Consider the following 125,142-nt stretch of genomic DNA (forward strand, 5'->3'; position numbering starts at 1 on the left):
TAACCGCAAATTATCCAAAAAAAAATTTCCAAGCAAAGCTGTTTAAAAAGAAAAAATATATAGAAAAACATTTGAAATTAAGCATTTAAAACTTATTTTTACAAAAGGTAAATAAGGAGATTCAATCTCTTCATTGGGCAAAGATATTAATTTTGAAGCGTTTTTTAAAGTTTACCCCTGAAATTATATTTAAAACAAACAATTTATGACTACATCGATGATAATGAAAATTGTAGTACTAACCATTCGGCTTTTTAGATTTGGGTTGTTTCTTTTGACAATAAGCGTGATCCATTTTTAGCCCGAGGCCCGAACGAGGACACGAGGTCCGAAGCAGAAGAACCCGCTGAAACTTTTCAGACTAAACTTCCACCCCCACCTCTCCCACTAGGGAATCGCATGAGACAACGCATTTCGCGTACGTTTCTACCCCCTGTATACATGTACGGACGTTTTAAAAAAATTCTTTGTTTAAGGGAGGAATGTAATATGTATATATATATATATATATATATATATATATTCTTTGTAATTGGAGTGTTTAAAAAAATTGTAGGCTGGCTTAGAGATAGAAAATTATTTTATATCTCTATGATTTCGCTCCAATTAAACTTACTAAGCCTAACTATAGAAAAATACGAAAGTAATCACCTGCATTCAACGGTATTCACCTGTTATCATCTGTAATCGCCTACATTCAACGGTATTCACCTGTTATCATCGGTAATCGCCTACATTCAACGGTAATCACCTGTTATCAACGGTAATCATTTGTTATCAACGGTATTCAACTGTTATCAAAGGGAATCAACTGCATTCAACGGTAATCACCTGTTATCAACGGTATTCAACTGTTATCAACGGTATTCAACTGTTGTCAACGGTAATCACCTACATTCAACGGTATTCAACTGTTATCAACGGGAATCACCTGCATTCAAGTGTAATAAAGGAATCAATGGTAATGGGTGGTATTCAAAGGTAATCAGCGGTGTTCAACGGTATTCAAGATAAATTAAAAGTAGTCAGCGGTATTCAACGGTGTTCAAAATAGAAATAAGGTAATCACAGTAATCATACTCAAATCAGTCAGTGTTCCGAAGTGGTAAATGTCAGGTGTCAAATAATGTGGCAAAAAGTGGTAAATACCGACATGGCGAATAATACTTTTACTGGCTAATATGCCAAAAAGTGGGAAATAATAAATTTTAATAAAAATAAAAAAACATACGAAAGGAAAAATATATTTGTGCTATTTTAGACAAATATACTGTATTAGTTGTCAGGTTTTGGGCTAGATACTCAATTATAGCCCAATCTAGTAATTTATTTTGGCTATTTTTCAACGATTTTTCCTGAGTTTGAATTCGTCTGCTATATATCTTTAAGGTGTTTTTAATGGTTCTTTTGTGAAAAACTGAAACATTATCTCACATGTAAGTGATGCTACATCTCCGAAAGATATTATTTACATCATTTAAATGCATTTATTGATTATTAGTCACTATTTGTCACTTTTTGCCATATTTGCCACTTTTGGCCATATTTGCCACTTTATGCCACTGACATGGACTTTATTCTAAAAATGTGACATTTAGGTAACACTGAAATCAGTAAATATTTAGTAATCATAAATCAGGTGAAATTCACATATTTTTTAGTAGAATAGTTTTTTTTGCGTGAGAATAGAAGCTCGCTATGAGCGATTGTGACGGGTGGGACAATTCAGTCCGCTCGTCCATTTGATTAACCAGGTGCGAGATATGTGTTACGGCCACGCCAACGGGGGGATACTTGGGGATAGGGTTGGGACACCCGTGGCGGAAGTATGACAACCACCCGTTGGGGGATTAGTGATCGTCCTCACACGGCCATCCACAAACTCTGCCTCCCAGACACTTGGGATTACAGGAGTACGCCACTACTCCCGGCTAGTGTAGCGTTACGCGGACCGTTGGTCTGATATTTCAGTTTTGGAGAATAAGAAGCAGACGACCTTTCGCTACGAATAGTGTAAAGGTGGTAACAGTTGATCCATATTAGTACTTGAATGCAATCTTCCTTTCAATTGTTAAAACGTCACTTTGGCTACTTTTTCCAATTGTATCAATTCATTAGTCACATTGGACTTCGTTTTGGATTTGAAAAAATGGTTAATTTCTGCAGGGTTGTAGAGAGATGGTTCGATCACTTAGCAATTCCACCATAGGAGAGTTTGGCTAAAGAAAAAGTGGCAAATAGATGGCGCACCCGACACTGTGTAGCCCCTTCAGATACTTATGGGTGTTCCCCCAATGCATAGAAGCACCGAGGTGCAGCCTAATTTATAGGAAACAGCGGGAAATTTAAATTTTACAAGCTAACTGGGATCGCTTTAATTTCTGTTTAGTTTTTACACGTGTGAATTTTAAGTAAATTTAATTTTTTAATATTTATAATTAGCGAACATTAAATTTCAGTTTATCAGATATTTATTTGAACTGAAATACAAATTTTGTACTTGAATTAATAAAGGAATAACACTGACCGTAGTTTTGCCTTTTGGCTCTTAATTAGCTTCGGTTTGCTTAGATTATTCGCAATTTCAAAAATTAAATTGTTAATCAATTTATAACAAAGCGACAATTAACTAATTTAGAGATCATAAAGAACCGAGATCGAAAAATTGGTAGTGTTCCCTTTCCATAGGTACTCTTGTGTAAGAAGGTAAAGCCTACAAAATATCTGTAGGGCTACTTAGCGTCACTAGCGCCATCCGTGGTAGAAAAATATTTCACCAAATTTTCCATTTGTTTTATTTTGAATCTGATGCGCTTGGTGTGAAGGCTCATTGCTATATACACCAATATTCATTCTCGTTATTTTGCCCCCCCCCCCCACCATCTCTCTACAACCCTGATTTCTGTAACGTCCCAGACCAAAAATAGTTATATTGACCAGGGTTGGACATAAAGCACTAGTTACGGCATTTGACTACTAAAAACATTGCTCTGACTATTAAAATTAATCGAAATCTGGGGGCTCACTAGGCAATTTGACTAGTGAAAAATGTACCTAAATATTCAAAAATAATGGTGAATATGGCGTATCATAAATTCATCATTCATCAATCCCATTTTATTTAAAAAAATCACAACATTCTTGTAGATCTTGTAGATAATCAAGAGTTCAAAGAGTCCATTGTACCTCATACAAGTTCTGATTCAGAATCTCGATCTCAAATTAACGCGTCATTTGATGATATTATCAATTAAAATATTCTAAACTGTGCAAAGACTATACACTCTTTTATATCCTTATTTGTGAGAGCTGCCATTTTATTACAGGTCTGATTTCAAATAGTGCATGCGAGGCCGCTTCACGCGGTCAAGTGCACGCGACGTCTCGAGCTGATGAGCACGTGCAGGCGCCTTGCCAGTACTATTTTAAATTAGGCCTGTAATGAAATGGGCAACTTCGTAAAAGAGTGTATAAGTCGTGAAAAATTTTTGATCGGTCAAAGTCATGTAACTCAAGTGATAATCAACTCCTGTTTTAACTCTGACGGGTAAAGCCAAATTTTGACTGTCCTTCTTGTTTTTATACCCCCATTTTTACCCCCACTAGTCATGCAGGGACTACTAAAATAAATTAAGATAGGAGGCTCACTAGTCAGGCTGACTACTGAAAAAAAATATCTTTATGTCCAGCCCTGACATTGACCAGGGTACATTTGTAGGCTGTCACACGATCAAAGCTGGCTCTTCATCAGTCACATTGGACTCCCTTCTGGACTGGACTCGCGACGTGTCAATTATTTTATCCAAGGTAACTCTGGTGTCATCAATGCTGTCACCCGCGGGTCTATATTTCAATCGCGATAAGTCCAAAAAATCGACGGACTCTCGTCTGGAGGGTGGCAAGTCCAAACTAGCATCCGGAACAACAGACTCTCTTCTGGACTCGAAATGCGACGAGTCTATACTGCGCAATCTAGACTGTCTTCTGAGTGACAAAACTACCTTTTGCATGCTGTCCATTTTGATCATTTTGGACTTTCTGCGTTTACGCCATTTTCTGAATTTGGCCCTCAGTTTTAACAGCTCTTGGTAAGCGCGCCATCTTGTTTGGATCACGACGGCCGCGTTACTTTGTCGGAAAAATTCCTCCGCCAGGTTTTCTTCTTCGATACGCTTGCGTTCTCGTTCGGCTAAGATGGTGTCGTACTGGCTTCTTAAGCGGCTGCGTTGGTGGCTCAGCAAGTCCAATTGATTTCGTAATTGAGTCCATTCTTGATTTAGTATCTTCATCGTTTCCTGCGTTCAATGAAATACGATATTTTAAAACGTTGAGGATGATTTGGTACAGTACAATCGAAAATTTGAAATTACAAATCCAAAAACCCGTTTTCATTTAAAGCCATTGCCACCTGTATTATGAAAAGGCCTCTGTTATTAGAGATGGCCATGAATCTATCTATGCGGAAAATTTCCTGTCCGAACACTGAGCCATAGATTCTATGGCTCAGTGTTCGGACAGGAAATTTTCCGTACATTTCTTTTATATCCATATCCGAAAAAAATCCAGATAAAAACTTATTTTTTGCATATTAAATCGTATAATAGTCGTTAATAATATCCATAAATAAACAGTTAAACTAATTTTTTATGATTAATTGAAATTTTAGAGGGTAATTTTTCCATTTCCCCGAGCTCTAAGTCCGTCTAAATCTATACGATTCTTCGAAAAACGCGACTTTATTGGAGAGCGTGGTGCCATCTATTAATGGTAACGGAAGCTAAAATTCCAAATAGCTAAACAATAACGTCGTCAGAGAACCATTATAGAGTATTATATTTAGACAACTTTTACTTTATTTAAAGGGCTTTAACTTAATTTTTATATCGCATGTAAAAAATATTGTTTGAAATTACTGTAATTTATGTCATTGAACAATTTACAAAAACGATTCAATCGACGCGAGGGGTACCTATAAGCTTGCTATAAGTATAGAGTAGTAGCACTCCGTAGCTTTGGCCATGCCCGCCATTTTGGTCGCAAATTTTATCTATAGAGCATGGGTGACGTACTAGGACGTCACAGTGCCATTACTCTATTGCCTTTTTGGTCAAAATGTAGCTTAATTATCTTGTTTTCAAGTCGACGATAGCGACACCGGTTGAATAAAGAGCTACTTGACGTCGAGCCGTCACTTGCTTTATAGGTGGTGGAAACTAAATCTCAAGAATGTATGTAATTATACTTGAGGATAATGACTATATTGAGTCTAGTTTTCTCCTGGCCCAAGAGAAGGGGGGCAGGGGGAGGAAAAACGTCACTGGAGTGCGCTTCAATCGCGTCGGCAGACGTTAGTTTTAGGGAACCAATGAGATACCGTTTTGATTTGATTGTTTTTAGGGAGAAGGAAGTTACCTGTTTTTGAATTTCACCAGCAACGACGATATTTTTCAAATCTTCAATTTCGTTTTGCAACGCCATCTTTATCTGTAAATAAATACATCGCCAATTTATAATTCGTAATTGTATTTATGCCGTATAAAATTTGCCATTAGGGTCATGTAAAAGTAAGATTAATTGGTTGAAGCCAAGCGAAGAGTAACTTAATTAAAATGTGTCGGCTCATGTTCGTAACGCGTAATGTTGGCTGAACTCATAGCAAAACCTAGTAAACGCCAATTTTGACAATATCGAGTTAGTAGTAAATTTCAGTACATTAGAGAAACGTACTCCTATTTAACAAAAATCCTGGATGAGAATACCAGAAGTTTATTATATAGATAATAATAACAATCAGTTAGGCACCACCCTAGGCCCAAGTCATCTCGAAACTTTTAATGCCTTTAAACAGGTGGCCGGGTTACAATGCGTGGGAGGGTGGTGGCAAGCTCTTCATTTCGGGATTTCACGTCGGATTTCGGGATTTCTCTCTGGATTTCAAGATTTCACATCGGATTTCGGGATTTCTCTATGGATTTCGGGATTTCTCTGAATTTCAAGATTTCACGTCGGATATCTGAATTTCTTTAGGATTTATAGATTTTGAAAAAATAAAGGCTGGATTTAGGATTTCTTGGAATGTGTTCAGGATTTCTTGGAAAGTGTTCGGGATTTCTTGGAAAGTGTACGGGATTTCTTGGGAAGTGTACGGGATTCTTGGAAAGTGTTCGGGATTTCTTGGAGAGTGTACGGGGTTTCTTGGAAAGTTTACGGGATTTCTTGGAAAGTGTACGGGGGTTCTTGGAAAGTGTACGGGATTTCTTGGAGAGTGTACGGGATTTCTTGGAGAGTGTACCGGGTTTCTTGGAGAGTGTACGGGATTTCTTGGAAAGTGTACCGGGTTTCTTGGAGAGTGTACGGGATTTCTTGGAAAGTGTACGGGATTTCTTGGAAAGTGTAGGGGATTTCTTTAAATGTGTACGGGATTTCTTTAAATGTGTTCCCGATTTCTTGGAAAGTGTACGGGATTTCTTGGAAAGTGTACGGGATTTCTTGGAAAGTGTTCGGGATTTCTTGGAAAGTGTAGGCGATTTTTTAAATGTGTACGGGATTTCTTTAAATGTGTACGGGATTTCTTGGAAAGTGTACGGGGTTTCTTGGAGAGTGTACGGGGTTTCTTGGAAAGTTTACGGGATTTCTTGGAAAGTGTACGGGGGTTCTTGGAAAGTGTACGGGATTTCTTGGAGAGTGTACGGGATTTCTTGGGAAGTGTACGGGATTTCTTGGAAAGTGTACGGGGGTTCTTGGAAAGTGTACGGGATTTCTTGGAAAGTGTACGGGATTTCTTGGGAAGTGTACGGGATTTCTTGGAGAGTGTACGGGGTTTCTTGGAAAGTTTACGGGATTTCTTGGAAAGTGTACGGGGGTTCTTGGAAAGTGTACGGGATTTCTTGGAGAGTGTACGGGATTTCTTGGGAAGTGTACGGGATTTCTTGGAAAGTGTACGGGGGTTCTTGGAAAGTGTACGGGATTTCTTGGAAAGTGTACGGGATTTCTTGGGAAGTGTACGGGATTTCTTGGAGAGTGTACGGGGTTTCTTGGAAAGTTTACGGGATTTCTTGGAAAGTGTACGGGGGTTCTTGGAAAGTGTACGGGATTTCTTGGAGAGTGTACGGGATTTCTTGGGAAGTGTACGGGATTTCTTGGAAAGTGTACGGGGGTTCTTGGAAAGTGTACGGGATTTCTTGGAAAGTGTACGGGATTTCTTGGGAAGTGTACGGGATTTCTTGGAGAGTGTACGGGGTTTCTTGGAAAGTTTACGGGATTTCTTGGAAAGTGTACGGGGGTTCTTGGAAAGTGTACGGGATTTCTTGGAAAGTGTACGGGATTTCTTGGGAAGTGTACGGGATTTCTTGGAGAGTGTACGGGGTTTCTTGGAAAGTTTACGGGATTTCTTGGAAAGTGTACGGGGGTTCTTGGAAAGTGTACGGGATTTCTTGGAGAGTGTACGGGATTTCTTGGAGAGTGTACCGGGTTTCTTGGAGAGTGTACGGGATTTCTTGGAAAGTGTACCGGGTTTCTTGGAGAGTGTACGGGATTTCTTGGAAAGTGTACGGGATTTCTTGGAAAGTGTACGGGATTTCTTTTAAAGTTTACGGGATTTCTTGGAAAGTGTAGGGGATTTCTTTAAATGTGTACGGGATTTCTTTAAATGTGTTCGGGATTTCTTGGAAAGTGTACGGGATTTCTTGGAAAGTGTACGGGATTTCTTGGAAAGTGTTCGGGATTTCTTGGAAAGTGTAGGCGATTTTTTAAATGTGTACGGGATTTCTTTAAATGTGTACGGGATTTCTTGGAAAGTGTACGGGGTTTCTTGGAAAGTGTACGGGATTTCTTGGGAAGTGTACGGGATTTCTTGGGAAGTGTACGGGATTTCTTGGAGAGTGTACGGGGTTTCTTGGAAAGTTTACGGGATTTCTTGGAAAGTGTACGGGGGTTCTTGGAAAGTGTACGGGATTTCTTGGAGAGTGTACGGGATTTCTTGGAGAGTGTACCGGGTTTCTTGGAGAGTGTACGGGATTTCTTGGAAAGTGTACCGGGTTTCTTGGAGAGTGTACGGGATTTCTTGGAAAGTGTACGGGATTTCTTGGAAAGTGTACGGGATTTCTTTTAAAGTTTACGGGATTTCTTGGAAAGTGTAGGGGATTTCTTTAAATGTGTACGGGATTTCTTTAAATGTGTTCGGGATTTCTTGGAAAGTGTAGGGGATTTCTTTAAATGTGTACGGGATTTCTTTAAATGTGTTCGGGATTTCTTGGAAAGTGTAGGGGATTTCTTTAAATGTGTACGGGATTTCTTTAAATGTGTTCGGGATTTCTTGGAAAGTGTAGGGGATTTCTTTAAATGTGTACGGGATTTCTTTAAATGTGTTCGGGATTTCTTGGAAAGTGTACGGGGTTTCTTGGAAAGTGTGACCCCTCAACCATCGTATATAGATGTTTCAAGCTAATAAGATAGGCAGATGAATACTCCTCTCGATAGATACATATTATATACTTCTGTTTATACTTGTAAAACTAATTTACGTTACAAAAAAAACCTGTTACTCATAACAAAGAAACTAAAATATTTCAAATTTAATAAAGTGGCGTTTACTACGTTTCGCCACGGGAAAGCCAGGTACGAACTATGCCCGTTTCATTATCTGCCTGAAATTCGTGGTGACAAGCGATCACGCGAACCTTCAAATATCTTGATTAATTTACCATATTTTGTAAACGTAGCTGACTCATTCTTTGTTTCGACAAACCAATGGTTAATTTGTAGCTTGACCAAGGCTTATATTTTTTAAATAACCTCTTCTCTACATTCATCTCGTTTATCATATTGATAAAGGTTACATTGTTATGATCACGATTACGGAACCAACAGATGAACAATCTATATTCTTTAACTATAACATATCAGCGTTACGTGATTCAAATCGTCGATGTCCATTGTCGTGGGTGCAATAAAATACGATTTCTGAATACATAAACACTGGTAACGGTTCATTTTTCACTTTTAGGGAGAGATAATTGTATTTGTTTAAAAATGGATGTTATTTTACTTCTGCCCCCAAGATATTATTGGGAGGAGTAGGCGACACGACTTCGCAAATTTAGTTTGGACAATACTAAATTGAAAAGAAAGTGAATATAGGAACTCTGAATGTTCGTTGGTAACTGTTGGAAAGTTATTCGAAATGTTTAAAGGGGCTCCAAAGTTCGGTGGCAAAAGAAAGAAAATTGAGCATGCTTTTTGTCCCCCCCCCCAACCCCTCACTTGGCAGAGGCGAGCAGAGTCAACCGTAAATTTCACACTTTACTGACTTTACACACATTTTGCCACCGAGCTTTGGAACACCTTTAACTTTCAATTTACGGCGTTTGTCCCCAGGGCGGCGTTACTGACTAGGCAATGTAGGGCCTGGATTCTAAAACTAAGTTTCTTTGCAGATATTTTAGGAAAAAAATTAAATGCAACGCTTGGGGCATTGTCCTTACTACCCATAGCGCAATAGCGAAGCGATATTCGCAACCAAAAACTATCGCTACGCCCCCTTTGGTTCGCCATTGAAACCTAGATGCTATTAGTTTTTCCTCATCGTCATTAGTAAAATTTACTTATATATTTTGCATCGTTTGCTTATATTTTGATAAGTTTATTTAAGAAAAAAACGTTCTTATGACTTTTGAATTTTTCCCAAAGTTGGTAAATCGTGCATGCGCTAATGTGAATTTTTCCGTAGCAGACGCTAGATCATAGGCGCAACCTTGGAGAAGCTAGATCCATTACGCCACCTAGAATCGTTTCAGTCGCGAATATTGTAAAATTGTTAATCGAATAATTTGGAAAAGCGTAAAAAGTGAATAGGTTTCGCCTAAAAAGCTCAAGTAAATTTTTCTGGCTAAGGCCCTACTCTTAGCCCTTAATTACCACTGGTTGAGAATAGTTTCCGAGCTCCAACAAGTGTTAACGACAATCAATCAAAGCCCAGGAGTGTAACAGGCACCGTTAGATACCATCTCGCACCGTCGCACGCACGATTGGTCAATTTAGTACTCCATTTATAAAGAATCTGCCATGCGAAATATCGAAAAGTAAAATGTTGTTTATCTCGGCTACGAACGCGAAAAACGCGATACTAATAAGTAGGCGTCTCACGTACGCATCTTCGTAACAAAAGAACTACCTAAAATCGTTCGATTATAATTTTTTGACACCATGCTGTGCGCCATTTAAAAAAATCGTGTCTATTTCGCAAGTCCCTCTCACTTGCCCCACCGAGAGACGCGTTTCAGCATGCGGCCGCTAGGTAGCGCCAATATTCGCGACTGAATTATGCATGAGAATCATGTAGCTCTCAAAATATGGCGTAGTTTAGATACGTTCGAAAGTTAGGAAAATAATTATAAACGATTTTATGTGAGGACAGGGTCAGGGGTCACGCCGTTCTATGGATGATGTCAGAAGGGTTTTTCTTTTTATTGATGGTATTCCTCTACTGGGGGTGCAATTTAATAATTGAAATTTTATCCCCTGTAGGTTTTTAGAAAAAAAAAGCAATCACGTTTTTACGTTTTAAGTGTTGCCAGATGGTAAATACAGACAGGGTTAGAAATAAGAACTTTTCCGTGATTTTTGAGTTGGCTCTTTTTCACTAATAACGCTGAAAGCTATTCGCGACCGAAATGAGTCTGCTACAGACAAATTAAAAGTCAACTTTTTTTCTTAAATAAACTTATCAAAACATAAGCAAACGATTCTACGAATAACGATGAGGAAAAACTGATAGCGTCTGCTTTAACCGCTACATATCTAGGTTTCGATGGCGAACCAAAGGGGGCGTAGTGATAGTTTTCAGTCGCGAATACGGTACTTTTCGGCGAGCTTTACATTTGGCCGTGTTTGTTATTTTTATTAAAAGTTAAAAAAGACCTAATTTTATACTTCAAATTTTAAATTATCTAAGATATGTAAACAATTTCTTTATGCTGCACATTCTTAAAGGGATCCATCACTCACAACAGGGGTAGGCATAGGGGTAACATAAAATCCAGACTTAAACATAAAATCCCCTATGCCTTCCCATGTAACTTCCATATTTATGGTGTATCAATGATTTTCACATTTCTTCCAACAGGTCTAACAGAAGCTAAGGGTGATTGATGCTAGACGATTTTTAAACTAAGTTCTTACTCCCTTTGAAATGATAAGCCTAACAAAGATCAAATGAAAAAGCTGACAGTAAGCTTTAGGTACTTACCAGGAATCTGTATACACTTGGAATGTCTAAGGATGATTTTTACGGCCGTGATCAAGCTCACCAGAAAAACTCTCGCGCCTCGCTACCCTAATTCGACGAAAACTCGTCATTAAACCTAGTCATGGTTATTATATTATTAGCTTACCTGATTATCTCTTTTAAAACCATACAAATACCTGAAATTAGGTATCACTACACTTCTTTCGCGAAGAACGTTATAATTACTTCAAAATATTAAGTACAATAACAAATTGAGGTTTTTAAATCCATTGTTTTATAAGCCATTTTTTGCGCGGGAAGATCACCTATTTGTTACCATGACGACGCGTTCTTTTCGCGTCAAACCTCGAGCCAATGAATTTGAAATGTCGCGTTACGTCTTACACTTAACGTAGTTAAGCCCCACCTTTTTCTCGACGCGCTTTCGTATCACCGTCGCAATGGAACCTTAGACATTCCAAGTGTATACCTCTATAGATTCCTGTACTTACCGCTTTCAATTGAGTTTCTCTAGTGATATGCAACGTCAAAATTGTTTTAAAATCATCTTCAATTTGGTTAATTTCAGTTCTGATTTCATGTTCTTCTTGATCATACCTACGGTTAATAATTGACATTTGTTCGTTGCAATTTCTCCTATTATAATAGCATTATTCAATTCAATAATCAATTATAGTTTCGCTTAAAATGTTACAATTACATTGTTTCATCAATCGTATTTTGCGCTTGTCGTTGCAAGTTTGTAATCTCGGCTTCGCAATTTCGTATCGTTTCCGTGTTATTATTCTTCTGCACAAAATAAATTGCGTTTAAAGGGATAGCGACAGGAAATTTTATTTTTTATTTATTTTTTTTACTTTAAAATCTCGTTCAGTTTCAATTTGGTTTAATTTCGATTCTAATTCGTTGAGTATAGTCGATTGATCTAGCAGAATTTCGTCCAGCTCACTTTCGCTATAAACTAGTTGCTTAGTTTTAGCTTCGTTTAGCGCTTGACGTAAACGATTTTGCGTCAGAGACTCAAAGACTTCAAAGTGACCTCGCAAATCTGTAATCGAATTTTTAAAATATCGGTATCCAAGGCCGCGTTCAGTGACGCTCAACGGAGGGGAAATTGTTAATTAACCGTTGATCTCCGTTTGCAATCGTGACGCCACGTCTGTTGAACGCTTTTTAGTTCCACATCGAGATATATCGAAGTGGGACTATTGCTATGGATGGATTGTCGTTAAGTGTTGTGTGTTTGTTTGTTTGTTTGTTTGTTTGGTGTGGAAAGCAACGACACGGCAGATGGCGCTGCGAAAATAATTTGCAGTTTTGGCGAAACCGGGATTTGAACTCACAAACGGCCAGTCAAAAACTCCAATGAATGACGCCTTTACGCTCTTGGCCACTGGAAGCTTACCATAATTTGTTCGGAACTTCTACGGTATTCTCGTCAGTTTTAGCGACGCGGGGGGGAGTTGGCTAGTTAAGTTGTCTAAATTATCGTCCCTTTTTCCGCCTTATTTTACGTATATTTTCGGAGTTTAAGGTTGGGTGGTGGGTGGTGGGTGATGGACACACTCGCTTAAGATGCCTCGCTCGAAAGTGAGTACTCGAATAAACGAGCTCGAAAATTTTAAATGTTCGGGTGGTGAGCAGTGGTAGGCGGGCACACTCGCTTAAGATGCCTCGCTCGAAAGTGAGTACTCGAATAAACGAGCTCGAAAATTTTAAATGCCCTCTTCCCCATATGTACTTATAAATGCTCTAAAAGCCCCACAATGAGATACTTATTTTCTTATTTAAATAAATCAACAAGAGACATTAAAAAACTTCATCACTCGTTACACCAAACAAAAGGTTCAAGACAAACTACGAGTTCAATCCACACTGACGAACTTCCTTTTGGGTAATAAAAGCAATAGAACCATAGAGAAACAATTATAAATTGAAGTCACTATCGGGAGAATGTGTTATATTATTAAGAACACGCGTACGCTTAAAAAGTTAAAGCATTGAAAACTCTATTTCCCTTCACACACTTACGTACCGCCATTATTAATTATTGGACTCCCATACTCATCCAAAAACTAGGGGCATTCGGGCATATGTTGTTTTATATCTATGAAGGTATACCATTCGCAAAACTTAGGTATATTAACTTACAAGTTCACGTAAAGACTACCCGTTTATAGCTCTACCACAAATAGATAGAAATTTAAAATATAGCTTTTTGTCAAATTACCTTGCAAGTTAAGTCAAAACCAATATGCATTAATCAAGAATAAATTTATGTACTTAGAATATGGGAGACCAAAACATCCAAAGCAGTCGGACTTAAGCTTAATTAAATTCAAGGGTATCTTTTTTTTAATTTGTGCAATAATAGGATTTTTGGTGTTTGAACCATACCCAAATGTTTGATATAAATTTCCTAAAATAAACATATTTGAATCCCAGTTTAAGAATTTCTTTAAATCATTTTTCCACTAATTTCAATAATTTAAAAAAAATTATGTTTGTCGTGTTTTGCTTACCTATTTCACCTTTGATACTTTACGTCTATCTAACGATAGGAAATCAAATGACCTCAACAGCTTATGAATTGGTTTGCCCACCCGTGTTTCCTGAGGGTGGGCGGTGGCCACTCTTTAACATAGGATGGTAAATAGTATATCTAACTATAGGAAATCACATGGGCTCAACAGTTTTTATATTAGTTTGCCCACCCGGGTCTCCTGATGGTGGGCGGCATTCACCCTTTCACTTAGGGTGGCAATTTATATATCCAACGATAAGAAATCACAAAGCCTCAAAAGCTTTGTATTAGTTTGCCTACCTGTGTCTACTAAGGGTGTATGGCTTTGCCCACTCGAATACACTGATGTGGAACTAATATTACGGCCTGGGCCGGCTTGTTTACGATTGTTGTAAATTTTATAAAATATCGTCTGTCATGTCGTCTGCAACTAGCCTTCCCGCGTGCTGTGAGTTGTGACGTCACGATTGCGTTTATCAACGAAATAACCGGCTCTTCCAGCCGCTTATTTCTTTGACTGTCCGTTTGCAAATGTGACGTCATTCCCGGAAGTGAAAAAAGTCGTACAGTAGCGAATGCGCATTCAACGGCCCAACCATTTGCTGTTACTGAACGTGGCCTTTGTTATTAAACAAACCTTCAACAAGGTTTCCATAATTTAACTTGATATTAACTTCAGAAAATAGTTTGCTTTTAATGCAATTAGTTAAAAACTTCTTCATTTTAAGTTTGCACATTTCAATATGATCAAAATCGGTATTATTGTTATAGTTATTTGCTTCTATCGATAAATCGTGAAATTTTCTGCAAAACGGTTCGTAATTAGATATTTCGGTTAGTTATAAAATTAAAATTTCACTCACTTTATCATTATATCCCTATGATTGGTCGATTTATCTTGTTGAAAACTTTCATTGGTTGACGATGTCATCATTGATATATACGATTGCAATTCCATCTTGCGTTTGGTTACGATTAAAATCTGACCAAGGCGCTGAAGATTCAAATGTAAATTCGAGTCCATGTTGACAAACCGTAACCTGAAGTTGCATCATAATTAGTGTGGCTAACTAACAATAAATATGTTAAATAAATTGAAAATAAGGGTAATAACAATTAGGCTTAATGGAAGATGAATAAGTAATTTAAGTTGCAATGGGTCATTTTCATATCTCGTTTAGGTTAACAAGACCTCAATGATAAGAAATTGCCTAATTTAATGTCTATTCGGTGCTGACAAGGCCTGTTCATGTTTGCACACATGCGAATGAATTGCTCGTGCGCGTGAGAATAAGCAATAAAACCAATGGTTAACTAAAAGCAGTTTTATTAACGAATAAAATGTTCCTTGTTAAAGAATTGCATCATTATTGTTTTGGAATCTTCATATTAATTTGCAATATATATGCTTATTTAAGGAAACGATGGAATAATTATTATTAACAATTGTTGTTTATAGCTGCATATGACAGGATGTAGAATAAGGTAAACTATATCTGTCTTTATGGTAGCGAATTTTGTGGATTACATTATTATAGACTCACTAGATTATGGTCCGTTTTTTCTTCTATATTTTGGATTGAAGAGAAGCTTTAGGTTTAAAATTTAGTAATTGAGGACTTGTTTACTTTTCTGTTTCCATAGTTACTTTAATATTGATTTCTTATTTAATTTCAGAATAATCCGTATGTCTGGCCTGCTTTGGAACATAATATTTCCGGTAGTTCTGCATATTTCTAGCAAAAGCTGTCTGCTCGAGTTTCTGCTATGACAGTTTGAATTTTTGATTTCTAATTTGTCGATTTCTTTACTTTATTTAGGAATTAGGATGCTAAATTAGATTAATTTAATGCGTAGTATTCACTCATATTCGTTACCATTCTATGTTAGGTCCAAATTACACGAAGCTGGTTTTCAATACGATAAAGATTTCCGAGATATTTCCAATGAAAAATTGAAAAAAGGTATTTTTGAGTCAAGGCTTAATGTTAGGAAAATAATTCGTTTACTTTCATACATATAGAAACTGGTTTGACTTTGGAAGATGTTGAGCTAGTTTTAAATACGATATTGAAAGCAAACACTCCTTTGAAAAACTTAATTACTGGGACTGAGGTCCTACAAAACGAACGAAGTTCAAACAATATAATTACATTCTCTCAAAGGTTGGATGAAGCGTTAGAAGGGGGTGTTCCTTTGGGAAAAATTACCGAAATATGTGGCTGTCCTGGAACGGGAAAAACTCAATTATGGTATATTATATTTTGCATCTTGCTAACTAAAAAATTTCCATTTAATTTGTTTTAGTCTGCAGTTGTGCGTAGATGTTCAAATTCCGAAAAGCATGGGTGGTCTTGATAGTGAAACGATATTTATCGATACTGAGCGAACATTTTACACTGAACGTTTGATTGAAATAGCAAATGCTGCCGTAGAACATTGTAAATTAGTTTATGCAAATGAAACAGATGAAATTTTAACAGTAGATCGTATACTGAAGGGAATTCAATACTTCCATTGTAAAGATTACATTCAATTGATTGCTTTTGTTAATCAGTTACCGGATATTTTAGATAAGTATGAAAAAGTATGGGAATCATTTTTCAATTTAATTAAATACTTGGGATTTGGGCTCTCAATATATTTATATTTTATAGGTTAAATTAATCATAATTGACAGTATTGCATTTCATTTTCGATACGGTTATGAAGGCACTTTCTTTGAGAGAACTAAGACACTCAATAATCTGGCTCAATCTTTGATTAAAATAATGTCGCAGAGAAATATTGCGGTAATATCCTTAAACTGATTGAAGTTGGAGGCTAGAAATTCTAATAATATTCATAAATGTTTTGACTTAAAGGTGGTTTGGACCAATCAAATGACCACCAAATTTGATGAAAAGAAAACAGTAATAATTCCATCGTTGGGTGATACGTTCGCTCATCATTGTAACCTTAAATTGCTCTTGTATTGGGATAAGGATTGCCGTAAAGCATTGCTGCAAAAATCTCCGTCACACTCGGAAGTATCTGTCCCATTTCAAATACTTGTAAGATTATTTGTTGCTTTTTCAAACGAGTTTTTAGATCAATCCAGTTTTAATTAGAACAAAATTATAGTTTCTCAACTTAAACTGAAACAATGGTTTCAGTTTCTTCATATCATTATCAAGATTGATATAGACCAAAATTTCAAGGGGGGGCGATTACCTTTCTGCCCTCTTTCCCAAAAATATGATTTTTAATGTTAACGAACTCAGGACAACATTTTTTAATTGTTTGGACAAAACTACATGTGATTATAATTTTATTTATCTCCAAAAATATGATTTTGAATGCTAATGGACTTGCAACGGAAATGGTTAAAAAAACCAGGTTTATTTTACAGATGATTTTTGGTTTTTGAAGGGAAATACAAAATTTTATGGGATATTTCGGTACTCGAATTGAGGAACTCTAGTTAAATTTTGAATTTGAATTGTTTTTTCTTTCTGGATCTTGGAGCTTAAGTTCCTAGAGGCGTTTAAAATTAAATATTTTTACTTCGGAGATAATAGTGAATTAATAGCACCTTTTCCAAAATATTGCTATTAAAAATAACCCTATTATCTCTTAAAATATTTCCATCAAGAGTCCGTTAACATTTAAAATCATATTTTTGGAGAAAAATTTTTCTAATCACATGTAGTTTTGTCGAAACAATTTAACAATTAAAAATTGGTCGTCGCAAGTTCGTTACCATTCAAAATCATTTATTTTGGGAAAAATAACAGAAAGGTAGTTGCTTCCCGATCTTAGAATCGGCAGCTTGAATATTAAATAGTGATTGGGGAAACTCGGGTGCTATAGAACAGCCAAATACAAAATGCTGTAAGAGACCAGTATTTCTTACATCTAGTTTTATTTTAGCAACACGGAATTCGTGACATTCCCAGTGATGATGAAGAAGAACGTATAGTAAAACGCTCAAAAATTGAGGCCTAACTTTATACCAGAATTTTTATTCTAATTAAATAAATTTTTATATTTTATACAAATTTAGAATTTTCCACTTCGCTTTCTTCCAGTATATTTTGTATCATCGCGTACGTTTTTTCCTTGACGTCTCCTCCTTTCCTTTTTATCTAAGATCCAAGATCTAGATTTTTTCGGGGGTTTTCCTCGGATTTGTCTCACTCTGTCTCGTTTACTGGTGTAGGCTATTTGATTGCTAGCTTCGGACGATTCTGCGTCAAGTCCTTTGGGTAATTTTTGTTGCCCACCAGTGAAAAGGCACAGAAACATCTTTTTCATTTTGGCACTGTTAGGAAAATCCACGACTAAACCACCCGTGAACCCCGCTTTCATGGCTTGTTGCGTTATAAGTTCAACTTGAGCGCTACTTTCAGGGTAGAACTGAAAGACAGCACGACTACCTAAACTTAAACACCCATATAACGATGAGAAGAACTTGTACAGGCGTTTTGGTGGGCTGTGAGATTTCTTATCAGCGTTGCATAGCCATTGTAACGCAGATACACTGATGGCACCATCAAAGGAACCAGCGCGGAAACCAACTCCTTGGCCCAAATCACCCAACAAGATGTCACCTTCAACTTCCCTGTCTTGAGCGATGTCCAACATAGCTGTGCTGATGTCAACACCAACCCAGAAATGGCCCTGTTCCTCAAGCACATTGCCACTAAGGCCCGAGCCACAACCAAGATCTAGAACGAAGCAAGGAGTATCTTCTGGTAGGGCCAAGAGTTCAATGGCTCTTTCGGACATCTGTGACTGAATTTCCATAATTCGGGTGTTCGTCGAATATTTTTTAGCTTCATCTTCGTTGTAAAATATTTCTGGAGGAGCAGCGTGTTCTGGTCGCCTGGAGGACGCCATTATTAAAAGATTTTTCACTGGTTTAATTTTTTGTTCATAGATGGCGAAAGCGATGCGTTTTAGTTTTTTGACGATATTGATCCCACTAATAACGATATTATGGGAGCGGAATAGATGGCGGTAGTGCACCCATATTTTATTTTTAAATGGGGCTGTAATCGAAAAATTATTTGCCATAGCTTTTAGGGTCATAGTGTAGGGTTCCATCGTGTAATGGTGAGCACTCTGGAATTTAGTGTTTTGACGATATGCTAGATGGAGACATGGCTCTTTTTGACAAAAAACATTGTATTGGAGCTGAGTAAATTTAATAGATGGCGGTAGTGCACCCATACTTTGGTTTTTAATGGGTGTGTAATCGCAAAATTACCCATTTCTAGTGGTTTTCAGTGTCAGGTGAATGTAGGGTTCCATGGTGTAATGGTTAGCACTCTGGACTTTGAATCCAGCGATCCGAGTTCAAATCTCGGTGGAACCTTTTTACTATTTTTGGAAAAATAAGACAATATCTGGCTTTGTTGTTTCTCTCTTCTCAAACAACCCTAGTGTCATTGGTCTTAAAAAAGCAAACATACATGTGACATAGGACAAGTAATGATAAATGTGACAAATAGTGGACGCCAAATATTTTACTCAAAATGAATTTAAATGTACTGTTTTAGCTTGGTGACTTGGTCTACTGCTCTTGTCCGCTGTTATCCGTAGAGTATATTTAGAAAACGTAATTACGTATTTTAGCTTATTAATACTAATCGTTGATTTTGTATTAATCGCGACCGAAACGAGTCTAGGTGGAGTAATGGCGCTAGCCTCTCTGAGGTTGCGCCTATGATCTAGCGTCTGCTACAGACAAATTAAAATGTCTTAAGAACGTTTTTTCTTAAATTATCTTATGAAAATGTAAGCAAACGATGCAAAAATTATATTTAAATGCAAGTATTATTATTTATAAAGTGAAATTTACCAATAACGATGAGGAAAAACTAATAGCGTCTGCGTTAGCCGCTACCTATCCAACTTTCAATGGCGAACCAAAGGGGGCGTAGTGATAGCTTTTGGTCGCAAATAAGCAATACCATGTACCATTTTCTAAAAAAAACACCGTAAGTTTGTAAGAGTGGAACGTAATTCTTGATTTATGGTAACACGGCACACATGATACATAAGAGTATTTCCAATTACTAACCTAAAATTTAGTACATTATATTAATATCATAGGTTTTGTGTATACTATGTGAATATTTAATAAAATATTTAATAATGATAGATATTTTTTATGTAATTTCCATAGTTTTGAAATGTGTTTAAATAAAAGAAAACTTTAACCTTCAGTATTCTTTTCTGTATTCTATATTAAATAAATAAGCTACAAACGTCAAACTACACAATTTTAATTATATTAAAATTTTCCATTACAAAATATTCTTAAACCATCGTTATTTTTACTAATCTTTGAGATAAACAGCCGTTAAATTTGCACAATATTACGATGAACCAACTCCACAGTTTCGTAAGCCCGAGCGAGGCTAATCTTCCATTATGGTGACACAATTTGATTTGTTTATTTGAATCATCGTTGCTATTTAACAGCGAATGACTCGGTTCGGTTCCTTACTCGCCGGAAATTTTCCAAGGATTAATAAACGTGTCGCATCGCGGAATTTCCAATTTCCATCGAAACTGCGTTTTTCCGGAAACCGGAGCTGAAAAGACAAAAGATTCCGGGAAACAAAATCGAAGCCAATCAAGACGCATTTCCGAGGAACGCGTCGCAGCGTCACGTGACTCCATTGTTCCCTTTATTGAAGGCGGCCATTCGCCCAATCAGGGTAAAGAACCGAAAGTGATTCTGGCAGCACTGACGTCAGGTAATTTTCCGTGGAGCAACTCGGAAAATCTCTCGCACAGCGACCCCAGCGTCGTTCTGGGTGGCAACGGACGTTATCTCTCGCGCGGAAAGGACGCGTCGCGAAGGCTTAAAAATTTCCACAAATCGGCATTGTTAGATTAATTTCCTTCGGCGAGAATGATCGCTAGCTGCGAGAGGTTTGCTTTGTGACGCTCTTTCGAGAATCCGACATCCGATAAAACGGATTCTCCCGGCGGAATTGAAAATATGAGCGGCGCTTGAAATAGTTACGAATATTCCGTTTTTTGTTCTCCAAAAAAGTGCGTTCGGACCCCGGCGCCTAATGGCGGTGGTGCAATCGGTCAGATCGAGTCGGCACATCATGGCATTCCCGACCGGGCCCCTAACTGCAACGGCCTCGCAACAACAGGCAATACTTGCAGCGGCTCAACCCTATTTTCCCACTGCCTTGCCATCGCAAGACGTTATTCCTGATAGACCGATTGGATACGGGGCCTTTGGAGTTGTATGGTAAGTACATTTTTTAAACGTATTTCGTTGTAATCTTAACCGTAAAACGCGTCCCCGAACAAAGAACGCGTTTTCCTAAGCCTCGGTTAGTACGGTAGCGACGGGGTCTATGTTCCCTAAACTTGTTTTTTTTTGCGTTTAACGACGGAATACATATTTAATTTTCAATTAATTTATAATAGTTAGTGTAGGTTGAGTGTTTATTTGTACATTGTCGATTACAACACTGTTAGAAATCATTCCTCATTTCCTTTGTCCATATCATAATAGTTCGATAAGAATTTCTTTGTTTTCAAAATAAGGTGTGTTGTTATCACAAGAAAAAAGAATTTAAATGCGATTTCATCAAACAAAATAATCTACCCTATTCATATTCATTTTAGATACCTTTTTCAATTAGTAGTTTAAAGTAACGGGTTAAAATTACAGGATAGGATACCTAGGGCTTCAGAATCAAATATCACGGTACATTCGAAGGCCCATCACCAATTAATTTGAAGTTTATTAACGACAATATAATTGAATTTTAATGAAATTGAAAGTAAATGTTGTTACCCTCAATTTGAAATACTTAACCCACAAACTTTTTTAATTTATCAATCAAATTTCGAACGTCAACCATAAAAACGATTTTTACGATCTGTAGAAAACACTTAAAACTTAAATTTTAACCCGACTGAAAAATACCATTTAACGATTGCAAAACATAAAAAAAAAATAGGATTTGTGGTTAAAAAAAAGACTTTATATGAATAACATGATATAGTTTTTAATGTTTTTGCCCTGAATTTTTTTCTTTATCTCCAAAGAGCCCATCTTGACCGACGTTTTTTTGGCTAAAATGCTTGGTCTGTTTTTTTGTTGTAACAAACAAAAAAATTTCCTCATATTTTTTGTAGATTTTTAGGCCTTGGATTGATCATTTTCGGTCTTTTTAAAAGTTATCATGAGGACGAAAAATTTCTCAGTTGTCGTCCTTCAAAAATAGGACCCTAGCCAGTGTCTATTGACAGTACTGTGTAGTAGCCAACTACGTAGTTGGCACTCCTCTGCTTATGTATCAGTGCGAAGACACTTCATTTTGAACCTCCGCAACTAGTCTGGGCAGGTGGTGAGGGACTGACTGTCTTAGAATTAATTTTCTGGAGTGCATCAAACTTTGGCTCACGGTCATACGCCCGTTTTTACAATGGTCTAGAGCCCAACCTCACTTCTAAAATAATAAAAAAAATATATATATGAAACATAAGGCCTTGGTGTGGTCTGGTTTTCTACGTAGACCAGTTTTCACTGTTGAAAAATTATAAGTATTTCCAATGCCACATGTAGTTTGGATTTGTTCAGATGGGGGATTTTTGGGGGGGGGGGGGGTAATTTATAAATAAATTGATAAATTTTATTTTATTTTTAAATATTTTGTTGTTAGTTTTACTCCGGTCATGTCCTTGCGGTGATTTTCCTTGCAGTACCTAAAAGTAACTATTTTACTTGGAAAGTCCAAAAAAACCACCACTAATTTTGGTTTTAAAATAGAATAAAGAAAATTTTTGGGAATTGTCAGAAAGCAATATTGGAATATCAATTAATAACTAAAATTTATCGAGGTCAGGGTGACCAGACCTCCTATATTTCCTATATTTTTAATGCCTTCCCATAAATTCCTGTATTTTCACCTATTTTCCTATAATTCCGCGATCTTTTGAAAATGATAATTTTTTAAGTACGTGTCATAGAACATGTTGTGAAAAAACTGCAACTTTCGAACAAAATCTTGAAATCCGTTCAGTGATCCAATAATTCAAGAAAGCAGTGTACAAAAAATTATCAATATTCTAGGTGATTCGAGTCAAAGTATACCGATATGCAGTAATTACCTTATTATTTTCCTATTCCTATATTTTCCAATAATTCGCTTATTTCTATTCCTATATTTTCCTATAATTCGCTTATTTCTATTCCTATATTTTCCCATAATTCGCCTCTAAAATTCCTATATAATTTTCAAAGCCTTTCCCTGGTCCGAGGTAAATTCGGGAAATTGTAATCGGAAAATATCGTGGCAACCCTGTAAAACTTATCGAGGGAAATTCGGGAAATTTTAATTTGAAAATATCGTGGCAACCCTGTAAAACTTATCGAGGGAAATTCGATAAATTTTAATTTGAAAATATCGTAGCAACCCTGTAAAAGTTATCGAGGGAGATTCGATAAATTTTAATCAGAAAATATCGTGGCAACCCTGTAAAAGTTATCGAGGGAGATTCGATAATTTTTAATCAGAAAATATCGTGGCAACCCTGTAAAAGTTATCGAGGGGAAATTCTGTAAATTTTAATCTGAAAATAATATGGCAACCCTGTAATATATATATTTTAAGGTAACACCTGAAAGTACTTAAAAGGGGGCCAATCCCATTTCCCGATAAGGCGTCATCTTCGCACAGAATACGCCTCGGAGCTGTTACCACCGATATCTGTCGATGAATATTATCTTCATCCTAAGTTCTCGCAGCAAATGGACGCTGGCTATTATCTAGAATTTGGCGCCCAAGTACCAGCTGTTGCCATTATGATAGTTATTACAATTCGTCGGAAAATACATAATGATTTTAAAACAGTGCAATTACATAACGACCCGCGTTACCATGTGTTTCTGGGAATTTTACTTAATGTCTTTTTAACTTCGCATGACTGGCTTTGTGACTAATAATATTATTTTCTGGTCTAATTTGTAGGGTTTTTTTGAGAATTGGTTTTTCAAAATTGTTTCGTCATGTGTGAATTGCCTAATTAGTAATTTATAATAACGAAAATTTTTAAATAACCCAATACTATTAATTCTATAATTCTTGGAATATATTAAGAATTAAGGTTTTTTTTTTAGAAATTAGATTTTAAGATTGTCATGTGTGAATCGCCTAATTAGTAATTTATTCATGGGGAATTTCCATAATAACCTAAAACTAATAAATTTATAATTCTAAGAATATATTATTGTGGTATTTAATATTGTCATGAGAGATCGAGTTATTTGCATAGATAAATTTTTATATACATTTAATATTTTACCTTTTTTAAATCATTAACTTCAGTAATTGAAATTAATTCGCCGAATTCATGAAATTGTCGCTGTGGCAGTATCAATTAAAAGCTAAAAAAATTACTAAGTAATTTAATTTAAGAATTAAAAATTTAGTTCCTCAATTAGTTCATTTATTTAATTTTGTGTAACCCAATTTAATTTTTTGAACCCCAAATTGACCACCCTAATCAGATTGGGTTCCAGGTCCCCCTACTCCAGTTAATAAAATATTTTCATATCTTAAGCAAGAGTAGAAATTTACAATATATTAATTTTAAAAGCAATATAAAATAATATTTTTGGCCAAAAGCCCCTCAATAAAATATAGATTTAAAAAATACTTTTAAAGTGGAAACTTTAAAAATCAACGAGGAAAATATGCAGAAAATTTTCCCAGTGTTATCGGTCGTTCAGTTTTCTCTAAAGATAACTCATTTTAAAATCTATGGCCACATTTATCGCGAATATATTTTGGAATTACGGCTTTTGAACTTTTACACGACTATCGTATTTAGCCCCATTTCGAAATATTGGGAAATGTTGCTTTTTATGACGTTTGTCAAATACAATGACGTGGTTTTAAAAAAATGATTTTCCTAGGACAGTTTTTCGTAATTTTTCGTTGGTCGTCAAGGCAAATTGGTTGTTTAAATACGTTTTAAGTTTGATTTAAATCCAAATAATTGATTTATAACACATATACAATATATTTATGAAAATGAATAAAAATAATTTGAGTAGCAATTTTAATTCCGAACAAACTAAATTACTGTAAGTAATAAGTAATTACATTTAATTTTAAATAAAATTAAATTTTTTTCAACTGCCTATTATACTTCAATGTATTTATGAAATTACATTTAAGATAATTATTTTAGTTTACATTACCAACGCCAATTCAGTGCGAAGTAGAAGTCACATTACTAGCAGTAAATACATTTAATTAAGATTATTAATTTATATTTCAGTTTACGTTTTGTAATTAATAATTTTACCTATTAAAAAGAATCATTTTGTTAAAATATAAAAAAATCAACAAGGCCATGATACAACTTGATTTTCATCATAATTGTTTATTGCCTGCCAAGGATGTTTATTTTAAAATATGTAGGCAATTTTATTTCCTCAGTAAAGCGGTTGGTTTAACATTATTTGGCACTAGTTGCTAGTTTCGCTGTAGAGAATGGTTCGAATGACGCCAAATTGTAGCTACTCATTAGGACGCCTCGCACACCATCCATCCACTGTTACCACAGCCACTTAAGAAACAGTATCCCTGAAGAAGTCGCTAACAGAAAAAGATGGCTTAGATTCCGATTTCAGTCAGTTACTTTTGTCAGGGCTACCAACGTTTAGTCACTTAAAAGGTCGGGTCGAAAAAAACGATCAAATTTTAATCGAATAATATGGCAAACCTGCATTTAAATATTTGGAAAATAATTTGTCAACCCCGCATTTAAAAATTGCGAAAATCTCATCCCTGCATTTAAATATTTTTAAAATCCTTAGTAAAAACTTTAAAAAGAACCAAATTATTTGATTTAAAATGTTTTTTTATTTTAAATTAATTTTTTTCTTGACAAATTGATTAAAAATTTGCGTGCTGCGGTAATGCAATCTATTTTTTTTAATTAATTTAATTTCAGGGTTGTCTGCGTAAATAAAGTTATTTTAAGTATAATAGGCGAATTATGTATAGAAACGTACCGAAGTAGGTTGTCTAGCAATGTCAATTCATTGCCAACTCGATTAAATTTAAATTATGCATTAGTAACTAAATTTAATAAAGATTAATTGAAATTTTAGCTAACATTATCGCTAAACTAAATTATACATTAAATATCCGATATAATTCAAATATCCAAAAAAAATAAAATAAATTAGTACTATTTGTAATTTAGTTGGTTCTGCATAGGCATTGCTGTAGACTACGTTTTTACTTTTTCGTAAAAACTTGATAAATCAATTCGATTGATTGAAAACTTACGTTCTGCCAATTTAAAAATTATCGTACGCGCAAGCTGAATTATCGAAAAATGCCTACTATATAGTACGCCGTTGAAAATATCGTACGTCCCTAAAATGAGCTCGAAATTATCGACGTGTACGATAATTATCGTACGTCCCTAAAATGAGCTCGAAATTATCGACATGTACGATAATTATCGCACGTCTGGCAACGCTGTTAAGTTACTACCAAAAATGGGGAAAAAGTTTGACCTTTTGTACCCCGAATGTGAAAATTTTCCATGTGAAATATATCTTGCCGATGCCTGAAAAAGCCCGTGTTTTTGAACCCTAAGCCGTTTCAATTTGAACTGCTTCTCGGAAAGGGTATTCGTCCAATTCCAAGGTCAGACTGCCTCGAGAAAAAATGCTTCGAAAGCCATTCTCAAGTCCGGGCGAGAAAATAAAACCCATAGCTATAATATGAAACATCCAAGGTCAGTCAACGGACCAGCGGGATGGGTTTCCAAAGGGTATTGTACTTTTCCCTACAAACCCGCGGCGTCTGGGACGGGACCCTACCGCACCCCCAGAGCGCCAAAATACCCCGTAGAACCAGAATGGTTTCGAGTGCGCCACTATTATTGATAAGATGTAGAAACCTAAAGAAATTCTTCCCATTTGGGCCGACCGACGATTATTCAAACCTTGGCACGGTTTCTGGTTATTATACCAGTGCCCCTACTTAAGTGTACCATATTTTTTTAATTTTTACCACCGTAGGTTATAGATAGATGTCGTTACTCTCGTTTTTTTTAAGGGGCAATACGGGTTTGGTCCCGCTTAAGGATGGAACGATTTTGTTTTTGGGGTCGTTGCTTTATCTTTTATTTAAGGAGGATTTGTAGGGCCCCATTTCCTGCCTGTAGGGCCCCGATACTCTTTTTACTATTCTGGTAATTGATAGATACTAGCACGAATATATGGTAAATCGGTGGCGGGAATTTCAAAATATACTCGCGTTATATAATTTTAAAAAATAGCGTCTGTCGCGTTATATTTCAAAGAATCATTGCGGGGTCGTACACGACCTGAAAAACCTGGAAAATTCAGGGAATTTGAAAATGTTTCCAAAAGGTCAGGGAATTTTAAAATGGTACAAAAATAAATCCGGCAAATTAATTTTTGAAAGATGTATTAAAAATACGTAATAAATATTTAAAAGATTTTACCTCAAAACAATAATTTAATCTACAAAAATGGTCAGGGAAATTTTGCAATTTGTTCAGGGAAAACCTGGAAATGTCAAGGAATTTAATTTCGGAAATTTTGTACCCACCCTGTCATTAATCAAATCAACATAGATAAGATTTAAAATCAGTTGTAATAATTTATTTTTAGTAATATAAGTGATGCATACCTAAATAATTCCTTTTGGCGAGTCCAGGGTAAGTATAGAATGGGTAACGTTGACGTACATTTGATGATGGTTTAGAAGCGTAATAACAAAAATTCGCTTTAATGAAGCTTAAAAATTATCTACATTAAATATTTCTTGATCAGTTTGAAATTTACGCAATAGGCATTTTTAAAATAGATTTATATAAAACGGGTAGAAACTTAGGAATTCCACAAAAAGTAGGTGATATTAGAAATTTTCGCCTCCGATTTACCGGATATTCGTCCAATATCATTCCGCCAAATGTACTAGATATTTTCTTAACCCGCAACTGAGTAAAGTTCTATGGTAAATAATGATTAATCACTTTCTTCAACGTTGAAATAATTTTTTTAATTAAAACGTAACCTTATAACTCAATTATAAGTTGCAGTAAATTCGTCAACTTTAAAAAAAATTAAATATGTAAAGTTAAAAACCGTATAATTTAAAGAGGTCAGGGAATTTTAATACAAAAATATTGTGACAACCCTGTTTTAAGGTTATTGGACTGATTTTGTACTCTTTTAAAGAAAAAGTTTAAAAGATTATTTTAGATTTATCTTTGATTTGTATCAAAAAGGTTTTCGATCGTGTTTCCTTCGGCGTTGCCAAAGGGCAAATTAAAGATGAAATTCAATGTCTTTTCCCGTCACGTTGACTGCCTTTAATATTGATTGATCGTTTGTCATAAATAATTATTACGTGACAAAGTAAACGAGACTTTTAGTCGCGCATTTAAGTTTTGACATTGAATATTAAATTTTGTTTTGAGATGGGTATTGTTCTCCCAAATCAATGTTACCTAAGTCTTATCTCAAGTAGTCGCTGTTTATTATTCATAAACAACCCCGGAGCAGCGTTGCCAGTTTATGAAAATAAAATTATAGTTATCGATTTTTGAAAAAATGTCTTATGCCAAAAATTGTACGCTAAATTTGAATTTGGCCAGAATATTAGCGTTAAATTTATTTATATTTCTGAGAAATAAAATTTTAATGTTTAAATCCAGTTAAGCAGGAATCTATACATCTACTTGGAATGCTTATCCAGCCGTATCGCGTATGGTAAGATAACGCTGACGCCTACGAGATTAAAAATCCCCTATGTAAAACCGGTGCTACTCCTAACTATGTAAAATGTAAGAATTACAGTAAACCATATTTTCCCTGATGTAATAGTTAATATTAATTATTTCACCCCGTGCAATTTGATATTCCGAATAGTCTTAGTCGATAATTCAAAATAACGGTCAAAAACGCCGTCGATCAGTTTAGTAAAATATTTTCGGCGGCGTAATCGTCGGCCATTTTCGGTATGGAGATACAGGCCGGAAGGCAGGCAATGCTGCCAACTCTCTCAAAATGTTTTCGTTTTCAAAACGAAAATTTTGCGGCGTAGCTATCGACTAAGACTATCGACTTGCAAGAAACCAACGGTAACCCGCGAAGCTACATGTGTCGAGCGAATAATTAGAATTTTATTTCGTAAAATATAAAAATACTAGTCGTCGGATGAAACGGAAATTTTCGCTTAACAACAAAAACAGCCGATTTAATTCAACCAAGTCTTTCCGTGAATTTTGTGAACGTCTTAAAAGTTCCTATAGTACGGAGTGTACCGTTGAAACGAGCCCGTAAACAAATTAAACGCATTATGATGATAATTTCCTATTGACGTATTCAACCCCAATCTACGGAAAATATTGAATACAAATAAAATATGATCAAAACACTTTCCCCGCAGTTGAGCGCGCGTTCGGGAACTGAACATTTTCGTTGGCCAAATCTCTTCCCCGGTTTTTGGCGCGTGAAGGCTGCCATGGTCGTTTTCGGCCTACAAAATGAACGACCCATATCCTTGGCACACATCGCCTTTTTAACCTGGATATCCACCGGGCTTAGCCCGTGTTGTCTCCGTCGGCTGGATGTCGGAACAAGTTGATTTTCAAAGAAATTCGCCTTTTTTCACGAGGAAATAATCATTTTTATTGTCTTCCTTTCAATTGTCCCGTCGTCGGGCTTTTATTTTTCGAAAGAAGGGGTGTCTTACGGTTCCTTTAGGGGTAACTGCAATTTTCAAAGGAACGAATTACTGTATGTTAGTTTTATTTGACTAACAGGGTTTAAATCACGATTTCGATAAAGTTATTTTTTAAAAAAATCATTGGTCAATATGTATTTCAAAAAGGCAAAAATAGGTTCTTTAAAAATTAAAATACTTAGAAAATCTCAGCAAAATAAAATATAAATAGTAATTAAATTTAATTAAGATTATTTATTTCAAGATTAGCTAATTGATAAAAGTAAAATTTCCGTTAATTATACAGTAAAAAAGCCATTAATTATATAAAACGGGAAGCCATACCTCTACTTGGAATGCTTATCGCGGCAGATTTTCGTCTCTATGTGGCTGACGGTTTTTTTGACGTCACTATGTCCAATTTACCGGAAAAGCCATTAAAACTAACTTTTAATATTAATTTTGTTTTAGTTTTAGATTTATTTAAATAGACCCAATTTGATGTAAACATTATTATAAAAATTATTTCTCAAAAATATAACTTTTGACTAAACTTAACACCAATATTCTGACCAAAATTAAAATTTCTTAGTTCTGTTTTAGTCAACATTTAAATAGACCTAACTCAGGAATCCATACCTCTACTTGGAACGCTTATCGCTACAGATTTTCGTCTCGATGTGGTTGACGGGTTTTTTGACGTCACTGTTAACTTAACCAACAACAACGTGAGAGGGGAGCGCGCGCAAAGGGGATTTTTTTCTCTCGTAGGCGGGGTCAAAGCCGTCAGTTTTAAAGAGCCAACCCTGTTGACTAGATTTAAAGTTTTAGTATTTTATCTCTTACCTTTCTACCAAAGATTTGTCAATTTAAACGCGTATTTTTTTTCAACACCCATTTAAAAAATCTTGAAATTTGTATACGCAAAATTCTTTAGAATATTGAAATTTTCCGGTTGAAATGCATATGATAGCTATGAAAATATACAAAAACGGTTTGTAGAAACACCAATTCATTGCAAATTAAATAAGTATTAATTAAATAGTTAATATGGATCGCAAAGTGTTAATCAAATAAATCAATAAAAAATCTGTTTAAAAAGCCAATTTAAATAAATGATATTATATTGAAAATATTCACAACCATTATAATGAATACCAATTAATTTAATCATTTAAAATTATAACTTTTAAATTGATTATTTAGTTCCAAAAGGTTCAATATTTTTAATTTTGCACCGGAATAACCACGTTTTAACGATGGTATTTATAAGATTTAAGTTAGCGGTAAATTATGGTTATTTAAAAACTATCTCTATCTATTATCTCTAAACATATCGTTTTCATTTAAATAACGCCACCTGGCGATAACTATTATTAGTAAAATATTAATGATATAATTCCTTGCAATTTGTCTGAACACCTCCGTGAAAGGAATACCTTGACTAGAAAGTAGAAACTAGTCCAATATCCAAAATAAACTCCATCGAGGATACAAAGAAAATTAGAAATTAACCCTTTTTATCTTGTTAAAAAACCGCACGAGGAAAAAAAGAGGCTTACGAAAAGGTCCTTTATTTAAGTCTAAATATAAAACCCACGTATAAAAAGGGGGACGACTCAGATCTGCAACCCGAGCTGTCTCAACAAAGGGTGTTCCCTGAGAATTCAAACCCTCAAATTTCTGACACCGTGCTTCAGGAAGTAACCGAAAAATATATATTTATTTATATATTTAGGATATAAAGGGTTAGTTTTTACGCGCAATCGCTATTGGGTGTGTGTAGGTGCTACTCGAACGTACAATGTAGTGCGCCGTTGTCACCGCCGCCGCCCTATTGTACGTACCTCTTCAAGCGTTAGAGCTAGGAGTAACAAACGCAAGGAGAACGCAGCTAGCCTTTAAACACGCTAACGCAGTGTTGTGTACAAATTTAATTGGACGAGCCTTTAAGTTGAACGTTTTACGGAAAGGGGGAAGACAATTTCCGAATTTTCCACTTCCGAAGGCAGCAGACGCTAAAACTGTACACAATAAAATGCACGACTTTTGACTTGTTGCGTTCTCCTTGTAGGGGGTGCTGTGTTTGTTGCTCCTAGGCTAGAGTTAAAATGGAAATTTATGCATCAGTCGATAGGAAATTACTTAACCTCAATATCCCAAAAATAAATTGAGGGCTGGATCAATTTTCACCTAGAAATCTACGTACTCTAAATTAATCTAGATTTCAACCATCGTTATTTTCATTAATTTTTAATTAAAATTAACGTTTAGTACGTTAATTTAGTTTTCTTGGAGCTCAGTTGTCTAGTGTCTGCGAAATTTAAAACCACTAGTAAAAAGTAGCGTTATTAAATTTTACATTTTAAAATTTGAGGAAAATATGCCCCAACAATTTAAGGGGTGCCCCCCCCCCCCCCCCCACAAAAACTAACTAACCAATTCGGAAATGTCAAAGGCTCATGTTGAAAATAGGTATTAAACGTTAAAAAAAATCAATAGCAATAATTTAAATCATCGATTTTTACATTAATCCTTACCTCTACTTGGAATGCTTAATGCTTATCCTGGCGTATCGCGTATGGTAAGATCACTCTGACGGCTTTGGCCCCGCCTACGAGAGAAAAAAATGTTGTTTGGTAATTTAACATAGTGACGTCATAAAAACCATCAACCAAATCGAGACGAAAATCTGCCGCGATAAGCATTCCTAGTAGACGTATGGATTCCTGATTTTTTTCTATTTAAAAAAAATCAATCCTGATTGTGCGTACTCCAATGCCCTGTGCCATATTGTTTGGACAAAACCTATCTTTTCGCGGTGGTGTAAAAGAGCTCACCCACATAGAACGCTGGTTTTCAGTTCCTATTCCAAGACGCTGGGTCTAACAGCAAAAGTTGTAGGTTTTTGGTACCGAACCATACGCTATTGTGCGCGAGGTTAAATGGTGCATTTAATTTGGAATCTACAACGAAATAGCTGCTTTTGAGAATGGTTGCAGATGGGGTCGTTGATAAACTGGGCAATTAATTCTTAGTCCCTTTTTTTCCGCCTACTTTTGTTTTTTCATGAATATTTTATGAGATGTTTTGTTCAATTTTTATTGTTTTAAAAAATGATTAGATGCTGGAGATTTGAGAACGGATTTAGGAAATGTACTCTTTGTTTTTTATGGTTGCTAGATTTTCTTAAATTGGGCAATTTTTAAATATTTGTTTTTTAATGTATTTTTATTTTTTTTTAGTTTTATTTTCCTGTTTCATAATTTTAAATAATATATTGGTATTTCCTACCTTGGTTGATTGAATCACGAATTGATATTCTGAATATCAATTATTTTTCTAATATTTAATAACACTTTTTCTGACTACATTTAAAAAATTTCTGTTTGTAATCTGTAATTTTTACCGAAAGTATATAATACATAAGTTACACTATTTAATTCAATATTTTTGAAATGATAGTGGTTTCAATGGATTTTTTAAATGAAAAAGGGTTTTTAATCGATTTTAAATGAAATCGAGTAATTATAATCGAATTATTTCAATTGATTTTTGTAAATTAAATCGAGTAATATCAATAGATTGGTTTATTGAAAAATTTGAAATCGAGTACTTCAAATCGATTGGTTTATTGAAATAGAGTACTTCAAATTGATTGGTTTATTGAAATCGGGTACTTCAAATTGATTGGTTTATTGAAATCGGGTACTTCAAATTGATTGGTTTATTGAAATCGGGTACTTCAAATTGATTGGTTTATTGAAATCGGGTACTTCAAATTGATTGGTTTATTGAAATCGGGTACTTCAAATCGATTGGTTTATTGAAATCGATTTAAACGAAATCGAGTACTTCAAATCGATTTTTTAAATGCAATCGAGTACTTCAAATCGATTTTTTAAATGCAATCGAGTACTTTCAATCGATTTTTTCAATGAAATCGAGTAATTTCAATGTTTGTTTCAATGCAATTAATTTATTCTAGCCATTCAGATCTAATTTGCCACAATAGCCCTTCGTAAATGTTTACTTCGACAACAAAATAATGAGGAGAACCTTTTAACCTATAAAGTAGTGCTCCTCTGAGCGAGGCTATGGGGCTATAATTAAAACAATTAACACCCAAACAAACGCCCGGAAATAAAACGAACATGTTTTGCCAAAATTTCGAGTTAGTCAAGGTCCCCTCCCCCCTTAAAATAAAGAAACTCTAACATGGACTGTTCACCAACAATGGTTGGCACGGTTACTTCTCTACTAGGCCTTACAAACAATCGCAGTTTGCAATTTACAACTTGAGCGCGTAGCAACTGCGATACCAAGGTTCCAGTATAAATAGTCAAGTTAACTTGAAACCAAAGGGGTAAAATCACGTTGCCATTGCCTAATATAGATAACGTCTCCTCGGCCATACCAACATTCGCGGGATAAGTAGACTTATAAATGTTTTAAACTAGGCCAAGGTTCTCGTTAAAAAGGGGGAAATATCTACATCTTTTGGCATGGATTTGCGCTGAACTAAGCTGAGACCTTGTTAGCGTTCGTACGACGTAAACGGTACCCCATTTTCAAGCTTGAACGTGTTGTGTTAGTCGACCCCGATATCAATTCGTAACGATAAAGGGTGGTAATTTGAGTTTTTTCTGTATTTTTAAAATTTGAATTTTTTTTCTACTTTAACTTATGAAGGCTTTTTTTTAAATTTACACGATTTTGTTGTTTATTATATTTTCTATATTATAAATTAAATATTTTAGTGGGTTTTCATTGAACTGAGATTTTTTAAATTTTGGAATATAATTTTATTAATTATTAAAAATGCGATTAAGTTAAATTTTTATTTGGGAAAGTATTTTGTTAAATTTTAAATTTACAAATTCGTTTCAAACATTTTATTTATTTTTATTAATTTTTATGCTTGTTTTTCATGATTGACGTCGAATACCTTAACTAAAATTTAATCTCAATTAAATGACGTGTACATTTTTTAAATTGCGGTGTATAATAGGTGATTTAAAATTTATTATTAAAAACCATTTTATTTTAAATTGAGCCAAATGTTTTATGCATATTTAAAAATATTACTTAAGAATTTACCATTTGATAGCTATACTATATTTTGCTATATTTCTCTGATACATTTCCTATAAATCCTTTAAAGGATTTCAAAACATTCTGTGGTCACCCTGTAAATATTTCAACGTACAGAAAAAATACGCTGATATTTTCGTTTTTAGATTTTCCAATTTTTAGATCAAATATTTCGAATTAATTTTCAGTCATTTCAATTTTCGATTTTTTTGTTGTAAATTGGACAATAAATTATATTCTTCCGAAGTGTTTAAAATTTTTATGACGAATATTTGAAAATTAGTTTTTATGTCAGTATCCCTTTAAAATTTGAAGAAATGTCGCTAGTATTAATGTATTAGGTTACGTAAGATTGAAACCACGGAATACAATACGGGTTAGATCATTAGGTCAGCAATTATACGCTTTATAAACCTCAATAACGGTGCTACAACCAATTGAATGATTTAACGTTTTATTCCCTAAAAAATATCTTTTGTTTATTAGTCACAATCCAATGCTTCCAAACACAAGTGTGTGTGTGTGTGCAGATGTAGGTTTTGAATCAAAGCGTTTCCGATTTGGCATAGTAACCTTATTTCCCAGTTACGTCAACCGCTATTTCCGATCGTAGTGTTTACCAAGGCTCGCTGCCGATAAAGTTTTCACCGTTGATTTTCCCATTGGAGCCAAGGCTTAGCGACGCCAAGAATTCCTTTATTTTATACTTATATAAATGCACTCTTGGCTACTGTGACAAATTGGGTATTCCGAGAACCGTTACCTGGTAGCGTCGTTGAAGGCAGGGGTAATGGTACGGCTACGGGTTCGTGTTCAGGCGGCTGTGTTGGGTAACGGCGTTCGTGGATTTTCATCCCAATAAGGTAGAATTTATTCCCAAACGTTGGCCTTTTTAGGGTGACCCGTATTTTTGCCTGGGTTCAATTTGGGTTGCCTTTAAGACGACGTGAGGTAATTTCCATAAACTTGTTAAAGGGAATATAACCTGCAAAGCAATCCTAATGGAAGACCCCTTCAATTTTTAAAATTTTCCAATTGTTTTACTGATGTTATAAATAAAATTTTAATTTACAGTATTTTCTGGTTTAAAAAGCTTTATATTTAAACTCAATTAATTTAATTATTTATTAATGCGAATTCTTCAAAAGTTTTTTGTTAGGTGACTGGCGTCGATAATTAATGTTAACGCCTCTGAGAAATAACAAATTAACCCTAAAAAATTATATGGTAAAATTTCCTTCGTTTATTAATTTTACTAAACCTTGTCCCTGAAAGTCCTGTATTTGCAAAATGTTAACCATGTATAATCTCATATCAGGCTATTTTTCCTGTAAGAAATTTAAATATTTAAAAATATTGAATTAAATATTACAAAAACCACAGTAATGTATTTTATTATTAAGAGCTAAAGTATAATTTTAAATTATGGAACAAATTTATTAACGACAACTTTTAAATCTCCTAAAACTGGTAAAGATTTAGTTTATTTTATCGTGACGAGGAAAATTTGCAAACTTCCAACTGATTTTTAATATTATTTTAAATTTGCCTTTTATATAATACGAAACCATCCTTACTTATCCTTAATTTAAAATTCGCCGTTTGGCAGGGTTGAATTTGATCTTTTCCGCCGTGGTTCGAAGCCAAAGTGAAAAAGATTGACGTCACGAGCAGCGAAGTCTATTTATATGATACTGTGCATACCCTCGAGCATTGATAGGAATCAAAGGTCTTATGCTAATGTGGAGTTACCTCTACCGTAGTTGTGCTTCTCGCGTTACTTTGGCCTGTATTTTTCTGTACATTAATTTGAGTCGCGTATCTAACAAGTATGCTCTTGATATAATTGAGTTTACTTTCGTTTTTAATTACGGGTTTTGATTAGATCTGTCTTTTATTTGATTAGTCGGCCGATAAGGATAAATGTATATATTTGATTGGACTAATCAGGTTTCGTGATTTACAAATATTTTAGTGAGATTTGTCATTGGTAAATTTGTGTTTTGTTTCTAATTTGGGATATGAAAATGATTTGCTTCGGAAATTGGAATCTTTTTTTTTTCAATTAAATTTTTTTTAATTGATATGGAGGCAAATTATGAAATTTATAAATTTTTTTGAAATCGAGGTTATATTTTTGAAATTAGGCAATCGAGGATACATTTTTGAAATTAGGCAATCGAGGATACATTTTTGAAGTAGGCAATCGAGGATACATTTTTGAAGTAGGCAATCGAGGATACATTTTTGAAGTAGGCAATCGAGGATACATTTTTGAAGTAGGCAATCGAGGATACATTTTTGAAGTAGGCAATCGAGGATACATTTTTGAAGTAGGCAATCGAGGATACATTTTTGAAGTAGGCAATCGAGGATACATTTTTGAAGTAGGCAATCGAGGATACATTTTTGAAGTAGGCAATCGAGGATACATTTTTGAAGTAGGCAATCGAGGATACATTTTTGAAGTAGGCAATCGAGGATACATTTTTGAAGTAGGCAATCGAGGATACATTTTTGAAGTAGGCAATCGAGGATACAATTTTGAAGTAGGCAATCGAGGATACAATTTTGAAGTAGGCAATCGAGGATACAATTTTGAAGTAGGCAATCGAGGATACAATTTTGAAGTAGGCAATCGAGGATACAATTTTGAAGTAGGCAATCGAGGATACAATTTTGAAGTAGGCAATCGAGGATACAATTTTGAAGTAGGCAATCGAGGATAGAATTTTGAAATTCGGCAATCGAGGATAGAATTTTGAAATTCGGCAATCGAGGATAGAATTTTGAAATTCGGCAATCGGAGATAGAATTTTGAAATTCGGCAATCACGGAGATAGAATTTTGAAATTCGGCAATCACGGAGATAGAATTTTGAAATTCGGCAATCACGGAGATAGAATTTTGAAATTCGGCAATCACGGAGATAGAATTTTGAAATTCGGCAATCACGGAGATAGAATTTTGAAATTCGGCAATCACGGAGATAGAATTTTGAAATTCGGCAATCACGGAGATAGAATTTTGAAATTCGGCAATCACGGAGATAGAATTTTGAAATTCGGCAATCACGGAGATAGAATTTTGAAATTCGGCAATCACGGAGATAGAATTTTGAAATTCGGCAATCACGGAGATAGAATTTTGAAATTCGGCAATCACGGAGATAGAATTTTGAAATTCGGCAATCACGGAGATAGAATTTTGAAATTCGGCAATCACGGAGATAGAATTTTGAAATTCGGCAATCACGGAGATAGAATTTTGAAATTCGGCAATCACGGAGATAGAATTTTGAAATTCGGCAATCACGGAGATAGAATTTTGAAATTCGGCAATCACGGAGATAGAATTTTGAAATTCGGCAATCACGGAGATAGAATTTTGAAATTCGGCAATCACGGAGATAGAATTTTGAAATTCGGCAATCACGGAGATAGAATTTTGAAATTCGGCAATCACGGAGATAGAATTTTGAAATTCGGCAATCACGGAGATAGAATTTTGAAATTCGGCAATCACGGAGATAGAATTTTGAAATTCGGCAATCACGGAGATAGAATTTTGAAATTCGGCAATCACGGAGATAGAATTTTGAAATTCGGCAATCACGGAGATAGAATTTTGAAATTCGGCAATCACGGAGATAGAATTTTGAAATTCGGCAATCACGGAGATAGAATTTTGAAATTCGGCAATCACGGAGATAGAATTTTGAAATTCGGCAATCACGGAGATAGAATTTTGAAATTCGGCAATCACGGAGATAGAATTTTGAAATTCGGCAATCACGGAGATAGAATTTTGAAATTCGGCAATCACGGAGATAGAATTTTGAAATTCGGCAATCACGGAGATAGAATTTTGAAATTCGGCAATCACGGAGATAGAATTTTGAAATTCGGCAATCACGGAGATAGAATTTTGAAATTCGGCAATCACGGAGATAGAATTTTGAAATTCGGCAATCACGGAGATAGAATTTTGAAATTCGGCAATCACGGAGATAGAATTTTGAAATTCGGCAATCACGGAGATAGAATTTTGAAATTCGGCAATCACGGAGATAGAATTTTGAAATTCGGCAATCACGGAGATAGAATTTTGAAATTCGGCAATCACGGAGATAGAATTTTGAAATTCGGCAATCACGGAGATAGAATTTTGAAATTCGGCAATCACGGAGATAGAATTTTGAAATTCGGCAATCACGGAGATAGAATTTTGAAATTCGGCAATCACGGAGATAGAATTTTGAAATTCGGCAATCACGGAGATAGAATTTTGAAATTCGGCAATCACGGAGATAGAATTTTGAAATTCGGCAATCACGGAGATAGAATTTTGAAATTCGGCAATCACGGAGATAGAATTTTGAAATTAGGCAATCACGGAGATAGAATTTTGAAATTAGAAAATGAAGAATGATAATAAATATGTTTATATATCTAATCAAGAAATTAAATAATTTTGAAAATTTGAGTTCAACAATTTTCGAAATTTTTTCCATTCTTGAAAACAGTTTTTATTTTAAAATAAAGGATTTTGTCTGCAGGATATTTCGATGTTGTTTCCTTAGAGCCGTTATTTTCGTACGTAGGATCTATGGCGGGGGGGGGGGTTCGCTTTTACCAAATGGTCTCCCCTGGTTCGTATCGATTTCGTCATTGTTGCAAAATAATCGGAAGAAATAACCTCCGCCATTGACAGCTGATGAGAAACCTGAATGCAAAGGCGCGCGTGGTCGCGACGGGCTCTCGCGGGGGTTAATCTTCCACTCAAGGACGCCGTTCCAAATCTACATTTTTGGGAGTTTCGTGTTTAAATCCTCCCCTATCTTTGGGTAAAACTACCGCTACATTGTGGGCCAAAATAATCAAAAATACCTTTGAGGGACTTGTTCCCAAAAAGTCACCGAATGTTAGAATAAATTAATATATGCTCATATTTTTATTCGTGACGCGCGAATGGTTATATAAAAGACAGACGTATTACAGAGCCTAGCCATCCTATAAGTCTTTAAAATGTCCTATAAAGTCCTATACGTTTTGAGTTAGTATGTTTAAAAAAAATGAAGAATTTTGTCCTATATAATCATGCACGGTAAAATGTTGTCCTGTGTACTCATATTTAATCAAACTACCTATATCACATGACGCGCAAAGGGGATTTTATCTCTCGTAGGCGGGGCCAGAGCCGTCAGTGATCTTACCACACGCGATACGCCAGGATAAGCATTCCTAGTAGAGGTATGGATTCCTGATCTATGACAAATTCTATGATTATCATCTATTTCCTTGAAAGTTTGGCTATTTTTTTTTAATTTAAATTTATGATAATAAAAGTAAAATGTAAAATAAAAATTTTGGCTTTAAATAGTCAGGGGAAGTCTTTTAAAATGGTCTGGGAATAGTTCGAATTTGAATCTGAAAATTTTGTGGCGACCCTGTTTAAATGTTTTATAATAAATCTAGTTCAAATTATTACCCTTTCGATTAGACTATGATGGAATATTTTTGGTACTAAATTTAAATATCCGAGGACTCGCTAAGCGCGGTGTGTTGAAAGCTAAAAAGAACCACAATGGTCTCGGTCGAAAACCCGAGAAGTATTTGTGTGAATGGGAGTACTTTGTACTCGTCCCTTTTACGAGCTGCGCCGTTAAGTACAAACAGCTTGGAAATCCTGTAGTCTCCGGGTGCCACGACCTCGAGTCCTTTAGACTGAAAACAAGCGAAGAAGAAAACTATCTCGAGAGTGTTGGCTCGCGGGGGAGAGAGATGACGCCAGTGATGGCCGCGATCCTCTCGTTTTGAGCGGAACTGAGCGGAAAAGAGCAATTTTCGTCGCTCAATAAAAACCCAAAGAGCAAGAGTGAAATATGATGAGCACAACTTTGGAAGCTCAAGAGTGAAATATGATGAGCACAACTTTGGAAGCTCAAGAGGGAAATATGATGAGCACAACTTTGGAAGCTCAAGATGGAAATATGATGAGCACAATTTTGGAAGCTCAAGAGTGAAATATGATGAGCACAATTTTGGAAGCTCAAGAGGGAAATATGATGAGCACAATTTTAAAAGCTCAAGAGGGAAATATGATGAGCGCAATTTTAAAAGCTCAAGAGTGAAATATGATGAGCACAATTTTAAAAGCTCAAGAGCGAAATATGATGAGCACAACTTTGGAAGCTCAAAAGAGCGAAATATGATGAGCACAACTTTGGAAGCTCAGAAGAGAGCGAAGTATGATTAGCACAACTTTGGAAGCTCAGAAGAGAGCGAAGTATGATTAGCACAACTTTGGAAGCTCAAGAGTTAAATATGATGAGCACAATTTTGGAAGCTCAAGAGTTAAATATGATGAGCACAATTTTGGAAGCTCAAGAGTTAAATATGATGAGCACAACTTTGGAAGCTCAAGAGTGAAATAAGATGAGCAATATTTTTGGAAACTCAAAAGATAGCGAATTATGATGAGTACAACTTTGGAAGCTCAAAGAGTGAAATATGATGAGCACAACTTTGGAAGCTCAAGAGTGAAATATGATGAGCACAACTTTGGAAGCTCAAAAGAGCGAAATATGATGAGCACAACTTTGGAAGCTCAGAAGAGAGCGAAGTATGATTAGCACAACTTTGGAAGCTCAGAAGAGAGCGAAGTATGATTAGCACAACTTTGGAAGCTCAAGAGTTAAATATGATGAGCACAATTTTGGAAGCTCAAGAGTTAAATATGATGAGCACAATTTTGGAAGCTCAAGAGTTAAATATGATGAGCACAACTTTGGAAGCTCAAGAGTGAAATAAGATGAGCAATATTTTTGGAAACTCAAAAGATAGCGAATTATGATGAGCACAACTTTGGAAGCTCAAAGAGTGAAATATGATGAGCACAACTTTGGAAGCTCAAGAGTGAAATATGATGAGCACAACTTTGGAAGCTCAAGAGTGAAATATGATGAGCACAACTTTGGAAGCTCAAGAGCGAAATATGACGAGCACAATTTTAGAAGCTCAAGAGAGCGCGAAATTAAATAAGCACAATTTTGGAAGCTCAAGAGAGCGAAATAAGATGAGCACAATTTTGGAAGCTCAAGAGAGCGAAATAAGATGAGCACAATTTTGGAAGCTCAAAAAAGCGAAATAAGCACAATTTTGGAAGCTCAAAAAAGCGAAATAAGCACAACTTTGGAAGCTCAAGAGCGAAATATGATGAGCACAATTTTGGAAGCTCAAGAGAGCGCGAAATTAAATAAGCACAACTTTGGAAGCTCAAGAGAGCGCGAAATTAAATAAGCACAACTTTGGAAGCTCAAGAGAGCGCGAAATTAAATAAGCACAACTTTGGAAGCTCAAGAGAGCGCGAAATTAAATAAGCACAACTTTGGAAGCTCAAGAGAGCGCGAAATTAAATAAGCACAACTTTGGAAGCTCAAGAGAGCGCGAAATTAAATAAGCACAACTTTGGAAGCTCAAGAGAGCGCGAAATTAAATAAGCACAACTTTGGAAGCTCAAGAGAGCGCGAAATTAAATAAGCACAACTTTGGAAGCTCAAGAGAGCGCGAAATTAAATAAGCACAACTTTGGAAGCTCAAGAGAGCGCGAAATTAAATAAGCACAACTTTGGAAGCTCAAGAGAGCGAAATAAGATGAGCACCATTTTGGAAGCTCAAAAGATCGAAAAGATGGCAGCTATAATTTCGCCATTAAAAAACGTTTGCAGCGCAAAAAGAGCGAAATGAGTAGCAAAAATATTACTACTCGAAAACGAGTGAATTGCGAATAGCTCGATGTTCGCCGCACAGTAGATCAAGGAGCGATAAATTTCGTGGCTCAAAAAAGCGTGAGCGTGAGCGGCTACTTAAGAAAATGCCCATCCCTGGAAGAGACACTATTTCAAGCGCTCTGGCTCAACGTCTAAACATTTCTCTCTTTATACAGCGCGATAGATCGTCACTAAATCAGGCTTATCACGAAATTTGACCCCACCCCCTCAACTCGAGAACTTGGTACTTCTTAGCGGAGGCCCGCTACGAACATTTTGCCCTCTTCGAAGGCCTGCTGGGCCCGGATTAGGACCAAACCCGCGATTCGCTCTTAAAGCTAAATAAGCAAGTGTTTAGGGATGGTTTAGGTATTTAATATATTATTTATATTATATGTATGTTAGTTCCATTGCATATATATTATTTATATTATATTACATAATAAATGTTATTTATTTTTGGTTATTATTATTGACTGCTTGGCCGTGTTCCAAAGTGGAAAATGACAGACGGAAAATAGTGGAATATTCGGGCCTGGACAAAAGTGAATTTAGTGGCCAATAAATTATAAAATAATAATAAAAAAATATTTTAACACCGAAATTTTAGATGCAAGTATATATGCATAGGAATGGTCAGGTTCTGATTAACATTTGAATAGTTTTTTTTTGGGAATAATTAATTCTATCATTGTAAGTTAAGTGTAAACTAAGACATTTTGACAATAAACTTCTTAAATATTTAATTCCAATTACAATTTTTAAGCTTTGAAATGCAATTTTTACTTATTAGCCACTATTTGTCACTAGCTTGGACTTTTCTCCAAAAAAGTGGTTTTTTAGGAACATTAGTGGTTGGGCCTTGGAATATTTTTTATTGTCTTGGACTTACCTTTTTAGGAGTCTAAACGTTCATAATTAGGTTTAACACATTTTTATTGATTAGTTTTCGACCTCAAGTCATTTGTAGCTTTCATCATTTGTAACCATATACCTTTCACAGTTTTTTTTTACATTTGGCTATTTATGAAATTAAAAAAGGTGAAATCAACTTTCCGTGACTTAAAACATAACACATACGATGTATCTGATTCACGATGAATAAAAATGCATGGGAAATGTCTGTTTAAATAGTGAAATCACATTGATATAAAGCGTATTATTTAATCAGTAAGTAGGTTATATTTATTTCAAACAATTCTGACCAAACACAAGGAAAATTCATACATTTAAAATCTTTTGAAATTCAAATTTTATAGTTTTTGGAAATATGTCGCTAATGCGAAATTTTAAATTTACCAAAAAGTTTGGTGAAATATTTCTTCGAAATTTTTTTTTACAAAATTGTTACTAAGTTAAATGGTCAAAATATTAATTAATATTAATTTAACTGTTAATTAATTATTAATATAAAATATTACTTTTTCTGGTTGAATGAGCCATTTAATTGTAACAGCGACACGTAGCGGTCAATATGAGAAGCTCATCTGCTCGATTTTCGTCTGCTAAGGCAGCAGTTTGAGCTTCTCACCTTGGCCGCTACGTGGTATCATGTAAACTGAAGTGATTTTTCCCGAGTTAAAGTAGTGTTAAGTCTGTTTTTGTAAATAACTGAAAAATATTAAAATTTAAAATCCTCGCCTACAATAAAAATCGTATAAATCGAACCCACTAATGGCTTCGCTCTAAATGTTGGTTTCCCTGTGAGCAATTTGTGAATCGGTCTAATAAAGCGATGGTAAACCACTGCATTTGAGTGGGGGTAAAAAACAATAAGGTAGGGATGTTGACCTATTTCTAAAAGTCTTCAAACTTTCTCGACTTGATGCGAAAAAAACGTTAAAAATATCCTGGAATAGGGAAAATTTCGTATGAATAATATTAAATCTTATCACAATTTTTTCATCTCAAAGATAATTTCTTGGGGTTAAATAAAACCGCGACGGTTTGAAGTATTTTCATAAAAACTAACTTTTAATGTTTTCGTTTCGAAAGGGTAACCCTCTTGGATTGATTTGTGTTAAACTATGCATTAGCAGATTAAATTTGCACTTTTTTCTGGATAATGTTAATCTTATTTTGAGTATGCAATAAAATGAAAAAAAAATGTAATTTGGTAGATGTATTAAATTTTACCGTAAATTATTTACAAAATTAAATTTAAATCGACATTAACTTAAAACGTTGGTGCTATCCTTCCCTATCGATCATAATTTTATATTATCCAAATTCAAAAGCTTTGATTTTATGGTATTTTATATATAATCCAAATTTACTAATTTCGTAAGTCTATAAGATTCGATAAGTGCGACACTGCTTTTTTTAGTGAAAATGTTTACAGCTTTTTTAAAATTACGTAACCGTTGACATCCGCCCTCGCTGGATGGTTTATTTTACAATTTTTTATTCTCCTGTTTTATGACGTCACTCAGTGAAATACTCTCCAAAAAGACTTATAGACTTATGGTAATTACCGCCCTTGCTAGAGGGGCTATTTTATTCCCCCCCCCCCGCCTTATGACGTCACTCTGTGAATAGCCTCAGTGAAATACTCTCCAAAAAGACTTATAGACTTATGGTAATTTGTATACTTGCCTTACAGTTGAGCTTGGCAGAAATTTATTGATATTGGTCTTTGGTCAATGACTCCTAATGTTATAATCATAGCTGATTAAATTGATAAAAAATCTCAAAAGTTGACAAAACTCGATCCAGCGAATCTTACGCAAAAATTATAAATGAAATTTATATCTTGAAATCGAAAAACATTTTTTATATTTTCAGTTACAAACAATAAGTTATTTGACAGTAATATAATGAAAATGCTATTTATCCCCTCGGTAGCTAACCTGATAGCTCCGTTCGAATAGCTGCCACGCATCCCGTACCCCCTCTCGCGACTGTAGCCCTAGATACGAGCTGAGTAGTTGGCCCAGTAGTTGCGTATTGAACTGGTTTTTTAGAGAGTGTGTTAACCCTTTGCGAGGCGGCTCCCACCCCAAACATGAAAAGGAAGTATTTCGGGGGGGGGGGGACCCTTTCTACCCCGCCTATAAGCTGCCTTTGATATAGTGCATACTAATTTCGTCTGATCTTCAGCTCCCAGGCCCATTAAGAGACAGGGTAGCCAGTTGGACGGTTTTCCCGCACGTTTTGGCTATTTCAAAAGGTTGTCTTATCTAAAAAAGAAAATTATTTTTATTATTATTTTTATTTTTATTTTTATTTTTATTTTTATTTTTTTTATTATTCTTATTCTTATTCTTCAATGTATTTAGGGAAATAAACAAAAGTACGCTCTTTAGCTATGCCAATTCGTAGCAAACTAAATTACGTAGCAATACAATTTAATTAAGATTAATTTAAAAGTTTAATATTTTAAATTTCAAATTCAAGGAAAATAAAGCCCAGAAAAAGTCGTTTAAATGTGTAAAAATTAGTAAAATAAAAATCAAATAAATTTATAAAAACTTAATACTGTAATAATTCAAAATAGTGGTAATATATGTAATCGTAATGTTTGGGCCAGAATTGTAATCGTAATGTTTGGGCCAGTATTGTAATCGTAATGTTTGGGCCAGTATTGTAATCGTAATGTTTGGGCCAGAATTGTAATCGTAATGTTTGGGCCAGAATTGTAATCGTAATGTTTGGGCCAGAATTGTAATATAATATCAAGAATGTATTTATTTATATTTAGGAAGAATGATTATGTTGCGACAATCGCCGGGCACGCTGAACGCTTTTCCCCCGTCTCGCGCGGGGGGAAAGACAAAACGTCACCGACGTTTGATTTCGATCGCGTTAGGTGACGTAAATTTTAAGCAGCCAATGAAATACCGGGACTATTCGTTTTATTTTAAACGGAGGAGCGTACTGGAGGGACCAACGGGTGGATTGAGACAAAGGCTAAAAACCGTCTCGACATAGACATTCTCCCTAGGTATAAATGAATACATTCTTGATAATATTATTAAAAATATAAGTATAATAAATAGGTCCCTTCAAAGAAATCTCATAATGTAGGCTTTATTTAAAAATTACAATTTTTAAACCTTTTGGGCTAGATATTTTACTATTTGGAGAAGTCGCTTCGACCTGGCAATCTCCGATAAAAGGTCGTGTACGTCATTATTGTTTCTTCATGTTGTCTTCACGGACGTAGGCTCTCATCACTGGGTGGGGCCGTGCTAATACTGGTATTTTTTGGGGATTTCGCGAATTTCACACCCCTTGCGTTTATACTAGGAAAAATTTACATGTTTCAGCTCGCGTGAGAAATTCGTGTTCTTCGCCGAGAATTTTAAAGGTGGTTTTGTAAAATTCGCTGTTAAATCTTGCCTATTCACTGTAATTCTACCAAGGAGGAGTTTGAAAGTTTCTTAAAAATAATACCTCAAAAAGTAATTAACATATTTTACTTAATACGTATATTTATTCTTAATCTTCGACTGTGAATAGCTATTTTACTTATTTAGTCTCTAAATATATGAATATATAGCCATACCACGCCTCTAATATTTGTATTAAAATAAATTTATTAATTATTGCACCACAAATACTCATATTTATTATTAATCTTTGACTGTGAATAGCTATTTTACTTATTTAGTCTCCAAATATTTGAATACATAGCCATACCACCCCTCTAATATTTGAATAAAAAGAAATGTATTAATATTTATTCCTAAACTTTGACTGTGAATAGCTATTTTACTTATTTAGTCTGTAAATATTTAAAAAATAGCCATACCACCGCCCCCACATTTGAATAAAACGAAATGTATTAATTATTACACCACAAATACTTATATTTATATTTAAACTTTGACTGTGAATAGAGATTTTACTTATTTAGTCTCCAAATGTTTGAATAAACAACCATATTACGCCTATAATATATCTCAAAATTATTAATAAAATAGCGTAGTTTCAATATTTCAATTAGTATTGTCACACCAATTATTCAGTGAGTAATATTATTTTTTAATGCAATTTTTTTAAATTGAATAAATCAACCTCCCTAATCAATAATTGAAAAATAAGTTTTTAGTACCTTAATTAATCGGTTAAATAAAGTTATATTCGAACCCAAACAATTGTGATAAACGTAATAAGTTAATGATAATATTAATACTTTAAAAAAATTGGTGGAATTTAATTTTGTTTTCTAATGCAAAACATTTTGACAATTTTGGCTCAAAATACGTTTGGGATAATCTCTGGAAATGGCCAGGGCAGGGTTCCCAGAGTTCCTATAATTCCTATAAATTCCTATAATTTCAATATGCAATTTCCTATTTTCTCAAAATTGTTCCTATAAATTCCTATTTTTTCGAAATTTTCTAGTTTTTCTACAGTATCCAGAAATTCCTATAATTTTAAAAATAATGTATTAGAAAACAGCCTTAACGTTTGGGAAAAATTTGCCTTCTAAATAGAGCTTAGCTCTGGCGTAGGTCCGGTGTTCCCGAAAACATCAAAGGTTGGGCTCCCAGAGCTCTTATAAATTCCTATAATTTCAATATACTCCTATAATTTCCTATTTTTTCAAAATTGTTCGTATAAATTCCTATCTTTAGCTAAAATACTCCTACAAATTCCTATTTTTAGCTACAATGTTCCTATAATTCCTATTTTTTGGCTAATAATGTTCCTATAAATTCCTATATTTTCTATGAAATTTCCTATAATTCCTATAATATTTACAAAAAAATCGCTGAGAGCCCTGCCAGGGGAAAGTTCTCTCAAAACTAAAAATAACTATCATTCATAATTAATATAAACTAAAATTTAAATTAATCTTATTTAAATTTAATTATTAGATTTAATTTTTAAATCTTAATTCGTTTTAGTTATTAGATTTAATTTTTTGAATCTTAATTAGATTTAATTATTACATGAAATAACTTTTTTTTTTCAATTTCCATCGTTACTGAAGCTAATTTTGTACCTTTTCATAAATTTTTCATAAGTGTAATAGCTGATTTAAATCAAATGATTTTTATTAAAAAAACTCAAATAAAGGTAAATTAAATATTTTTATTCATAATTTTAATTAAATATAAATTAAATATTTTTATTCATAATTTTAATTAAATATAAATTAAATTATTATTAAGAATTTTTAATTAAAGATACATTAAATTATTTTTATTAAGATTTTTATTTGAAAGAAATCAAATGATTATTATACTAAAAATCAAAAAAATCAATTATTAAAAAGAAATCTGATATTTTTCTAAATATTTATTTAAATCATACGCCCCTGTTAAATAACTGCGGAAGTGACAAGATTTATTTATGTACATAGCTCTGAGTAATATGAAACTGCATTTTTTATCAGGTTCCTAAAACTTCACTCCACCATTAAACCGTTATAAATGCTAAAAATTCGTCGAGATAACTTGGCACTAGCGTCGAAACTTAACTCCCTTCACTAATCCTCCATTGAGTATCGTTCAAATTAAGTTGGTAAAGTCGTCGTTAAAAACCCACGTTGCGTTGGGAATTTCCAACGTGTCAGATTTATATTAAATACACATATCAGGAAATAAAACTTTTTTCATCTCAGTCTAACCGCGTAGCGTCGGTTTGAATTATGTCTAAATCGGTTTCGCTGTAAGGTTAGTTTGATTTTATGGCAGTTTTAATATTAATACTTCATACTAGTACCTTTGCAGTTGAAGTTTGAGCTGTTTAGTTTAATAGAGTAGAAACTATTTGATTGACACCTTTTTTTGGTGGTTATTTGAACTGTGAAGATGAAGTTAATCCGGTCTACGCCTTCTTGTAAGAGGGCCAAGTTTCGCCCCTTTTCGAAAGTTCTCGTTTTAATTTTTGGAAATTTAATATTTTCGGGGGTGGATCGCGATTTGTTTGATTTTTTCAATATTACGTTATTTATTACAAATGTAGGGTTCCCAGTGATCCTATAATTCTGAAATGATCCATTAAAATCCTATGACATTTTTTAATCCTCTTATTTTCCTATATTTCTGAAATGGTCTTGTAAAATCCTAGTGACATTTTTTAATCCTATATTTTCCTATATTTCTGAAATGGTCCTGTAAAATCCTAGTGACAATCCTATATTTTCCTATATTTCTGAAATGGTCCTGTAAAATCGTAGTGACATTTTTTAATCCCATATTTTCCTATATTTCTGAAACTTTCCTGTAAAATCCTATGACATTTTTTAATCATCCTATATTTCTGAAATGGCCTTGTAAAATCCTAGTGACATTTTTAAATCCTATATCTTCCTATATTTCTGAAATGGTCCTGTAAAATCCTAGTGACATTTTTTAATCTGCCTATATTTCGGAAATGGTCCTGTAAAATCCTAGTGACATTTTTGAATCTTATATTTTCCCATATTTCTGAAATGGTCCTGTAAGATCCTATAACGATGAGGAAAAACTAAGTCTGTTTTAGCAGCTACCTATCTAGATTCCAATAGCGAACCAAAGGGGGCGTAGCGATATTTTTCGGTCGCGAATACAAATTGAAGATAATTAGTAACTCCACGAAATTAATTAGTTACAATAAAAATGATCTTATTTCTTTTAAAAATAAAGCCAATAAACTCATAATTCTACATTGACAAACAGACAAAAGGCTTTCTTAAGACTGCAAGAGATTTGACATATGTATTAGTGATTACCATCGACATTGGTGATAAATATATCCCCCGGAAGACGTCAGTTTTGGACAACCAATGAGATAGTGTTGATTTGATTTGTGTTTAGGGAGGAGCTTACTGTCAGAGCGAGGGGGGGGGCGGTGATGCCACACTAACATTAAATTATTCTTGGTACTGCACTAGCTCAAGTCTGTTCCTGATTTTTGGTCGTCGAGAATTCGGGCATGGCTGACCAAGCGTTTCGGGACGATAGCGTTTTGAACTCTTGGCTGGAAATTTGATAGCTTTCGACAAATATCATTTTTAACACTTTCTTTTCAATCGCTTCGACATTTTTTTTAAACCTTTTACGTAAAAAAGTATGAATGAATGAATTTGTTCTTTGTTAATACAAGTGGACTTTTCGTGTTCGCTTTTACAGACTAGATTTATATGGTTATTTTGTTTGGTTTATTGACACCAGATGTTAATACTCTCTTAATACTTTTTCCTAGTTAGATAAAATATTAAAACAGGGTTGACACGGTACCTGGAATTCCTGGAAAAGTCGGGGAATTTGAATATGGGTATAAAAATCAGGGAAATGTCAGGGAATTTAATTTAGGTTGCATAAATGGAAACTTTTACTAAAATATAGGTTAAAAAGTACAAATCTTGGCACAAAATAAGTCAGTGAAAATCTCCAGAGGTGGTCAGGGAAAACCTGAAGAAGTCGGGGAATTTTATTGTGAGAAAACTAACTGTGGCAACATTGTAAAAGTTTCTTTTTGGTTTTGAAATTATTTAGCTTTAAATCGCGTTATTTGAGAGCAAGTGTTTTAATCTAAGCAAGCTTAAAAACCCACATTTAATTAATATAGATAGTTTTTATCTAAAATAATAATTTTAAGTTCTAGATGGTAAATATTAATTTTATTTATTTATTTAGGATTGGAAATTTAGCTTTAAATTTTGCTACTTTCAAGCCAAAGTCAAGCAAACATAAAAACCAAAATATTAGTAAAATAGTTCGTTTTTATATCTAGAAAATAACTTTTTGGTAAATATACTAAGAATAATTAAATTTTTGGCTTAGAAATTATTTAGCTTGCACTTTTTGATAGCCAAATTATTTAAATCAAGAAAGTCTAAAACCTCAAATTTAAGTTGGTTTTATATCTAGAATAATAACGTTAGTCTTACAATATGTAATATTTCTTTGTATAATTTATATTTTTTGGGATATAAATTATTTAGCTTTAAATTGCGCTACTTGTGCGTCTTTTTAGTCAAGCATATCTATAATAATGATGTTAATAGTACTGGAGATATTAGCAAGCTTAACAAATATAAAAATAAATTTCAGCCTAAAGTAACAAGTGAATGGTTGTATATCAAAAGTAACGTATCTCGACTTACTTTACCTTTGCTCTCAAATCGCCAATTTAATTATATTCCGTTAAAATTACGAAATAGCTATTTAGTTTGGGTTGTTTACAGCAATAAGGTTTTCTATTTAGTTCACGTTTGTAGTTGTAATACCGCTATTTTCTCCCACTTGTTTAGAGCGGTAATAATAGTTATTTGGTTCGTAATTATTTTTTTTTCCGGTATAGCTAAATTATTCACCTAATATGGGTATTTCCTAAGAATTGCTATAGAATTAAGCGTCGAAATAGTTATTTTAATAGTCAACTTACAACTATAAAATGGGTATTTCCTAAGAATTGTTATAATTTATAAATCATAAATTTTTTGGTGTATAGTAACTTTTAAAACACTAGTCTTTAAAACTGGAAATATTGGATTTATTTACATTTTACGGGTTATTTTTATAGCTACTTTAAGATTAATAATAACCCCATCAATGCAATTCTACAGCTGGATTTCGACCAATTCAGTGTCCATAATCCCTCCTGAGTTTTGCTAGATGAATTTGGCGAGTACAGTTTGAGAGACTGTTTCTTAGCATTATAAGGCAGTGTCATAGGTATTGCTCGTACAAAACTCGCTGACGTATATTTAACTAAATACTAGTTATATATTTTGTAGTCTTTTAAATTTAAATATTGGACCAGTCACTGGGAATAACAGGGTTGGCAATTTTTTTATTTAAAAAAAAATCAAATTAATCGATTTTTTTTAATTAAATCGGATTTTTATTTATTTATTTGGTTTTAATTAAAATTTCCAAGTTTTATATAATTTAGTATCATAATTTTACCTAAAACAAATGTTTTAATTTTTAAAGACTAATATGTATAATTAATTTATTAAAATTAAGCTAATAATCATTTAGAAGTTTTTAATTTTTAAAACCTATTTTGGTACTTCACAAAAAAATTTGGCGGAAACCCCACCCACAGGTAGAATTTAATGCAACATTTGGGGGGAAGTACAAGACAGATTATATTTAAACCTAAATTATAGCAATTGCCGAGGTTTTTTCTTTTTCAAAAATACTTTATGAAAATTGATTTAAATCGTGATTAAAATCAAGTTGATTTAAATATTGAACCAGTCACTGGCGAATAATATTTAAATATTGAACCAGTCACTGGCGAATAATATTTAAATATTGAACCAGTCACTGGCGAATAATATTTAAATATTGAACCAGTCACTGGCGAATAATATTTAAATATTGAACCAGTCACTGGCGAATAATATTTAAATATTGAACCAGTCACTGGCGAATAATATTTAAATATTGAACCAGTCACTGGCGAATAATATTTAAATATTCTACTAGCCACTGTTTATTTAAATAAACAGGTAAGTTCCGTTTGGGATTTCGAACAAGGGGGTTATCCTAGATGGAGAGAAACTTAACGATAGCCAAGATCCTAAATTTAAATCACGATTACGCATTATACTCTCTTGAAGTACAAGATCACGAAAAACGTTTTTTTAAGAGAGGGGTGAAAATAATTCTCACCCCCAAAATAACAAAAATATTTCTTAGTTTCTCGACCTCCAAATAGATGGCGATATCATTCAATTCCGTAATAGTTCACGCGCCATTTTGTATTATTATTATTTTAGCTTATTGCGCGTGTTAACTATCTCTAGACCGCATCGGGCCGAACTAAACTCAATTCCCAACTATTAGATAGCGCTCCGAAACACAATAGAAACTTTTTGAGAAAACGTGTACCGATGATACGGATTATTCCTTAAAACCGAGATATCGCCGACGTATATAAGCTCTTAATAGTTTGCCACTACCTTCTTTTATTTATAGAGAAAAAATTATATTCGTAATGTCATAAGTAACATAATACTAACATTGAAAGCATAAGTATGACACTGATATATTTGCAAGTTCTCTCCCCACTGGTTTAAGCAGTTTTTCCCCGAGCTCTTCGGTTTCCCCTTCCATAAAAACTTGTTGAGGTTAACGGGTAGGGCGCTGTTGGCTCGCGTGGCAGAAGGGCTTGCCACCACCCTCCTACGCATTGTAACCCGGCCACCTGAATTAAAAGGTTTCAAAAGTCGCTTGATGACTTAGGCCTATGGGGGTGCCTTGGGTATTAGCCTAGCTGATTATTATTAAATTATTATTATTGTCGACATAAAAGTCAGGGGGTTAAAAAAATTAAATCAGGGAAATTGTTTAGGGTACCTAAAGAGTACAAATTAACATTAATAAGTTTTTCTTATTAAAGTTTTTTAGAGTTCTTATAGACGTATAATAATAATATTGAAAAAAATTAGATTAAATGTCAATCATGAAATAGGTTAGCAGTGACATGGAAAGTTACAAGTGTTTGCGACTATATAAGATAAAACCTTAGGTTTTTTTTTAGGTTAGCTTAAAACATTGGGTGGTCTTGCAGCTGGAAATATCAATGGAAAAACATGTAATTAGTTTTCATTATGTTTCAATTTAATTAATCTTCAGGTATGGATTTCTATCATCGTTGAAAATAGCATTTCCTACTTATTTTTGCTATGTTACTTATGGTAGTGTTACTCTGACGGGGACCTGTGTTCGGACCTACCACGTAGTCGATTAAGTCTATTTATTTTTCAAGTAATCAAAGAGAAAAGGGTTTTTGGATGAACTCATGTGTGACAATTGGCGAGAGGTCGTATGGGATTTTAACTAGCCCTTTGTCTAGCCTAATGTCTAGACTAGTGTATGCCTTTGCGCCACACAAAAAAATCAGTCTATTTTTATTGCGTGGTTCTCTATTTATTAGTCTTATAAGTATCTGATTTTGAACCCCAATTAAATATGGACACCAGTTTTCAACTAGCGATTAGCCATATCAATTCGTATATATTCACTCTAGTGATTAATTATGGATTTTGTTTAGAGATCAATTATCACTTTTAAATATGTTTAATTAAAGATATCATAAGTATTATGTTTACGAAAATTTACCAATTAAAAAATAATGGCTAAAATAGGCTCTTAAAAATTAAAATACATAGAAAATCTTGGGCAAACTAAAATATTAAATTGTAATAAAATTTTATTTAATTAATTTAAATTTCTTTATATAAGATTTAATTTAAGATTGGCTAAAATGTCTGTTAATTATATAGGGAAAGAGCCATTGATTTAAATAAAAAAATAAATTGATTTGATTTTTATTAAAAAAAATAAAAAGTGCCCACCCTGATAAAGAGCAGAGTTGAAAAAACCAAAACAACCGGTTTTTGGTTTAAACAAGGTTTTTAAAAATTTAGTTTCAGTTTTGTTAAGAAAATATTAAAAATTGGGAATAATTTTGAGTAAATCGTAACAAAGTTTAAAAAAAATATTAGTATTCTCGTGACGTCAATATCGCTATAATGGAAGGCTGATACTATTCCCCATTCTCCCCTAACACTCCCTGCCTTAAAACTATGGCCGCCATCTTATTCAGGGTTGCCACAGGTCAGGATATGTCAACGAAATGGAAAGTAGGCCTAAAAAATCAAGGAATTGAAACTATGAATCACCTACACTCAAAAACTGAAGTATAAAAATTTAAATTCCAAAATTAAACATTTTGCCCTTAAAAAGGTCAGGGAATTGAATCTAGAACCTGAATTACACTAAAAAATTAATTAAAAATATTAAAATCTGATGAAAGTTCAAAAACGACAAATTTTGTTAAAAAAAGGTCAAAATTTATAAAAAGTAATCAGGGAATTTGAAACTGAAATTGTTGTGGCGAATACCACTTGTCTGTAAATTGCAACAAGCCTATTATCTTAAACCCAACCTTACCTACTTTTAAAACGCCTCAAATTAAATTCTAAATTAGCGACATAATTTTCTAATTAACCTCATTAAGAATTAATCGCGTTGAAACAATTGTATTCGTTCAATGGTACATTGTTTGCCAGCGTATTGAAGGCGAAATTCTAAAGAGTGTTTAATAGTTCATTAACTCGCAGGGGCCCCGCCAGGTGGGCGAAAGTACCTTGCCTACTTTTCCCACGTGCTTCTCGCAATTAAAGAAACAGTGCTTTCTTCAAATTTGAAAGGAAACGCTGTTGGCTGTAAACGGGTTTCGCGTTTTTAATTTATTTGCGAGTCTACCGAATCCACATGATCCGCGGCAGGTTTAGAAACACTAGCGAAATAACATTTTCCCACATTCTGTAATGTTATTAATTTGATTGTTAATTTCCAATTATTTAGACCACATTTTTGTCGGGGATGCGTTTTTAACTGGAGGGGTTGCAGTTTTTTGGGGCGTAATAATGGGATTTTAACGAGGTATCTGCTTAAGACCTTTTTAACTACGATTAGATTGATGAGTTGGGAGTTTTCGGAAAATTTTATGTACTTGGGAATTGAAACGTTTTTTAAATGGGTTTCAATGTTGGGATATTATACTCTTGTCAAGTGAAAATCAATTAAATAAATTTTTCGTGGTTTTAAACATGTGGTATAGGGAAATTTTAAAAAATAACTTGGTATAGGGAAATTTTAAAAAATAACTTGGTATAGGGAAATTTTAAAAAATAACTTGGTATAGGGAAATTTTAAAAAAATAACTTGGTATAGGGAAATTTTAAAAAATAACTTGGTATAGGGAAATTTTAAAAAATAACTTGGTATAGGGAAATTTTAAAAAAATAACTTGGTATAGGGAAATTTTAAAAAAATAACTTGGTATAGGGAAATTTAAAAAAAATAACTTTGTATAGGGAAATTTAAAAAAAATAACTTTGTATAGGGAAATTTAAAAAAAATAACTTGGTATAGGGAAATTTAAAAAAAAATAACTTGGTATAGGGAAATTTAAAAAAAAAATAACTTGGTATAGGGAAATTTAAAAAAAAATAACTTGGTATAGGGAAATTTTCAAAAAATAACTTGGTATAGGGAAATTTTCAAAAAATAACTTGGTATAGGGAAATGTAAAAAAACGGCTGCCTAAACCTTTGGAAGCGATTGAACATACATCCTTGTCAAAACCAAATGCAATAATGTAACCACCACCCAAAACTACAGATAAAAATGTAGGCCGAATAATTATTCTGTCATGAATATTTAATTTCAGGATTTTTCCAAGCATTTCCGAAATAATTTATTTGCTGAAGATTCCATAGTTATTATTATAAAGAAAGTTTGAAAAAGGCTAGAAAGGAAACGGGAGACCATGCTGAGTCTGAGCAGCTGTGCGATTTTTCCGGTGGGTCCATCTCTTGGCCCAGGGGGCCTTCGTCTCCCGCATTGAAGCGAGGATGAATTGTATGGATTCGCTTATTAACGCTGGTACCCGGGTTTACTCGTTACTGTGGACGAAGCCGGGGAATAAGGTGTAGTTTGTGGGATTTAATTGATCGTTTGCGCTCCCACGTTTCGTTGTCGGTGGTCCAACCGCCTTTTTGCTTGCTAGTCTAAAATTTCCCTTCGGATATTTTCGGCTTAACATGTTCGCATTTTTCGACAGGAACTTTTTAGGGGTTATTTTTGCTGAATATTTTTAGCCATTTTTGTGGGAATTAAATTTTGTTCCTTTAGTAGTTCATTTTGTGGTAGGAAAACTGCTAAAATCACCCGAACGATGGTATTTTCAGTTTAGTTGTTTTTCTACGACAAAATATACTATAAATACCGTCGGTTGGGAGTTTTTGGCAGTTTTCCTACCATAAAAGTCACTAGAAACTCCCTAAGGATGGTATTTTAAAGTTTTTCTACCACAAAATTAACTAAAAATTCCATCGGCTGGGAGTTTTTAGTTTAGTAATTTTCTTACACAAAATTATCTAAAAATACCGTCTGTTGGCAGTTTTTGTTTAGTAGCTTCCCTACCTCAAAATAAACTCCCAATGGATGGTATTTTAATTTTAGTAGTTTCCCTACCACAAAATTAACTTAAACCATCGGTTGGGAGTTTTTAGTTAAGTTTAGTAGTTAAAATACCGTCGGTTTGGAGGTTTTTATCGTAAATAATATTTTACAGTAATTTTAACAGAATAGGGAACTAACACTCCGTAGCTTTGGCTGTGGCCGCCATGTTGGGTAGAATTGTTTTTTCAATAGGAAAAAGCATGGGTGACTGTTAGCTCCCTATTTACCCTATATATTCCTTCATTATTCAAAAATCTCTCAAATAAAATAGTGATAAATAATAAAATTTTATATTTTTCGTGGAAGGTTTTTTCAGTTTTCTTTGGTCACCCTGGTATAATCACCAACATCATAAGTAACATAATGACATAAAGTATGACTCTTCTGATGGTTTTTAAGCTATTTTCATGGACGAACCTTTTTTCGACACTGACATTCTCGCCAAGCTCAGACTTGGACTCGCACTCGAACTTCGGCATAATTTGACACTAGGGGGCATACATTACTTTTTAATGTTTTTAACTTTTATCGATATAAAATGTCTAAAAACAGTAAACATACTACAAAACATTAATAGTGTTACATTGTTAATCAGTCTAAAGCTAATCTAGAGGTTTAGTTTTACTTTTAGATTCGAAAAAATGAGGCGAAAATGCCGCTTGATTTAAATTTGCAAACAATATTAGACTAATCATGAAATGAAAACTTTTTCATATTTGTTTCGGAAAATTTCCCGGGAAAAAGGTCTCGGTCATTTTCCGGAATATTCTCTGACTTGCAACACTAGTGATAAATAATCCAAGATTGCGCACTAACTCTGTAAATCAATTTTTTGATAATTTTTTTATTGATATACTAATTGTTATTATGTTACTTATGGTAACATACATTTATAAAAATCGTGTATATTTTGCTCATTTTGCCAGTGGAAACTAAACCTTAAAATAAATAAGCATATCCTTAATTTGAGGGCCTCACATTTAAAAAATAAATCCGTCGAAGAGTCTTCCAAAGCATTTTAAATCAGCAGATGTTTTTGTATAGCAGTTATTTATTATTGAACAGGGCTACCTTGTTTTAGACCCTAAGAATTATCATTTTAAGTGGTATTATATCAGTCTGTTTTTTTTTCTTCACTTGGTAACAATAGTGTTTGAGTTTTTGATTGGGCTGGGCTTGGAATATAAGCCGACTATTAAATAAGTATTATGTAAAATTCTGGGCGGGTATCTTTGTTGTAGTGATTATAATCTGTAATTTAGGCGTAGACTTACTTAGTTGACTCTGTTAAGGCTGATTTGCTTTGTGCTTCGAAGGGGATGGATTTATGCTTTGTTCGAATCTGGGAAATATTACTTGGTTTTTGAGAATTTCATTTTGATTAAGAATTTAATTTGACGTTTAAATTTCAAAATTTAGCGATTGCGTCTGTGAAATTTTGACTTTTAAATGTGAAGGGGTGTTAAAATCGAATTTTGACGATTTTGTTAGTGGTTTCATTGGGAATAATTTCAATCTATCGAATTAATTGTTGTTTAACCTATTAGTCAAAATTTTGTTACATCATTTTATGTTGAAAAAAAAAACTATTTTAAATTCTGGGCCTAAAATTTATAAAAAAAAATCTGGGCCCCATAGGTCACATTTGTCTATTTCTAAAAGTTTTAATTTCTTAACCCTCTAGTTCAAGATTTTCATTTTTCTTTGCCCTCTAGTTCAAACTTTTAATTTTTCTTTGCTAAATATTTTATTTATAGCCGCTCTAGCACTAAATTTCATAAAACCTCTTGACCCTATTAAGCATTAGGCTTAAGAAATATTTTTGATCCTATCGACTAAAATTTTGTGGAAATTCCTTGAGCGAACAAATTAATCTTCAGTATCAAATAAACAAACTTTCTCTAAAATCATAAATCAAATTTAAAAGGAAAAACAAAATTTTTAAATAACTAAGAAAATTTACCCCAAAAAAATTGCACCTAGGTTTTTTCCGCGTATGGAAAAATAATTTGTAATTATATTTAAAAAGCGTTTGTCGTCAGATTGTGTTGTTGGCAGGAAACTAGATAAATTTTGTACTGTACTTAGGAAACCCGCGTCATCGACCTACGTCGCGTACGTAGGCTTTAATTACGATATCAAACCGTTACTAGAGGTAGTACATGGTTTTCGCGTGATAAATTACAGAGTAATTCACGGAGATAATAATTGTTTGGTGGGAGTATAAAGAAATTAAGCGGTAAAATGTGTTTTACAGAACACAACAAAATACAGGTTTTATTACTCGAACACCCAAGTATGGTAACGAACAACAGTAATATTACGTTAAAGTTGTCAACAAATTGTTACCTTTCTACGTTGCATTTTTCGCATCAGTTATATTTAATCATTTTGACCGTAAAAGCATAAGTTTATAATTATATTTCGCAGACACATATGTCATTTCCCTTATTTTAAGTCATTTCTAGTAAGACATTTTGGGTGGTTAGGACTAAAAAGGTGGGCTTTGCTTCGTCGTCATGGTGACAGTGTCGACTGTGTAGGACCAGCGCTTTATAATTTGGTTTTTCAGTTGCATATTTTCCCGCTAGAGGAGCCTATCTTTTTTGGTATGACGTCATTAGTTATCGGAAATTATTTTGACTAACTGACACACTTATTGAGTAAAGTTATATACTTTTGGTAAAAGCTTTATAAAGAAGCAAATTTATAGTTTATAAAGAAGCAAATTTATAGTTTATAAAGAAGCAAATTTATAGTTTATAAAGAAGCAAATTTAAGGTTTATAAAAGAAGCAAATTTATAGTTTATAAAGAAGCAAATTTATAGTTTATAAAGAAGCAAATTTATAGTTTATAAAGAAGCAAATTTATAGTTTATAAAGAAGCAAATATTAACTTATATTTGAACCCTTTTTCGATGTTCCTCGGAACCCTGGGGTTCCGAGGAAGGGTCACAGGGGTTCCGAGAATTCGCAGCGCGGCCATCTTTGTTTGTGTCAAGAGTCTTTTAAGATAAGTCAAAAAAATGAGTTGGGGTTCTGCCAGAATTAGGAGGATAATTCAGGGTTCCATAACCAAAAAAAATGGGAACCGCTGAATTAGAATACACCTTAAGCCTTTTAAGAACCCTAATTTCTCTTTTATGGTCTAGATGAACAATTTTGACAGGATTAAAATGATTTTCATTCGTTAAGGTCACAGAATTATGTAATTTCTAAAAAATTTATTCACAATGTTGAAATAATTTGTAGCAAAGAATAAAAAAAAATATTGCGAAAACCAGAATATAGATTTTACGAACAGATAGTTTTAATCAACACTTACCACGAAATGTAACCTTTAAAAATCTCATGAACTTTCTATAACGTATTATTTCAGTGCGCTACCCTTTGTAACCAATGCGTGTGTTGAGTTAAAAAGCAACATTATATATTCCCAAAAATGTTATCTTCATTTCCCCCTCGTGTTTTGAGGTCAATAATCTACGCAAATTAATCCAGAATACAATACAAACGCTACCTTCGTCCGGTTCACGCTAAAATCATATTTAGCCTTCTAGCGACTGAAAAATAACGCGTTTTTGGAAGCGCCAAGGCTTAGGGCAGAACGGCTAGACGCGAAACCGTTAGGCGGATCTCAGCCGACATTATCCCTTAGCGCGATACCGCGTAGACCGTACCGTCATTCGACGTTTGACGAGGAACTAGCGGATTAGGTCGCGACTCTAAGGATCTTGAACTTGAAAAAAATTTCGATCGTTAGTAACCCTTTCGTATCAACTTAATGGGGTAAGCGTTTTCCGAAGTGGGGGACTGGTTTCCTATCTAGTGTCCAGTTTCGTTGACTTTCACAATGTAACTCGATAGCGTACGCGTTGGTGGATAATAGTGAAGCCTTGCTTTTGTAAGTTTCGCCGAACATTTTTCAAATTAAGTTCCGTACGCTTTGTTAAGCCTTTGGGCTGTGTATCTTTCATTTTGAAGAGGGGTTGAGTACATAATTTGCTCTGCTTTTTTTATATATATTATTGATGAGTTCCCCGAATTTTGGAATCACGAGTTTAGTCATATGGCTAATAAAGTGCCCTTTCCTGGAATAGAACGGCTGGTGACGTAAACGTGATGCAGTGAACCATGACGTAACCTTTAATTAATTTAATCTGTTTATTGTATTCGTAACTGAACGAATAAAAATGTACCGAAATTTAAATTAATTAATTTTATTTTATTCCACGTTCATAATTAATTTAGAAAAGCGAACAACTACTGTAAAGAAAGCTCAAAATAACCCCATGACATTATACTTCATAAAAAAACTGAATGTAATGTACTTTTATATAACCCCTGAGAGAGATGTTTGCCCGCGCAACGCCGCTAGAGCTACCATCTGGCGGTAGGAACTCGAAACTGAAATTATTGATTTTTAAATTCTTGACTGTCTGGTGTTTCAGACTGCGGCTTCACCCTTGAAAAGAAGTCAAATCTAACCCGGATACACGCGTACATTCGCTGTCAACCTAAACGCGATATTTTGGATGTAAAGATATGAAAGGTACACGTGTCAGTTGTCATTACGCGGGAAAGTCTGCTCAACCGTTGGATGTATAGAATTTAGGTGCCTAAACGCTTCCGTCCTGTTGCCTTCAACTTCGCGACAATTTAACCTGGCCGGTCGCTACCCTCGTGATCTATGTCGCTTCCTCGTTCCGCCTACACTGTTAACTTGACTAGGCGCTTTTGGCTTTTCTGGGGGTTATTTCTCTACGATTTATAGTTAATTTGGAATAGCCGCGCACTGACAACTTGTACATGATATTATATTGTATTTCGTTCGGGTGTCACTTTGTAACCTGGCAGCAGGTTTAAGGTTATTTTGTTTGTAGAAATATGTGGAATTGCCACTTGGAATGAATTAGGACTTTTTTGGGCTGTAATTTGATAGGGTGGGGGACTTCTTTTTGACTGCTAGTTAGTTGGTAGTGAATGCCAAAGGCAGGGGTGATTGGGCTGGTTCTGGTATGGCGCTATTAGGTGACTCTTGAGTGTTTAGGGAATCCTAAGTTGTGTATACGCCTCATTGGGTCTTCCAAAATGACGTCTGCTATATTTTGAGTCCGATATTTTGTTAAATTAAAAATTGTACCAGGTATCAGTCTTCTGGCCTTTTTTGAAATTCTAAAATAGTAAATTGTCTTATTGACAATTTTCAGATTACTCCTTGTAAACTCTTAGTTTCCAAAATCTCGAAATGCGGTTTTTCCAAAATCTCGAAATGCGGTTTTTCCAAAATCTCGAAATGCGGTTTTTCCAAAATCTCGAAATGCGGTTTTTCCAAAATCTCGAAATGCGGTTTTTCCAAAATCTCGAAATGCGGTTTTTCCAAAATCTCGAAATGCGGTTTTTCCAAAATCTCGAAATGCGGTTTTTCCAAAATCTCGAAATGCGGTTTTTCCAAAATCTCGAAATGCGGTTTTTCCAAAATCTCGAAATGCGGTTTTTCCAAAATCTCGAAATGCGGTTTTTCCAAAATCTCGAAATGCGGTTTTTCCAAAATCTCGAAATGCGGTTTTTCCAAAATCTCGAAATGCGGTTTTTCCAAAATCTCGAAATGCGGTTTTTCCAAAATCTCGAAATGCGGTTTTTCCAAAATCTCGAAATGCGGTTTTTCCAAAATCTCGAAATGCGGTTTTTCCAAAATCTCGAATATATAGGAGCCTTACCAAATTTATATTAAATTCATTTTAATTTCCATGTTTACAATTTTTTTTCATACGAAGGCCAGATGTTACTTTAAAACTACCAGTAAATATATTGTAAAATAAAATATTTGTAGATACATAAGATATTACTTAAATTTAGCGTAACCACCTTAATAAATTGCCTGATTACTTGTACTTTCCTTTCAATGCAGCTCTGACTTATAACTTACCCTTTCTAAATCTCGCTTTAATATCATTTTCTCAATAAAACAAATTTCCAAAATTTTTTTGTTTTGCCGAAACATACAAAACTTGTTCTTACACGTTGGCTGTGCCCAAATTACAATAGTACACGCGGAAGTTACAGCCCAAACAACACCGTAAAAACAAAAACGTGATAAATCATTAAAAGGTTAATTACTTTTTGCAGAAAACCAGTCTTTTAATGCGCGTTTCAAGCCCACATACTATCGAATTTTTCACGTATTACCCAAGGTCTAAATATCGCCTATTTCGCTGTCGCGTTGTTAGGCTGTTATTACATTAGTGGATTTTACTCATTAATCAATATTCTTTTTCTTTTATAAAAATCAAATCGATTTTTATTTCATTCAATCCAATGATTTTCAAACAATTAGTTTTTCATTCTAATTGATTTTATCGTTTATATAATCTAAATTAATTTTAAATCTTAATTACTATTTAATATTTTAGTTGGTTCAGATTTCCTTTGTATTGTAATATCTTGGAACGTGTTTTGAAATTTTTTCTCCATTAAAATAAAATATTTAACAGATGAGAAATGCTTAGTATGTAATTTCCTATTTCTACTAATCTTCAATTTGTCCGCTTTCGAAAACAGATGGCGCCACAAATAGTTGAGGGTAAACCTGACGACAAATGAGCTACATAGGCCGAACTGGTTTGCCACAGTACCTGAGGAAGACGGGAAATTCCAATAGTGGTCTTAAAATTCAGGGAATTTCACAAAAACTATTTAATCAGCGAAAAGATCGATAAATTAAGTTTTGTTAGCAAATAAATGGCAAAATTTGACCGATATTTTCAGAAAAACTTTTTAAAATATGAAAAATCTCGATTAATTAACTAATGATAATATTTCATTTTATTGGCCGCGCCACGTACGCCAGACTTCAGAAGCTAGATCATACCTGTTTTCAGACAGGGGGCTGTTCACAAATTACGTAACGCAGAAAAACCACTTTTTGGACTCCCTCCCTCCCCGTCTTAATAAAGAGTAACAAATGGAAAGACCCGTCTTCTTAAATTACGTAACAAATATCGAACCCCCCCTAATATGCTGATAATAAAGTACAATAAGATCAGGTACTAAATTTTGTTGTTTGTAATTTACATTTGAAATTACAACTGTATTTTTATGCAATACTTTATACCCATGGGTATGAAATTCTTTTAAACGTGAGTAAACCAATGAAAATGCTTATGTTTTTAATAATTGCGACTGTTTCTGAAAGTGATGAAAATTTTATTCTACGATATTAAAAATAAGATTTTTCGTAACATTTTAGTGAACCCCCCCCCCACGTAACAATTCGTAACGCTTGCCAAAACCCCTCCTCCCCCCTACCACGTTACGTAATTTGTGAACAGCGCCCAGGAGGTTACGAGTGTAAACAAATAAAAAACAACGATATTCGATTTGTGATAGAAAATATGTATCACGGAAAATGAAAAGAAACATATTCGGATATTATCTTGCAAACTTTTTCATGAAAAATGAGAATAAAACGGTATGACAATGTTCTGAACCGTCTTATACAATAATTTTATCATGTACACTACTGTTATGATAGATAACTTTGTTAATATCGGCCGTACCCATATCGGTGCATCCCTAATCTGTGGCAACCCTGCAAAATTAATCCCGTATTTTTACTCAATTTTCTTTCGGTAAGCGTTTTACAGTGCTCTCCAATGTGATAAAATAATAGTAGCATTTCGTTATTAACAATATAGTCGAAAATATGTAACTGGGCGGAAACGGGCCGGAAATGACGTCGGCCGCGTCACGAACCCGATCCTTTTTTCGCTACACGTGATCGAAATAATTTGAAAGGGTTGAACCGTCGAAAGTATATATACATTGTGTGTACATTGTGTACCAAAACAAGATACCGCGTGCAACGTTACATATTAGCCACCCTTTCATAATTTAATTTTTGTTGTTGGATATTTTAAATTACATTCGCCAATCATTATAGTGGATTATTGTCACTTCTAAACCCATGTGGCTTATTAAGAAGTTCTTGTTTATTTTGTTTTTAATAATTATTAGTTACGTGATATCCGAAGTACATAATTTATGTTAAAACTGAATGATAAATCTAATTTTAAAGGTCTGGACTATTTGGGAAAATAGCCTAGAAATATCTGGACTATTCGGGAAAATAGCATAGAAATATCTGGACAATTAGGGAAAATAGCATAGAAATATTTGGACAATTTGGGCAAAATAGCCTAACATATCTGGACAATTGGGGAAAATTACCTCTGAATGTTTGGGCAATTGGGGAAAAATTACCTTTGAATGTTTGGGCAATTTGGGGAAAAATTACCTTTGAATGTTTGGGCAATTTGGGGAAAAATTACCTTTGAATGTTTGGGCAATTTGGGGAAAAATTACCTTTGAATGTTTGGGCAATTGGGGAAAATTATCTCTGAATGTTTGGGCAATTGGGGGAAAATTACCTCTGAATGTTTGGGCAATTGGGGAAAAATTACCTCTGAATGTTTGGGCAATTGGGGAAAAATTACCTCTGAATGTTTGGGCAATTGGGGAAAAATTACCTCTGAATGTTTGGGCAATTGGGGAAAAATTACCTCTGAATGTTTGGGCAATTGGGGAAAAATTACCTCTGAATGTTTGGGCAATTGGGGAAAAATTACCTCTGAATGTTTGGGCAATCGGGGAAAAATTACCTCTGAATGTTTGGGCAATTGGGGAAAAATTACCTCTGAATGTTTGGGCAATTGGGGAAAAATTACCTCTGAATGTTTGGGCAATCGGGGAAAAATTATATCGGAATGTAATTTTAGTTGGAAAACCAATTGAAGGCTAATCTTAATAAAATAAGTTAAAAATATTTAGCTTTAAAAAAGCCGGGGTGGAGGATTTACTAAAAATAGTCAGGGAGAAGGTTCTGAAAATCTGAAAGTGGGGAAACCTGCATGAGCTAATCTATCCGAAGTACTTACGACTAGGCGTACATTGAGACAACACCCATAAGCCAGCCCTCGCTATCTCCTCCGTCTCCGAATATGAACGACGCGAGGGGGCCCTGCTCGAATCCGGTCTGACCCGAAACTCATTATTTCTTCTACTTGTATTTTACTCCCTCCACCACCGCCAAAGATGGATCTTGATAAAATATTTCGTCGGGCTAAAGGTCGCTACATTTCGTATACGTTCTTTGTCCTTAAGCCTTGGTCATGCCGATTTTCGAAGCTAGAGGGTGTGATAGGCCTAACGATTAAAACGACGCGTCAGCTCTCATCAAAAGTAAATAAGCCCGGGGTGTAAGCTTCCATTATTCGCAGCGTAGCCCCGCCTTGAAATCTAATAGCAACAAACGCAAGGAGAACGCAGCTAGCCTTGAAACACGCTAAGGCAGTCAAATTTCATTGGACGAGCCTTTACCCTGAACGTTTTACGGGCGGGGGGGGGGGGAGACAATTTTGGTATTTTCCCCTTCCGACGGCAGCAGGCGCGAAAGCGTCTAGCCAATGAAAAACGTACACAAGAAAATCCACGACTTTTGACGGGTTGCGTTCTCCTTGTGTGGGGTGCTGTGTTTGTTCTTGGATTAACAATAGTAGTGCCTACCTGGATATATCACTCTAGCGTTCCGCGTGCATTTCCTAAGTGTTTGTTACGGGTTCTGCCTTGTAGAAGGTTACGTGTTACGGGAGTTTCGGAAATTCTCCGTTAACTTCGCCGAAGCGGCGCTATTGTCGTAAAAGCCATTTGCTGGTCAGGTTTTTTCCAAGTGATATATCCAGGGAGACACTACTATTGTTAATCCAAGGTTTGTTGCTCCTAGCTGAAACGACCGCCATGACAATTTTAGGCGAAATAATCATGTGACCGACGTGGGCGTCCTATTGTCATGGCTGATTTGCACGCGTTACCATGGCAACGAACACAAGCCACACCCACGAGCAAGCTACGAATGGTTGACCACATTTTTAAAAGAGCTCCGGAACCCCACAAAAGAGACAATAAAGTTACCGCCAAAACAATTTGCTCTTCTAAGTAAGAATTTGGTAATACCATGAGTATATAATATTGTTACATAAGTGTGACACTTCCTATTCTTGCAAAAGTTTAATTCAGAGCTATTCACAAGACAGACTGCATTACGGGCTTCGTCACGGTTTTGCGTCCGCTTGCTAGCGCGTCACACGTAGTCTTTGACTGCGCCTCGCTATAGGGAGATTTTCTTGTCATGACGTCACTCCGTTACTAGCTCTCAGTAAAATATTCCCCAAAGGGACAGACTTAATTGAACAATATTATAGACTTATGATAATACCAAAAGTAACATAATAACAATAAATATGCCAATTTTAAAATCCGTTCGGTGATATTTCTTGCGTTATTGCGCAATCATGGTTTCGTTATCAGCACAGTGCCTCCTAGCGTCTAAATATGCCCGATGCGAAATACACTTCTACCAAGGACGATTATATACTACTCAGTTCGGCTGACAGTTCAAAAAGGTTCGGTTAGAAAATAAGCATTAAAACAAATGTCGTACTTATTTAATTAGGCCTTTCTATAAAGTAACATTGGCCTTATTGTTTAGATGTATCGGGCGCATCACTCGTGACGTAGAAGTGACGTTTCACTAGGATAGCCAATTAAAATTCGACGAGTCGCCCTTTTTATATAGATCTAACCTTCGAAACTGAACTGAACTCCTACGTATCTCGTGACGAAAGCGATACATTAAAACAAGTTCGGCAAGCGTAATGGCTTTATAGAAAGGCCAATTGTTAATTATGGTAATATAATACCAAATAAATTATCATATTTTGATTAATCTCAGTTACCAAAAGGATATTTTAATAATGTAAAGAAATATCCCAGTAAAAAGTATATTTTAATTTTTGGGAACATTTAAGTTAGCTTTTTTTTAAATTATAACACTCAATAAGAAGCGCAACTACTTTTTACCGCGGCGGAATACACGTTTCAATAAAAATCCCCGTAAATCGGTATTATGAGTGGATGGAAGCGAAATCTTCAAAAAAATAGTTTTTTGAAAAGCTCGTCCCAAGCCCAATTTTCTCACTAATTTCAATTTTTGTCATAATTAAATTATGATTATTCAGAATGATAATTGAATGTTTTTGTTTGTAGGTCGGTGACGGATCCCCGAGATGGCAAAAGAGTCGCACTCAAGAAAATGCCCAATGTCTTCCAAAATTTAGTGTCTAGTAAACGGGTCTACAGAGAAATCAAAATGCTCTGTTTCTTCAGGCACGAAAATGTAAGTAGTGACATCTGTATTTCATATTTTTTCTTAAGCCAGGTTCACACTTACCCCTAAAATCGCTTCATATTACATAACTAGATTTTAAAACCAACGTGAGAAATCGCTTGGTGTTGGTTCGGGAAGCAACTTGTCCAAGTCCGCTCGCTTAGAATCGCTTTCAAAACGACAAGGCGGGGAAGTCAAATTGCTCGTATTTTCCAAAATAATGGGAATAAAATTCTAAATAATGTCAATAATATACTGTATGTATAGTAAACGCAGGGTGACCAGACGTTTTATCTTTATTAAAATTATTCCTATAATTTTCAATAAATTCAACTGACCGTTCCTATCAATAAATTCCACTGACCGTTCCTATCAATAAATTCCACTGACCGTTCCTATCAATAAATTCCACTGACCATTCCTATCAATAAATTCCACTGACCGTTCCTATCAATAAATTCCACTGACCGTTCCTATCAATAAATTCCACTGACCGTTCCTATCAATAAATTCCACTGAACGTTCCTATCAATAAATTCCACTGAACGTTCCTATCAATAAATTCCACTGAACGTTCCTATCAATAAATTCCACTGAACGTTCCTATCAATAAATTCCACTGAACGTTCCTATCAATAAATTCCACTGAACGTTCCTATCAATAAATTCCACTGAACGTTCCTATCAATAAATTCCACTGAATGTTCCTATAAATTTCCAATAAATTCAACTGAATGTTCCTATAAATTTCCAATAAATTCAACTGAATGTTCCTATAAATTTCCAATAAATTCAACTGAACGTTCCTATAAATTTCCAATAAATTCAACTGAACGTTCCTATAAATTTCCAATAAATTCAACTGAACGTTCCTATAAATTTCACTGACCGTTCCTATAATTTCTTATAAATTCAACTGAACAATCCTATAAATTTCACTGAACGTTCCTATAATTTCCTATAAATTTCACTGACCGTGCCTATAATTTCCAATAAATTCAGCTGTATGTTCCTATAATTTCCTATAAATTCAACTGACCGTGCCTATAATTTCTTATAAATTCCACTGACTGTTCCTATAATTTCTTATAAATTCAACTGACCGTTCCTATAATTTCCAATAAATTCAACTGAACGTTCCTATAAATTTCACTGAACGTTCCTATAATTTCTTATAAATTCAACTGACCGTGCCTATAATTTCCTATAAATTTCACTGACCATGCCTATAATTTCCTATAAATTTCACTGACCGTGCCTATAATTTCCAATAAATTCAGCTGTATGTTCCTATAAATTCAACTGACCGTGCCTATAATTTCTTATAAATTCCACTGACCGTTCCTATAATTTCCAATAAATTCAACTGAACGTTCCTATAAATTTCACTGAACGTTCCTATAATTTCTTATAAATTCAACTGACCGTTCCTATAATTTCCAATAAATTCAACTGAACGTTCCTATAAATTTCACTGAACGTTCCTATAATTTCTTATAAATTCAACTGACCGTGCCTATAATTTCCTATAAATTTCACTGACCATGCCTATAATTTCTTATAAATTACACTGACCGTGCCTTTAATTTCCTATAAATTACACTGAGCGTGCCTATAATTTCCTATAAATTCAACTGACCATTCCTATAATTTCCTATATTTACCTAAAAATTACTATATCCTATTTTTCTTACCCTGCTAGGTAAAAGAAGTGAGACCATTTTCAATTAAAAAAGGGGAAACTAGTTGTTTCGCATTGACCTCAAATCGGTGTCAAATATCCCGTTTAATCCGTCGATGCCGTGTTTTAATTATTGTCAATTTATCTGGCTTCGACTGGCGATATTAATGGGAGAGGAGGTTTTAATTCAATCAAGTTTTCTAGGTCGTCCCTTTAACGCGGTTGCTCTTGTTGTCAAATAAAAATGGGTTTAACGCATTATTCCATCGTCACAATGGACGTCTTTTCAAACTTAGCGTTACGCCTTTTATTCATGGTCAGACATTGTCAGCATCCAGAAATTATATTGACTCATTTGGCGAGCGAGGATACTTAGAAATCTGGTGTTTTTTGGTCCTGACGTGATGACTAACGCTAGATTCTCCCAATGCATCAATTGATATACCTTTTCTTTGATGTAATACTGTTACATACTTTATGAAAACAAAACCCAAATAAAACATGTGTAGGCACCTCTTAAATATTTCGTTAGATTAAATGTTATAGCTAAACGAAGAGTAAAAACGCGAACAAGTAAAGAGACCAAGAAGTGAGGGAGAAAACTAAGCTTTATTGGGGAAAAATATGCGGTACTTCGGCCGATAGGCCTTCAAGGCGAAAAACTTTAATAGCTAAACGAAGCTTATTATTTCAGCGTTGCAGGGACCCCAGATGTCCTATATTTTCAAAAAGTCCTGTAACATCCTATATTTTTAACAAAATCTCCAAAAAGTCCTATAACATCCTATATTTTAAGCCAAATCTCCAAAAAGTCCTAAAACATCCTATATTTTTAGCCAAATCCCCAAAAAGTCATACTAGTATATACTTTTGTTATTGTACTAGTATATTTTGTTGATAAAACGTTTAAATAGTGTCTATTTTTAAGGGAAAATTTCAAATTTATTTAACTAAATATAGATTGTTTTAAATGCATAAAGTTAGTAAATTAAATAGCATTTTATAGGACAATATATGCCATAATTTTGAAAAAATAATCCTATAGTCCTATATTTTTAGAAATTTAATCCTATTTTTCATATATGTAAAGAAATTGAAGTTGCCACAGTACCTGAAAAATAAGGAATTCCTAGAAAAGACTAAAAATTGGGGAAGCTAATTTCGGTTGCAAAATGCAAATAGGAAACCTTTTCTAAAATATAGGTTAAAAAATACCGAATTTTGGCACAAAATAAACGAGGGAAATTTTCATGGAAAACCCGGAAAAGTTGGGGAATTTGAATGTGAAAAAACTGTGGCAACCTTGAATTTCGAAAACCCATATTTTATACAAAACTCATTCTCTAGATGCGAAAATATACTACACAGTCTATTACTAAAGTGTTTTTTATCATCAAAGTGTAGTATATTTTCGCATCGTAGATTCAACTAAATCCAAGTTATCATTTGTTGCGATTTGTTGTACCAACTTGAATGACAGAATCAATTTAAATTATGACAAGTTAAATTAATAGCTACTTTTAGACTGTAATAATGACCCCTAAAATGCAAATTTAACCTTGTATGACGAATGACAGAATCAATTTAAATTATGACAAATTAAAATCTCTTTAAATGACAAGAATAATAACCCCATCAATGCAATTCTTCAGCTGGATTTCGACCAATTCAGTGTCCATAATCCCTCCTGAGTTTTGCTAGATGAATTTGGCGAGTACAGTTTGAGAGACTGTTTCTTAGCATTATAAGGCAGTGTCATAGGTATTGCTCGTACAAAACACTCCTTGAAGTTGGTGGCGTGACCTTCGTTACTGTTAATGCTCTCTTTCGTCGTTTCAGGCCTTAAACGCCCTCTATCGTGCGAATGATATAACAATAAAACATTACCGAGAAGAGGTCCTAGGTTTAACGTTTAATACATCACTCAGACCTTGCCCAACCGAAAGTAGCCCAAAACGCCTATAAACTTTACCCTCTCTATTACCTACGAGCGTACTACGAACGCTTAAGCCTTGGTTGTAAAAAAAGAGAAAAACATAGCCGTCGTTTCGTAAAAGCTCTTCGGGAAATGGTTTTTTAAACATACGTTTTTCGTTGGGTTTCTCTCGGCAGTAAAATAGGCCTAAATTATGGACCTATACCGTTGGTTTTGTATTCCCTCCTCCATCCCATTTTAAGTCTAGACGACTCGCAAAACTAATGTCTGGTTAGAATTTTGTTAGCTCTCTCGAATAATTTGTATATAACTTCGAATTTATTCTGGTTTCTGTTAGGCCTACAAATTTTCGATTAAATTTTTGGAGCTAGGTCGAGTAAGTAAATGTCTAGCCCATTTTTTAGGGTGGTATTTTTATTGACCAATTTGATGGCTAATTAGTTACGAAGTTTTCTATAAAATCAATTTTTTCTTTATTTAAATTAACTGGCAGTATTTTAAATTAGCTTAGGAGTATTTGGCATGGCTTTAATACTGAAAAAAAAACTTCATAATTTAAATTATAATGTTAAACTAAATATTGTTAATATTAGTTTCTTAGTTAATTATTTATTATTATTATCATTATTATAAATTAGTTTAGAAGATGAGTATTTGACATATGGCTTTCAAACTGCAAAAACAAATTATAATTTATATTATAACGATGTTGTTTTAATGTTAAATTAAATATTGTAAATAATTTGTTAATATTAGTTTCTTAGTTAATTATTTATTATTATTATCATTATTTTAAATTAGTTTAGAAGATGAGTATTTGACATATGGCTTTCTAACTGCAAAAAAATTATAATTTATATTATAACGATGTTGTTTTAATGTTAAACTAATTATTGTTAATAATTTTTGAATATTAGTTTCTTAGTTAATTATATAAGGTTATTTTAAATTAGATTTGATGATGATCCAAAAAATTTAAAAAATAATTTTAATTATGTTACTATGATATCCCTTTAAAATTAGACTTATTATTAGCTAAGAAACTGGTTAATAATTTTAAACAGGGTTGCCACATGTCAGATAATTTAAAAATGGGCCTAAAAAGTCGGAATTTTAAGAATTTGTTAAAGGTCAGGGAATTCAGTTTACACTTGACACTTTTTTAAGTTAATTTTACTGTAGATCTATGGCAAATTCTGCTATTATTATTTAGATACTTGAAAGGTTTTTTAACGTTGAAATAATTTTTGTACTGAAATATAAGTTGATAATACTTATTAACTTCTGATAAATGTAAAAGTTATAAATTATCTAATTTTGACCTTAAAATGTCAGGGAAAATATCTTAAAATGGTCAGGGAATTTGAATCTGAGAATATTGTGGTAGTGCCTTGGGTATTAGCCTAGCTGATTATTATTATTATTATTATTATTATTATTATTATTATTATTATTTATTATTATTATTATTATTATTATTATTATTGTTATTATTATTATTATTTTTAACCTTGTTAACCTTGTTAAAAATTTAATTTAATTAAATGGGCTTAGAATCTCAGCGAAAAAACCTTAAAAAGTATAATTTAAAGTATGTCACTATCCCTTTAATTACGCCCTCAATAACCCTTGCCCTCTCTAACTTTCCTCAGATCAAAAGTTCAAATTGACTAAAATTAACTCTTACAATTCACGAGCATTTTAGTGATAACCCTGACTTTCCACTATATCGATGCTGACTTCAAAAGAACAGTTCTATACTTATTACTAGAAATGTTATAACTTCCGGCAATTTGAGCAAAATGAAAGGTTTTGGAAATTTCCTAAAGAAAAATGTGAAAAATATGAAGTCTGGGCATTTTTTGGCTTTAAAAATAAAGGTTTCCTAGTGGTCCCACAGTATTTGGGTATTCTTCCAAAGCTTTCAAAATGTTCAGAATACGCTGAAGTACAACATGAAACGGAACTTATTTGACCAAATATAGTCTAATTCATTCTTGTTTACCATTAACAGGCAAATAACAATCCAGGATGATTTATATCGAGAAGTAAATTAGAGAGGAACTATAAATCTTTTACGTCCACAAATGTATAAATTCGAACCGTCGAACCTATTGTATTCTGCAAAACTTCCCCATTAAAATTTCTAATTTACCCAGCGCGCATATTTCGCGAATGGATATCATTAATATATTAATTGCTACGAGGCGATGGAGATTGGGTTACACATTAGCGGATGAATTATCTTAACCTCATTCCCTTTATTGCGCGTGTACCGGATACGATAATCGGATTTTGGGCGTCGTTCTGTTGTAGCCGCTGCTTCCATCTAGGGCCGCCTGATCTAACTATTACGTTCAGAATGAAAACATTGTTTCTGCCTGGGACTGTATTCTACGGGTGGCTAATTTAATCATTTCTAAAAATCCCGTTAGGCCTAAATTTGTTCCGTTTATTGATGTGTACCTAACGCCATCTGTTGTTTTTTTTATTTTAACAGGTCCTGTCGGCGTTGGATATACTACAACCTCCTCATGTAGACTTTTTCCAAGAAATGTATCCTTTATTTCGAAAGTCTTTATTGTTTCTTAATCTCTTGGTTTTGAAAGATGTTTTGGTTTCGTAAACTGCGGTGGTTAAAGTCAAAAACCTCTTTCGAAAAGTTGTAAACCAATATAAAACTTGACACATCGGTTATTTATAAGGATTTTAAATAATTTGGCATTAGCCAAGGCTTAATTTACTTTTTTATATTTTAAAATAGATTTTAAACTTCAAGGTGAATAGGTCTTTCTATAAAATAAACTACGCGTGAATTTGTTTTTATGTATCTCATTCGTGTGTCATCGAACTTAGCCTTTTGTCCAGGGTTTTTCTTAGTAAAACGTCATCGATACGTCACCCGTGACGCAGCAGCAACATCAAAAACAAGAAGGCCAATGTTATTTTATAGAAAGGTTTATTACTTAATCCCTTTTAATATTTTAAAGCAAGGACAGTAAATACAGGGACGAGAAAGTGTATTGGCGGCCTCTGTTGGAATATATCACCTAAAACGACTTAAACGCAAGGAGAGTTAGTTGTAAACAAAAAAATGGCGGTCACCTAATTTTAGCGGTTCTTTTCTTGAGGAGGCTTAAGTGTCCAAAACAAATAGGCATTTTTTATTTACGCTCGTAGTTTTATTTTTAATTTAACATCAAAATGGTAAAAACTAACTACAATAATACTGTCCATGGTGAACCACGTCTTAACAATGGCCGCGGTTTGTTTACATCTAACTCCCCGTGAATATGAAGACGTTTAAAATCGAAATTTTTTTCCTGCTTTCTCGTCCCTGTATCTACTGTCCTTGTTTAAAGTTAGTCTGGCCGATAGGCTTCGAGTTTGGGAAATATAGCGCCATCTGCCCTAATATCCGTAAACTAAATATGTGAAGAAATAGCAGACGATTTTTGAATACCAATGTTTTTCGATTGCAACTTTCAGCTGTTGTGCAGAGAGAATTTTGAACGCACGAAGCTTATAGCTTGGATAAATAATAGTACTTCTTATCTGGATATATCACTCGATAGTTCCGCGTGCATTTGCTAAGTGTTTGTTACGGGTTCTGCATTGTAGAAGGCTACGTGTTACGGGAGTTTCGGAAATTCGTCGCTGCTTTCGCAAAAGCCATTTGCAGGTCAGATTTTATTTCAAGTGATATATCCAGGTAGGAACTACTATTGACGAATTTTGAAATGACGTTTTAGCGTGCGACACTACAGATACATGTCTTGGGGACACAGCCTTCTTTGCGTGCTTTTTTGACCATAACATGTAGAGGTATTTTCGCGCGCAAAATGAATTTTAAAAGCCGTCAATTATTAATCCAAGCTTATAGTAACAAAAATCGGGTTAGTTTGCCAAATATTTTAGAAGCCAAGGTTTAAAATAGACATAACTGGGTTTAATTGGGCATTTAGCGTAGGAAATTAAATATGTGAAGTACCTTCCAAAAAAATTATTCCAATACCGGATGTACCTTGTTTTGTATATGGAATATTATTCTGCGAAAATCGCGTTGAAACCATGTTTAAAATTCTCCTTTCTAAAGCACTGGGAATCGGCTTCGTTTTAACCTTTTCCGAGGCCCCAATCTCGAACTGCCATCTACCGTTTGTATCAGTTACTACACTGCGTAACCTAATACCGAAATCGCCAAAAAGTTATCGGATTACAGACTGCGCTTTTTCTCCAACGGAGGGAGAGAATAGCTTAATAAGGTTCGTAGTTTATTGATAAATCTAGTCTAGCAATGACTGGGTGTTTGGAAATCCACGTACCATCAACGCGTTATTTGTGGGTTTGGCCTAGTGTTGTTATTTTTCTGGAAAAATAAAATGTGGAACATTTTCCGCAAATCGGAAGAATATAAACTTGAAACACAAATTACTTATTTAAGGTTTTTAATGTTTTTAACTTTTTATCGATATGAAATGTCTAATATCAGTAAACATACTACAAAACATTAATAGTGTTACATTGTTAATCAGTTTAAACTAATCTAGAGGTTTAGTCGTGGGGTGGCGGAGTGGTTAGCACTTTCGCCTCGCAGCAAGAGGAGCCGGGTTCGATCCCAGCTTGTGGCACTGGGTGAAAACTCGGAACAACTCCTTCTGCGTTGAGTTTGCAAGTTCTCTCCTCGTTGGTTTAAGGGGTTTCCCCTTCGATATTCCCTCGAGTTCTTCGGTTTCCCCTTCGATATTCCCTCGAGTTCTTCGGTTTCCCCTTCGATATTCCCTCGAGTTCTTCGGTTTCCCCTTCCATAAAAACTTGTCGAGGTTAACGGTAATAGTTAGTGTAGAGAGCTGTTGGCTCGAACTCGTGGCATGCAGGGCTTGCCACCACCCTCCTACATTGTAACCCGGCCACCGGAATTAATGGCTTCAAAAGTCGCTTGATGACTTAGGCCAAAGGTGGTGCCCTGGGTATTAGCCTAGCTGATTATTATTTTACTTAATTATACGAAAAAATTAGGCGAAAATACCGCTTTATTTAAATCATGGAATGAAAACTTTTTTTATTTTCGGAAAAATACGGACAATTTTCCGGATAAGAGGAACACTATTTTCGTTGCCATAGCAACTAGTTTGTCAGCCATGATAAGACGCCCACGAAAAGTTTAATTTGGTGCCATCTTGTAGATATGAAAGCAATAAAATCGACCCTCTAATGCCTTCTAAATGTTGGTTTCCCATTTAAATCTCTGCAGTCCATAGGTGGTTCGTTTTAACGTTACATTTCGTATCTACTATTCTCCACCACTCCCCCCTCATTCGGCCTTCCGTTGCTACGCAACTAGTTTTGAAATTTTTAATGTTTAGGCTTAGTCGCAAGCCAGATTTCCCGCACGGTACTGACGAGTCCCAAATAGGACGAAACCGGTCTACCGTTGGAATTTCTGGCTATTTTATTTAATTTAATTTAGTTTTTCACTCGAAGATCTATTTGGTCAGAGTTTCGCGACTTTTTGTATGCTCGATGACCTATCGGTACGAGCTATTTGTAAGTTTTTAATTTTCTTCAAATTTGTTTTGGGGTTTAGCTTTTTCCCCTTTTCATAATGGACTAATCTACTTATTCACTAATTTTTTTATCCTTGCCTCATGGCAAAACCTAGTAAACGCCAATTTTAAAGAAAATTTTGAGTTAGTGACATAGGCGAATGGTTACACCACTAACTACGTAATTAATCAAGGCCCGTTCATGATCTAAAAATAAAATATTTACTGGTCCTTCGAATATGTCACAAGGTTATGGTTATTAAATCCAGAGTATTTTTTTTATATAAATCTCTTATTTATATTACATAATGTTAAAAATCGAAATATTAGTTAACCTACATCTATTGTTTAAAGTTGTATATTTTGGCAAGAAACTATTATATCTGGAACTAAATAAAATGGCGTTTACTAGGTTTTGACCATGGTACAGCCAAGTCTTTGCGAATTGGTCTATTCTATAACAATCGCCCGGTACTTCTATCCATGGGCCAAATAATAATAATTTATCATTATTTGGCCCATGTTCTATCTAAGAACAGACTCTATTAAACCCTTGGATTGTAAAAGAAACTCGATACTTTTCTAAAACAAAGTAAAAAACCCATGTTTTTAATTACAACAGTTTTTTTTAATCCTTATCTAAAAGTTTACAAACATCTGCTTCACATGGAAGCATTTAGAGACCCCTATCGGCACGCTTTGACACTATTTTATTTTTTCCTCTTCTGTGGCTGGCGTACTTTCTTGGCATCTGTTGCTACGGTCCTCCTAACCGAACCTCACCAGCCTCGGTCTTGGCTGTTATCATTTTAAAAAGACGCCATTTCTACAAGTGTTTCTGGTCCCCCCGCCCGCCTTAGGCCTTCTCGTCTCGCATCTTTGCGAGGGATAATGGAAAATACGCGGGGAGGGTCACGATATGGCGCCACCTAGCCATGCCTTGGTTAAAAAAAAATTGTCGACGGTCCGACCCCAAGAGCGCCAAAACAGGTCAGAATTTGCACTCCTTGACTGGCACACCTGCCCTGGCTGAAATCTTCCCTCGCGAAGGGGGGTTTAGGTCTTATTGTGTATGCGGCATGAATTGACCCTTTTTGTGACGGTTAAGCCGGTAGATGGCAGGACCTGTGTTTGGTAGTTTCGCGATTTTACGCTGTTTGTCCCAGTTTGAAGGGTTTTTTTTGGCGTTGTTGAAGTTTTCAATTTATATACTTCGATGATAAAAATATCAAACAGGTTAAGAAGTTCACACATACGCCACATACTAACTTGGCGCTGCGGTAACGATGGCGAATATTATCAGTGAATTTATTTTTGTATAAGGCCAAGGCTTAATGGAAATGAAAACGCTTTAAAAAGTAAGGGGTCTCGATCAAGATGTTTGAAAAAAAATATCTGTACGAGTTAAAATTGATGACGTCATCCAGATGAGCCTCCATTGATTTTCAATACGATCTCATCTGGGTGACGTCACGATTTTACCTAACAACGCAAAACCCGTAATATTTTGATACAAAACCATGCGAGAGGCAGGTCACTTCTTTGATTAACGACGCACCCCTCAAATGATTAAATCATATTTAATCGTGATTATGTTGATTAAATCACGATTAATCGTGATTAGTATGATTAAATCTCGATTAGAAATTAGAACGAGAATCAAACAATTGCGATATAACTCAATATTAATAATTAATATTAAATTATCGTACTTTAGTTTTGATTTTAATTATAAAATCTCGATTGATTAAAACGTGATTAGAATGATTAAATCTCGTTTAAATCGTGATTAGATTGATTAAAACTTGATAACCCTGATTTAATCACGATTAATCTGATTTAATCATTTTACTATGATTCTGACGCACCCAAAATGGAAGTGACCTGCCCCTCGCATGTACCTCAAAAATATAGTCCTGTAAAAACAGTAAAATTGAGCCGCTTGTTACATTTTTCGCCGCTCTAGGTCACTAGTGTTGAGAGATTTAGACCAATCAAAGCCTTAAAATGTAAAAATACATTTTTATATCAAGATAAATTATGCTGGGAAATTTATTTTCTTGGCGGGGAAAAAATTGTAGATTCGTCGGATTGGGCTAAATTTCGTCTGCTTAGTGTAGTTAGTCTGCTCAACGATGGACCAAGAATCTAAGGGGACTCACTGCTCAGGCTTCAAAATGTATAGGATAATTTTAGTTCAATGTGGACAAACTTGGCGTCGCTGAAGTCGATTTCCGGAGTAGTTTCGCAGATAAGCTGGAGCGTTCACGTTCAATTTTGACCAAATGGCGCCGTTGTTGTCGGTTAAATGATTAGGCTTAGCGACTTTTGGACCTTTTATTTTTGAAATTGGTTCTTTAAAAGTTTAATTAATGGTAATTAACTATTGTGTTAAGTAAAAATAACCAGTAAACCGCGTATGGCTGAGGTTTTTTTTTAAATCAAATTCACTGGAATCCATTTCATTTCTAAACTTAGGTTAGGCTTAGTTATTAAAACAAACAAAAGGAGAAGAACGCAGCTAGCCTTTAAACACGCTAACGCAGTGTTGTGTACAAATTTCATTGGACGAGCCTTTACGATGAGTTTTTTATGGAAATGGGGAAGACCCATTTCCGAATTTTCCCCTTCCGACGGCAGCAGGCGCTAAAGCGTCTAGACAATGAAAAAATGTACGCAAGAAAATGCACGACTTCTGACGGGTTGCGTTCTCCTTGTGTGGGGTGCTGTATTTGTTGCTCCTAGCTGGCACGTACTGACGCCTAAGCCTTTCGTAGTGATAGTTAAATAATTTTTCAAAGCGGTTGGTGTACCTCAGTAAGCCTTCCGAATTAGGCCACGCCTACCGTATCCAAATATTGGTTACAGTGAGTCCCCTTAAGTTTAAAGTGCATTTAAAACATTTAAAATCAAATGTTTGTAGCCTATTAGGGCTGGTATTATTACGGTCATTTTAATTATGAAAATTGTTTAATTAATAATTATTAATTAACCGCTTGACTTCCGTTTGTTTATTCTCTGAAGCCTTGGTCAAATGTCAATAAAAGATATTGGCCTGTGTTTCAAGTATCCTCCTTAAACCAATTTTCAGGTTTTTGAACTACCACTTACTAAACCGTTTATTTAAACCAAAACATTAAAAATGTAATTATTTTCTTTAGTTAAAACTACGAAGACTGTCCCATACTCATTTAGTATAAAATACACCCAATTAATAAGAAATTAAACCCCCAATATATTAAGGGGGTGGAAATACACTATTATTTTAAATAATGTGCTATCCTAATTACTACAAACTAGGAAATGTCAACCCTTTAATTGTCCCCAATTATAAATGTAATTGGTTTATTTACATTCCAAATACGCTTTTGAAGTTTTGACTCTTTAAGTAACAGCCGGTAGTTTTAAAATGGGTCATGTTTTTTTTATTTTAAATGTTTTTTAAACTATAATGATATATATTTATATAAATTTAAGGAAACGTTACGTAATTTATTAATTCTTTCTCCATTTTTGGAAGTGTCGTTTTTATATTGCTTTGGGGGAAATTTTGGTTTTTAATTTTTTTTCCTTAACTCTTGGATGCTAGCTATGTTATAACTGAATTAATGCAAAGCGATCTGCATAAGATAATTGTCTCACCACAACCTCTCACTTCCGACCATGTTAAAGTATTTCTCTATCAAATTCTAAGAGGTAACTATCATTTTTACTCATTTTTATTGTCTGTGCATTAGTCTATAATATCATTCCCGACGTATGCAGGGTTTCCACAGGGCAGGGAATTTGAAAATAGCCCGGAAAAGGCGGGTAATTTTCAGAATTTCCTATAAATTAGGAACTTTAATTTATCTTGAAAAAAGTGAAGATTATAAAAAAAAAAATGTTTGTAAACGTTGCAATGAAAATGTTTTAGTTACCTTTATACTAAAATATTACGTTAAAAATTGTCAAATTGTGGTCTTCAAAAGCGTTGTGGAAATTCTTAAAGAAAAATGGTGGGGGAAATTTAAATCAGGAAAATATCATGGCAACCCTGGTATGTCTTTTTACTTTAGGAAAATATTATAAATTTGTGGTTTGCGTTTTTTGATTGTCTTATTGTAATTATGAAAAGTCAAAAGTTATTTTCCGGTTTTGACGTCACGTTGATCATCGGGGACTCAGCGGAAACATCGGCTGAGCGAGATGGTTTTTCCGTTGCTCATCGGTGTCGTGACGTCATTCGACAAAGTTAAAGGAGGGGTAGCAGACGATATTTTGTTCGTTAAGTCAGCGAACTCTAAATCGTACAACAACTTTTAGATTTTTGTGACGTAGCGTTGATTAAAAGAACTCAACGGTTTTTCTCCGTTGATAGTTGTTGAAATCATTGAGTTGGGAATATTAATATAGAGATCCAATCAAATCTGCTCCCCACGAAACAAGTTTTTGAAAAATACGAATGTGCCGTCTGCTCTAAAAATGACGATCAAACGTTATCATATGACCCGTGGCGCCATCCATTATTTTGAAGAAAAAAAATATTTTTGCTGAAAACGCGTCTTATTTGAAGGAACCATTGAGAGATAGACGGCGCCACGGGTAGTATGATAACGTTTTCTCGTTATTTGGGACGCCGATGGGAGCAGACGACAGTATTCTTATTTTTAAAAACTTGTTTCGCGAAATACTGAAATCCGACTTTTTGATTGGACCTCTAGATTAATATTCCCAACTCAATGGTTGAACGCAGCCAAGGCCTAATATCGGGGAGCACGTTCTGGAGTCGCGAGGGGCTTTGTTTTGAAGCCCGCGTGCGAATCACGCGTGATAAAAAAAACATGAGCTCGTGGCGCCGAGAAAAACCTTTAATTTTTATAATTTTAGCCTAATATTCCGCCTATCTATCGGAAACCAGATATTTCGGCTTAGCGGAAGTCTCGCGTGTTTTAGACACTAGATGGCTCTGTACTGAGAAAACATCTTGATTACACAATAACTAAAAAAATCAGTTTGCTTGTAAATCTCGTTAATTGTCATATTTATAGTTACTATGTTACTTATGGTAAGAATTATAACACACTGATAATACGGAAACTGACACACTTATTAAAAAATAAAATATGTTACATTTGTGTAATGTTAACATCAACCCCAAAAATTCTGAATATTCCTTGTCCTATTGAAAAGGTTACCATGAAAACAAAATCTCGTGAATTGGAGACAACAGCTAAACTATAGATTTCAAAATCCTCTTCACAAATGGAGTTTTCCATTTGACTGCTCTCGAGCGCCCTATATCGCTCTTATCAACATTTTATGTTCAAGTTTCGCGTGTTCCTTTTCCAGCTCTCGGCTGCTCCGAGATCGCCCAAAACCGATCTGCCGATTTCGACAGATCAACGGATCGAAATCGGAGCAAATGTTTGCGTGTTCCTTTTAGATTTTTTGGCAAAATGGCAGACCAAGACGCGAAAATTCAAATTACTAGCAGACGAAAAACAACTAAGTGCCGGAATATGTTCATGGAATATTGCATTTGAGATATAGGACATCAGAGACAGATTCGGAGCGAATCTTGAGCAATCAAATGGAAAACGCTATAACTTCTATAATGTATTTCTTTCTAATGTCGGGAGCATTGGCGCACCCGGGGGGGGGGGGCTCAGGAACCCCCCCCCCCCCAATTAAAACGAAATGAAAAAAAATCGTCCATATTTTATGTTTCATTAAAAGTCTTAAAATAAAAGGCTATTTATGAGCAACTGTTACATATTTGTAGCTTGCTCGTGGGTGTGGCTTGTGTTCGTTGCCATGGTAACGCGTATAGGTCGGCCATGATATTATGACGCCCATGGCGGTCACGTGATAATTTCGCTGGACCGTGTGGCGTTTGCCTCGTGATCTGTGTCGTTAAATAATTGTCATGGGGCGCGTCAAAATTCTAAGAAGGAATTCTTTTCTTGAGAAGAGTGCTTCGTGAGAATTCCCTAAAAAGCACAAATGTAAAAAGATTCTACTAAAGATGGCGGCTTACGAAAATGACAGGAACGCCAAACTTTGTAAACTAAGCCTTTGACAAAAAAATATAATTTTTACACGATTTAACGACAATATATGAAGGAAGAAAACTTTATTTTATTATAATTAAAAAATAAATATTTCATCGGAAATTAACTTAGCATTCGGTTTTCTCCAAAAATCATTTTCGTCCTTAAAAATATCATACTGTTTATTTTCTTCAGCATCAAGAAATTTCGCTACTTTAGAGCAAGAGTCAAGCGAGTCTGAAAACCCCTATTTGAGAAAAACCAGTTTTAAGTTCGAAATCTAGCGTAATAACAATGATAATCTAATAATGAAAACTGATAAAAATAGAGTGAAAATATATATTGAAAATTTTGTACTGAGTCATCTTAATTTAAAAACAGTGAAGGATTCTCATTTTGAATATCTTTCAATAGTCACGTATCTCGACTTACTTGACTTTAGCTCTCAGGTAGCAGAATATTAGCTGCCGTTTTTATTTATATTCCCCCCCCCCCCCCCTGAGAGGAGATTACGTCACCTCCTCTGAGAAAGACCGTCAAATTTTAGAAGTGAGAATTCTCAGTATCAGGGGAAGAATTCATCAAATTTTGACGCGCCCCTGGCGGCCGTTTCAAAGGCGGCGCTTAGCTATGACGTATGGCTACGACGCTACGAACTGATTTTCACGGTGGTGTTTTTTTATCATTCGCAGGTCTGAAATACCTGCATTCAGCGCGTATCTTGCACCGGGACATCAAGCCGGGTAATTTGCTGGTGAACAGCAATTGCGTGTTGAAGATCTGCGACTTCGGTCTGGCGCGGGTGGAGGAGCCCGACGAAGCGAAGAACATGACGCAAGAGGTGGTGACGCAGTACTACCGGGCGCCCGAACTCCTAATGGGCACCCAGCACTACTCGTCGACGGTGGACATCTGGTCGGTGGGCTGCATCTTCGCCGAACTGCTGGGCAGGCGCATTCTCTTCCAAGCTCAAACGCCCATTCAGCAATTGGAGTTGATCACGGACCTCTTGGGCACGCCCATGCTGAACGAGATGAACTACGCCTGCGAAGGGGCCCGCGCCCACATGTTGCGCCGCCCCCAAAAACCTCCTGCCTTAGCCGCCCTCTACACGCTCTCCTCTCAAGCCACCCACGAGGCTGTCCATTTGCTCTGCCAAATGCTCCTCTTCAATCCTGTAAGTCGACACACTCAAAGAATATTATAAGTATTATTGCTTATGTTATTCCCTTGAAACGTGTACCTACGCGGGCTCCCTTTGATTTTCCAAAAACATATTAAGGCCTATCGGCCGAAGTACCGGGTATCGGTTTAACTTAACTAAAATATATTTATTTATTTTATTATTTATTTCCCCAAACGTTGTTGGTCTTTTTTTCCTCTTCGGCCATGTTCAACGGGCCCAAGACTGCGTATTTTGATTTTCTAATACTCTTTCGTCGGTAAATGATGGTTTATCAATAGGTAATATCTGTCATTTTTAAATGAGGTAAATTTTTAGCCTTGAATGTGGTGTACAGAACTGCTATTGGCCAGGAAATTCGCCCAATGTTCGAGCTTGGGAAGTGGCCTAGATGAATCTTGGATTAAAAATAGAAGTCCTATTATTATTAATCAATCCGAGAATGAATACTCTTCCATAAGATGTAATTAAATAGGCTGGTAACCCGCGCTATGACTAGTTATTAACGTAACTATCGCCAATTATCCCATGGTTTGTGCTTTCTCTTAGTGTATTGTAAAAAAACTTTTGAAGTTGAGCAATTAAACTGAAATTGTTAACATTGTTTTAAGCTTTGAAATTAAAGTTTTTTATTTGTGTTGTGACAGGATAAAAGAATATCATGTGCAGATGCGCTATCTCACCCCTACCTCGAAGAAGGCAGACTCAGGTATCATTCATGCATGTGTCGTTGCTGTCCGCCCACGCCCAACGGACACGGTCGCTGCTACATATCGGAGTTTGAACCCGTAGCTCCGTTTAACTTTGATGATTCCTTTGAGAAGGACCTTTCCACTGTCCAACAAGTCAAAGGTATTGTTATCGGTAAAGCATTTCTCTTGAGCATAAATTAAAGCTAAGCCTTCATATTGTTCATTAATCAGAACGTCTTCACAAATTCATCATGGAACGCTGCGCCCAGTCAGCTCGAGTGCCACTCTGTATCAACCCTCATTCCGCTGCCTTCAAAAGTTTCGCCAGGTAATTCAAATCTCGTAGGTTAACATTTTAATAATTATTAAGTATCATGGTTTAGATTGTGATGAAGTAGATAACTCGTGTGAAATACGTAATTGGCATTTATTTAAAATTTTGTTAGTGGGGGGAATGGGAAATTCACTGACACTTTACATACAAAGCTATAACTTTCGTTGGATTTTTTTCTGTCTATCTATTTTAATTTCAATTATCGCTTTATAAGGTGTGAACTGGTTTTCCAGGGGACATGCTTTTGAGGTGAGATTCTTTATTGGGAGAAAGCAGTGTTGAACCTTAAACCCACCTGAATTAATGGCTTCAAAAGTCGCTTGATGACTTAGGCCTTAGGTGGTGCCTTGGGTATTAGCCTAGCTGATTATTATTATTAAGATTTTTTTTGTGGGGGAAATTAGTGGCGGCTCCAGCAGTAGGCAGGTAGAGGCAACTCCCCAAGATTTAAAATAAGATCCCTAAAAATTGAACAAATTAAATGTAGGATACATGTTAAATTAAGAGTAAAATTTTGCCAGTTAGGACAGGGTTGCCGCGGTACCTGGAATTCCTGGAAAAGTCGGGGAATTTGAATATGGGTCTAAGCATCAGGGGAATTTTAAAAATTAGTCTAAAAATGAGGGAAATGTCAGGGAATTTTAAAAATTAGTCTAAAAATCAGGGAAAAGTCATGGAATTTGATTTAGGTTGCAATTAGAAAACTTTAATAAAATTTAGGGTACAAAATTAAAAAATTTAGCACAAAATAAGTCAGGGAAAATGTATAGAGAGGATCAGGAAAATCTGGAAAAGTCCTTGAATTTGATTGTGAAAAAACTGGCCACCCTGTAGTATTATTCTTCAAAAATCAATAAATCCCAGAAAGATATTGCACCGCCACTGTTTAAGCATTTCTTGTACAAATACTCTGTCCTTTTTAACACTGTGGGAGATTTCTTATGCTGTGAAAAGTTTTTTGGTTCTATTTTGGTAGCTTTTGAGTATTGAAAGATACCCGTAATTGGCTTCACAAGTCTCTAGTTCACTTAGGCCTGTGTGGTTCTTTGGATATTAGCTTAACTGAGTTATTATCTTTGCTTTTAAAGGTCAACAGACTCTTCTGAATAATTCATGTCGAATTTCAGTTAGCTCCTCCCTTTCAGTCACGTGACTTAGCTTCCCAAAACACTTGATTGTTTAGCTCCACCCGTATAATTCTAAAGATTCTGTGGCCCTTTTGCACCAATTCTCTCCATAATTATTATTTATCCAAAATTATAACTGCAGTTTGAGAACAAAATGTCAGTGTTTCTACTTCATCACATACTGAAAAAATCATTGTGTGGTTTGGTTATGGTGGACAGAAAAACTTCAAATTTAAAAAAAATGGCTGCACCGTGCAATCTTATTATCAATCACTATTTTGCTTTGAACAACCAAAATTTGGCATCAGAAATAATCTTCGCATTGAAATTGAACTTACAGTTCCAAAACAATTTAACAATCTCGTGTTGAAATATCGTTAACATTTTTAACAATGTCTTGATAATTATGATGCCATGGTTCAGACAAAGAAATTAACTTTACTAACTCTAACTTAACAATCATTGACTGTAAACATTCTAATGCTATTTTGGCTATCTATCGAGTCATTTGTCAACTTGAATCTCTTCAAAAACTATAAATTGCATGCTTTTCTCGGGCGATAGAGCTGCAATACTTCGTTTGCCTGGTGGTGGTGGATAATATTCTTTAAATAACACAAATTAATTAGTTACCGGGCTCCGATTAAACCAACTAATATATTTGCTTGCTTTAGCGGTACTTAACAAGTTCAGTTTGCTATTTTTCGGGAAAATTGTGTTTTTGCATGTAAATGCTGATATCATTTACATTTCATTATTTGGTCATATCCGAACTGAAAGACTTTTACAATTTTAAGCTAGTTAAACTTCATAAATATGTTTAACTTGAATAGATATTTTTCAAAATTGCTTTGATAAATAATTCAGACAGATTAAGAGTGACTGACTATATTTGAATTTCTGTTATTTGTGCGGCAAATTTCAACATTAATTAAATCACTGCATTTGATGAAAATTGCTTAAATTTAGAATTAATTTTTTGAAAACTCAGTTTTGATATGACCCAATGTTTCAACATAACACTACCGCGTCTGCTATGTGCCTGTGTCCAATAATTCTGAGATCATTTAACAATAGTGATATTAACTTAGTTTGTGAAAGTGTCCGAAGTGGCGAAATCTTAGGCTTTGTTTTTCTTGCCCTCAGACACCGGCAACGCGCACAGCCACTCCAGCTATCCTACCAGTCTCTTTATGGATCTTGCATGTCCAACTCCTCCTTTATCTATCAGTAAAAAAAATGACAAAATTCAAACCTGAGAAAACGACTATTTACTGCCCAATGTCACCCAAAACACCCAGCGCAATTTTTAGTTAAACACCTGAAAATTTCATTTTATTTTCTAGTACTCTAACCTTCACACGCATTAAAAATTATATGATAACTTGATTTGGTATTTCAGTTTGAGATTCTGCATAAATCCATGCGTTTGGTAGTTAGCTTACAAAAATTTTAAATTTTGGTTTTAAGGTCTTCAACTAAATATTGGAGACTTAATACCCAAATTTGCAAACTAGCTTGTATTTTGTATGCAAATTTTAGAATCTTCAACTGAAGCAATTTTAAATTGAGAACAAAAAAATCTTTATTAAAAACAAATTATTTTTATTAAAACTGATTTTGTACCCAGTTTTATAGAAAAAACAACTATGAATTCAGAAACTCGTTTATGTGTAAAAATTACATTTGTGGAAGAAAAGTTATTTAATTTTTATAATCAATAATTTTTACCAAATCAAAGTTGGCATTTACACTTGCGTGAGAGGGTTACTTTTTTATTTTTATCAATTATAAATTTGAAGAATAAAACTCGATTGAAAAAACCAAAACATTGACCCCTCGCAAATTATGGGTATTCCAGCTCTACGGTCGCTCATCCTTCTGAACTGCCACCTTCACCGCATCAATGGGAATAGACCTTAGAACATCATCATTTTTATATATTTTCGTATAAAAACACGCAAAAATAAAAACTTTTTAATTTTTCTACATATATTCACACTGATACCTCAATGCCAAATTTTGAATTAAATGAATCCATTCTGTGATGAACATTATTTTTACGGACTTTATGGACACTGAAATTGACCAAATGATGAAATTTTGCATGGTTAAAAACAAACTATTAGCGACAACTGTCACCACGTGGCATGTCAGTCTAGACCATGCTCCAAGCGATGAAAAGAAAAATTTGATGTGAGAAGACAACATGTTTTGGGTCATTCCTTTAAAAAACACGCTCACTATGCAACCTAAGGAAAAACATGTCAACGTGCTGTGTTTTGTGAAATTGACTTAACTAGTGAAAAAATAGACAAAAACAAACGCGTAGTGACCAGTTAATAAAGTGCGTACTTTTTAATTTATTTAACATTTGCGGGTTTAGTTAATGGTTTTTTTTTTTCGAATTTTTCAATTTTTTTTTAGATCTAGTACTACAAAATTTGTGGTTTATCTACAATGTTGACAATTTTTTTCCATTTGAATTGTGCTACAATTGATTTTATAAGTATAGCTTTTGATCACATTGGTTCCTGAAAAAAATTCCTCTTTTTATATAAAGAGGAACGACGTATTAATTTGACCTTAAAATCCTAATTAATTATTATATAAGGTCATAATTTCAAAATGATGGGTTGTATTAATTTACCCGTAATTGACTTTTTGTGAAATTTTGCGGTAATACCTAATACAATTAGGTAGTAGTTGGGTTGAAATTTTAGTTAAGTTGGTACACAATTTTGATTATTCGGTTTTTCTGTTTTGCCCAGTTTATTAGTATCTGAGAAGACCTCGTAAGTTACAATCAAGTTTTTATTTGCTCTTGTTTTGGAGGTAAATTCTAAAATATTAAAATTGTAATATTTTAATTTATTTTAATCTGATCCATAATGATAACACGAAGCAACGCAAAAATTTACGAAAAGGTCTTATTTGTGACATTGGTCACAATATATATACAACTGTGACTTATGTTCAAATTGTCACTAACCATGGTGTAGGCAATTATGTATTTTGATTCAGTTAGTCCCTTGAAAAAGACATCTTTTTTTTAATTCTAAATATTCTACATTTTGTGCAGTAACTGCCCATTACTTGGCTTCCAGGGTTAAGACCCTCGGAGAGAAAAATAGAAAACATTTTGTATAAACACTCTAAATAACACGCATATGTATATAACCTCATTATTATAATTATTTTATCACATTTTTTCCGGCTACGGCTTATTTTTTTTTTTGCATTTGGCACCACTAACAGCTTTTTTTTGTTTAAGTTTTTTTAATATTACACTGTAAATAGTTATCCAAGTCATGAGTTTTATATTGGTAGTCAAGTAATGGTGAAAGTATTCGGAAAGTATTTGGTGTGTTTGTGCTTTTTTTATTTTGTCAGGTTTATTTCAGGATATTACGATTATGCGCGAAACAGTTTAGCCAAAACTAGGCCTTATACCTCACAATTTGTCCCGTGAATGGTTAAATACCAAGCCTTGGCTATGAAAGTGTAAATTTTTCCTCATAATATTTCAAATTAAAAATAACTTCCAAACTATTAGTCAAATATAGTTTTTAATACACAAATTTAGTTATTAATTCCCAATTATTTAACTCAACTCAGTTATTGATTTAATTGAAAATAATACTTAGAACCAAGCCTTCAATTTAACTGTATTTAAAAAAGCAGATTCGCCATAAGTGGCGTACAAAAAGTTTTAAAAAAATAACACAGTACAATCGCGCACCTCAAATTCTTGTATGAATCAAAGTTTTTTTTCCATTTTACTTTTTCGTTTTCTACCATGTAGAAACTTTAACCAAGAAAATGAAAGTAATTGTGATAAAAACGGCATTAAAAAATGAATGAAAAGTTTTTTTTTTTTGGTTTCTCCAAGCTTTCAAAGCTAAATTTAAACAAATCATTGTGTTAAATGTTAAAAATTGATGTTGATTATCGTAAAAGTGTTTCTCGGTGGAAAGTATCGGGTATTGTGGTTTATAATGTAATATATAAGAAAGTTCCCTTAGTCTTAATGCAAAGAAGTTAAAATTGTACCAATATGTAACAAATTAATTGATCAGGATTACACTTACTGCTGTTTAAAAACGAAACATAAATGTTTCATGCCTGGTGGTCAAGAACACATTTTGACTGAAATTTACGACAAAAGAAAATGGTTAAAAAAATTATATAACTTAAAACATTCAATGCTCAAATTTTGAATATTGTTTCAAATATCTCCTAAATTGACCACAAGGTACCACAAAACACTTGAAAATTAATGGCATCTATTAGTTCAAAATTTATCTGGTGCTATACTTAATTCGGCAAAAATTTACGAAAACTGGAATATATTGGTACAGTTTTAAAATTAGTGTGTTTCTGCCATAAATTCAATATCGTTAATGTCACAGAACTAAATTTATCTACTATCGTACGGTAAAAGTTTTGCATTGATTAGAATTTTTTTTAAATTTTTCAATAGATGTATAGGTATGGCTAAAACTTTATTAAATTTATGGGGAAGTATTATTCTCTGTCAAATGCATAAGTTTAACGTTTCTAGACAATTTTGGTCCATATCAACTATGTACTAGTATAGTGACGTTGCCCAAAACTAACTAGATATTAACAAAACAACCCGTTAATTGTACTAATTACTCATAACCTGTGTGCCTTGTAATGTATGTTTGAAAACTCATTGCATTATATATAAGCTTTCCATTATTCTGGGTGTTTCGTAGAACTTGAATATCTAAGAGAAGTTAAAAGCTTGGCTTGTCAATTCTTAAATCTTTGCAAAGAAACTTGCGTAAATTGATTTACTACCTAAATTTTAAGTATAAACTCTTTGATTATGATAAAATTGGTAAGGTTTACATTACGAATTTAAGCCTAGGTTTCTTTAGAGCTAAGCCTTGCCTGTTAAATTTAATCTATGGATAAAGAATTATGTAGTCAAATTTCTAGACATGGTGGTCTGAGTAATTTATTTCCTTATACTGATAACATCTCGACGAAACACCCTGATTATAAAAATAAAGTTCAACTAAAGTTTGATTATTGCCTAAACCTTAGACAAATGATACGTGTACATGATAAAATTTTAGCCATTTGCAATATCTCAAATTGTTTTTGGGTTCTCCTTATCCCTGATATATATATATACATAAATACACATTGAAAATGGCTAAAACTATAGGCTTAATTAGTTCACACAACGAACAATTTTGTTCTTTATATAAAAAAATACATTTTCACGGTGATGGTTTAGTGCACTTTGTAAATATATTAGTTTAGGAAATAAAAATCCGTCACCGAAGAATGGAAAAAATACCCTCAATTAAATTCTCGTATACAACTCCATGAAAAATATATATAAATAATTGTCTTGTATAAATTAATCGATAACAAATAATGCACTGATGTTGAATAATGTGGTGATAGAAACTTTGTGCCTAAACTTTTGTGGTATAATTAACAAAAAAAATAACCAATGTAGCGATAGATATACTAAATGAACTTTTTGTGATTATGAAATGTAAATTCTTCCAATTTTTTACACTGCCAATGAAAAGTTTGGCCACTCGACCCCTTGACCTCCCCACTTTTGAAAAAAAAACTTTTGTCCCCCTCCTCGCCTAGGCTAGTTTGGGTCAGTGGTACATTTATTGATGATCTCACCAGTATAATAATGTGTCTATAATTTTAATATCCCCATAATTCCAAATGACTCAATGTCAAACTCTCGCTATGTGTTTCAAGTCAAAAAATGCATTTTTCAAGTTAATATGTTCGCTCTGGTTTAATTCTAATGTGGTAACTTTGTACGCATGTTTTTGTTGATTTAATTAGTCCAGTAGGGAATAAATTGTGCTTTTATGATTACTTTTACAAGCCATTTTTAACTTAATTTTTGCGATAACTTTGGATGCATTCATTTTGGTGAGGTAAAACATTGTTATATGCTTATCAATATCTAAAATTAATTTGTTTAATCAGTGTTCAATCCAAGCCATTTAAGGAAGTTTGGGGCAATTTTATTATTATTTGCTATATTTTTAAGATCTATTTGGAGTAACTTTAAACATAATTCTTTTTACAATTATAAAAGGATAGACTCATTGAAGTATCTATTAATAAACAGCAATTTGCTTTTATACATTGACTTTGTTTTACAAAAAAAACAGCTGTAAAAATGACACTATGGCTTCTTTTTTGGATAAATTGAAACGGGTTTATGGGGTAATATTGTACATATGTCCGTTGTTTAAGCTAAAGTTACCAAATTATTTTTTCAAAACTGAGCGAACAAATGTGAACTAAAAAAATGCTTAACAGACGTAACTATTTAAAAAATGAGAGTCAAAACTTCAAAATGTAAATGCTCATTGCTTATATTTTAATCACAGCGATATTGAAAAAGGTGTTCCGTTGATATTTCATTCATTTATTATCGAATCTGGTCAGTTGTTTTATTTCACACGCGGGCCAAAAAAATAATTTGTCATTTATGGTATAATAATAATAAAATCATGTCTTCGTACGTAATTCATTACATAAGCACTTCTTAAAAAAACATGTTTTTGACCTATTCCAATTTAAAATGTCTTTACATTGCAAAAAATTGACATTCAAGTAGAAAAATTGGCCTAACTTGACAAATTTATCGCAAAATTCTTTTTATACTTAATTTGTGTATCAGGAATTTTAGAAGGTCATTTTTCAAAAATTCAGAGCTTTAATTTTTCTGATCTAAAACACGAAATAGATGGTCAACATAAAATATGTGTATGGTTGAATATATCTCAACGTGTGTTATGCGGTTTTCTAAATATTTGTTTTTCCCTTGTAAATTTGTTGTTTGAACAAGTGTTTCTTAAAAAAAATATTTGCTAAACGGTTACAAAGGTGCTTTTAATAGCGAAAAAATAATTTGCTTTAAAATTTTTAATCTTTAACAAAACTATCTTGAAGTGTTTTCTTAACTTTACGGTTACATTATACGTAAAGTTGATATTAATTTTTTTAAATACCTAATTAGTCAAACACGATATTAGTTAACATTGAAAGAACTGCCTAGACATAAACAAAAGTTTAAAAACGCTGTGTTTAGGGAATCTGTGTAGTATTGAATATTTCGGGATGATATAGTAAATTTTGGACAGCTCTCCCCTCGCCAGCCTTTGTACAGTAGTATCATGTATGTAATTGTGTCGTTTTTTACATCAGTTTTCATAAAACATGATAAAAAGAACTGAATTGAATTGTTTATTTCTTATCTTTAAATACAAATTATGGCAGCAAAAGTTTCCAAACAACTTTAGAAATATAAGAAATAATTTTCAGAGCTGTTAGTTAAGGTCACAAATAAGCTCTTTAAATAACCAGGAGCAAAAAACAATGTTGCCTAAATTAGGCTAAATGTGAATTCAAATAACTATTAGCTACGTTCATATTTAATTCATTAATGGTATTCACATGTATGATATAACAACATTTTAAGATTGCGGTGATAATGCCCCACTTCTTAAACTTCCACGTTGTTTTGAAAATTGAAAACCCCGCTTAGGCCTGACGTGACCCTAGGAGGATGAAAGTGGAACGCGCAGTGACGCAGTCGTGATGACATCTCAGGGCGCACTCAAAGTGGGAATTATTGGCGTCTTTAAAGGTACGCAGTATCGGCTACGTTCAGCGGGACTCAGCGCTGAGCGTTGAGCTTACTGTACGCTTTTTTTAACTTCCGGTTTCTACGTCATGTTGCTCAACGAAAAGTCAGCGGTCGGAGGAGCAGGTTTTTCCGTTGCTCATCGGTGTCGTGACGTCATTCGACAAAGTTAAAGGAGGGGTAGCTGACGATATTTTGTTCATTAAGTCAGCGAACCAGAAATCGTACAACAAGTTTTAGATTTTTGTGACGTAGCGTTGATTAAAAGCAAGGTGAATACAGATACGCTATAATTAAAAGAACTCAACGATAACTCAGCGGTTTTTCTCCGTTGATAGTTGTTGAACGCAGCCATTGTTTGAATTTCAATAATTTTTCCGCGCTGTACTACATAATTTGTTTTGTTTGTTCGGATCTGTTATCACGAGGAGAAGCAACTTGAGATTCGGCTCGAATTTTTTAAATTATTCTGTGGTCGAAAATGAAATGAGATAAAATCAGTGCTCACGTCTTTGGTATTCGCGACCGAAACGAGTATAGGTGGCGTAACGGCCCTAGCTCCACCGAGGTTGTGCCTATGATCAAGCGTCTGCTACAGACAAATTAAAAAGCCATAAGAACTTTCTTTAATAAACTTATACAAATATAAGTAAACGATGCCAAAATTATATTAAAATGCCAGTATCATTATTTATAAAGTCAAATTTAAGAATATATAACTATTGAGGAAAAACTAATAGCGTCTGCTTTAGCCGCGAGCTATCTAGTTCAATAGCTAACCAAAGGGGGCGTAGCGATAGTAGAATAATCACGTATTCTCGACCGAAATGGGTGACAAGTTTCCATTGTTTTAACAAGCACTATATAAACTGCCTTGCAGGTCTTGGCTTTCTGAAATATTAATTCTTGGCGATACCGTTGAAGATGTTTTATTTAAGCGTCTATTAGCATCTGGTCGAATGTAAAAGTTATATAACTAACCCCTTCTCGAGCCAACGGCGAATTGGCAGTGGCATGTAGGAGCGACAAACACAAAGAGAACGCAGATAGCCTTTAAACATGCTAACGAAAAGTTGCGTACAAATTTCATTGGACGAACCTTTACGCTGAACGTTTTACGGGCGGGGGGAAGACCATTTCAGAATTTTCCCCTTCCGACGGCAGCAGGTGCTACAGCGTCTAACCAATGAAAAATGTACACAAGAAAATGCACGACTTTCGACGGGTTGCGTTCTCCTTATGTGTTTGTTGCTCCTAGGTAGCACTATGATGCTGGATTAAGCAGGGCTTCCATACAAAAGTAAATACAGACATGTCTGTATTTACTTTTGCTTCCATATTATTACCAAAAGCGACATTAGACCCTAAAGTGTGTCAGTACGGTAGAATGTTTAATGAAGTAAAATGAGTGAGTAGGATGGGGGTGAAAAATATTTAATCAAAACGTGAAATTATCTCCACCCGAGCGCCGCCAAGTGAGGCGTTTTAGAACGTATGTCTACGGGTGAGTAAATCGAAGAGACCAGAATGATGCTACAGAAAAAATTAATCAGTCATAAGCACGTTTTTTCTGAAATAAATTATCAAAATATAAGCAAACGATGAAAAATTATATTAAAATGCAAGTATAATTATTTATTTACCGATGAGGAAAAACTAATAGCGTCTGCTTTAGCCGCTACCTTTCTAGCGAATCAAAGGAGGGTAGCGATTGTTTTCGGTCGCGAATACTATTTAATTATTACAAAGAGCGTTCGCCATCATTTAACCAAGATTTAACGATAGTAATCGGGGTTTTCCGTTTCAAAATACGCAGTAGATTAAACCGAGGCTTAAGACTGGGCAAGATTCCGCGCCTTAAAATTTTCGTCTACTTTAAAGATACATTCTGAACGAACCAATGGATGAAAAGTTATGAAACTAACTTTTAAATAAACCTTGAAACTGATTTCAAGTCATATTTATAATTCACCGATGACAAAATTCGTGAAAAGTATTAATATCGTTCCGAATTACAACCTACTTTCTAAAATCTCATTTATCTTTCTAATACGCGCGTTGACAACACAAACTTTACCTAGACGAGCAGATGCTCGGTTATCTACATGGTGCGGGAAAAATATTTTTGAATGTTACAAAGCGATAAACGATTTTTCAAGGCGATTTTATATTACATTTAAGTTTGTATAAACGGGAAAAATTGTCAGTGGAATATTTCTTATATCATTTGGTAGGTTAATTAACGTTTAATTATCGCCAACTTTACATTAATTTCAATGGGGTGGGGGAAAACTTTTAACCAAGTTACGCGCGAGCGCGCCTCTAGAGGCAGCGCAGATGGCGTTACTGTCGTTTTAGCCCAGAATCTAATCGGTACCTTGTCAGCCATTCGATTAAGCGTTCTAGTTTGTTATCCGATTTCTATGGTTTGTAAACCGAATTTCGGTTTTCGGTTTACAAACTGCTATCGTCTGCTTTTGTATTTGCACGGCCAACTTAGATCTGTTCTCGCTGCTCGTGCGAGTGCCGCGAGAACAGATCTAAGTTGGCTGTGGTATTTGGTTCAAATTCTATCGCGGTTTTCAAACGTTCAATCTGGCATTAAGCTAATAATTTATGTTTACACATATTATTTGAAAGTACGGATGAAATAATTATTCTTGTAAGTATTTTATTAAATTACAAAAAGAATTGTAATTAAACTGGAAATAATTTATTTCTAACTTTTTACAGAAAATAACTAGAAACAAGTTTCTACATCCTGGACAAAAAATTTGGTATGTTCACCTTACAGAGTTTGATGAGATGTTAAAGACAAATTATTACTGTAAAAAGTCCAACAAACGAAAATGTAAGTTGGCAGCTTTACTACTTTAAATGACAATGCGTTGTGTGCGCCATGAAAGTATAGACAGAGCTGTTAAAGGAACGATTGTAAAATAAGACTAGATTGTTACAAATGATATGACTCCAAGCGTTAAGCCTTTGCTTTCATAGACTTGCTCCAAAAATAGCTTTCGTAGTTCTTTTTGACCTTTCCAAAAATACTCTTTCAAATTACCACTGACCCAAGGCATTAATCGCTGCATACTAATTTAATGTAAACAAATAACTTCAACATTAATTTGATCTTATGTACAATGTAGAAGCTATTCTAATAGTCAAGAAAATGTACGCTAATTTATACCACTAAAACACCTAAAATAGAAAAACCAAGGCCCATGTCAAACCAACTTACTAACTTAATTTTCAAATTCCCTTTATACATAATATTAACATGGTTTTTATGAAATTTTATACTTTACAAGTTCAAATTTAATAATTTGACCTTAAAAAGGCAATTAAACATTGTAGTTTTATGGAAATCAACTTGGCCACATATCACCTATATAACCTGGATCATCGCAGGTTAAAAAATACTCAGCCATTTCGTCCGTTACGGGCCAACCATCACGTGATCCTAAATTAAAAATATCTAGTTTAATAAGCTTGTACAGCGAAGAGTAAGATTCAAACTATTAATCTTTTCTATATTATATGAAAATTTTGTTGGATAAATAAATTTGCTTACTGCATATTGCACTATAACTTTTTTTGGGTCTGTCATAGAATGCAGTGGAACCCAAGCATTACCTAGCCATGTCAGGTTTATTGATGCAAGCTTTTTATTGTCACAAAACTACAAATGAAACATTTCCAGCAAAGAGCTTGCATAAATGTTTTCCTGGAAACCTCATCCCACCCCTCATCTTTTTCACCTGTTTGAGTGACCCTCTAGGAAGCCTTGACAAAAGCGGTAGTGTTTATTCTGACCCTTTTAAAGAACAGTAATTATTAATTACCAATATGATGATCATCTGCATCCTCTTTATCATCATCGTAGCTATACGTTCCAATAATATCCGTGAAATCCGGCCTGAGGGAATTCTGGCAGTAATTAAACATGGACACTTTTAGGTTTTCATTATCAATCCGCAACTCTTCAATTTTTACACTTGTTCCTATAATTATTTGATAGTCAGATAAAATAATGCTTATTTCAATATCAAATTCATACCTCCAACTGTAATATCGAGTTTACTCGATACCGCTCGATTATTTATACTTTCGAGACAAGCCTGTACTGTATAGTTTGTGACTAAGATGCATCCGCTAACGTCCAACTCTTTTAACGATGGACAAAGCAACGCTACAGCTATGAATCCTTTATCACCCAAATTAGTACAACCTCGTGCTTCCAGTACTTCAAGTTGCCCCTGTCGTGCAAGTGTGGAGATGCCATCATCAGTTATCTATACAAAAATCAAGCGAACAGTTGATAATTTCTACTTTATTTACTGTCAAAAGGCTTGGTGAATAAAAATACCTTATCTAGATAACTAATGAATAATGTTCGTAATCTGGGACATTCTGATACTGATTTCAAAGAAGCATCGGAAACTCCTCCAGGAAAACAACCATTAATGTTGAGCCACCTTAACTTACGGCAACCTCTTGCAATTGCACACATTACATCATCATCTACAGCGTGATTTTGCTTTAATAGAAGTTCTTCCATGTTTGAAAGGCGGCCAATATGGTGTAGACCCCCAGATGTGACTACAATAATTTTGAAATTTAGTTTAATTTAAACTAGGCATGTGTGAGTGCTCAATTTCATTCCAGTACTCGATCGAAAAAAGCCTTAGTTGAAAAACTCTAAAATGGTTTGAGCCTCAAATTGAGGCCTACGCTTACTTTAGAGTACTCAAAACTATTATTCTTACCAAGGCACTACTCGCAAGCTTTTAAAAATGGTGGGAAAAGCTAAGATCTCTTATTGGGTGAGGTACAATTCCTAGTTGTTTCTGATTGGTCACTGATTTTCAATGTATAAAACAAAACCAAAACCATAAGTTACATTACTTAGTGTGCCCTAGCTGTTTATTGTCAGTTGTTTGGTGGTTCATCCACTATTTTCTTGTTGTAATCCCTTGTATGGCCAGTTATTAATTTAGACTTCACAAATATGGCTTCAAATAAACGTAAAAGCTCTGGCAGTATATATTCTTTTAAGAAGAAATCGTAGAACCTAATGATAGAGCTAACCCTAATTATTCCAGTACTCAAAACCACTTTAAGCTAAGCCTAAAAGCTTGAAAGCTAGATTCTTGAAAAGTGAAATTTTTCATACTCTAAGCTCGGCTTGAAACCCAAAAATCAAGGCTCGCACATGCCTATTTTAAACCCTATTAGTTAACTAACCTTCACGGAAATTTCCTCCTAAGTGAAATGTTTTTAAATTGCGTAAACTCTGACAGAGAAGTTCAAGGGCTCTATCAGTTAATTCGTAGCAATCATTTAAATATAAAGAAGTTAGTCCATGGCATTTGGTGGCTAATTTGCTGAAACCTTGAGGGCATAACTAAAAAGAAAATTCCTTTACAAAAATGTATTTCGAAATCATATGCGTTTTATTACAACCTACTTTCGTGCACTTGTTTAGTACAACAGTTTTCAGTTTCGGTCTAGCCATATGAAAACACTGCAAATTTTCAAAACTAAGGATTAGTACAAAACGTTAAAGCTTAACGTTTTAACAAATGTTTTCATAGTATAATAGGTGAAAGCAGAAGATTGATAAGCTTAAAAAAATTATACATTTTTAACGAGAAGTTTTAAAATTCTATTTTCTAAGCCAAGTCATAGCAATATTATCCTTTTTGGAGCCAACACTTAGTATTTTACAACAAGGGCTTAGCCAATATATACAGGGTGTATCGTAAATGGTGGTAGGAGCGGAGTTCCACGAGTTGTAGAGGTTATTTGGAATGGAAAATGTTCTATGACATTTTTCCCCACGGACTACCATTTCGGTGTTGTTAATTAATTGCTGTAGGTATAACCCCCAATTAAAGTAACGTACCCTTCAAAATGCCAATCCCTTTTTCATTCATAGCGATGTGCACACCCCAATAAACATCTCTTTTTATAAAGAAAAAATTAACACTCAATTATTTTAATAACAGCAAAAGCGATCATTTTTACGCGGAAAAAATCTCTGTAGTAAAATAATTGGGCATGAATTTTTTTTTATTAAAAGAGACTTTTATTGGCGCGTGCACATCGCTATGAATGAAAAAGGGATTGGCAATTTGATGGGTACATTACTTTAATTGGGGGTTATACCTACAGCAATTAATTCACAACTCCGAAACAGTAGCCTGTAGGGAAAAATGTCATAGAACATTTTCCATTCCAAATGACCTCTACAACTCGTAGAACTCCGCTCCTAAAACCAATATACCTGTCCAGTTAACCTCAAACTCTCACTAGCATCCAAATATTCCAGATCTTTACACAAATGTAGCAGCCACCAAAATCCTTTTTCTCCAGCATCAAAACACTTTTTTAAGATCACAGTCTATAGAAAATATACAATTATTTAACCCTGTGAAAACGAATTAATTAGCTATATGTACTTAACCTTTAGTTTGGGACATTTTTGAGCCAACTGTTGAAGGGAAACATTTGTTACTCTCAAGCCCGACAAATTAGCGTCTTCCAAGTTTGGACATAAATGAGCTAAATAATATAAAATTGAGTTTTGAAATTAAATAATAAATAAGTACTTCATTTTATGAACATACTGATGATTTCCACTGCTTGGAAGTCAAGTCCATGAAGCGTATTTGAAATATCAATTTTTCTCAGATTCGGAGCGCATTTCTTTAGTAAACTACGTAGCACCATATTATTTAGGCCTAACGGAATAACTTATTAGTTTTTGGTTAATTATAGCAAAACCAAAACAATATCACAAACCAATGGGGCCATTATAAGAAAAGCAACTCCAATGTTCGAGAGATTCTTGAGATTGCCATGTTTGTAACGCCAATATTTGCCATCGTTTGCAAACTAAATAAAAATAAATTTAGCTAAAGCTTAAGTTGGGATGATATGTAGGGAAATTAACCTCTTTCAATTCGAACACGATCAATAAATGACAAAAATGAGAAAATTGTTAGCAGAACATCATCTTCGAGATCATTAACGTTTTCCACAGGAGCACCTTTACGAACAGTGACCAATGTAGACTGTTTCTCGGGAACTGACTCAAAATCAGGTTCAAAGTCCTGGTAGAAATAACAATTAAAGACTTTGGAAATAAGAGTTTCAAAAGGTATTGTGAAGTACCTGGGGACTTAAATCTTTCATGTCCTTCTTTAACTTGCTAGTTCTTTTCTCCTCAGCAGGAAATACCCTTAAAGTTCGTCCATCTAACTCGAGAGAGCCAACTGTGGCAGCTAGGGCTTTCAAAACAGACTCGTGTTTTGCGAATGTTACAAATCCGTAACTGTCATCAAATATTTTTATAGAAACAGCTTAATTATACAAAAATTATTTTAAATTGTAAATGTACATACCCTTTTGACCAACGTTTAACGTGGTCCTGCACAACTTCGCAATATATAACTTTTCCAAATTGACTAAAGTAATCTTTCATTTCCTTTTTCGTAACCTTAAACATTAAAATCCAAGTCAGACATTGAAATCTACAAAAGTCATTGTAGTAATTGCAACAATAATCACCTTGTAGCTTAAATTTCCCACAAATAGCCGCCTTTTTAGTATGTATGATTCTTTAGATTCGATTAACTGATCCCCCATTCCTTTCTCAGTTTCTTCATCACTAGAACGTGGTAATTCTTTTCTCTCGTCCTCAGGACTTGTTAATTCTTCATTATCAAGTTCGCTGGTAGTGTTATCAGCAGGTGAGGAACTGGATGATGGTAGATCAAATGAATTAAGTCCCATATCGGGTATGGACCCTCTTGGTTCAAACATGCGGCACTTTCTAGGAGATGGTGTTTTACATAGTCGATCGCGTAATATTTGTTCGGAGAAATAGTGGTTGTTATCCCAGATTGGTGTCGACACTGGGGTAGCGGGTAAACTTGAACGGTACACTGCACCAGGGGGGTTCCCATCCGGAAGACATACAGCATTTAGACCCATAAATCCATCCGTGTGTAGTTTGTGTAAGTGTCGAAATCTGCGACCAAAAACTGGATTTGCCATCATCCAGAAGCCGGTCATCCGACGACGCCATTGTTGACCAACGTCCATTGCGGATGGGCTTACTGGGGTTTGCCCAGTCGTGAATTTATTTAAAGTCGCCGTTTGATTGTTAGTAGGTCCCTTAAATAGCGTTAAAATAACATTTAATTGACCTTGATCTTCATAGGCCACCGTGACGTAATAAATTTACAATATTTGTAGGATCATATAGAAAATTATTGATCTATTTTAAGGTGGTACTATTAGGTCAAGTTAGGTGTAATGCTTAAACCAAGGCTTGAAAAAAAATTAAAAATTTCAAACTAGTATACTAAAAAAAATAATAATATCTTACTCCTTAAAAGATATGGTGTTTATATAAAAGTTTCCATAATAAAGGTTTAAAAAAACTCCATATTTATTCACTTTCCGATCATGATATTATGCTATATTTTTTACACTACGACGGTGGCCTGACAAACGGCCTAATTTATCAACCAATCAGAAAAATAAAAGAGGTATGTTATGATAATTTCGCTAGAGGGCAGCTCATGGTGGGACAACTTTTTCTGCGCATGCCCAATTCAAAGCGCTAGCTTTTAAAAATTAAATACAGCCATAGAAAGATTTCTATGAGTGAAGCTCAACGGTCTCAACGTTGTCAACTTTTTCCACTGAACGGTTTTTGTAATTTTCGGTTTTGACGTCACTTTGGCAACGTTAGCTCAACAAACTCAACGATTGAAAGAGTTTCTTCGTTGTTAAACGGAATCGTGACGTCACAGCACACGGTAAGGCTAGCTGCGGACGACACAGCAGACGATATTTTATAAAAATTACAACAATCGTAAAAAAGCGTTCAGCGAGACAGGATAAAAAGTCTCAACGGAATCAACGCAAACGTAAAACGGTATAACACCGTTAAGATTCACTGAACGTAGCCACGGTTGCAAAATTCTTAAGCACGACACAATCACAACACGTGCGCCGCCATCTAACCTCCCCTAACATACTTGTCTGCCAACTTACTGCTTTTACTTCGTTGTTACCATAGTCTTTCTGCCTCACTAGACTTCCTTAAAACACTCCTGCGGACGATTGAGAGAGGCAGTATGTTGATCGATCGAGTTATTATTTTGGGCGACTTCAACGCTTCCTGTATTGATTGGCGCTCTGTCTCCACCTCGCGAGGGGTTCGGTCGGTTGAAAAACGTCTCCTTGACACTACCCTTTCATGCAACGGGGGGACAACCTTCCCTCTACACTTGATTTAATTTTTACCTTTGACTGGGACGTTGTTACAGGGGGCCTATTCTGTAAATATTCGAAATCCAATTTTCGATCGAAAACTAGATTTTGAACTTCGAGATCTCGACGAATGGTATTCGGTAAAGATTTCGAATAAGCATAAATCAATGCAAATTGTCGAAGTCGATTTCGACATGGTATAGGGTATCGAGATCGAATTCCCATTTGATATTTTACAGAATCGCCCCATGATCTAGCCCACCTAGCTCCTTTAGGGAAAAGCGATCATGAAATTCTGTCCTTCTCTTTGTGTGTAAACCCTAGGTTCCCAAGTTCTCCGACCTTGCTGGTACGTTTTGTTTACAACCGTGGGAATTTCGACCTTTTTCGCGCTTCCTTTTTAACGAAAGACTGGTCTGCAGTTCATAATTCCCCCTCTCTCAATGATATGATGTCTAACTTTTTACGCCTTTTAGCTGAGGCTCGCGACGATAGTATCCCCAAAGTGGCTCCGTCACCCCATAAGCGCTCAGGGCTTCGTCGGGAACCCTGGTGGACAGTTGACACCGATGTTTAGAGCATTTCGTCTCTCCCCGTGTGATTTGACTAGGCATGCCTTAGCGAACAAACGGAACCTTCGTACCAATCACATTCGTTCTTCTAAATTCAAGTATGAGGCTCAGTTGGTTAATGACATCCCTAGCAACCCTAAGGCCCTTTACGCTCAAATTGTACGCTCCATTAAGCCCCAAAAACCACTAATAGTGGTTGAGAACTCGGATGGGACGGTCATCCGTGACCCGTTTGAAATTGTGGAGGCCCTGAACAGTTTCTTCCGATCTGATTTTTCGGTTGAGTCTCATCCTGAAGCAGTCCTGTTGGGTGACTTTTTCTCGTCTATTGAATGCACTCCCTCCACGTATTACGTTTCTTGCCCCACAGACTTTAGTCTTTCTTATGCTACTGTGAAGCGTTATCTTAATCGATTATCCATTAGTAAATCCCCCGGGCCAGGTGATCTTCATCCCCGTCTTCTCAAAGAGGGAACTGCCATTCTTGTATCCCCTCTGTTATCGATATTTACGCTCACTATTGTATCGGATCAGCTGCGGACCATTTGGAAACAGCCAAATGTCACTGCCATCAAAAAGCGCCCAATTCGTGCTTGGTAAACAATTTTCGAGCTATTATAAGTTTGACCTGTCTCCCCAGTAAAGAGCTCGAAACACTTGTTCGTGACACTCTTGTTTCTTTCCTTTCAAAACGGTCGTTCTTTTCCAATGCCCAACATGGCTAAATTTATCCTCCGACGCTTCTGCTTCACGAATCTGCTCTCGACGATGGAGGATGTCACGCGCTGTCTTGATAATGGGGACGCCGTTGACCTTATCTTCCTAGACCTACGAAAAGCATTTGACACTGTCCCCCACTCCCTACTTATTCGCAAATTGGAGCTCTTAGAGGTTCCCCCAATTATTGTTAATTGGATTGCTGATTTCCTAAGTAATAGGTCTCAGTGTGTTGTTCTTGATGGCGTCACCATGTCCTGGTGCTCGGTCACTAGTGGTGTTCCCCAGGGGTCTGTTTTGGGCCCCACACTTTTCGTCATTTTGTCAATGATCTCCCCCTTGTGGTCAAGGAGTCGTTTTTGTCAATGATCTCCCCCTTGTGGTCAAGGAGTCGTTTTTGAAACTTTTTGCTGATGACAACAAGGTTAGCCGCGGTATTATCTCTGTGTCTGATCAGATGTCAATGCTGCTTCATCCCGGGGAATGAGAGCCCTTTACTATTAAGGCGCTCTTTTTCTTTTTTAGTGCTAAATAGTTTAAGATTTTGTATGGTGCTTATGTCCGTCCTTATCTCGACTATTGCCCGAGCATTTGGTCTCCTCACCTTGTTAAAGACGTTGATAGATTGGAACGGGTGCGGAGGAAAGCCACGAAACTTGTCCCGGGGTTGCATACCCTCCCTTATCCTGACCGCCTTAAGCGGCTGGGCCTTTTGTCCCTATCTGTTCGCCACCTTCGAACTGACCTCATTGAAACTTAACTGACGGCGCCGTACACTAACTTCGCTCACCGGCGACCTAGAGGACAGTACCTAGCCATACGCACCTAGTATCGTCCAACCGCCAAATGAGCAGTCGGCCAAATGAGTAGTCGGACAAATGAGCAGTCGGTCAAATGCACTGTCCATTTGTCCGACTGCCCATTTGGCCGTCTTCTCAGTCGTCCAAATGGACAGTCGGGGTAACGTGTATTTTGTGGTCGGACAAATGAGAAGTCGGCCAAACGAAACTCTCCCGCCTCGATCGCATGGTTTTTTTATCAAAATATTACGGGTTTTGCGTTGCTATGTAAAATCGTGACGTCACCCAGATGAGATCGTATTGAAAATCAACGGAGGCTCATCTGGGTGACGTCATCAATTTTAACTCGTACAGATATTTTTTCAAACATCTTCTTGATCGAGACCCCGTTGAGGGTAACGTGGCCCAGAAGGCTTAAGATGTGGCTACACAATGCTAAAAGAACCAAGTCCAAGCTTCACCGCAAGCCTAGACTAGAATGTAAAGGTAATAATAAGGAACGAACTCACAGCTGGTATGATAAACGTGGCGTCCCTTGGTGCTGGGCACGAACTAGACGACATGTCGGGCGAGACGCGACAAGAGCTGCTATTTAAAGGGGCTGGAAAGTGGGGTTTTGAAATCGTCTAGTGACGTGGTATCTCCAAAAAAATCCAGACCCTGCTTTATTTTCTTTTTTCCCCGCTTGAGGAATTTGGCTCTGACGGAGGTGTTTTGAAAATAGTGAGGAGCGACACGAGAGAGACTAGTGACAGGTATTCATACGCGATTTGTAACGCGAACTAAGATATTCGGGCCTTCGTGGACGTGGTTTTGGTTCTAATAATTTAATATTTATTTAATTATAATGAACGAGTTTAATTCAAATAAAAAACCGGAAACGTGACGATACGAAAATATCTCTTGTTGGTGAATTAGATAAGTGGGAAAAGGCAAAAGAAATGTGGTTGAGTACTAAAGTTTATCAAAATGCTCCCGTGAAACTAAGGCCCTTAGAAATTGGCTTCGATTCATCTAGCGTTTTGTTTCAAAATTCGATGAAACTCGCAAATAATAATTAACAAAATTACGAACACACTACTACCAAAAGACCTTATCGCTCGAATGAATTTTTCATTAAACATTTGTTGTTCACTAAACTAAATCTCAATAAAGATAAATGAAATTTTTAAACTTCCTACGAGGCTACGAGCTAACTCTAACCAAGACCACGCTGGATTTAGTCGTACAAAAATCCCAACACAGCGGTGCCTGTTTACGTCTTCGCTAACTTGAGAAAAAGTAGTTCTACGCGCCAAATTTCGTTAATGACGTCACAGATGACGTTTTTCAAAACCCCACTTTCCAGCCCCTTTAAGACGACTTCACAAGTAAAGGCCTTTTCACACGAGCCAACTTTTTGATCCAACTAGATGAATCAACTTGAGTTGAGTCAACTAGTTGGTTCGTGTGAATAAAAGTTCGATGAGTTGATCCACCAAAAATGTACGCGAGAAAAAAATGGATCACTGATCCATTTTTGCTGACTCAGCATTTTGATTTAAAAAGTTGGCTCGTGTGAAAAGGTCTTTAGAACAGAAGAACTTCGACAGATTTAGTGCATATAAAACTATCCTGGCATTTTCTCGAGGCTAGGAGAAAAATTTATCTTGCCTGCTTTGTCTTTAAAGTGTTGGTTGCACGAAATTTTAGCTATGGCTAATTAATGATTCATTAGAAAGAGGAAACATTTTATAGCAAGTACAGAAAATTTCATCAAAATCGGTTAAGTGGTCTTTGAATTATTATAAAAAGAAGTCGAAATGGTGGAAATCGAGTTTTTCGGCGAATTTCCAGACTTCTAAAATTCTTCTCGGCACCCATGACGTCAGAAAATGCGAAGCGTATCATTGGCTAATTGTCTGTAATACATTTCTTTACATCTGGGATTAATAGCGGGTTGATTTAACACCCAGGAAAAAGTCCTACGCAGTAGTAATTGAAATAGGCATACACAAGCCTACGTAGTAGAAAAACGATATGAAACCGAAGGCTCCTTGTAAATTCTTCTTAAAACGTCGGGTCGTGCGCGCCGCGTAGCGCGCGCGTAATTTTTTTTTATTTCGATAATAAGCCTAATATTATGATTAAAAACCTCTGGTTTGAAAACTTCTACAAGTAAACAGAATCCCTCCACTTCAGTTCCTTCTTTTTTAGGAATAAAACTACAGCTTTGATTTGCCCCAAATTGCTCGTGCTACCTAGGAGTAACAAACACAAGGAGAACGCAGCTAGCCTTTAAACACGCTAACGAAGGGTTGTGTACGAATTTCATTGGACGAGCGTCACGAGCCTTTACTTTGAACGTTTTACGGGCGGGGGGAAGACAATTTCCGAATTTTCCCCTTCCGACGGCAGCAGGCGCTAAAGCGTCTAGCCAATGAAAAACGTACACAAGAAAATCCACGACTTTTGACGGGTTGCGTTCTCCTTGTGTGGGGTGTTGTGTTTGTTGCTCCTAGGTGCTACGGAGGAGAGAAATTCGCCGAAAATTTCAGGATTTTGGGGAGCGAAAAAGGTCAGTTTCGGACTCAAAGTTAATACATTAGACTTGGAAATTTGTTTCGACAATGACATTTTTGGAAAGAGAACGTCCTGGGCTTCAAAACAAGCCCGCCCTCATTCGTTTTTATTACTATCGATTTTTTGCGCAACCAACACTTTAAAGCTCGGAAAGGGCACCTTCCATCTTATCTAAATTCGCTGTTTCAACAACCAATGGACATACCCCATTATAAGACAAGAGGTGCAGACACGGCATGTTAGATTACATCGCAAGATTCACTTATCTCAAAGCAGCGTATATCTTATAGAGGGTCTTTCCTCTGGAACTGCCTCCCAAAAGATATTAGAGCTGTAAAAGACTAAAATACTTTCAAAAAATCCCTAAACTTATTTTACTTGGACAACTGACAACACATTTTACTTTATTGTCTTTATTAAATCTTAATTGTAATTATTTATGTTAATTTAACTAGGGAGGACCCTATGTAAAATAGCTATACTAAGACGAATATCCTCAATAAAAATGATTTTATTATTATTATTATTATAGTTTTATACTGTTGTTTCGCTCAGTTTTCCTATTAACCGTATCACTTAACGTCTAATCCATCACCTGCCCCCCCCCCCTCCTTTTTTGTTTTATTTTTTATATTTATGTTTATTTTTTTTCTGTATTGATAATCCAGTTTTGTATTCTTTTATTTTGTTTTATGTTATTCTTGTCTTCGACTGCTTGGTGTACCTACTCAGGAGCCCAAAAAGTGTATCTCACTTTCTAAATCCTGACAATAAAGTATTATCATGAATTGGTATTATTAGTTTGTCCCACGGTTCCCACCTTGGATTAATTATAGTGTTACACTATAGAGATATTTCACTTGTATAGGGGTCTACGTCACCAATGCTTTTTCGTATTGAGAAACCCGCTCAAAATGGCGACCATTACACTGCCAAAGCTAGGGAAAGCAGACGACGTGAAATATCTCTATTGTTCATCCACGGTCCCACCCTGACGCGGAGCGCTGGGGAGATTTCAGAGACGCCTAAACGAGCCAGTGCTATAATTATTAGCGATAAATAAATATACTAGAAACCACTTTTTGTACAAAAAATAAGTTTTATTTAAAAACTAGACGCAGTGCCCCCGCCAGCAGTAGGCACAAGTAGGCACGTGCCTATGTTCAAAAATTTTAGGCCTATTTTAGGGGCCTCTAAAAGTTTCAAAAAATTGCCTCTGGGGCCTACAAATGTGATTTTTAAATTTTATTTATTTTTAAAAATTGGTCATCTAGCCCCCTAAAAAAAGAACTGTCATTGAATTCCAATTTCCAAGAGTCCTAAATGGCCCTAACAAAACGTTCTCTTTTGAACCACCTATACTCGAAATCAATATTACTTGAGTACACAAACAAAGGCAGCGAACTCTGTGGTTTCTGCTTTTGGTAGTGTACTCTGTTAACATTGATAGAGTATATGACTGGCCCGGGACGGGGAAGTCCGTCGTGCAAGGAAAGCAGCAAAAAAAAACCACCTGTTCGCCTCAGTGATAACTTAGCTCCAACCAACACAATAAACATAAGCTTAGTTTCTAGGAATTCTACAAAAGGGGGCATAAAGTGAGAAACTGGATTTCTTATAATAGGGGAAACTTTATTGCAATATTAGATCTTTTAAAAATAAAATGTCCTGATTTAAAAGCCAAGTGCGATAATATGCCGAATAATGCCAAATATTTGCACAGCACCATACAAAACGAAATAATTGGCATTTGTGCAAGTTTAGTGAGTAAAATTATTGTTCAAGAGGTCAACGAGTCCGGTGGATTCTACTCTGTAATAGCTGACGAAACACGAGACAACGCGGGAGTAGAGCAGTTAAGTCTTTGTATTCGATAAACTAAAGCAGAAATAGGTGTCGTAGAACAATTTATAGGGTTCACAGATTTACACAAGTTTGATTCTGAGAGTATCAGCTTGGCAATTATAAATCTTTTAAAAGAGGGTGGTTTCAACAGACTTATGATGGAGCTAGTGTAATGAGTGGACACGTAAAAGGAGTAAGGGTTAAAGTAGAAGAAGCAGTAGGTGGCCATTGTCCGTACGTTCATTGTTACGCCCACCGCTTAAATTTAGTTTTAGTTGACTCTTGCTCCAAAATATCGACAGTTAGGGAATTACTTGGTTTGGTTCAAGCCATTTACAACTTTCAAAGCAATTCAGTTATTAGACGTGAATATTTTGAAAACTCTCAAAAAGATCTAGGGTACGACATACTGAAAATGCCACAAAGCTGCGACACTCGATGGTGGAGCAAAAAAAAGGGATTCACTATTTTAGAAATAGACTCGATTCCGTAGTTTTAACTTTAGAGAATCTGATTGAAAACGGAAAACTTGACGAGGCTGCTGAGTGTCGTGGGTATATATCCCAATTGCATAAATTTACAACTTAATATTAGTCGTTGCATTAGACGAAGTATTACGCGTATCAAATTCCCTGTCGGAATATTTACAAAGTTCCAAAGTTATTTTTACGGAAACCGTTGCCATTTGCCAAGCTACTGTCAAGACCTTAGAAGATTGTAGAAACTTTGAACGCTTTGATTCTATTTGGGAAGAAGCTTTTAAAATCGCGGAATCGGCTTTAATTGCAATACCTGACCGTAACAGCGAACCATTAGCTTTACGTAAACGTAAAATTATCCCTAACAGGAGATTAAAACATAGTGTGGTAACAATTACAACGGGGACCAGGGAAACTGAAGCAAAAACCCTAATAGACCAGATGAGGTCCACCTATTTCGAATTAATAGACAAATTTATTTCTGAAATGAAAATCCGGCTATTAGAAAACTCTGGTCTATATAATGGTATCATGGCGTCTGACCCTAACTCTGAGAACTTCCTTAACGAAATCGATATCCTAACACATTGTAACACATACGATAGGTTTCATTTCGACCTTGATTTCTTAAAAAGTCAAATTAAAATTGCGAGGAATCTAATTATCCCCAAAAAATTTAACAGCGTAAGCGACTGCTTCCACTATTTAATGCCCATGGAAGATGGCTTCCCTGACCTTGATAAAAGGGGCTCCAAAGTTCGGTGGCAAAAAAAAGAAAATTGAGCATGCATTTCCTTCCCCCCAACCCCTCACTCGGCCTTGGCAGAGGCGGGCAGAGTTAACCGTAAATTTCGCACTTTACTGACTTTACACACATTTTGCCACCGAACTTTGGAGCCCCTTTAAGTACTACAAGGTTGTTCAATGCATTCCTGTCGCAAACACCATCTCAGAAAGAAGTTTCAGTTCCCTGAAAAGAATAGAAACACGGCTTCGAACAACTATGGGTGAATTTAGACTTTCAAATCTGGCTACGTTGTCCATTAATCGGGATTTGTCGAATTGTTTAAAAGAAAACCCTAATTTAGTGGTTGACGAATTTGGTAAAAGCTCTAATCGAAGAGTGTCATTCTTTGATTAAATTGCGAGGGCAGAAAATTTTATCTTTCCTAAGAAAACGTTTAAATTAACATATTAGTGTCATAATTTTAAAATTTTAACTATAGTCAAGAATATAGATAGGGGGGGGGGTCTTTAAATCAGACCGGGCCTGTGTGTTAAAAATTCCTGGCGGGGGTACTGACTAGACGACTAGTTTCGCTACCCATTCGGGAGCTTCATCAGGTCATGCAGGGGGTAAATTATCTTATAGATAAAAAGAGCAACTGCGCATGCGCTATCTGCCATAGCCTTTTCCCCTGTAAAAAACCAGAACCATATTTGCCGAATGTATTTTGTACAAATGCGCCTCTCACGGTTCTTAAAACTTCTTATGAGATAGCAAAATCCATGCATTCAGAAGAAAGTGAAGTTTTCGAGGTTACCAACAAATCGAATCCTTTATACAATAAAATGTAATAAAACAAAGATAAATATTCTGTCCGGGTATAATGATTTGGAAATTGTTAAGGGAGACTGGATATAGGGCCAAGTGTGTGAGGCTAACGGAAGAGATATACCGCGTCCAAGGCCTAATGTTATTAATCGGTTTGCGTACAGAAAACGCGTCCTTTTAAAACAGGACGGCTCCGCTCAGGGAAGCTCAACCACATACAAAAAATACACTCCCCTGTAATCAGCTAGGCTAAAACCGTAAATCCTTTTTTGGGACTATTTATGGTCGGTATGCCGACCGTTATCCGACTTAAAATAGACCTTAAATTTAAAAGACAAAGAGTCGATTTAAGGTCGGGCTTTGGTCGAAAAGTCGCCTTTCGGTCCTGGTCCAAATACGGGCTCTAATAGTCCTAAACGTTTTTGAGCATTCCTCGTGAGTACGTTTTCGGTCGCTTTTAAAGTTGGTATAGCGACCTAGCATTTTGAACCACTAGCCGAATCTAAGAGTCTTATCATTGGAACTATTTAGAGTCCAAACGCCGACCTTGAATTGTAATAGCTGTCATGACTTGCAAAAGACATGACACATTTATAGCCCGAGCAACGGCCGACTTATATCCAACATTTATTTGCCGATTAATCGCTCAAAACTGTGAAACTTTGGCGAATTAAAAAAACAAATTGAAATATTTTTAAAATAACTTCCTTTCTGTATTATATTTTTTTTAAAAAGATTATATATTCAATCTGAGAATGTTTCCGTATTAAAAATCTCTCAGCTCAAGTAGGTTACATTCGTTTACCTAAATATGTTAGGCTAAGATATTATTAATGAATATTCATTCGTTATTGTTACTAAACCCCAAGAAACTATAGAACTGTTCCACTGACAGAATAAAGGACTCCTCCCTCCAATTTCGTATTTCCTCGAAACTATCTAATGACGAGCGAGCCAACAGCACGTGTTCCAAGTTTTCTAAGTCATCTCCACATTGAAAGCATTTTGTCCGAGGGGTCGGACATTTACTAAAATCCCGTACACTTTGTCTAAAATCGCAAAATCTTTCAACTCTCTCTATGGTAAATTAACATTCAAACCCCAAAATCACTTCAAAAAGTAATGGTAAAATCGCCAAAATCTCTACGAAATCCCGAAATCCCGTACAAAATAATGGCAATTGTCCGACCCCTCGATTTTGTCAATGAGCTAAATAATTGAGCACAAGGTTCCATCGTAGAAATCTTCGGCGCTCGGTTTCCCTTTAGATTTATAGGCTTGCAGTGAACGGTGACCAGCTACTTTCTTTCGCCAAATTAGCTCCGAGTGACGCTTAACATCTTGGTCAACGTAAGTGTTCCATCGCGTTTCAGACTGCGCTTTAGATCTTTCAGATCCAACACCGTATATACGATCAAGTATAGCGGCTCGTCTTGTAAATCTGGTACTGAATCGGCTTCAATTTCCGGTGACTACATAGACTCTCTTCGCTAGACGGTGAGGAGCCATAAACTTTAAACCTAGGAATATAATACTGCGTACCTGGAACAGAAATTTGTATCCCCCCATCACGGACTCGCTGTTTTAGCTTCGGCAACGCGAGAGCTATACAATTTCGGACATACGAGCGTAGCGCCATCGTAAAAATAGGCGGAATTTTTTGTCTCCATAAATTTTGCCTACTTTTCATTCTATTCACAAGGATTTTTTGTACAAGTTGAAACACGAATATTCTACCTGGATTCTACGAAACTAATTTCGGAGATGTTTATTTAATTTGAAGACAAAATAAATAAATCTTTAACACGATTTTAAAACCGGCACGCATTTCTAACCAAGTCCCAACGAACACGCGGACGAAATTTTGACTACGGTGTCCGCTAGGTGTCTCTAGTATCTTATGTCCGAATTCCCCACATTGCCAGGCCTATGAATCCCATATTTCCCCTCCAGTATTTCTATCCTCCTAGTTTAAACGGCCAATATACTTTAGTTTGCTACGCGCCTCCCGCTCCACCATGAGGCTCCATCCCATTTCTCCCGTAATCGCTACGTGCGCCGCCATGGGGCCAGCACACAAGGCGTATCGACCCACCTCGCGTTGGGCATACTCGAGAGAATCCAAAACGGTTTTCGATACATCTAAAACTTCATTTGCATAAGTCAGTACCGGTACAGCGACCGTTTTCCACCGAGTTCGAGCCACTGAGTACAATTTATAAGATTTATCCGCTAGATTACGAACCATCCACCGGAGTTTATTTCCTTTAGAAACTAAGCCATCCTCCCATTTTTCAAGATAATTTCTACCTGAGGAAAATTCAACTCCCAAATACTTGTATGATTCCACAATTTCCAATGGGCTATGTTGGAGTAAAAAATCGCGATCGAAAGCTCCGGCCGTGATTAAAATAGGCAGTACATTAGACTTTTCCGTACTAAAAGATAAACCTTTTTGATCAGCGAACGTCGTACACCCGTCCAAAAGTAGCTGTAAGTCCTCTCTGTTATTTGACATCAACACAATATCGTCGGCGTACATCAAACATGGAATTACAGTAAATTCGCCATCCACTACCTCTTCCACATCGTTGTACTTTGGGATACAAGCACCCACTCCTAAGGCAGAGAATTTAACCGCAAGCTCATCCAAAAAAACCACAAATAATAACGGAGAGAGAGGGCAATCCTGACGGAGTCCAATTCGACTTTCAATGGTTGGGGTCGTGACTCTGTGAAGAGTATAAGTATACGTGCAACTTCTGTAAAAGCTTTGAATGACCTCGAGACTGTTTATAGTAACACCTTTCGCTCTAAGACTTGTCCACAACCGGTCCCTGTCCACACTATCGTACGCCTTAGTAATGTCGAGAAAAGCCAACAACACATCCACATTCCTATGCCTTGATATTTCTATTAGTTGAGTTAAGACAAATAGATTGTCAGCTATTCGGCGATCTCGTCTAAAACCACCCTGAACCTCATGTAAACAGTTAGCTGTCTCGAGTTCGGTACTCAGACGCTCTCGCACCAACATAGCGTATACCTTGTACACAGTGGCGTACCGATGGTTTGTGGCGCTCGGTTCAAAACTCTTAAAAGGCGCCCCTTATATATGACGCGAAAAATCCTAATTACTAATATTTCATTAATTTCATGAAATTTAAATTTATTTTACAAATGTACAATAAAAATAATATTTTTTATAGAACAATTTTTTATTAAGGTTTGATTAAACAACGTTTACTAGGATTCTTTTAATCATTTTGGGTCTTTTTGGCGCCCCTTTATAGGACCGTTAGACTGGCGCCCGGTTCAACATCCCCCCCTGCCCCCCCGTCGGTACGCTACTGCTTGTACAAGATGGACGTGACTGATATCGGTCTGTAAGAGTTCAGGTCATCTTTCGGCTTATCTTTTCCTTTGTGGATAAGTGTAACTCTAGCTTCGGTCCATTCCTTCGGAATAGTCTTTTTATCTCGACACTCATTAAAAATACGTAACAAACAACGTCTAGCCAGCGAACCCAAAGACCTAAGGCATTCCGCGTAAATACCGTCGGAACCGGCCGCTTTGCCCGAACGCAAGTTCCGCAAAACAGTCTTCAATTCCTGGTCAGAGAACGTTTCAGCCGCAAAATCGATAGTCGCTGAACTCGGGTCCGAATTAAACTCATCACTCGAAGTCGAAGATCGTGACGAAACCGTTAACAATTCAATTTCGAGCTCCCGAACGTATTCTCGGATACGATTCACAACGCTCTCTCTTTGGAACAACAATGATCCATTTTTCGCCTTAATACACGTGGACGCCTTTACAGTTGAGGCTGTTTTCCGTAAACGCTTCAGATATTTCCAAAATTTCTTGCCACGATCTTTACCAGCAGCCATGATTTCCTTCTCTACCTTTTTATTTACAACACGTATCTTTCTCTCGATTAAAAGTTTACAGTCAAATTTAGCCTTCATATACAAATTCCATTTAGCCTTGGTGCTGACCGTGTCCTCCTTTTGAGACAAGGATTATCTATGAGCTCGACACGCTACTTTACGTTTAGTTATGGCCACCTTAATATCTTCATCCCACCAACTCTTTAGACATTTGTCTACGCATGGGCCAAATAATGATAAATCCAGGACATGACTCTATGCGAAAAACCCGTCCAATAGCGCTAACACCCGACCACTATTGCCCCCTATTGGGAAAAATGCGCGATCGCGGACCTACGTCATTTTGGGGGCAAATTTTTTAGGGGCAGTTTTCAAAAATAATACACGCGGTCGTCGTAGTAAATATCCTGGAATATTTATTCACAGTTATCATATCTAGTGTGGTTATTAATGTAAGTACTTTTTTCTTACGTACTAGGTTCATAATTAGTATAATATATATAATTATATAATATTAAACATATACTTTCCTAGAATCGTTAACATTAATCTAAAAATGAGGGGCCAATATGGCAGGATTTTCGAATTACAACCGCCACTTATTTCCGAATTTCGACTTAGTCAACACAAGATGGCGTTCGGGATACCGGAAATTTCTGCTTGAGTTGGCTCCCAATTTTTTTTATTTGCACCTTTTCCCCGCCTACTAAAATGGCCGCCCGTTACTTTTGGTGGACGACCGATTTAGTACGTATGAAGGTACCAGAGGCATGTCCTGGATTTATCATTATTTGGCCCATGGTCTACGCCACTGTTGCCCTTTAAGACACCTGAGTTAGATTTTCGTTTTTTGACAATTTCTAGAGATTCTTTTTCTCTTACATTTAATTTTAAGTAGTGATCAATTTTACAAAGTATATTTATTGTATCAAAGTTTGGTTGGTGTCCTGTTTCGCCGACGTAAAGACTTTTAAATGACCTACAATAGATTCGCGGCTTCAATGGAATAGGGACTTGGCAGCATGACGTAGATAATACGTCACCCATGCTTTTTCCAATTGGAAAAAAAGCATACCAGCATGGCGGCCATAGCCAAAGGTACGGCCTGACGTCATGCTGCCAAGTACTCATTCACATCCAACCACTTCTGACACCATATTTTATGTACTGTATTAAATAATAACACCTTGATCATAGATAAAATAACTTCGTATATAGATAGGAAACTATATGTTGTAGCATGGATTTTAATCCATGGTTGAAGAGGTGACTCCAGAATTTTGTCCGACATCTGGTGGCGGCACCCGAAGTGGTGAAGTTCGCGCTACTCGAAGTCCGTACTACTCTTAGCTCAGCGTAAGCCTTGGCTATAAACATTGCTTTAATGCTTCTGCTTGGATTAATAAAATAAACATATTTTTAATGACTTATACGAGCTTAGGATAAAAAAAGTATGATTAATTATAATTATTTAGCTTTTGTTATTAATCCAAGGTTAAGGTATGTTAAAATAATATTTAAATGATACTAAAATTGACTGAATGTATGTCGCAATGCCAATTGCAAAGGCTTAAGTGAGCTAGGTGTAATAAAAGTACTTTTTTCATGTACTGAAAGCAAATTTAAAATAAGCACAAAGAAATAGCATTCGGTAAAGATTTCTAGTTTGTTTTACACGCTATTTCTTGTATATTTGAAGGCATTTACCTTTATAAATAAGTTTATTAGCAAAAACGCCGACTTGAATGCCTACATACTTTCTACGCTCTTGAGAACACAGCCAACTGGCGCAGTCACTAGATGTCAGGGAAATCTGCTGAAAGTCAGTTTGCCCCATTGAAGTTTCCTATCTATATACGAAGTTATTTTATCTATGACCTTGATAGTTTAAGAATGTTTAATAAAAGTATCATAACTAGTACATTGAGTAGCCAAAGGAATCCATACCTCTACTTGGAATGCTTATCGCTACAGATTTTCGTCTCGATGTGGCTGACGGTTTTTTGACGTCACTATGTTAACTTAACAAACAACAACGTGAGAGGGGAGCGCTCGCAGAGGGGATTATTATATCGTGGGCGGGGCCAAAGCCGTCAGAGCAATCTTACCATACGCGATACGGCTGGATAAGCATTCCAAGTAGAGGTATGGATTCCTGTCTTGATAATAAAGGGCTCTTCTGGTATATAAATTTTCTCCTTTTTACACCTAAAAAGGCATCAAAAACATAAATACACTCGTCTTTCTTTAGATTTTGTTAAAAAACGTGCCCATCTTGCCAAAGCACGTTTACAACAGGGATGTTCAGTAGCGGCGCTAAGGGTGGGCTGAAGTGGGCTTTAGCCCCCCCTGCATTTCTGAGAGGGGCCACATATTTATATTAAAAGGGCCACATATTTGAATTTATGAATTTTTTTATCTCTAGAAATTTGTATTATTGCTAAGAAACGTATTTCTGGAAAACAAATCTTTCAAAATCAATTTGTTTACTCAAGAAGATAGTAGACCATTAACAGACAGATTCGGGAGGAAGGGAGCGGAAATTGAGAGAAAGTTGAATGTCCAATAGAAAGAAAAGAAAGCGGCTTAAGGGAATTTAGGGAAATACGCCGGGCACGCACGTGTCCCCTCCAGGTCGGATACAAGGTCAGTAGGGGTCCAGTAAACGCTAGGAGAACCGCGACAATATAAAACGACCTTGCACTTCTCGCTTGCTGGAATATATTGGGTTTTTTCGATTTCACCACTTTTGAGAAATATGGCCAACCCAAGGTTCCCGCTAAGGGCCACCAAATTCTTAGGGGCCACAAAATAATAAGCCCACCTGTGAAAAAACCTTAGCGCCGCTACTGGGGATGTTTCGTTCTTTTGATTATTTTAAAGGTGTTTTCCTTCCCATTTTTGAGCACAACATGGGTAACTTTTTTGCTAAAAGTAAATGCTCTCCAAAGAGTGGTGACAAATCTTTTAAGTCATGTCGTACTTCTACATAAGCCACCACCTCTTGTAGTACATCCTTATCTAGGAGACTAGGAGAAACAAACACTGTCGGCTGTCCCATGGCAAAACCTTTTAACCAACACGATCGTAATTTTGAGATATTTGACTTTTTCAAAACCTAAGTTATAAGATTTTAACGTGGTTTTTAATGCGAAAATTATAAAATCCAAAACCATTTTTTAAGTCATAAATAGTTAAATATTTATAACTTTTACCTGAAACTTTTACAGTACTTTTGTACATGTCTTAGTAATACTGATGCGTAAAAATCTAATTTTTCAAAAATTTGGTGGTTAAAAGGTTTTGCCATGGGGCAGCCGCAGTGGGGTGCTTGGTTTGTTGCTCCTAGATCCACATAAACAAAATTTACCTTTGTTGATAATGTGTTTGTTTTTGGAGTTTTTAAGTTGGGACTCATTTCAAATAAAATTTAAGTTTAACAAAAAAGGATTTGTTCTAAAAATAAAAGAATTTTAAGAAATATAGTGACTAATTGAGATAATCATAGTCATCAATAAAATGTACCATGGAATCGATTTTATAACAAAATCCCGCTCAGGCGGAGTCACGTGAATTTTTCGTTTACTGTTTATTCCTAGACTCAATACCTGCCTTCTGTAAGCCTATGTCTTAAAGTACGCAAACTGTTACGGATCGCATGGCTTTGACCTACATTGGATGCGAAAGCCCGAATTTTCTAAGATTTTTGGGATTTTCGAAGATTTTTATTCATTTAATCCCGCGGATCTACAGATCGAAGACAAATTCTGAAACCACCATCGGATTCCTGACACTTCAATCATCCACCTATTATATATTTCAAGTCAATTAAAGTTATTTTTAATTATTAAATCATTAAATACAAATACGAACCACGTGATGTCACTTCCGGTGACCTTGAAAATTGATATGACCTTATATTGGTATCATTCGATTGGTCTCAACGTGCTCTTACCAAATATCGCTAAATTAACCTTCAAATCTGAACCAAACGGCGTATAAGACTAAAAAGGTAATTTTGTCTTATACATGTAAATTTGGGAGGGGCTCAAAATTAGTTTTTTAGTCTTATACGCCGTTTGATTCAGATTTGAAAGTTAATTTATCGATATTTGGTAAGAGCACGTTGAGACCAATCGAATGATACAAATATCAGGTCTTATCAATTTTCAAGGTCACCGGAAGTGACGTAACGTGGTTCGTATTTCCGGAAAGCCCCCACTTTGACCCGTAAGACAAACAGTTCTTTGTCACAAATCACTAACCTAATTAAAATATATCTTGACCCATCATGTACCTTATCACTTCCTTATTTTGTCATGGGCTCTTGGACTACAACGTGTGACCAAAGCTTATGAGAAACGCAAATTTTGATTGTAATTAGGAAACTTACTGCAGTTAGATATTTAAATTTGAAATTTTTATAATTTTAAAGCAACGAAGCCAGAGTATTTCTTTAAGCATCATATGTAACATAATTACTCATCAGTATGCCTCTGTATAACATTTCCATTGAAAAAAATTCAATGAGACCTTGTTTCACGCGGAACATTCATTAAGCGGACCCAAAAATGCAAAAATGCTTATAATCCTTGCGCTATTGAAAAGGTTACCAAGGAAACAGAATCTCGTGATCGCGAGACACGAGCTATACTTGACATGGGCAAAGCCCAATAGTGCCGCTTGTAAGAACCTTGGCCCTCGCTAAGATATCCGAGGCAATATCCGAGCTCGGCTTTATAGGGTGGGTCGATGGGGTCGGCCCTCGGATCTACCATAGGGTTTGCCTAGTGTTCGTTCACATATATTTGTAAAACAAATGGGATTTCTACCATCAACTTCGAGCGCTCAACTTAGTCTAGCATTGTTTTTGTATAAATCGTAGCTCTACTTCACCCACCTATACATCTACCTTGAATTTTGTCCCGTTTTGGTTTTTGTCTCAGTTGTTCGCTCGTTTTTACACACAACCCTATGGATTTGTGTACAGTGTAGCCGATGCCGCCTTGTCGCGCATACCTCTTCAACGGTTAGGGCTAGAAGAGTCAATGATATCTCGTTCGAATGTACATACATCGCCATTGATAACTTTCATAAAGTTTTCAAAACGGAGCCCTAGAAGTTGAGCATTTGCCCAAATTTACTATTTTCGGTGGTTTCGCTTTATGTGGTAGATATTTTATTTAAAATTCAGTCCGATTACGTTAAAAAAATTATTGTATAGGTTCAAGGTTCTTACAAGCGGCACTAGAGGGCGAAGAGAATTTCGCTGCGATTTTTGTATATTTGTAAATTTTGAAGATTTCTTAAATTTCCCGTAAAAATTTATGAATTTTCTCAAGATTTGCTAAAATTTCAATTCAAATTTACAAAGTTTTGCAAGATTTCATAAAAATTTGCGGAAAACCATCAAATTTCATAAGGGGTACGTTCAGCAGAGCTCATCGGACTCACCGATTAGTAATCGGTGACCTCGGTTTCCTAATGTACCCTTTTTCTCGTTTCCGGTTTTGACGTCACGATGCTCATCGGTTACTCACCGAAGTCATCGGCTGGAAGAGTCGGTTTTTCCGATGACTGACGTTATTTCTGACGTAAAACTACTATAAATGCTGCGCCATTTTAAAAAACACCGATGACTGAATAAAAGCGTTCAGCAACTTACGACGTCATTATGAAAAAGCTCATCGGTGGAAAATATCAAATCCATCAGGTTTTTTTCCGTTGACTGCTGCTGAACGTAGCCATAATTTATTAAATTTGAGAAATTTGTCGGAATCGATAAAAATTTGAAAATTTGCCAAAACATTTGAGAAATTTGGAAAGATTTTCTAAAATTTAATCAGAAATTTGAAATTTGGAAATTTTCAAATCACTGGCGTGTACGAAATTTGATAGAGTGTCGGACCCCTCGGTTTTTCGTGTCTTCCATAGGCTTCGAGCTTAGGAAATATAGCGCCATCTGCCTTAATATCTGTGAACTAAATATGTGAAGAAATAGCAGACAACTTTTGAATTACAATGTTTTTCGGTGGAAACTTTCCGCTGTTGTGCAGAGATAATTTTGAATGAGCAGACAGCTTTCATATATTCAATTTAACACTCGGTCGGTAGGCGGCGATAGTTGTGGCGTAAATTTAAACTACGCACGAACAGGGTTGGACATAACGCACTAGTCGACACGGCATTTGTTTACAAAAATAAATGCTCTGCCTATTAAATATAATCGAAATGTGGGGGTTCACTAGTCAATTTGACTAGTGAAAAATTTACCTAAATATTAATAAATAATGGCGAATTTGGCGTATCATAAATTCATCATTCATCAATCCCATTTTATTTAAAAAAATCATAACCGATTTCGGAAAGAAATAAAATGCTCATCATAAGGATGTAATATTATAGGAATTATTTTATTTCGCAAAATAAGGGTTTTTCATTCAAGACCATATGTTTGAAGTTGAGTTGGGGATGGACCATCATCACAATAGTTATAAATCTAATTATGTGATATGCCAAAGTTCGCCTGAACAAAAATTACAGAGACAAAAACTTGGAAAGCAATTAGACATAAGCTTTCTAAGCTTATTTTATTTCAAGATCAGTAAATTTAAAACGTTTATAAAACTAATTTACGGTAATGTAGATTCTTGCGAACGTAAAGATTTCCGTAGTTGTTTAAATAAATTATATAACTTTTCTCAAAAACCGATCGCAGAACGTAAATAAACCAGACGACGTTGTGCCACGTTATCATATATAGTTTCATTTTTTTTATTAGATAACGCGGATATGCGGGTTCCACTCTAATGGCGGCCTTCTAGCTGGTACATCTCCTCCAAATCTGATCGTGGTTCTAGTCTCATTTCTATTTCTATGGGCCTAACGGCGCTAGCTTCTCCGAGGTAGCGTCTATCAGGCTGAGAAATAAGGATTTTTTTTTAAACTGGATCTGTGGCCAGTACTGCCGTGCAAAGCACAAAAGCATTAACGACCAAAATCAAAATATGGAGAAAACCCGCGAAATTCAAACTTTCTTTGCCTTACGATACCCCAACTTACTTCTTTCAAGTTTAAATAGTAGACTTGGATTTTTCAACTCAAACTACATTCTGGTACTAAATAATTTACGGGCCAAACGATATTTCAGAAATATCATTAAAACCATGTCTTAAATCGCGAAGAAAATGCGTTTTGATTTGACTTTTAAAGAAAATAAACACATTAATGCGTTTTTGGTTTGAAAATAATGCAAAAACCGAACATAATGCGTTTTGCAACCAGTCATTTCTCTAAGAACCAAAATTTTAAATTCGAAAATTAGTTCAAAATTCAATTTAACGTATAAAATAAGGATAAATAAAACCAAAATCTGTAAATCGAAAATTTGGTCGTTAATGCGTTTGTGCTTTGCACGGCAGAGTAGAGCCTAGGTAGTTTATTGAAAAAACTGGCCACTGGCCACTTACCATTTCTATCCATGTTATCTTCCCATAGACGCTAATACAGTCAAAGGCAGCAAGCTGCCGTTTCCTTATAGAACCGACCCGAACAAGCCTACTGGGAGAGAGACTGTTTATATTTCTTTTTGCTAACTGCTAAATTCGCTTCTTCTATACTGCGTGTAGAGTAGAGTAGACAGACTCACGACACCCAGTCATAGCTGCACACCAAGACTTGGTCTCGGGCTCAGTATCACTAAACGTTTTGTTTGGTTAGTCGCGTCTCGGTCTCACAATAATTTCCCCAAAACACGAGAGCTCGTCTCGCGCTCATAAGGTTTTTTCTTCTAAATACGAGAGCTCGTCTCGCGCTCATAGTTTTTTTCCTAACTATGAGAGCTCATTTCGGGCTCATCAATATTTTTGTTAAACACGAGAGGTCATCTCACGCTCATAAGTTTTTTTTTCTAAATACGAGAGCCCGTCTCGGGCTCATAGTTTTTTTCCTAACTATTAGAGCTCATCTGGGGCTCATCAATATTTTTGTTAAACACGAAAGCTCGTCTCAGGCTCATATTTTTCATCTCCTAAACACAAGAGCTCGTCTCGAACTCACAATTCCACTCCCTAAACAGTTGAGCTTCTCTCGGGCTCATACTTATTTCTGTTACTAACAAGGGCTCGTCTCAGTCTAATAAGAATTTGCATAACTCGCGGAGCTCATTCCAGTCTTTTAATATCTTTTTTAAGTCTTAATGTTTTTTCATATTGATATGTAAATCTTAAGTCAAACTAAACAGCCGGGCGACCAGGCTTCACTACAACAATCTTCGAAAATTCTAGAAGGTAGTTTACTTTGGACCAATCAGAAAACGACTGGGTTAAATCACGGTATCCGAAATAGACAATTACGTAAATTCCGTATTAACTCAGTAGGCCAGAGCTATCTTCAAGGGCGACACGGCCAACTGTGATCACGCGCTGTTCGCGCTTTAGCTATAGCGCAAACAGCACGTAATCAAAGTTGGTCGTGTCGGTGAGAAAGAAAGCGTTACGCTTACGGCAGATTTTGCTCTGCGCCGCAGCGCTCCCCAGTGGCCAAGGGAAACATAATCGTGCAAAAACGGACACACAACCGTCTCTTAAAAATTAGAAGGTCTCATATCGGGCTCGTTACAAAAATATGGTCTCAGCTCGGACTCAGCTCAGGCTTACAGAAATTTTCTATAATTTATGGTCTCATTTTTCAAGCTCACA

The 125,142-nt window shown here is 35.3% G+C and overlaps 4 protein-coding genes, 1 long non-coding RNA gene and 1 other non-coding gene across 12 annotated transcripts; 4 read left to right on the forward strand and 2 right to left on the reverse strand.

Moving 5' to 3' along the window:
• The first annotated feature begins 15,553 nt into the window (after positions 1-15,553).
• On the forward strand, positions 15,554-17,807 carry LOC149958758 (DNA repair protein RAD51 homolog 3-like). Its single transcript, XM_090166133.1, has 6 exons — positions 15,554-15,733; positions 15,793-16,021; positions 16,077-16,356; positions 16,427-16,561; positions 16,634-16,822; positions 17,682-17,807. The coding sequence occupies exons 1-6, from the start codon at positions 15,619-15,621 to the stop codon at positions 17,754-17,756; spliced, it is 1,023 nt and encodes a 340-aa protein (XP_090022259.1). The 5' UTR covers positions 15,554-15,618; the 3' UTR covers positions 17,757-17,807.
• LOC149958759 (18S rRNA (guanine-N(7))-methyltransferase) lies at positions 17,594-18,714 on the reverse strand. Its single transcript, XM_090166134.1, has one exon. The coding sequence runs from the start codon at positions 18,648-18,650 to the stop codon at positions 17,811-17,813; it is 840 nt and encodes a 279-aa protein (XP_090022260.1). The 5' UTR covers positions 18,651-18,714; the 3' UTR covers positions 17,594-17,810.
• A 342-nt stretch (positions 18,715-19,056) lies between these two features.
• TRNAQ-UUG (transfer RNA glutamine (anticodon UUG)) lies at positions 19,057-19,128 on the forward strand. Its single transcript has one exon. It is a non-coding gene; the product is annotated as a tRNA-Gln (tRNA).
• Positions 19,129-20,567: 1,439 nt separating this feature from the next.
• On the forward strand, positions 20,568-94,321 carry nmo (serine/threonine-protein kinase nemo). Of its 6 annotated transcripts, none has more exons than XM_090166138.1 (8): positions 20,568-21,030; positions 68,415-68,544; positions 74,653-74,708; positions 81,288-81,394; positions 84,423-84,907; positions 85,561-85,765; positions 85,837-85,947; positions 88,928-94,321. In XM_090166138.1, exons 1-7 carry the CDS (start codon positions 20,843-20,845, stop codon positions 85,935-85,937), a joined length of 1,272 nt encoding a protein of 423 aa, XP_090022264.1. In that variant the 5' UTR covers positions 20,568-20,842; the 3' UTR covers positions 85,938-85,947; positions 88,928-94,321. The 6 variants fall into 6 exon arrangements, with proteins under 6 accessions (XP_090022264.1, XP_090022266.1, XP_090022262.1 ...); XM_090166140.1 differs by having other exon boundaries at positions 89,196-94,321; XM_090166136.1 differs by having other exon boundaries at positions 85,837-85,933.
• Positions 94,322-97,220: 2,899 nt separating this feature from the next.
• LOC149958762 (uncharacterized) lies at positions 97,221-98,226 on the forward strand. Its single transcript, XR_016478561.1, has 3 exons — positions 97,221-97,397; positions 97,469-97,586; positions 98,090-98,226. It is a non-coding gene; the product is annotated as an uncharacterized LOC149958762 (long non-coding RNA).
• On the reverse strand, positions 98,061-103,280 carry LOC149958763 (uncharacterized). 2 transcript variants are annotated; one of them, XM_090166141.1, is made up of 15 exons: positions 103,131-103,277; positions 102,308-102,916; positions 102,142-102,236; positions 101,912-102,071; positions 101,691-101,850; positions 101,540-101,632; positions 101,365-101,478; positions 101,202-101,299; positions 101,022-101,138; positions 100,203-100,259; positions 99,980-100,139; positions 99,102-99,334; positions 98,793-99,027; positions 98,578-98,736; positions 98,061-98,195 (listed from the first exon to the last, which is right to left on the reverse strand). In XM_090166141.1, exons 2-15 carry the CDS (start codon positions 102,842-102,844, stop codon positions 98,101-98,103), a joined length of 2,313 nt encoding a protein of 770 aa, XP_090022267.1. In that variant the 5' UTR covers positions 102,845-102,916; positions 103,131-103,277; the 3' UTR covers positions 98,061-98,100. The 2 variants fall into 2 exon arrangements, with proteins under 2 accessions (XP_090022267.1, XP_090022268.1); XM_090166142.1 differs by lacking the exon at positions 98,061-98,195 and adding an exon at positions 98,224-98,518 and having other exon boundaries at positions 103,131-103,280.
• Positions 103,281-125,142: the final 21,862 nt, after the last annotated feature.

This window comes from Leiobunum rupestre, chromosome 2 (genome assembly GCF_980474605.1).
Source record: "Leiobunum rupestre chromosome 2, qqLeiRupe1.1.hap1, whole genome shotgun sequence".
Classification (NCBI taxonomy): Eukaryota; Metazoa; Arthropoda; class Arachnida; order Opiliones; family Sclerosomatidae; genus Leiobunum; species Leiobunum rupestre.

Coding starts and splice junctions, on each gene's coding strand:
- LOC149958758 (XM_090166133.1), top strand. CDS start 15,619: ATGCGTAGTATTCACTCATATTCGTTACCATTCTATGTTAGGTCCAAA. Junction 16,562..16,633: donor TGTCGCAGAGAAATATTGCG/GTAATATCCTTA, acceptor TTTGACTTAAAG/GTGGTTTGGACCAATCAAAT. Junction 16,823..17,681: donor CTGTCCCATTTCAAATACTT/GTAAGATTATTT, acceptor GTTTTATTTTAG/CAACACGGAATTCGTGACAT.
- LOC149958759 (XM_090166134.1), bottom strand. CDS start 18,650: ATGGCGTCCTCCAGGCGACCAGAACACGCTGCTCCTCCAGAAATATTT.
- nmo (XM_090166135.1), top strand. CDS start 20,843: ATGGCGGTGGTGCAATCGGTCAGATCGAGTCGGCACATCATGGCATTC. Junction 68,545..74,652: donor GTTTCTTCAGGCACGAAAAT/GTAAGTAGTGAC, acceptor TTATTTTAACAG/GTCCTGTCGGCGTTGGATAT. Junction 81,395..84,422: donor TCTCTATCAAATTCTAAGAG/GTAACTATCATT, acceptor TATCATTCGCAG/GTCTGAAATACCTGCATTCA.
- LOC149958763 (XM_090166141.1), bottom strand. CDS start 102,844: ATGGACGTTGGTCAACAATGGCGTCGTCGGATGACCGGCTTCTGGATG. Junction 102,237..102,307: donor TGGGAAATTTAAGCTACAAG/GTGATTATTGTT, acceptor TTAATGTTTAAG/GTTACGAAAAAGGAAATGAA. Junction 101,479..101,539: donor TTCTTATAATGGCCCCATTG/GTTTGTGATATT, acceptor TTATTCCGTTAG/GCCTAAATAATATGGTGCTA.